The sequence below is a fragment of the Esox lucius genome, chromosome 8 (assembly GCF_011004845.1).
Source record: "Esox lucius isolate fEsoLuc1 chromosome 8, fEsoLuc1.pri, whole genome shotgun sequence".
Classification (NCBI taxonomy): domain Eukaryota; kingdom Metazoa; phylum Chordata; class Actinopteri; order Esociformes; family Esocidae; genus Esox; species Esox lucius.
In genome coordinates this window covers 14,743,218-14,864,019 of record NC_047576.1, presented here as the reverse complement: position 1 = coordinate 14,864,019, position 120,802 = coordinate 14,743,218, and the positions used below count along the sequence as shown (strand labels likewise).

Below are 120,802 nucleotides of genomic sequence, written 5' to 3'. Positions count from 1 at the left end.
TTCCCATCCCTTTTGGGGGGGAACAACACTTGCCATAGACATTCATGTCAAATAGCAGTACAAAAAGACACCAATAGAGAACCACCTGAATGAATGGTCAGCAATGGAGCGCTTCCGCTTCCAACAACGGCATGCATCATATGTGTGAATGAGGGGTTGCGTATTCTTCCACGGCCCGTGGCAAGGAAGCTCCGCCCATGGAAGCTCGGCCAATATAAAGCACGCTCCCTCTCATCCAATTCGTTTCTCAGTGCTTATCTTTCCATAGGACAATTTACTTGTTCTACGGGTCGCAGAAGCAGCCCAAATCTGCCATAAGGAATTTTGTTAATTTACATTGCCAGCTTAGATTGTTCATCGATAGCACAGTTTGCATATCCAATAGGCTATATTGGTTTATATCAGTAAATCTTTTCCTAATATAATACTAGTGAACTATTCGCCTCCCCTTTGCACAAACGCAAAAAGAGGGGGAGGGTGTTCTATATGGGCGGAGCTTCCCTGGGCAGAGATTGACCCTTCTCCCTTCAACACTCATTACCTGCATACAAACATGATGCCAGACTCATTGCTACCAACCTATTTTCAAGTCTAATTTTGTTATTACTCCACCTATCATAGCTTACTCCTAAACATCTATTACTTCAGTAGATATCTCACTCTGGTCACCAGTAAACCTTATACCTTAACACTCATTTTAGTGAACAGATTGCAAAAGATCCTTAAACTTGACTTTCTTCTCACCTCACCTTTTGACTTTCTAAAACACCCTGCTGTCCAATCATAGCAACTTCCGAATCCCTCACTTATCTGTACGTGGCTCACTGTTTTTAGTGTAACTTTGATATTTTATTTGAATGTTTATTTGTCTGTTTTTGGTTTTGCACATGAAAAACAGAATTTTCATTTGTTGATTTTGATGCATTTTTTATAAAATGTTTTATGTTGCTCAGTGTACTCTTGCTTTGCAATTGAATGCCTTTGGCTAGTTTATCATTCAGATTGACATTTGGTTCTCAACGGACTCTGGTTCTCAAGGCTGCTCACATTATGTTCTCAGAGATATTTCTTTCCTGCTGAATAGGTAGAGTTATAAAATTCAAACTTGACCCACTGGTAAATCTTTTGGACTCTTTTGAGTTCCTGCTTCCTACATTGTAGCAGTGTGTCTTCAATATATTTTCTTTGTGTGGGAAAGAGAACTAATACTAATAAAACTAATAAATACTAATAATTACCCAACATCTCTAAATGTAATCACATGGAAGCGCTGTTTTGAACTGTTCAACAGCGCAGTTGGAAATCCATGGTGTTGGAAGTGCAATTGATAGGTGACATTGACATGAACATTTATTTGGGGTTTACATCCATTCAAGTACAGTCTCAGATGTGTAGCCTATGTATACTCAAATATTTTGACATACACATAAAAACAATAGCCTAAATTTAGGGTAATATTGATTGAGGGCCATAAATAGATTATCAGTCTTCCATCTTAGGAAAGTCATTACATTTTTCCACGGTTTGTTTTGGTGAGATCATGGTGCCATCTACTGAAAACGAAATATTATGCAACTGTCTCACAGAATTTGACATGTGTTTTTTATTCGGATCTTCACCCTCTCACACTAGTCCTGAATTTGGAAATTACATGTTATTTCTGATTTAGAAGTGAATGTAAAGTATTCCAAACTAATTTGTGTTACATTAGTCATTTTATTTTAATGTAAACTGAACATAAACATAAATACAACTTTTTTTACAGTTAATACAAGGAAATTGGTCAATTGAAATTAATGAATTTGTCCCTTATCTAAGGATTTTACCTACCTGGGAATATAGATATGCATCTGTTGATCTGAGATACCTTGGGGAAAAAGGTAGGGGCTTTGAACAAAACCAGTCCATATCTGGTGTGACTGTCACAGGTGTGAATAATTGCCAACTTGAAGCTAATTAATACATTGTGTCAATTGAGTCAATAGAGGGTATTTAAGCCATTGTTTTTGTTCTAGGCTGCTGCCCATAGGAAGTAATGAGTTCTGGGGGCATTGTATAGGTAATGTAGGAAGTGGACCACAACCACAGCACTGCAATTCGTATGGTATTTTTTAACTAGCAACGTTAAAATAACAAAGATGGAATAACATGCACCAGCATTGTATGTACATATAACGTGATGGGATGATGGTGTTTTGCTAGCCATGTGATATCTGAACCATTCCTTATTTTCATTTGATCCGTTCTTTACTCTTTGCTTGCTCAACCTAAATTCTAAAGAACATTTCATATGTCCTACCGCACAACACAATCCCTATTTGCATTATGCAGAGCATGGAGTTGCAACACATCTCTGCACTGAGTTGTCCAGACTGATGATTGTGGCCTGCAGAATGTTGTCCATTCCTCTTCAATGGCTGTGCCATTTGGAACATGCTGTCAATTCATGTCAAATTTAATCTGGTTATTTTGGGCCGTGCATTGTAATGCTGAAACATAAGGGTCATGGCGGTGTATGAATGTAAAAAATATAGACCTCAGGCCTTCAAATATTCATAGATAATGTGTGTGATGTCTGCCTATAGTATAGTCCCACAACTACCATGGGCCACATCTGTTCACAATATTGGCCTCAGCAAACCGCTTGCTCATACAACACCATGCACACTGTCTGCCATCTTCCCAGTACAGCTAAAACCAGGATTTAAATGTAAAGATCACTCTTCTCCAGCATGCCAGTGACAATTATACTCACTGAAGTCAAGACTCTGGGTTAGGATGATGATTATGCAGTTGAGCTTCTGTTTTATTTCATTTTATGATACATCACTTTATGTGTTGCGTTAACATGTTTTGGTCAGTGTCACTAATTAGTAATATATATTTTGTTAAGTAACCTGCCCAACTCTAACTGCAAGTGACCACAGCACATTCTGTGAATTTTAGGCAACTTGAATCAGCCAATCAACAGATATTATTCTTGTAAAAAAGCATTATTTAGTTGCTTTTTCCCCCACATTTAAATAGTAGAGACATAGCCATGAATAAAGTTTTGGCTAAATAACTATTTCGACAGACTTAAAATAATAGATTGAAGAGTTGCAGATTAGTTTACAGGAGCTTTAACAGAAAATATATATAACAAACTACAAAAACAAGAAAACATTGTATTGTAATAAGACCATTACTTAACAGTATGCCTGTCTGCTGTTTTATCCTTAGTAAGTTTACTTTAAAACGGCTTCCTGACACAAATGTGCCATGGTAGTGCAATGAAAAAAATACTATGGTACCTTCATTGTATTAGTCCATGGTATGGGTGCACTATTATGACAAAAAAAACGCAGTGTTTTTTGCATTGCACAACATCAAGTTTACAGTGCCTTGGAAAAGTAGTCAACCCCCTGACCAGTTCTCAAATTTTATTGAATTATGAATGATACATTGACATTGCCATTTTCAGATGCAATTTTTTCAGACTTTCAGTGCCACATATTATCAATGAAATGTATATCAGAACTTTGACTGGGCAATTGTAGGAAATTCTTCATTTTTTTATTGATCCACTCGAATGTTACTTTTGCTTTGTGCTTGGGAGCATTGACCTGCTAAAAGGGGAATTTCCTGTCAAGTTTTGTTGAAGGTCCCCGTTACACATTGCACTTTGAGTTTTGTCCAAAAAGCTCTGTCATCTAACACGTTTTCCCATGCTTTCAGATGGTAATTTTCTTGCTACCCACCAATACAGGACAGTTTTATTCATAGCCATTGATATGGTTGACTGATGTACCATTTCTCCACTACAAGCCACTGAAATCTGCAGCTCCTTCAAATTGATTATTGGCCTCTCTATGGCTTTTCTCACAGGTCTCATTGTTGGAGTGTTGAGTTTTGAGGGACTGCTTTTTCTTGGCAGTGCCTGGGGTGGTTTGTTACAATTTGTATTACTTTATCACTAACCTCTGTAGAATACCCTTTGGTCTTTCAAAGCTTGACCAAGGATACAACAATAAGGGTTTTACTCGGAAACTGTTACAGCAACTTTATTGACTCACAGATGGAGTCCAATGGTAAGGTAATAGTGACCTGGTAAGGACTATTTCTTTCATCTCGGGAAACTGAGAGATTCCACAGCAAATGGAATCAATACTTATGAAAGCAAAATATTTCTGTTAATTCGTTTTTTACTTCAAGTTATTTAGCTAATGCTTGTGAAACTTATAGGGACAGCCATGGGTCTGTTGCAAATACTATGGTATTTTCCTGTGATTTCTTACATTGTCAGCTTTGGGATTCGATCCAGTATTCTCTGATTCACTGATAGAATGCCCCTAACTGCTAGGTCACATGCCTACTGTTTGATGCAATTGCAGGGTATTAGGAAAGTGCGTGGGAATATGCCACACTTCAAATCTAAAACAATGATACATTTTCATGTTTCAAATCTGCCTACTAGGGTATAAATTAGGGTTCCCCATTCTCTCCTTGGGCACCCTGTCACATTTTTGTTTCAACCCTGAAATGGCACACCTGATTCAATTAATCAAAGGCTTAAGGATTACTTGTCTCATTGAATCAGGTGTGCTAGTTTAGGATTAAACAAAACTGAAATGTCTGGGGTCCTGGAGAAATGTAGAGAAACTCTGATAACTGGTCATGGGAGGGGAAAAATAGTATGTTCTAGGGCTGGGTTTTTGATATTGCCCAGCCCTATAATATACCTCATTCTATACTCCATTACTATAAATACATTTTAAAACAAAGATAATAAAATAAAATCGGTGGGTAAACTGTGTTTACCTGGGTTTATCCTGAACTACACGTTAGACAAATGGTAGCCAACAGGAACAGCTTTTGAAATTATTGGTTCAATACCTCATGACTGGTTTTTATGTGCAACATTACAAAGGATTACTGAATATTATACTGAATAAAGGGGAAACTAGCAAATTATTCCTGCTTGTATCACTGATGGATCATTTATTAAAGCATAGGTATCGGCCACAAGGCATTCATCATAGTAAGATTGAGTAAATCTATGTAAATGGAACATTTGTGTAGACAGCTCCATCCACATACATTGAGTTTGTCAAATTGAAATGGAGCTTTTTAAAATAGGATTACCCAATATAATAAAGCTACCACTGTAAATATAAAAATAACATTAGCAACATAACTGAAAATGCACCATACAGTAATTCATATTAACAACACATGCATTGGCATCTAATCATTAAGAATTTTTGGAATTATATCTGGAGAGTGAAACTCAAAAAGACATTCCCTTCTGCTTCAAGGGATATTAATATAACCTCCCCAAACTGATATCTTAACTTTCTCTATGACACAGAATCTAAAGGTTGACATTTTTTTTGTCAGTGGAATAAACTGCTACAGGATAGTCTCTATCAGTTTTCCTAATTGGGCTTTAATGTTCACTGATTCTTTAGGGAATATGTTTTCTAATATAACAAAGACCCCATGGGCATTTAATCATATAGATGACGTGGGAGAGCAAGATAATATCATTCATTTGGAATCTTCACATTTTATTAGATTCACGTTTGAATATCTAGTTAGGTTCTTGAATTCAGCTGGCAGAGAATATGCCAGTATTTTTTATGACAGCTCCCAGTTTACGTTCAGGGTGTTTGTGGTGGAGAAACATGACAGTGTTCCTTTGCTTTAGTTTGTTTCTTCTGTAGCAGTTCCTCCTGTGTTTTCCTTAATGTCATATTAAGGTCTTCATCCACACATTGAGTAGAAGCTATCACTTAACTCAACTTTCTGTACATTTTCTTTCTAAAAAGGGCTATAAACCAGGTTCCGTTTGATTTCCCAATCCACATATCAAGACAGTGATAGTCATCTGGTAAATCAGGTCAATAGTCTTGCACACATGTGGGTAATGCTTGTACAGTACCTACGGTTTGATAGATGACTACACAATTTGATGATGGTTCTAACATTAAGCTGTATATAAAAAAGTAATAAGCCTACAGATATCACATTTGCTATGAAATGAATAGGGAGTATAGGTAAACATAGGTTGACTCATGCTCCTGGGACTGATATATTTCAAATGTTTATTTCTTTTAATTGTGATGATTATAACTGACAACTAATGAAAATCCCAAATTCAGTATCTCCGAAAATTAGAATATTACTTAAGTCCAATACAGAAAAATTATTTTTAGAAATGTTGGCCAACTGAAAAGTATGAACATGAAAAGTATGAGCATGTACAGCACTCAATACTTAGTTGGGGCTCCTTTTGCCTGAATTACTGCAGCAATGCGGTGTGGCATGGAGTCGATCAGTCTGTGGCACTGCTCAGGTGTTATGAGAGCCCTGATTGCTCTGATAGTGGCCTTCAGCTCTTCTGCATTGTTGGGTCTGGCGTATCGCATCTTCCTCTTCACAATACCCCATAGATTTTCTATAGGGTTAAGGTCAGGCGAGTTTGCTGGCCAATTAAGAACAGGTCCTTAAACCAGGTACTGGTAGCTTTGGCACTGTGTGCTGGTGCCAAGTCCTGTTGGAAAATGAAGTTGGTCAGCAGCAGGAAGCATGAAGTGCTCTAAAACCTCTTGGTAGATGGCTGCGTTGACCTTGCACCTCAGAAAACACAGTGGACCAACACCAGCAGATGACATGGCACCCCAAACCATCACTGACTGTGGAAACTTTACACTGGACTTCAAGCAATGTGGATTCTGTGCCTCTCCTCTCTTCCTCCAGACTCGGGGGAAACTTGATTTCCAAAGGAAATCAGAGAACATAACTCAGCAGCAGTCCAGTCCTTTTTGTCTTTAGCCCAGGTGAGACGCTTCTGACGCTGTGTCTTGTTCATGAGTGGTTTGACACAAGGAATGGGACAGCTGAAACCCATGTCTTGCATACGTCTGTGCATGGTGGTTCTTGAAGCACTGACTCCAGCTGCAGTCCACTCTTTGTGACTCTCCCCCACATTTTTGAATGGGTTTTGTTTCACAATCCTCTCCAGGGTGTGGTTATCCCTATTACTTGTACACTTTTTTCTACCACATCTTTTCCTTCCCTTCGCCTCTCTATTAATGTGTTTTGACACAGAGCTCTGTGAACAGCCAGCCTCTTTAGCTATGACCTTTTGTGTCTTGCCCTCCTTGTGCAAGGTGTCAATGGTCGTCTTTTGGACACCTGTCAAGTCAGCAGTCTTCCCCATGATTGTGTTGCCTACAGAACTAGACTGAGAGACCATTTAAAGGCCTTTGCAGGTGTTTTGGGTTAATTTGCTGATTAGAGTGTGGCACCAGGTGTCTTCAATATTGAACCTTTTAACAATATTCAAATTTTCTGAGATACTGAATTTGGGGTTTTCATTAGTTGTCAGTTATAATCATCAAAATTAAAAGAAATAAACACTTGAAATATATCAGTCTGTGTGGAATGAATGTATAAACTATACAAGTTTCACTTTTTGAATGGAATTACTGAAATAAATATTTTTGATTATATTCAAATTTTATGACCAGCACCTGTATAAGTTCCTCCTGCCACAGTGTTTCTTGTCATTTTGTGTGTGCTTCCTGTCAGCAACTGTGTTTTTGGTGAGTTCTGTTCATTAAACTACGTTCACCCTTGACAACCTCTGCGCTTGTGTCCTGCCTCCATGCCAAACACAAAGAAGCTTTCAGGCATTGTACAGAAGCTTGCCTACTGACCGTATTACATAAAGATACCTTACATACAAGCACATGGTTTTCAAACTCTGGAGGCTAAATGTATCTATATTAATGGTTTCAAAAAACTGTAAATGACAATGAAAAGAAAAATGTCATCAAACCTCTTTGTAATAACACTGAAGAGGACATTGTGTACACTTAAGATCTGATTGCTTTTACGAAGTAGGCTTAGTCAGCTCCCTTTTCCAGAATCCAACCAATTTGCATTATGTAGAGGTTTAATTTATCATCATCCAAATCCCCTTGGAGTCAAAACTAATGGCTATTAGAAAATGATTACTCTGCAGTAATTCAGCACTGATTATGCTGTAATAAGCTAATGTACGTACTAGGTACAGCCTGTACAAGGATTCATATTTCGCTATTGATATGTTAGCTTATGTCAAGAACTGTTTTTACATAATCAGAAATCTGTATTTCAAACCTCTGCTAATTGAACCGACATACAGTCGGGAGAACAAATATTTGATACACTGCCGATTTTGCAGGTTTTCCTACTTAGAAAGCATGGAGAGATCTGTAATTATTATCAATGGTACACTTCAACTGTGAGAGACGTGATCAAAAAAATATAATATCCAGAAAATCACATTGTATGTTTTTTTAAATAATTTATTTGCATTTTATTGCATGACATAAGTATTTGATCACCTATCAACCAGTAAGAATTCCGGCTCTCACAGACATGTTAGGTTTTTCTTTAAAAGGTCCTCCTGTTTTCCACTCATTACCTGTATTAACTGTACCTGTTTGAACTCTTTACCTGTATAAAAGACACCAGTCCACACACTCAATCAAACAGGCTCCAACCTCTCCACAATGGCCAAGACCAGAGAGCTGTGTAAGGACATCAGGGATAAAACTGTAGACCTGCACAAAGCTGGGATGGGCTACAGGACAATAGGCAAGCAGCTTGGTGAGAAGGCAACAACTGTTGGCGCAATTATTAGAAAATGGAAGAAGTTCAAGATGACGGTCAATCTCCCTCGGTCTGGGACTCCATGCAAGATCTCACCTCGTGGGGCATCAATGATCATGAGGAAGGTGAGGGATCAGCCCAGAACTACACGGCAGGACCTGGTCAATGACCTGAAGAGAGCTGGGACCACAGTCTCAAAGAAAACCATTAGTAACACACTAAGCCGTCATGGATTAAAATCCTGCAGCGCACGCAAGGTCCCCCTGCTCAAGCCAGCGCATGTCCAGGCTCGACTGAAGTTTGCCTATGACCATCTGTATGATCCAGAGGAGGAATGGTAGAAGGTCATGTGGTCTGATGAGACAAAAATAGAGCTTTTTAGTCTAAACTCCAGGAAGAAGAAGGATGAGTACAACCCCAAGAACACCATCCCAACCGTGAAGCATGGAGGTGGAAACATCATTCTTTGGGGATGCTTTTCGGCAAAGGGGACAGGACGACTGCACCATATTGAGGAGAGGATGGATGGGACCATCTTGGCCAACAACCTCAGTAAGAGCATTGAAGATGGGTCGTGGCTGGGTCTTCCAGCATGACAACGACCTGAAACACACAGCCAGGGCAACTAAGGAGTGGCTCCGTAAGAAGCATCTCAAGGTCCTGGAGTGGCCTAGCCAGTCTCCAGACCTGAACCCAATAGAAAATCTTTGGAGGGAGCTGAAAGTCCGTATTGCACAGCGACACCCCTGAAACCTGAAGAATCTGGAGAAGGTCTGTATGGAGGAGTGGGCCAAAATCCCTGCTGCAGTGTGTGCAAACCTGATCAAGAACTACAGGAAATGTATGATCTCTGTCATTGCGAGCAAAGGTTTCTGTACCAAATATTAAGTTCTGCTTTTCTGATGTATCAAATACTTATGTCATGCAATAAAATGCAAATTAATTACTTAAAAATCATACAGTGTGATTTTCTGGATTTTAGTTTTAGATTCTGTCCCTCACAGTTGAAGAGTACCTATGATAAACATTACAGACTTTTACATGCTTTGTAAGTGGGAAAACCTGCAAAATCAGCACTGTATCAAAATCTTGTTCTCCCCACTGTACAACAAAGGAAAAAATGGAACTGTAATGCACAATTTGAGATATGGGTGACTTGGTACAGCCTGTACAAGGATATGGATGACTAGGTACAGCCTGTACAAGGATATGGATGACTAGGTACAGCCTGTACAAGGATATGGATGACTAGGTACAGCCTGTACAAGGATATGGATGACTTTAAAATCTATTTTGCAGAAATGTGTTTAGAGAGAACAATGGAGAAGAAAGGTGCCTGATATCAAATAGGGTGTGAGTGATTTCATGAGAAATCTTTTCAAGCATCATTGTCATTCTCCAGCCAGTTCCACTCCTTTCATTCTTCCTCAATGGTACGCCTGAATTAGGTAATCTCATTCTATTACTATAGAGATTTCTGTGTTTATGTGGCACCATTTCTATTCTTGCAGCAGACTGATGAATCAGCCGATGCAAAGCCATTTACCTATTTGCAATGTCAGAATGTAGTATTTTTTTGCTGAGGTCCAAAGTCTTCAGAGGCTGTTGTCTTGTCACATAAACAATCACCTCTGCCAAATGGTTGGAGCTATAAACTTATAAGTACACCAGTTCGATTCAGGAGAGTCTCTGAAACATGTCAATGTGTTTAGTTTTGTTATTTAAAGGATGTGCCTGAAGCCATCCTATCGACCAAAATGTAAACTAAGGAGTAGCCAGTAAAAAGGGAGAATCATGTTAAATTTGTGTATTTACCCCAGAAATCCTTTTTACGTTACCAGTTGGAGCTAATCAACTATTAAAAAATATATAAAAATGCAGTAGAGGCTCTGGAACAAGTAGGTGGTTTTGGTTTTGCTCTAGGATGCCCACAAACTCATCTACCAAGGTAAAGATAAGCATCGTACACTGTTAAAAAAATATATAAATTATATATATTGTTTTGGATTTAAAAAAATAAGCAATGCATAAAACAATATTGGAAAACTTGGAAAATTGTGAAAGGCACTTTCATTGTGATTTCAGAAAAATAAATGTTAAAACAATTGTTTGTTTATAATTGCAATAAACAGAATTTAATAGATGAATGAATTTAATGAATGCATTTCACCTATTAATGAATCAGTGTTAATCAGGAACTCCATAAAACCTGCAAAGACTGCAGAATCTGGAACTTGCCGGGTCAGAGCTGAGAGACCTCTGGAGACAACTGAATATGTCTGTGTGGCAACCTGGCATAACCTGGCAGAGCTTAAGGGAGAGATAATCTCCCAATGCAGATGTGCCAAGCTTGAAGAATCATACCCAAGAAACACAAAGCTGTAGTCACTGCCAAAGGTGCTTCAATAAGGTACAGAGTGAAGTGGTCTGAAAACTTATGTAAATATGGTGTTTTTTATTTTTATTTGCAAAAACATAAAACCCCCATAATGCTTGATGAACAACATTCCACATGTTACATTCATCAGCTTATTGCGAAGAAGTAGTGGTGGTCACACCAGCTACTTTCAGATTCACACCACAGTTTTTGTTCAAGATATCTGTGACCATCAGATGGATATCTACATTCCCAGTCATGTTAAATCCATATATAAGGGCCTTATTACTTTATTTCAATTGACTGAATTTCTTATGAACTGTGACTTACGAAATTGTAGCATTTATATTCTTGAGGCAACATTTTCAAATATCTGCAATTGTGTTCTCTGATATCTGGTCACTCAAATGTCAAAGGCTGAAAGTTAAAGTAAAGGACCATAAGTAAAAATAATATATTAGAGAATCCGTTAGGCTACTATGCTGTCAACATAAATTGTAATAAAAATATATACATTTTCTTTTGAAGAAAACCCAGCTACTACCTAGTCTAGTGACACATTTATTGAGTCTCTCCATTTCAGACTGGTGTGATCCTAATCCAAGAAGAGGTTCACTACCACCCTCTACTGGTGATGAAAATAACTACATAACGTAACAGCAACATCCAACATTTCAACTAGTGGGTTAAACAGGTTAGTTTACCTCCCCTCAGTGGTCAACAAATGTAGTGGCCTTATGAAAACTGACTGATAGTATCATCTGTACGAAAGCATTGAAATTTAGTCCTGGTAGTGCCCACTTTTAGTGTGATGTTTGAAATTCAATAGCCAGGGAATACATGTGCTTCTTTAGATGTACCAGATCTGAAACCAATAGACTTAGGCACTGTCTCTTACTCATCAAGAATAACCTGAACATTATAAACGCTCAGATTCTCATACTGAAACTTTTCTAAAGTGCTTAGAAAGTCCCACACAAATCCGGTTCGTAATCCAAAAACGTAATCAAGCTAAATGCACAATTTCCAGTAAGTAGAATTACACTAACTCCAAACCCAATCTAATGAAAGCTGGGATGAAATAGAAAACTGCAAAGGAAGGCCAAAGTTTAACAGGCAAATGTCCTAAAACTTAGAATGTCCCTTATTCAATCTAGCCTCGATGAACTCAATGTACCACAACAAGTGCCCCTCCTTCATTAAACTAGACATCAAACACAAATTCCTCACTTTCACACACAACCTATGAAACATTATAAAGAGCAGCAGGAAATATGTAGTATACCTATTTGATCTATTTGAAAGGATTGTTTATACAACTTTGTATAATAAAACATATCTGTGCAGTCATGACATTTTAATTTGTCTAGGCAGACATGACAACATACAATATAAGATTATCAGCAATTTACTGTTCTGGGAAAAACAGCTAAATGTATTTCCATTATTGATTAAACAGATAGGGATCACCATTCCATTAATCTCAAGTAGCCTACCTCAACTCATTCTCATTTCACAATCTGGTGTTGAACAATTAACATTTGCTAGCAACAACACTGAATAACCAACAGCGGATACTTTGAAATGTCAAACATTTGACGCCAGTCCTTCCAGGTAGGTCCCGCAATTCTTACTTTTAATTTAATCACTAGAATCAACCACCAACGTATCCTTGTTTTAATGTTCACCTATGCCCAGCCAGTTATGATGATCTGTGATTTGATGGGAAAATAACTATTTCGAGACACAGCAGCCTTGGTATATAACATGAGCTGAGATTCTATTGAAAGGCCAGGGATGTACAGGACAAAGGTGAGTACAGGTAAGCATTTTCAGAATATATATATATTTTTTTATATCTGCTGTTGATGACTCACTATGGTTGCTAAACAAATCCTGTTAATGGTAATTCCACCACTTATGGTTGTAAAACAAGAGTTGAGGTACTTATTTAACTACTGATAAGTCTTAAGAGTATTTATGGAAGGATGCACTTAAATCATGTCACTTTCCAATTAATTTGATAGATATATTATGTACAGAATGTTACCAATTGTTTAGTGAACAAAAGCAAATGAATGGAACAAAAATTAAATATATTATTTTACAAGACGTCCTGAAACTTCTGTCTTACATGATCCTTAGCAGAGTGCTGCACTTAATGAATAATATATTGGGCTTGATTGAAGCCAGATCAGAGGAAGAAGGATAACATGGGATATTCTGTATAGTAACTAGGAAGGATTGCCACAGCATTGCGTGCATTCTTAAGACTTGATAGCACAGATGGTGTGAGGATTACACTGGCCGATTTGCAGAGAAACTGAATAGAAAATGATTGCCTCTTTAAAGAAAGGGATAATCTGTAGTTTGGAGAATGCCCTTTCTGTGCTTCTCCAGGGATATTAATTATGATTTTGTCAAGAAATGTGTGCAATATTTTCTTTTGTCATGCCAAATCCTGTCTGTCAAAATTGCACGTTAATTCAGAAAATGGCCTTTACCATTTTCTCAAAGGACAGCTCTTTACCCCTAATTTTAGCCTTGTTGAAGTAGCCTCCGGTTCTCGGAATAATTCACGTCAGTTTCCAGACGTCTAAACTCATGGCCGGCAACCACAATCCCAGGGCTGACCCTCTGTTCCCCCAGAGGATAGGAGAAGTGCTGAGGAAGGAGATCCACTAGCGTAGGGATACGTTTTACTGCCCTCTGTGGTGAACGGCAACATCCAGAGGAGCTTTAATGAGGTTAGGCTGTAAAAAGCCAGGCACGTATTCTAGCAGAGGCACTACGCACATTGTTCTAAATGCACACGGCACCACTGGAAAATAATGCAAGCAAGACAAAGTCTGTCAGCTGTGTCATGCTGGTGGGTAGGTTGCAGGGCGACACTTTGTGTACAGACACTTGTCTGCTGAGGTAGCCAAGAGTGAAATCTCTTGACTTTCTGATAATATTTAGTGAACAAAATGTGATAACTGTTAGGACCTCTTCATGACATGTCCCTCAGCCAACTGCGCTGCACATTATTGGGTAATAAATTATAAACCGACTCCTACAACCATCCAGCATTTGATAGCACTGAAAGGACCTGAAGTAGGAAGACTTCAGTGTACGATCGAAGGGCTGCCTAGCACTACACAAAATATGATTTAATCAAGTTACACTTGTTGCTGAATGGCAGCAACATCTTTCATGTCACCATTCCTTCTTCAACCATCCCAGAGTAATTCCTTAACAGAAACCCTCACTTTAAATGACATACAGCACGGGGCCTGACAATAAACTGCCATTGACAAGGTTTTTACATTCGATGAAAAGGCATTAAATGAAGTAAACATGTCATTAACGTGTCTATAAAGTTCCTGTCAGAGTGATGAGAAACACAGTAGGGGTCTTAAATCCCCGTCCACATTCAGATTTTCACAAAGCTGCAACTATAGTGTAATACTGTGTGAGCCTGAAGTCTACCAAAGTTTTGGTCATGTAAATGTTCGTATTTCATTTCCCAGACCCATTAGACATTACAGCCAGCACTAATCCCATCCCACCATTTGGCCCCTACTTTTGGAAATCCTAAATTGTAAAGAGATGTTTCTTTAATTGCAGATTTTTATTTGGTTCACTGAAGCATGATGTAGATCAGATTTGACTGAAAGAAAAATGTAAACAGTGGTACTTGTGACATGTCTCAAGTATAAAACATAGATGCAATTATAACAGTATAATGTAGTGGTCAACTGAATGCCGTCATTTCAAAGTAAATTGGGTTATATAATTCTAGTAGTCCTTGAACTCCATTTTTCAGGACAAGTTTGCACTGAGCATATCACCAATGGTAAACATCTATGTACAAATGCATGTGCAGGAAAGAGTGAAATAATAAGGTTTTCACTGAATGAAAATGTAGCATTTGAGCAAATGAACTTTTTCTTACATCCCTAATTTGGTAACTGATTCAAATGGCTTTTTTGTTGTGTCTCCTCTGTTTAAATCAGAACTCCTTTTTCCGGCTTCTACTGCCTTCTACAAAAACCACAACCCAGTCCAACATGTGTAGCCCACTCTCCTCCACTCCTAATTATCCTGGCCAAAGGTTTGCATGGGGGGGCAGGAAGCTCCAGTATTACACACACATGCAACTGGGCATAATGGGTGCAAACTGGGCATAATGGGTGTTTGGGCATACTTTTGTTATTCAGAGGTAAAGAAACAGGCCATTAGGGCAGGGCAGTGGTTTTTGCTCAGCTTCAGTTAGAGATGGCTGTGGACTGCAAGCATTCAACAAACCTAAATCCTTGTCATTCTTTAGCAATAACTTTGTCTGTTTATTGCAACTCTCACACAGGCATAGGCTGAGTACCTCAGGAGACTTTCTGGAATATCTTTAGGCTAGATTCACTTAAGAGATGAACTCATAAGCTCAGAGCTTTTTGTAATGCAGTGGAAAACATCTGGTGAATTTAATAAATTGATTAACAATTGAATGCACCTTAATTAGATTTGTTTCCCCAAATGGGTACTTCAAGGGTAATGGTAGAAAAACGGCTTTGTACACACACTGACAGGATCACAAGGTAACGCAAGCAGCTAATGTTGATAAAGGAGAATGTGTGAAACACCAGCCAGTGAAATCTAATTTCATATAGAGGGTGTGACAAATAATGAAAGTGCAGCATTTTGATTAGTTATTAGTTAGGACTCATAGCAAGTCTAAATTGCCACACTGATTTAAACAAAAGTGCGGGTGGCTAATGTGAAAAGGGAGAGCGAGCAATCACTGTTGTTATAATATGGGGGGAAAACTGAAAAAAACTCAATGAATTACAGATGAATAAATAAGCAAAATTGGGATGTTGGACACCAGGCAAACACATGCTATTCCAAAAGAAAGTGTCTGAGAGAAGAAAGAAACGGGCCAGACATGAATATAAAAGGCACTATTGGAACAAATATACTGTGCAGTTAATATGCACAGAACAGTGTATGCTCCTAGCACAGTAGAATATGAATAGTATAAAATCAGCATAATAAAATGAATATATATTTATAATTACTGATATTGTACATTATTGCCTAATTGTAACCTCGTTCACATAGCTGCTTTTAGGACGTAGACACGTGGTGGAAATGAATATGCGGCATAGTCGCAACAAGTTGTTTTTTCCAGGTTAAAAGTATGTTTATCTTTTTAAGATGACCTTTCTCCAAAATGTTGAGGACAGAAAATAAAGTGTCTGTGTCAAACTTGATTTGCCAGTGTGATCCAGTGTGGACACTGGGAACAGATTTGTCGCAATAACACTAACACAACATATAACATGAGAGAAATCTGGGAATACTTGCATTAGAGTGGTTTTAGGAATCAGCTTGCAGGGACTTATGATCTACACGACAGTGTAAGCAAACAGATATATTTTTGTAGCAGAACAGATGAAAGAACATATGCTGTCTTAGGTTTCTCACAAAAAGACATTACGTGCATTTATGTCAACAGAGTGATCTTGGCCTACACTATTCGCCACATGTGAATGGATGAGTAATGGAAAAACTGTCAATTGTTTCTCCTTCAGGAAAAAATTTAAATGAACTATAGTGATGCATGTCATATTTCTGAGGACATTGGGGGACACCTGCTACCCACATGGTTAATGCAGATTCATTAACATATTGATAATATATACTAATAACAAATATTAAATAAATCATGGCATTTAATTAACAAAGGCTGTACATTACGGTGATGCTTGTACCCATAAATGTTTTTCAATACAAAATATTTGCAAAGCACAAACGTAAGTATATTGTCACAGGACACTGCAGTGAAAAATGTTAATAAAGCTACTTTGACTCACTGTTGCTTTGTCCATTTGTGTGATAGTATCTTAAATGTAAGTTAAAGTGTAAACCTTTAGCCTAGGCCAAAGATATTTAGAACAATACTGAAGTAATTCTTTAAACTCTAAAAGCTCTGTAAACTGTTGAACTGAAACACATTGGCATGAAACAATTCAACAAGATATCAAACATTGTAACAGCCCTAACTTCAAAAATAAATTAAACAAAAGCATTCAACAATCAATCAATGTAAATGAGGACTTCAGAAAAGTTTCCAACAAGTAGCATACAACAGCGATCTCAAATGATTTTCATGAGTACTCACCATCCACCAGGTCTTGGCCGTCATGTCATAACACAGCTGCCATTTGACAGCATTGTCTGCTGCCTTGTCACCCATATGTGTGATGCTGGGAAGCTCCATGGGGAGAGACACATGTAAGGGTACAGTGAAGTACAGACGCTCAGCACAACTCTACAGTCTCAAGGTCAGGCAGGAGTTACTGGCACACAGCTTCCAACCCTCTCCGGCATCTCCCTGACTCTCATCCTTCCTTACCTCCCTGCGAGAGTCACAGAGAGATTGGGTAGTCTACAGAGAGTGGGTAAGACCAGGAGGATTAGGACACCAGCAGCCAACTCCAGCCATACACACACACTCAATCCAGACCACCACCACAGGCTGCTAGACAGACTCCCCCATGCCAGCTGTACTAACCCACATACAGACACACATACACATGGTTGAACAGTATATCAAGTACACATTTGGAGAAAAAAAAACAAACATAAAAGAGTAGGAAGACATTTACCAAAAAAACATTACGGAAACACTTAGAAAACTAAGGCTTTCCCTGAAGAGGCATATTATGAAAAATTTGATTTTCCAGAAACACAAAACAACCTGTGTTCAAACAACCCATCCCTCAAAAAAATAATCAGCTATAAGTTATAAGAAGTGGATCCCACAAGGTAATCCTACTTCAAACAAGCAATAGTACATGCTTTAAACATTGCGAGCCCCTTGCTCCATGGCTTTCAGTGAGGTTGTGATCAGAGCATCCGGTCTGAGTGGCTTTTCTCCCGACCCCCACCCACTCCTCCCTGGATTGACCGGGGAACACAGATAGAGCTGACAGTCCAGGGAAACCTCAGGGAGAGCAGCGTCGCACCCATAATAACCACACAGCTGGACTTAGTTAACAAGGCTGTCTTCCTATATTTTATTTATTTTTGGACTTTAAATGAAGAAACTTGTTCCGCGCTTTCATCTGAGTTTCTCTGGAGGCATTCTACAATGGTTTGATATTTTTCTTTCAACGAGGGTGGAAATTAAGTGTTTCTTCCACAAGCCCCCCCACCCTCAGTGTTGATTTAACCAGCTCTTGACCCATTGACCAATGGTTTAACCACATGCATGCTGAATGTGCATTGACGAGATGAAGGCTACTCTCTTTTCCTTGTAATGCTTCTGTTTCTCTTATAACGTTACGTGGTCAAAGATACCAATGGCCTAACAATAAGTTGTGTGTTTCTTTTTTAGTTTTAATTAAATAAAACATTTTTAAAAAAATACATAGGCCCAAGACTATCAACATTAGCGTACATTCACAATGCTGGACCATTCAGACTCTCTTCTTAAAACTCAAACATGAATTCTTCAACTATAACTGATTTAAATGTTGAGATGAAAAACAAGTGAGCTGAACCAGTCAAAAGCGTCAATCAAGCACAGTGTCTTAGAGCCTGATACTGGGTCAAACACTCCAGTCAGCATCAACCCCAGGGTTTCCAAACGAGGTCATTTAAAGAGGTCGCAAAAGAAACTGAAAAAAAAATCAGGTTAAACACAAGATTCATCTGAAATAAACAAGAGATGTTTCTGTTTTCTTCCTACAAATCTTTTGAACGTTTTATTTAAGCCTAAAAATATTAGGACTTTGTGTGTCCGTGTATCTGCAGTGTCCACTGTGGTGTCCAATGCAGAACAACTTCAAGAAGTTAATTTACAACTGAGGCAATTTTATGTCACCAATGTTAAGTAACTTTAGAGTGCTAAATAGTACAACCCCTTTTTCAAAGCAGTTGGGACATTGCTTAAAATGCTAATAAAAAACAGAATGCAATGATGTGCAAATCATGTATCCTTATATTTAATTGAAAAAGTACAAAGACAACACATGAAATGTTAAAACTAAGGAATGCTACTGTTTTAGGAAAAATACATACCCATTTTGAATTATATGCCAGCAACACGTTTCAATAAAAGTTGGGACAGTGGCATGTTTACCCCTGTGTTGCATCACCTCTTCTTTTAACAACACTCTGTAAGCATTTGGGAACTGAGGAGACCAATTGCTACAGTTTTGACAGTGAAATGTGGATTTCTGCCACTCAGCTGTTCGGGGTCTCCTTTTTCATATTTTTTTCATTTCATAATGCGCCAAATGTTTTCAATGGGTGACAGGTCTGGATTTGCAGGCAGGCCAGTTTAGCGCATGGACTCTTACTATAGAGCCATGCTGTTGTAATACATGCCGAATGTGGTTTGACATTGTCTTGCTGAAATAAACAAGGCCTTCCCTGAAAGAGGTCATCTGGATGGCAGCATTTGTTGCTCCAAAACCTCTATATATTGTTCTGCATTAATGGTGCTTTCAACGATGTGCAAGTCACCCATGCCATGTGCACTAAAGCTCCCCCATTCCATCACGGATGCTGGCTTTTGAACTATGCACTGATAACTGTATGCTGGTCCATCTTCTCTTTAGCATGGAGGACACGGCGTCCATGATTCCTAAAAATAATTTCCTATTTTGTTTCGTCAGACCACAGAACAGTTTTCCACTTCGCCTCAGTCCATCTAAAATGTGCTTGGGCCCAGAGAACTTGGCAGCATTTCTGGATTTTGTTCATATATGGTTTCTTCTTTGCATGGTAGAGTTTTAACTTGCATTTGTGGATGCAGTGACGTACTGTGTTCACAGACAGTGGTTTTCGGATGTGTTTCCAAGCCCATGCAGTGATGTCCACTACAGAATCGTGTCTGTTTTTAATGCAGTGCCGCTTGAGGGCCCAAATATCCCGGCCATCCAATATTTGTTTTTGGCCTTGTCCCTTGTGCTCAGAGATCGCTCTAGATTTTCATAAATCTTTTAATGATAGATGATCCGATCCCCAAATTCTCTGCAATTTCACATTGATAAATGTTATTCTTAACATTGCATCCCTACAGTTTGATTTGCTCCACATACAGTGTAGTGCGTTGCGTTTTGGCCAAAAACTCTACCTTGGTCTCACCTCTCATGCTCAATTCGATTGAGATCTGAGGAATTTGGAGGCCAGGGCAACACATTGAACTCTTAATCATGTTCCTCAAAACTTTCCTGAACAATGTGTGCAGTGTGGCAGGGTACTTGATCTTGATGTAATAGGCCACTGCTATCAGGGAATACCGTTGTCATGAAGGTGGTGAGTGTCAAATTGTCAACCTTCCACTGCCTCCAGTGTCACAACCTTTTTTTAGGGCCACAAAGGCCACAGGTTAGGGCACAAAGGCCATTGAGTAAAATAAGAGGATTTGGAGTTTATCAACAAACAACTTTAAGGCTAGCTAGCCAGAAGGCTAACATTACCTCAGTTACACAAAATACAAACACAAAGTATCTTTTAACACCATAATCATCTGCACTAATGTATGACCTAAATAAACAAATATAGTGACTTATGTATAAGCCACTACTTGTGCCACAATAGACCTATCCGTTTGGACCAGACGGAACAGACTTCGTTGCCTTGCGCATTGATGAGCCTTGGGCGCTCAGCACCCTTTTGCCTGTTTGTAGTTTGTCCCTCTTCAGACCACTATCAGTAGGTACTCACCACTACTGACTAGGTGGGCCCCACAAGTATTGTCGTTTCAGAGACGCTCTGACCCAGTCGTCTGGCCATAACAATTTGTCTCTTGTCATAGTCATTCAGGTCTTTACTCCTGCATCCAACATATTGACTATGAGAACTGATTGTTTGCTTAACATCAAATCTACCCAGATCTTGATGTGAGCCCTTGTTAGGAGATGATCAATCTTATTTGCTTCACCTGTGAGTGGTTATAATGTTATGGCTCATCAGTGTACATCATGTAAAACTGTGAAGATCATCTTCAAGAAGTAGAGGCATGATTAATAATAAGATTAATATCTCACCGGCACAGCCAGAAGAGGACTGGTCACCCCTCTGAGCCTGGGTCCTCTCTAGGTTTCTTCCTAAAATTCGACCTTCTTAGGGAGTTTTTCCTAGCCACTGAAATTCAACACTACTGTTGTTTGCTCCTTGGGGTTTAAGGCCGGGTGTCTCTGTAAAGCACTTTGTGACAACTGCTGTTGTAAAAAGCGCTTTATAAATAAATTTTGATTGATTGATTGATGATTCCACTAACCCAACATTACAAAGATCAAGGCAATGGCTGTGTTGTAACTATGAAATAAAATATGGAATCATAGTAACCAAAAAAGTCTTAAACACATTGAAATAGATTTATATTTTACATTCTTTGAAGTAGCCACCCTTTGCCTTGATGACAGCTTTGCACACTCTTGGCATCCTGTCTGCTTTTCCTTCACTCTGAGGTCCAACTCATCCCAAACCATCTCGACTGGGTTGATGTCAGGTGTTTGTGGAGACCAGGTCATCTGCACCATCAGTCTCCTTCTTGGTCAAATTGCCCTTAGACGGCCTGGACATGTATTTTGGTCCTTTGTACTGTCAAAAAACCATTTAGCACAAACCAGATTGGATGGTGTCTCTGTAGAATGGTGTGGTAGCCATGCTGGTTGAGTTAGACTTGAATTCTAAAAGAAATCACAGACAGTGTCACCAGCAAAGCACCCCAAATCCATCACACCTCCTCCTCCATGGTTTACAGTGGGAACCATATATGCAGAGATCTTCTGTTCACCCATGTTTGGAACCATATTTGGAACCAAAAATATCAAATTTGTATTAATGAGACCTAAAGACAGATTTCTAATGGTCTGTCAATGTCATTTTTTCTCTTCTTATTGGTGTCCAGCAATTAGACCATGAAGGCCTGATTTATGCAGTCTCTTCTGAATAGCTGATATTGGTTGGCTACTTTAAAGAGTCTACAATATGAAATGTATTTCAATCTTTTTTGTGTATTTTAATGTGTTTTAAACTATTTTGGCTACATGATTCCACATGTGTTATATCATAGTTTTGATGTCTTCACTATAACTCTCCAATGTGGAAAACAGTAAAAGATTACTGTAAGAAATACCTTTGAATGAGTAGGTTTGTCCAAACCTTTGACTGGTACTTTAGATTATTTTGCAAAATAGTTTTGAATACTGTTTGAACATTGTTATTCATTTGTTTATAGTTTTCGAATTGTCATAAGATTGGCAGAAGTTCTGCTGTCCTAGCTTCACCTGTAACTTGGTTTCACCACTGGGGTGCAAGTGAACAGCTTTGACAGGGCTGAGAGTGAGCTGCTCTCCCGCAGTGTTGGGACAGCTAAGAGACCAGAGGTGGAAAAGTGGAGTGCTCCAGAAGGGATGCAAGTTATGAGAATAGCATGAATGTAGGGAGTTCCACTACATAGGCATGCAGCATGGTCTTGTGGTGGTCCTCAACTCTTGGCAAAGTCATTTTATTCAGGTTAAGTGGAGTTAGCCTTAAATTAGCATGCTCTGCTCAGTCATTTCAAACAGGGTAGATGGAGTTAGACATGAGTTAGCCTGCCCAGGAGCAGGTTAGTTAGAGTATACATTGCCATAGAAATTAACCTGGTTAAATCACTATCATGAAACCTGTTATCCAAAAGAATTGTCAGAAATTATTAGTTTGCAAACTCCTCAAACCACTTACATAATATACACCGGTGGTGTGTTGAATAAAAGACTGCAGCAGGCCACACGGTTCTGAGATCAGAGACAAATGCCCATGTCATTACTTACTCTTCCACCATCCGTTAACGAGGCTCATTTAATGTAAACAAGTCACATTTTGTTTTAAAGGGATATTTTGGTTCAGAACCACTGCAGGACATGGCTTGTGAATAGAACTAGACAGCCAACAAAATTTCAGAAATTGGAAATTTTTGCATTATAATATCAGATAATGTCCATTATATGTCTTCATTAACAGTAGAACCATAATGTTTCGCAACATTTATACAAAAGCGCATTATAAAATGAATAGAATCTTTATTGGCCTACAGAAGCCGCACCAATAGTGGCAAGTGAAATCCCTGTCATTTTCTGGTAGGTAATATTTTACACAGTTCACTCAATTTCTGTTCAAGTGAGAAAACAAGAAAGGAATAGTGTTGAGAATTGTTCAGACATCACAATCGCTTTTTAAATTTTAAAATATTCCAAAATAATGTTTGACATAACTGTATGTTTGGGTGATTAAGCGAAAGGGTTACATTATGTGTGCCCATTCAAGCAGCGTTGGTGTGGATGGTCAGGTGTTCAACTGTCTGACAACATGCAGCTAGAAAATGTCTGCAAGACATTTTCCAAGACATGCTTTTAAGTACAAGCATTTTAAGTCTACACTCCTATAAAACCCCAGTCCGGTCAAAGGCACTGTAAGATTAGTTACAAGTACTTGGTAGGGGTGAGATGGACCATACAAATTTGTTGCATGATTTTGTCCAGGTTAATTTTGAATAGATGTCCGAGATGAGTGGGAGCCCGGCCTCAGTGATGCAATGGGCCATCTTCACCACCTGTTGGAGAGCCATGCAGTCACATGCAGAGCTCTTACCATACCAGGCCACCACACAGCCGGTAAGGATGCTCTCTATGGTGCACTAATAGGCAGAGATTGTTGTTCTGGCCCTACAATGCCAGTTTGCTGACCTCTCAACTGACTAACTTTAGTTGCTGTTTATCAGGCCTACAGCTATAGTGTCAGTTTAGGGCCACACAGTCATTGGTGAGTAGGGAGTAGAGCAGAGGGCTGAGGACACACACCTGGGTGTCCCCAGTGTTGAGAGTCAGTGAGGGTGCAGTGTTACTGCCAACCCTCTCAGTCTGAAGACTGCCCTTTAGAGAGTCCTGTGTCAAAGTGCACTTAGGTGTCCAGACTCCAGACCAAGTGCCCTGAATTTGTTGACATCAGTGTTGAAGGCTGAACCTTAACCAGACCATATTACTCCCAAACGTATTACTGAATATGTTTCTGCTGCAGAGGAGACAAATACAAATCAGCTCCATAAAAGTCAACAGCCACAGCAAACCAGTGCAAAAATAAAAACACAGAATGTCACTCCTGTTCCTGTCCCTGTGTGAATGTATGAAAACATTTACAAGCCTGCTTTGAATCACAGCTCCTTCTAGGAATAGGGAGGTCTACCTCTGGAACACGAACAACTGTTTAAACATGCTTAGCCCTACTCCTAAAGTTTATAAGCTAGCATGATCATAGACAAAGGTCAAACCTCAGACAAGGATGACATTTCACAAACTTTGGGGAAAATTGTTTAAGGTCATTTTGTTTTACAATTATATTTATTATATTTCAGGTCCAAAGAAATGTAAAGGGAAAAAAGCTGCTAAATGTACATAACTGAAACCACAACAACTAAAGTGTAGGGGTGCTCCACAAATAAAATAGTTTAAAAAGGTGATACACATCTTCTAAAAGCTTGCGAAAACTTAAAGCTTACAATCCAAACCAAGGATATTAGTATAGTGTAAAGTTACTGTAATATAAAAACACCACATTATATCAGTCATCCGACTAAAATGAAACTATGCATGTAACAACAAAAAACATACACAGGGACGTCTCAAAAACATTATTTAAAACAGAACTGTATTATACAATAAGATCTAAAGACAAATTCCCATGATTTCAAATGAATGAGATCAAATGGTTACTAGGCAGAATTATGTTGCATGGATGTATTACAATAACGATATACAGTACTGTGCAACTATAATCTGTGATGTTACGTGAAATACTGTGATCATTGTGTTATCTTGCAGACAGAGACTGAATCTTACTTTTTTAAACAAACAGAGACACCTACTAGGAGAACCCCAAGTAGAAAGTACGTACATGCACTGAATGTGATCAACACATACACAGAACATCAGCAAGCACCCGGATCTGTTGCTCTGGATGACTAAAGATCCTCAAAAAGTCAGGTCCGAAGCCACAGCCCGAAAACAGAGTGTACAGGCTGTTGTAGGATCACACATGCTGTTGTGTGTACGCGAGAGTAATGACACTGTAGTAAATGTTCCATGACTGTTTGAATTCCAGCTCCAGCAGGTCTGATCTAGACTTTTGCTGGCTGAGTTGGCATCATATCTGATGTGCATTCTTTGGCCATCCACAATGAATCAAGACCTATCCTTACTCTGAAAATAATGACATGCGACAGTAACCTTTTCCCTCTAATTCTCTTTCTCCCAACTTCTCAGAGTTTCATCAGGACAGTGTGGTGATATTGTGGCAACCATACCATAAAGAGATTTTTCCTCAACCAGAAAAACATTCATAGTTTCAAAGGGGAGAATAAAAGTTGAGAAGTTGTTGTGCCCACAAAAAAGGCATCAGGTCATTTCCAAAACTCACAATTGTAAACCCCACTCAAGAAGTCACTCAAAACCTCCACAACACACCAGAAAATAAGACATATATTCGGGACATATCAACACATCAAAAAGGTTTGCAAACAAGAGCAATGCGTGCAACTTGGTGGTAGATCACAGGGGATTTCTTATGGTTGATATTATTGTGATTGGATTTTCAGGCTTGTATTAATGTCCTGTTTAACATCACAAATCAACATTACACCAACAAAATACAAAAAAAAGTATTTTGCAAAGATCACAAACAATTATAATCTCTGCAAGTACTCAAACAATAATTAAAACAATATTGCAAGCATATGAGAATGCACAACATTTACTGTTCTGTTTTAACTGCCCTTAATTTGAAATAATAAAACATAATTACGATGGAGATACCAGGGATTATTTAATAAATCTGTATGGAGTTTCAAGACCTAAAGTACTGTGAAAAAGTCTTAGGCCAGCTGACAAAAAAGTTTAAAGATATCTATCTGGGCAGTAAGCGTGTAACTGCAAACCACTATATGACATTAGAATTTAACTAAACATTATTAAAATAATAAACACTTACTGCTCAGACAGATAGCTTGTGGTCACTGCCTTTAAATTTCCCTTAAATTTGTACTAAGTTAAAGGCAAATGTCACTTCTGCTCTATTTACCTATATACAGTATGTCTATTATTATATTAACATATCACCATGTACCATCAAAACTGTGAATTACCTCATGAGACACAAATACAAGATTTTCTGGAAGATATGGGCCTTCTCTATATTTTGATTGTAAGCATACCACAATATCCAGAATTAATTGTGATTTCATTGAGATTTTTTGGGAATCTTTGTTTCGCGATCTCAAAAAGTCAAGCTAGTTTGCGAGCTGCAGTGAATTTGTAAAAACAAGTACCGCCCCCAATTAAAAATGCCAAACATCAAGAGTGGGAACACAATCTGACAAGGAGGTTGGGCTCCCACCAGCTTAATTCTTTACAGAGGCAAAAAAATATGGTCTAACTGGCCATTTATAACATTGTCAACCTGGCAATACTGCAGTCACGGCCGATAATAACATTGACTATCTGGCAATGCTGCAGTCATGGCTGATAATAACATTGTCTACCTGGCAATGCTGCAGTCATGGCCAATAGTAACATTGTCTACATAACAATGCTGCAGTCATGGCCGATAATAACATTGTCTACCTGGCAATGCTGCAGTCATAGGCAATAATAACCTTGTTTTAGATAATTTTTTAGATCAGACAGCAGACTCATCAAACTAATCATGTCTGAAACCAATAGTTATCTTGCGAGACTGAAAAAACAGTAATGATTGCACCTAGTGGTGAATGTTCCATTTAACGTTTGGAATTTGGATGGATTTAACATAGATAATTTCACAATTTGATATGGAGTTAAAGCCACTGACAACTCTGAATAAATTTGTATATAGTAACTCCGGCTGTGAAATGCACAGACAAAAACCTCAAAGGCCATTATGTTCCCCAGGCTTTTTATCAATTTCTAGCTCAAACAGTTGGAGAATGACAGATGTCTTTGTGAATTCTATCTTTTTCTGGATCTTTGTACAAAGCAAAATGGGTCACTCTGTCTTACATAGTTGGTTTCACAAGACGCACATGAAAAACAAATACTGTTGCTAACACAAACACACAGGGAACTATGGATTACAGAATGTGATGTCATTTCGTTTCATTTTTTACATTTCTGTGACAACCCATTTTCCATTTTATGGATGCAAACCCCCCGTTTGGTTACTGACATGATTTCCTCATGCAATTGTTTTATTTTGTCCAGAACATTCCTAGATTTGGACCTAGGTTAGTCAACACATTTATCTGAAATCATAAAACATACAGGATGGATAAAAAGATTTTTTGTAAGACCAATATGGGGAGAGAATTGGTTATTCCAAATTGTATATCTTGCTGGGCTGCTAACATTCATGCCGTCATGTTTTGGCTTGACATGTGTGGCCCATTTGGCTCAAAAAGGAGTGTGAGGATTGTCAACCCTTCACTGTTAGCACTTTAATCAGCCTTTATAAATCTAGAGACATCACTTCCTAATCCAGTTATACTTTGCACAGTCCGCATCTGGAAGCAAAAAATGTTGAACCTCAACCAATGTTATTCCTTCTCCCAATAGCAAGTAAAGCCTTCTTCGCCCCTTCTAACTTTGATAATATGTAACATATGCTCAGTGCCATTATCAGTGCCACTGGAAAACATTCAGTGCTATTATCCTTCCAAGGTTAGGGTCACAAAATACAGAAAACTAGGGTGCCAAAAAGTATTTTTAGAGAATTAATATAATTTGAGATATGTGCAATTGTGGTTGGTTCCCTTCAATCATTAATGAAGTGCAATATATTCTTCATGTTAGAAAATTACAGTATGTTGTTTAGTTTATAGCGTGTTTTTCAAATAAACCTCTTTATCAAGGGTTCCAATCATTTTGCAAATGACTGTCTCTCTCTATGGCAGTACAAGTATTCAGAACTATTCTTCCACCCCAAAAGTGGAATAAGTTGCAAAATGACTTCAAGCTTAAATGCCTTCTTCCCTTTAATTTAGACCACTGCTGGAGGTTTAGTTTGAAGAAATGTGTTTGTAATGGATAGCTAAGGGTTTGTTTTTCATTCTAAACAGTTTTTAAATGCTGAAATATTAATATGCTTTTATTATATTGATAGATTTTTAAAAATTCTATATACAAATGTATCATTCTATCATGTGTATTATGTACAGGCTGTTATATATACAAATGGGTTCCTAATAACTTTAAATAAAGGTAAATAGAAATAATAAAAATTCCAGTATTTTGGCTTTGTTTTTCCTTTGTGAACTGTTTTTAATTGCAGCAATATTAGTATTTTATTTTTAGAACTTTTATCATAACTGCAAATGTACGTTTTTCTGTCATGTGTAGTGTAATATTAAAAAGTACAGTATTTCTGCTATTTACCAAAACACACTCACCCAAAAAAGCTGAAGGAATTAAGTTGTGTCAAACTAAATATCTAACAATACTATTACAACTATGCATTGATGCAGTATGAAGTAACATAAAGATTAGCATTTTACCAATATGGTCAGCACTTTTATTGTGATGAGTGCTTAGCTTCGGTCAAAAATGATCAACCTCAAAATTCTTGTTATGTCAAACACGTTAGGCTATATTTCATTCTGACAATTTTGTCACACTTAAAGTACTGTATGTTTACATTACACTATGTTATACAATACAAAATGTATTAGCCGTATTTCAACTGCAAATGCCATGTCTGCAAATGTCATGTGCTGATGAATATTAAGGGAATGCTTAACAATTGGTTTTTGGTCAAACACTCAAGCAGCTAACATTATCGCTTAATGGATGCTAGCACATGGCCTAAACACATGCTCACATAGTAGGTCTAAACGGTAAAATTTTTCTTTTTGCAACAAAGACAAGTATTCATTTTGACACCTGTGCAGCCTGTCGGAACAAGTAGCAACATACTAGCAAAGCAAATTAGCTAACTACCTTGTTGTTGGTGGCTAGCTACCTCCTAAGCTCACTACCATGCTGCTGGCTAGCTAGCCAGCAATTGTAAGTAAGAAAGTGATGAGGACATCATGTCCTCATCACTTTATTACTTTCTTACTTACAATAGAAAGTGATGAGGACAAGCCTGCTTGTTTGCCGAAGTGTCATTTTGAGCATTTACTTAATCAAATTTGCTGGCTCTGACAAGCTACTGTACTCATTATCAAACCTCCGTAATTCTCTAACATTTTGGCTTATAGCAGAATTATATTCAAATAGGATCTTGCAAAGTAACCTCTTCAGGCAACCATTGAAAGAAATAACTGCAAATAATCATATGCACATATTTGAGCATTCTCTGTATATAATATCTGCATTTTATCAGTGGAGTTAAGGTCTAATGTATGTCTTTCTGTGAAAAGCTATTATTGGCAGCTTATTTTTGCCAAAAAATGAATAATTCAGACTAGTGTACTACAAACTTCTCATAACCAATGTTTTTTTTTTTTTTTTTACTGTTCATTAATAATCGATCAAACCTTAATAATTCAACAAAGGCTAGCTGCTGGAATTTAAAAAAGTTAAATTCAATATTTTATCATATAATCCCAATGGTACTCAACCGGGTGATATTTTGTGAATTGTGATTGTTATTATTCAGAATCATGTACTGTATGTTCTCTGTCAGACGGATCATAGCATTTCTACTTCTAAGATCATTTGAGCATTTTGGTCTAAATTGTTGTCTTAGTTGCATTAGTAGGGAGATTTTAATTTAACATTGAGCTTCTAATCTGTAATATTGTGTAGTGAACTTGCTAATTAAAAGGGAAAAATCAATAATGTCAAATACTTTTGACAGATCGATAAATAATGCTACAAATTGCAATTAATTTGCAACTAGAGAGGCAGCATTAATAGTGCTATAACTTGGTCTAACTGGATTGATGGACATTTCAAATACTATTTTCAAAGTTGTATCAGTCTTGGAAAAGCAAAGTTGTATCAGTCTTAAATAGGCAAATCTTGGCTCGACAAAAGTAGTATACGTCTCCATACCAAAACACAGTGCAGAACAAGAGAAGCTAATTTTGGATCCAAAGAAGGGAAATCCATCTCCAGGACATTGGCTAGTGGAGAAAAAAAGTTTCAGGCAAGATCCAAATCTTTTGAAACCAAGGCCAGCAGAAAGAGTGATTTTCTCATTGGCTTTTCCTTTCTCTTCCTTCCTGTAACATTTACCCAACCAAAAAAGCATTTACCCAACCACTCATCATTGGTCTTGAGCAAGCATGTCCCCTCAAAAACAATGAAGTCATTTCTATCTCCTTGTGTAGAATTGTTGATAATAATTTATCCCTTTTCTTATAATTGCTCCTGTAATTTAATCACCTTCCCTTTCAGCTCTGCATTACATGTACATTTTTCACATATAAAACTGAATTTTTCACATATCTTCACTATGTTATGTTTGGAATTAAGCATAATATTCTTGTTATTCACCCCTTCCACATATGGAGCAATCACATTGTGTAGCACCATTAAGATAAGCAGAAGTTTACCATGATGTTGGGCAAGCAGGAAACTTGACAAAAGGTGAGAAGGATAGCTAGCTACATAATTAAGCTTACTTGAAGTCATATAATAAAAAAGATATATTACATTGTAGTTATGTGTTAATGTGTTACCTTCTGCATTTGTTTTAATGGAGCTAGTTAAATAATCAGTTAAGGTTTTTCACCTCTTAATGGCAACCTTTGGTTAGCTAGGCTAGGATGCATAATGTTAGCAAGGAGCAATATCTACATTTTTAAACCCTGAAAAACCCACAGTGAGTCCAATGTTATAGGACCTTTCAAGTTGGCAGGAGTTTGGTGATGCCGATGTGTTAGAGCTAATCAAAATTTAAAAGTAATTCCTACATATTGCAAAAATAGATGAGGTTTAACCATAATAAAACCTTTGTGGTTATGTAACTGTCCATACTAGATACATTTTGTTACTGCAATAACTGACCGGAGAGCTATGTTGCTCCCATGAAAGCTTATGTTATCAGCAAAAAACTAAAAAACTTTGGCAGTGTCTTCCTGTTTCTATGTTAAGTAAAACCAATGTTTTATTACATACTTATTCAACATGAGTAGTCTGTGGTTTAACTTTAGTACACTATGGGCAGGTTTTGTAGACACAGATTAAGTCTAGTCTGGGACTAAACAAATCTAGGACTAGTCTTCATCTTTATTTGTGAAACTGGACCCATATGTCCATTGTCCAATGCTCAGTCTTTCATTGCCAAATAAATTCAAACTGAAGGCAATATGGCCACCACAATAGGAATAGGTCAGTATGTCTCAGATCCAAGAGCAGAAGCAGCTGTCATGACTTGCCACAGTTATGTTGGGACACAACTCATGTAAATGTCAAGTTGCTGTTTTTAAGTCATGAAATATCTTGAGGCACTGAGACGTTGGCTATAATTACATCTGTTTGAGAACATTTGATAGCTTCGAATGGCCACAGAACACAAAAGGACATAGGAATATTGGACACCAGTAGTTCTTATGATCAAGAATAGATGGGTAGGCCTAATTCATTTTTGAATGTGATACTGTACTAAAATCTAGTCTTCTCATATGATAACTGTTTAAGCACCAATAGTAATACAGTATATAACTAATAGAAGTGATGATTTGTGAAGCAATAAACCAACTCTCTTTGTTCATCAGACTCCCTCCGACTCCATTGGAGGTATGTATCTGTGTGTTTTTCAAAATAATTAAATGGTTTGTATGAGGTGGTTTACGGTCAATCTGACACATTAATGAAAAAGAGCCACGTTTTAATGTGATTTATCCACTGATTAAATAGCCTTCCTGAAGGAAGCATGATAGCAGTAGTTAACAAGTAGACCTACAGTTGACAAGTAAATGAATGTGGGATATATGCTTTCTTGGTAGGAGGTGGTTCATTTTCCAAGAATCAACTGAACATACACCAACTGAGGAAGCAACTTACAGCTGCTAGTGCATACTATTGTGTAGATTATCTTGATATACAGTATGATAAATACTGAAATAGGACAATGACAATTTTGATCTTCAAAATAACTTGGTCATGCACAGATGAAAAATGAGAAGGGTGCCAGTCCTGGACAAGCCTTGTGTAGTGTGCATTCGGCACAACACTGTTCCAAATCTACAGCCCCTGAGGGGACCACTCACAGTGTACCACCGCTGCCGCCCCCCACCTCCCACCAATTGCCAACACAGACTCCAATTAGTGGTTCAACTAACAAGCAGTGATGACGCCTGCTCTCCAAATTACCCAAGACCGCATCTCTAAACAGTGCATTGGGGAATCAGTCAGTTCCTCACAGAGGAATAATTAAAGGACCTTTTCTCTATTTGTTTCTCTTGATTATATTTCATAACAACCTTTCATATTGGACTTAACTGACTGTACTTCCCAAATGGTTACAATGTGGGACTCACAACATTGAGTTCAACCTTACAACCACATAAATCCAACATGCAATCTGGAAAATTGCGATTGCTACCCAGGGAGCCCACCTGTGGAAAATAGTATGTAACTGTACTGATGATGAATGGTCTCAACTCCCTCAGTAAAGATGTGAGTGAGATGTAAATGTTGACTCATATGAGATATGAATCTCAATTTTCATCAGAAACAAAGCATTGTGTCCACTATTTTGTTTAATGTTTAGTCAAATTTTTTTATGGTTTGCATACCTGTATGACAGTTACATTGCACCATTTCTACATATGTACAACAAAAATATGAAGGGAATTAGTGGCAGGATTAGTAATGACTGAATCTCAAAGATGCTGAAGCTGTCAGGGAGAGGGGCCAATGCTGCTCCCCTGTACAATCGTATGCACTATTTCCAGGACACCAACAGAATCCTTAATACAGCCTCAACCCAGAGATTTTACAGGCATTACATGGCGAGATGTGTGTGATTAATGATAGGAGCAGTACTTAAGTGCGCAACACAAACTGTACATAAAAATCAAGGTGTTCATTTCATGTTTCTGGCTTAAAACATCTTTTGTGGTTCTGTTTTCTGTGATTATTTCAGATAGATGTTTTATCTCTGAATATATTGTACCTAGTGCAAGGTGAAAAGAAATGCAAATTGTGAGGAATTTGATGGTAAGAGATACAGAGCAAGCGAGATGGAGAACAGAAGTGCGTTTTTGTGTGTTCATGAAAAAGCCCCCAAAGCATAGTAAAACTTGGAAAATGTGCCCATCTGGGGTCCCCTAAAGGATATGCCAGTGCATGAGTATGTGTGTGGGTGTGTTCTCTGGGGGGCATCAATAGGGGCCCATTTCAATGGAATGATATAAGTAAGCAATAAGGCACATGGCTGTGAGGTATATGGCCAGTATACCAAGGCTAAGAAATGTTCTTACACGACGCATCGTGGAGTGCCTGGACACAGTGCTAAGCTGTGGTTTATTGGCAATACATCACAAACCCCTCTTTATTGCTCTTATGAACTGGTTACCAACACAGTTAGAGCAATAAAAATGTATGTGATACCCATGGTATACAGTCTCATATGCAGACTCATAATCTCTGCATCCCGGTTACTTATGCCACCCTGCTACATTAGTCCTTCATTTGCACATCTAGAATTAGAAATTGTCATTTGTACCCAAACAATTCTGTCATTTGATTGCTTTTAATGCAGGTCTATTAATTGGGAAGGCCTATTGTAATTTGCACATCAATTTCACAAACCAATACATTTAGAAAATATTCATATTGAAATTAGTTCTCTCTTAGATTACATTCATATTTATTATCTAATATGAGCTGCACTGCTCATGTGCACCAGTGTGGGTATCCAGTATTGTGATTATAAACCATTTAAATGTGCAAAACTGTCCAACATGAAACCAGCAACAACCAATATAAAGTCAATATATAACTACTTTCTAGAAAGCAAGGGTTGGAAGTATAAGTATTTAACTTCAGTGGATTAAGCAAACCTACATTGGCTTTAATTATCAACTAGATGGATGAATTGCACTACCAAAGCACTAACCTCTCTCCTCTTTCTGTCCCTTCCTGCACTGCATTCTGCCTCAGAATCACTGTGCTCCTCATTCCTGTTTGTTTCACTACTCTCTATGAAGCAAAGCTTGAAATTCTGTTTTTATTGCCATGAGAAAGTTTTTTTTTTTATTTAATTTACTGATTAAACAGATCATTTAAAATATTAGCTACTTCATTGAGGTTTTATAGTTGGGGATAATTTATAGTTGCCTGTCTATATATTTTTAGGATTATATATTAGCTAGCCAGTTTAATTGTTATAAAGTTACTGTTGCCAAAAAACTATGTTTAACTACAGAACCAGAGCTATTGCATTGAGCAAATTATCTGGCTGGCTAGCAACTGCAGCAAGCTAGCGAGCTGACTGAAATACCATCAAATATTTTATTTACCACCTGATTTATTTACCACCAATTTTCCACAAATACGGGTTTTGGTTTGTCTTAGATGCGTCTTTCTTTTTCTACAACAGGCGCAGGAGTTAATGGGCATTTAAAAAAGTTCCTTGTCCCTCATTTTTTCTGCAGCATCTTGAATTAACTAGTTGCCATTGCGGATTTGTCATTTCAGTTGGCATAGGTCAGATGGCTTTTATCTTTTTCTGCAAATTATGAGAAAACAGTGAGTTATAAATCTCAGTTCAACAAGTGTGCGCCGACAAATTCTAATTTTGCAAGAAAATCATATCTATCATTATAATTTTATCAATCTACCCAAGCCAATTTTTTTTTTAAACACTGTCATCAAAAAAGCCAGATTTGGCGGGAAATCTCCCCATTTGGAAACACTGGCCACTTGATAAACCTTTAAATGAGTTGTCAGACCATCTGCTGAATTCTGATTGGACAAATGCAAGTGCAACATCAGAATGTCCCCGGATAGCACTTGCCAATAACATTGTATGGATCCACCAGCTTTTTGCATGAGCAGTAAGTAAGCTTGAGGAAGTTCCCATTCTAGTCATGAAGGGCAACCGTCACTTTAATCTTTGCTTTTCAAAAAATAACATTTCACATGTCAAATAAACATTTCCTTTCAAAACAAAATTTTTATAAAATGTTTTGTATGTTGAACATTGGAATCATGAAAAGCTTTAAGTTATTGACCTTTGTTCTGAATAAGGTTTCAAATTCTTGTGTTCTTCTTTCTTGCAATAAAGTACAATGTCTTTTACACAATGCACTGTTTTTCTAAGATTTAAATTTGTGCTTATTAAATTGTTGATTGTGATTCATTAAAGAAGATTATGTGGTTAATTATTTTAATTGTTTGACAGCACCAATTTTTGTCATGTATTGGAGGACCCCCTAAGGATTGCAGATGTCCAAGAAAAACACAACTATTGGTGAGTGGTTTGAGAACTGTCATTGTTCAAAATATTGGCTGTTCATGACTTGACGTTAATAGCAAATCCTGCTACCATTGATCACCACTCAAGAGCAACAATCATTTGAGTTCACTCAGCTAAGACTGGGTAGAGCACTAAAGTGAGATTTACACAAACAAAAAACATTAATGAAGCATTCAAGTTTACAGTACAACAAAAATGATTAACATTAGAAGTTTTTACACTACAACATATTTCCTGGAAAGTGTAGAAGCTTAATACGACAATTTCTGGCCATAGGCATTGTTGTTTAAGCAGTGGTTACAATGCATAACTGGCCAAACTTGGTTTGTCAGTAGAAACAGCCAAGTGCATCTATGAACCTCTTTAGTGGAAAAGGATGCATACATACAAAAGGAGTAGAGAAACAGTGTCAACTGAACCCAGGAAAGCAGCCAAGGGTATTAAAGTGCAGATATGTCTTGCTGCTATGATCCCTTTGGATGTCCAGTTGGTAAACTGAAGGTTGTCTGCTCATCCGCTCTCTTCTGCTTCCATCTGGACAGAGGTACTTGCAAAACCTATCAGAGAACAATTATAGGAACTACATAGTGGATTATAAATGGATAATTTGCTAATTGGCTGAGAGCCTTGGTATACAAAAATCGGTATATAATAGCATTATATTGCCAATATACAAATTTTTTTTAATAACATTCTAGACAATTAGAAATTACTATAATAAAGGAATTTGGTATAATTAAGCAATAAGGCACAAAGGGGCGTGGTGCCTAGTACAGCACAGATAAATGCAGTATCTAGGCACTCAGCGATGCTTCATGACAAAATGATCTTAGCCTTGGTATACATACCACACCCTGTTGTTCCTGGATTGTACCGAAGTATTTGCAAAGTAATTTCTGATTGTCTGGAAGAGCATTTTATAACAGCTATTACATCACAATGTACCAGACAGCCTAGATGGAAAATATATTGGAAACCTTGCAATCATGATGCAATGTACCTTACAGATGCAGACTTGCAATAAAGTTATAGAAAGCTAAATCAAACCTACATTGAATACACTGTGAAAGAGGGTTCAGCGAGGAACAACTTTGCTAGCTACAGTAGCTAGAATTTATTTCTGCATACATTTTTGGAGCATCTTTAGACCAAACATGGACCAGAATTATTTACAAACTACACTGCTCAAAAAACTTAAGCTAACATGTAATCAACACAGTATAACATCAATTTAATTACATTTCAGGGATATCGATCTGTACAGTTAGGAAGCATAAGCAATCGTGAATCAATGTCACCTCTTTTGGAAAGGGGGAACTGGAGAGGCAACAGCAAGTCAACCCCCCCAAAAAGAATGGTTTTGCAGGTGGTGGCCACAGACAATCCATCCTGATTGATTCTTCTCTAGGTTTGCATTTTGCTAGCGTCCTTGTCACTACTGGTCGCATGAGCCGGTACCTGCAGCCCATTCAGACTGCACAGGTAGTTCAGCTCCTTCAGGATGGCACATCCATACATGCCGTCGCAAGAAGGTTTCCTATGTCTCCCAGTACAGTCTCAAGTCCATGGAGGAGATACCAGGAGACGGGCCGTAACACAAGGAGAGCTTGTCCTCAGACACATGGTCAGACCTTATACTGGTACAGTGGGCCCTGGGTTCCTCCTGGTGCAGAACAATGCCTGGCCTCATGTGGCCAGAGTGTGTAGGCAGTTCCTGGATGACGAAGGCATTGATGTCATTGACTGGTCCTCATGATCCCCAAACCTAAATCCTATTGAGAATCTCTGGGACATTATGTATCAGTGTATCCGACGCCGCCAGGTAGCACCACAGACTATCCAGGAGCTCACTGATGCCCTGATCCAGGTCTGGGAGGAGATCCTCTAGGACACCATCCACCATCTCATCACGAGCATGCCCAGACTTTGTGTGATTTGAGTGTTCCCTTAATTCTTTTGAGCAGTGTAGGTTTGTTTAATTTGGGGGCAATATAGACATATTGACATGACTGTGTTAGCCTTACTTGACTAGCTAGTAAGCAAAAGATAAGAATATTTCCAACAGGCATTGCCACGGAAGTTTCAGAATATACATAGAGCATTCCCATTTCACAACTGGGTGGAGTCCAGACAGAGTGAGTGACTAAATTTAGTGGAACAACGAAACATTATTAATGAATTAACCTTTGACTGTTACGCCTACCCTAAACAACATACATTTTAATGTGCCCCCGTCCACACAAGCACAACTGACTTAACCTGTCAACTAATCGTAATGAATGAGTTGAATTGGGAATGTTTGTCCATGGCCACCACAAAAACATGTGCTGTTGGGGTGCTACAGAAGGTTTCAGGAACAGATTTATTTAAGCAGTGTACCCATGCTGTGTGAAAACTCAAGTGTAGTTAAGCATATCAACCTCAGGTGTAGTTAAGCATTTTGCCACTAGATGGAGGCGTGGCTTTATTCAATCCATTGAAAAGGTTTTGGCAAAGGTTGCATTCAAATTAGCAGTTCAAACTGGTAAGAATAAAAAGCTTTGTATATTAGCTAAATGCCGTCAAGCAGTTTTAACACTTCACTTGATTAAATAGAATATCTCTCATGGTTTACCTGATATTCTTGTGAGACTGCAATGCAAAGCAATAAGTCACAACCAAACCACACCCTATCTTCCAACAAGGCAATACTCATGATTTACGTTGGCGGATCCTAGTAGGCCAGATGAGTAGGCTGCAGAGGGAAATGGCTGCTGCTAAGGCCACACCCCCTGTCACTATCACCATGACATCTCGGTAGAACCACACACTGTCTGGACAGCTGGTCTGTGAGCTGTATACAAAAGACAACAACACAGAATAATTTACTTTTTACTGTTACCCCATTTTCCTTCTTTAATCCCCAATTTTGTGATATCCAATTTCTGATTGAAGTCTTGCCTCATTGTGGCAACCTCCCGGGGTCTCAGTACAGTCAACACTGAGATTTGTGTCTTCCAAAGCATATTTAATAATGTTAGTAATGGTTCTGATCAAATTGCTCACTCAACCATGCAGTCTGGACCATGATGCTTGTTTGCTGAAAGGAACACAGTCTCCGCTCTAATACCTTGACTTAGCTCACAGACACCTTAGCCGCCCACTAGATCACAACGAGGAAAAGCAACAGTTTTCAGTTACCACCTTTCAACCCCAGATGGTGTTTGCCAATTACACTGCCCTCTGCGGGATATCCTTGGGAGAATCGGTGTGCAGGTTTCAAACCCTGGCAATGTCGCAGGTAACAATGAAGCATTGACATATTTACTGCGCCACTCAGGGGCCCCACAACACAGGTTGTTTTACCCTAGTTTCTCTTGAGTTCAAGAGGGATGGTAAGGTAAAGATCCCAGTCTGATCCAAACTTACTTGCAGGGATGTAGGCTTTGAATTATGATTACACCAAAGCCATTGGCCACCTTATCTGTGAAGCTCATTGCCCCGTACACAAAGGCCCCACTCTGCTGCAAAAGAATGCCAGAGTGAATTACTTCAACATTACCAAAGTAAGAAACATCATGACAACATCAGAGGAAAATCCTCTATAACATATTGTGGGCTCTTACTGTCTGATCTCCAATCAGATTGGCCGTCATGGAGAGTGACATGACCAGGATGGTGGCAGAGCCTGCACCAAGCATTACAGTAGCGCCATAGATGAGTTTCCCCATGTTTGTGTCGACTAACACCCAGGACGAAAATCCTAGGATCAGCACAAGGCCTAGGAAATAGGTCATCTGAAGAAAGGGAAAATAACCTCATTCAAAAGGTGATTGGTTCACAAAAATGACATTGTTTCTTTTCCAGATAGTTTTAAAAATCTCAGGCAGAAACTCACACTAATGCCTATCAGCTTGCTGATTGGCTTCATGACCAGAGAACACATAAACCCGCTAACATACATCACCAAAGGGATTGTGGCGATGAAGCTCTGAAAAATAAGAAAATAAGCCTGACATTGCAACAGTCCATTACTGTTACAGCAACAAAGAATTTGGAAGAATGGATGTGAATTATATAATTAGCTTGTTTCATTTGCCTACACTTAACCAGGTCAATCATGAAAAAAAAAATATTCTAAGTAAGGGTTCATCAGTTGAAGGTTATACATTATAAGGAAGAAAACAAACGCAATGCAACTCCAAGGAAGGAATGCTTTATGACACCTTACCTTCGGTAGCAGTAAAGAGTTCACAACATACATGGAGATGTATGTCTGGGACAAGTTGACCATTAACCTGGTGCACATGTACAGAAATGCAACCTGGGGAAAAAAAGAGGTCGGAAGCAATGTTAGGAACTCAAAATACAACTTAAACACCCTTTATAGGACCTAAAGGTAGGCTAACAAATATAAGAGAGGTACCTGGTAGAATGAAGGCTCATTCAGCCAATTTCTCCACTGGAGAAGGGATTGAGGTGCACCAGTTAAGGGAGTTGGGGAGATCAGGGGACAACTCTCACCGTTTGGCGAGCCTGACTCCTCCGTGTGACCAACCCCTTCTCTGGTTCCCAGATGAAAGAAAATAGTGAAAGCTGTTCCGATCCCCAGCACGATGAAGGAAAGGTTCTGATGGCAGGATACAGTAGAGAGACGGAAAAAAATAATAATGTGATAATGTCATGTTCGGGTTTACAATCAGGAGCACATTTAGGCATCATGACTGTAAATACAATCTGCTGCCTGGCCACTGGACTTGCTCTCCCCATGGCGAGCAGAACTGACCACTTGATGCTTCAGATATATAGATATGGTGGGTACCAGAGGTCAGTCAGGAAGTGCAGATCTTACCCTGAATATGGGGATGTCAGCAATGCTCAAGCCATTTGTGACATGGGAGCCTGCAGTCGGCTGGGCTTGGAAGTTAAAGAGTAACCAGGCAACAGCATACACGGTAATATTTGCCACTACCGTGAACGAATACCTACAGTGAGAAATATGGTGCAATGTTGTATAAGTATTTTATGGTATTTACTCTGATTTCTTCTTAGCATTTTCTAGTATTTAAGGCAATAATAGTCAAAACAATGGAGTCTTTGGATGTTTGCAAATATACTAACTTGCTAAAGTAACCATTAATTTCACCTGTAGGCGGTGAGCTCCACCTTGGCATGTTCACTGGACACCAGCTCTGGGATGAGGGACAGGTGGGAAATCTGGATGGTGGCCCAGCCAAACTGGAAGATAACGATGAAGGGAGTGAAATAAAGGAGCTCTACCCACTGAGGGGTGTTGTCACCACAGCCCAGGCATGGGTTAAAGATGAAGGGGAAGGACACAAGTAAACACATAGTGCCTGTAAGGGTAGAAGGACATGGAATTATGTTAGCTGAGAAACCATTGAACAATTTGTCAAAAATGGTTGAGGCAAATTTGGTACAGTACAAAGTAATACCTGTTTCATGAGCTTGTTGTAATTATATTTAATGAGCAAGTCTGGATATTATACGATTATACTACATTCAGCTTAGTTCCAATAATACAGTACAATCCTGTATAATATTATGATTATGAACTAGGATTATTTTGTTGGATGTTTAAAAACCTAAATCTCAGCACCCCTATGAAGTGCAACTCCGTCCTTGTCCCCAACCGTAGCCCACATAAATCCTAGAGTTACTGATTCAAACGCAACTTTATCAGTTCTATCTCAAAAGCCTACCATATTGGTCACAGTGCTGATCCTGAGTTTCAAGAAGTTGAAACTGTTCTCTTATTCATAAACTGTACTGTATGTTTGAGCGCAATATACTTCTCCACATGTTAGCATTTCATGAACTTTTGAATTCTATAGCATTTGGAAGTAAACCGTAGAATACTACACTACACTGTAGTTTCCTTCCATCATGTATAGGACTTACTGTTGAACACCATACTACACTTTTTTGTATTCTTTGCCCATGCTCACACCAAGATTGGTTGTACACTGGCTTCCAGTTGAAGCTTGAATCTATTACAAGACCACAGTGCTTGCCATTCAACCAGGGGTCCGAGGCCACCTGGGGATTTGCAAAGGTAGTGCAGGGACTCCTTGGAAAGATCTCCCAAAAACGATTTAAATAAAATTAAAATATTAGTTTGTTCAGCTTAACTTTGAAGATAGAAAACTGAAAAATATTACTTAAAGTATATCTATTAGCTGATAGAACCGTTCCTGTATGGGGATTGACGGAAAGTGATTTGTTCTGAAATAAATAAATGCTAATTGGAAAGGGCGGGACAGTGGGGGATTGGGCCAAGGGAATGGGGTTTTGTACAGATATACAGTGGGGAGAACAAGTATTTGATACACTGCTGATTTTGCAGGTATTCCCACTTACTAAGTATGTAGAAGTCTGTCATTTTTATCATAGGTACTCTTCAAATGTGAGGGACGGAATCTAAAACTAAAATCCAGAAAATCATATTGTATGATTTTTAAGCAATTAATTTGCATTTTATTGCATGTCATAAGTAGTTGATACATCAGAAAAGCAGAATTTAATATTTGGTACAAAAACATTTGTTTGCAATTACAGAGATCATACGTTTCCTGTAGTTCTTGACCAGGTTTGCACACATTGCAGCAGGGATTCTCCAGATCCTTCAGTTTTCGGGGCTGTCGCTGGGCAATACGGAGTTTCAGCTTCCTCCAAAGATTTTCTATTGGGTTCAGGTCTGCAGACTGGCTAGGCCACTCCAGGACCTTGAGATGCTATTTACGGAGCCACTCCTTAGTTGACCTGGCTGTGTGTTTCGGTTCGTTGTCATGCTGGACGACCCAGCCACAACCCATCTTCAATGCTCTTACTGAGGGAAGGAAGTTGTTGAACAAGATCTCACGATACATGGCCCCATCCATCCTTCCCTCAATACGGTGCAGTCGTCCTGTCCCTTATGCAGAAAAGCATCCCCAAAGAATGATGTTTCCACCTCCATGATTCACAGTTGGGATGGTGTTCTTGGGGTTGTACTCATCCTTCTTCTTCCTCCAAACACGGCGAGTGGAGTTTAGAACAAAAGGCTCTATTTTTGTCTCATTAGACTACATGACCTTCTCCCATTCCTCCTCTGGATCATCCAGATTCACAGATGATCATTGGCAAACTTCAGACGGCCTGGACATGCGCTGGCTTGAGCAGGGGGACCTTGCGTGTGCTGCAGGATTTTAATCCATGACAGCATAGCGTGTTACTAATGGTTTTCTTTGAGACTGTGGTCCCAGCTCTCTTCAGGTCATTGACCAGGTCCTGCCCTGTAGTTCTGGGCTGATCCCTCACCTTCCTCATGATCATTGATGCCCCACGAGGTGAGATCTTGCATGGAGCCCCAGAGCCCCCCAGGGAGATTGACCGTCATCTTGAACTTCTTCCATTTTCGAATAATAGCAGATTTCTGTTTTAGATTTCATCTCTCACAATTGAAGTGTACCTATGATAAAAATTACCTCTACATGCTTTGTAAGTAAGAAAACCTGCAAAATCGGCAGTGTATCAAATACTTGTTCTCCCCACTGTATGTGAACTGCAGTGTTGATGAAGAGAAGAGTTTAAAAAAATCTGCTTACATAATATTGAAAATGTCTGTAAAAAAAATAAAAGATGTTAAAGAAATTGCAACGCTTATTATTTTGCTACATGAAGGCTTGGGTGGAGGTTCCTGGGCAAGAAAATGTTAAAGAGCCCTGAGCTAGAGGAACCGCAACTCCCTACCTCCAGGCTATGATAAAAGCCTTCATCCCAAGCTCAGCACATTGCTTAGCCTCCACCAGAACAGAAGTCCCCTACCATATGACAAAAATATCTGAAACCCAACCTCTTCAAAAGGTTGATTCTTTTCCCACAAATATAACATGCATGCACTGATAAATCATGAATACTACAGTAAACGCTACAGTAATGTCAGCAGAAAACCCTGCTAGTGTATGAATATAACAATTGTATTTAGCACATAGTTTACAGCAGTATTATTTGATATGGGTAGCCAACCTGGACCGCTGTCAAAATGTCTGAATCTTTTGGGCAGAGGAGCACTTCTGCAATAGTATAATGGGTTTAAGCCCTACCCCAGATGTTAGCAGTCCATTACAACATAGGTCTATTAACAGGACAACAAAATGGGTCAACGTCTTTATTGAAGAGCATTGCTACTTACCAACTAAATGCCATGATTTTCTTTTGCCATATGTAGCGCATCCGGCTTTTCGATCTGATTCAATACCAACAACGGGTGTGCTGATGCCATCCGCTATTTGACCTATAAGCAGCAATAAACCTGCATAGGTGCTCTTGAACCCAAGGACAGAATGGTAGTAGATCAATAGGTAGGTAAACCATAATGAGGCGCAAAGGTCGTTCAAAAAGTGACCTGCTGCGTAAGACAACCGCCGGAATAGGGGTAAAGATCGCTCGTTAGTAAGTAACTGGTCAGACATGACTAATGATAATGCACTTCAAAATCTGATTAAAGTAAATAAAATATTATTCCTTACATATCCCCCCAAAACATATCATCTCAGCCTTCTCCATTGTGCTGGACTACTCCAAACACAAACAACAATATTCTTACAAAGCTTGAATCAGCAAAATTGGGATTACATCAAGCTGGTCCACTGCTTGATCAGCTGAAACGATTTAGCATAGAATCTAGGAGGTAGCCCGATCTAATCCTGAAACAAAAGACACTTCACGGAGGCTATATGGCTATGTATAGTCAGGCAGTCGAAATCTGATCTTTTTCTTACAAACTGGTCTTTTGACCAGACAAGCTCTGAAAAATGATGTTAATAAAGTCTGATGTGATTAATCCGAAGATCCATCCCACTGTGTATTCAGTAAAAACACCTTTCTCCACTTTCCTGACAAATAAAGAAAATGACCAAAAATATCTTAAAAATAAAACAAAATGGGTCTGCCTTTGTAGACGTATGCCAGGGACTCTTAGCTTTCCACTGGGCCCCCCTGAGAAAAAAATAAAAAATAACAGTGCTCATGTTTTTGATGCGGCCTGTCAAAACAAAATCTTTAATGTGATTGTTCTCCAATTAGCGTTTCCAGTCTTGTAGAAACAGAAACAATATTATATCAAGGGCAGATGGCTCATGGTGGTATTAAAGGTCATCTGATGCGTATGGGTGGCAGATGTGTAATAAAAGGCTGTCTTCCTTTTTTCTTATCCACATGTTAAGTCAGGTCAAGTTTTAAACTAATAAGAATGGCACTGTTGAACATGATGAGTCACATGTAGTATGTTTTACTTCTTCATCTCACTTCACTGAAAAAACTTAAATGACATGTTGGAGTGACTCCATAGAAATTCCATAACCGACTCACAGCATCACATCTTTACAATCTGTAAAATGTTTACATTGAGTAAGTCCTATGCACTGAGGTTGAGTAGTATTTGAGTAAAGCTTAAAAATCCTAATAGGAGATGTGCTCTGTTAAAAATCTGAATGACAACCAATGTTGGGGAGTAACACAATATAAAAGAGATTTCCTTGATTTAGTCCTCACACTGAGTCCACAGAAACGCTTAAATCAGGTCTATACTGCTTTTCTCAGATTGAGATGTTTATGAATTTACACATGGCTTCTGCACTTTCCTTTCTAAGCAACCCTATCTAAATGCACTTGTGTTTGCTTCTTCAGATAAATATAACATGTAACGGGGAATATTCCGACAGGTATTGTCATATTCCCATTAGTCAATACAGTATTCAAATCATGGTGGTTCAAGAGGCTTTGCTTGTGAAGTAGAGACAACAGGGGATCATTTTGTTATCAAACATTCATCACATATGTTCAGGCAACAATGCACAGGACTACTGCAGCAAGGATTTCCAAAAGTTTAACTGGTGTGTATCAAATACAAATTATCTGCGGATGCTTAATTTCAATCTTTAAACATATACTTGACATTCTTACTTGCTGCCTATAACGCTGATCATCTACTAAAACTGGTTGGCTAGCAATGCAAGTGTTTTGAAATCTTCCCTTTCTTTCAAAGAGGGCACCTTTTGAAAGAAAGGGAAGCTTGAGTTAACTCCAGCAATGTAAATATCCTTTTTGACAGCAGAGGAAACAGACAGAATGTTGTTGTGATGGTGAGGACAGTGGTACCTCTATGGTGAATAAAACACTGGGCATGCCAGACATCAATACTCTCAGATTAAAAGTAAATGACAAACATTTTGAACAGTTCAGAAAAGGTAATTGCGGGACACTTACTCAGGCTTTAAACATTTTACTTGGAAAGGCACAAACTATGATTTTCTGGTAAATTATTCTGATTTTAGAAATAAAACTGAAAAACAACTTGTTCATGTAAATTGACAACATTTTGACCATTACTCAGCTATAAGCCTTTACAGGACTTTTCCTAGATCAGTCTTTATTTAGGTGTTTTTGTTTGTTAATTTGAAACCTAGAATTTCTCTTTACTTTTTTTCTTCCAAAAGTGCAATAAGAATACAGCTTAATATCTGTTTCTCTCAATATTCCACAGTACCTGAGGCCAGTGACTGTGCTACAAAGTCCACATTGACAGACAAAATAAAAGCCAGAGAAATAAAAAAAAAGAAATCCAGAACACTACAACATAAAATTAAAAGTTCTTTTCAATCCAGGGTGTTGCTGAGGATTAAATTACCAAAAAGAAAAAAAAAGAAATCATAAAAATCCTCCAAATCGGGTTTAGATGAAATGCTTCCTGTTGCGTGCTCTGATTCCAGAGTTATGATTAGTATAGTTCATTCTTGCCTCTTACCTTGATCCCATAAGGACAATTTTCTATGGAACAGATTTCTTTCTCGACTCATTGGCAGTCCCTTTAAATTCAATGGCTGTTGAACAGTAAATGTTCTGTATGGAATCTAGAATACAACTGTTTCAAACAGTCTATTTTTTATATTCACGTCACGGTATTCACGTTTCGTTGTTACAGATTTTAATGTTCTCTCAAACCCACCTTATTATGCAGGTATTTTAAATGTTTCTTTATTTTCTTTTTTTAAAGGCGCAAGTCTGTTGTGTCACCCATTAAGTCTCTAGGACAACAGCATTCCTTTAAACACGTGACAGTATTTCTATAATCACCTGTAGCAGGGCAGCACAGAGAGACAGAGGCGAGAGAGAGAGCGAGAGAAAGATTGGGAAAGGGAGATTTCTGTATTCCAATTAAAAATTGACAGTGTCCAGAATGTTTCAAGTTCCGTGTGAAGTCTTCTCTTTACTTGTGCCGCTGGAGGGCTTTCCTCTTCCGTCTTTTAAAAAAACAACAGCACCTGCAGGCAAGGACAGAATTCAGTTTCAAAAGGAATTCATGTACCGTTCAAAAAGAATAGTGAAGCAAACATTACAGGCCTTAAAGGGGTCTAATTTGATAAATGCTTTCTTAAAATAGCAGTTTGAATTATCGGAATCGGAACCCATTCCATTTGAGTCCATGACTCCCAGACGTAGTGACACCACGACCAGTCACCCCGCGTCACAGACAGCTGTCTTACTTGGTATCATCAGTCACCTCCACCTCGGTGGGAGCAGTGATGGGAGCGTTGGAGTGTCCTGCCGTCGGGTCATCAGTGTTCAGCTCTCCATTTGTTGAGCTCATCACCTGTCCAAGTGCAAAAAAGGAAATTCAGACATGATGATATCGATGCATGTTTTTAAGATCTACAGTGCAGTGAAAAAGTATTTGCCCCTGTATGATGGGGGATTTTGGTAGGTTGGCCACACCTGGGAAGATTTCGTGTTCTAATTGGACAATATGGCTCTGACTCTGATTCAGTGGTCCCCCAGAGCCTTAGAAAGTGCTTTGCAACATTTTCTAGACTGATGTTGCATTGACAATGTTTTGAATTTGTTTTGATTGATGCACGATGTGGCTTTAGCAGCTGTGTGCTAAACACTTCAATCAGATGGCAAAAATTTAGATTTCCATTGGGCAGGGCATGCCCAACATCAGGTCCAATTGTATACCAACACCTGACCCTAATCATTTGTTTGAATTCCCTAGTGGGGCTTTTTTTCCTCACCTGAAGATTACATGTATAGCTCTAAAAACTACTTGAACAACAACAAGAACCTGACCAAATTCAATGTGAGAAATATGCAACAATTCAGAGAATCTGACTTTTTCACAGCACTATATATGAAAATAATAATCTGAATATTTTTTTGGGGAGAGAGTAAATTGAAACATTTGCTCATTGTTACCCTGGAGCAAATTACAATGTAAATGTTTATGTTGCTTTCCAAAATTGCTCATTGCTTCACAGGGTGCACTACTCTTCTCAAACACAAGATGGCCCATTTGTTCTAAAGATTCTAATCCTCTGGAAAAAAAAGGTGCATCTTGAAATGTCTAATAGAACAACAATTCAAAGACTTTGAATAATTTACCATTCGATATTAAAATGTTGTGGTACAGCATAATTGTACAATAAAATCAAAATAGATATTATATTCTGAGTAAAGATATTATATAAAATATTCACAAAATCTAGAATTGTCATAAACTGCTTTCATCCCTTCATGGTTGAGTGTGCTGAGTTTACACTCAAGCAGATCCTATATCACACCTATTAACAGGTAGAGAGGAAGAGGTTCCTGCCCTGATAAAGGTTTCAAATTACAGTGACTGCAAGGTTCTCCTGAATGGTTCCCATCCCTCCCCTGTTGCCAGCGTGGAGCAGATGAGTGAAGCAGTGTAAAGCTGAGAGAGTGAACAGACATAGAGACAGAGAGAGCTGGGATGTGCAGACACAGCCATGCAAGCACCATGCACAGCAAGCAGTACCTTGACAGAGCCCCCAAGCCTTTCGGCAGTGAGATGCGACCCCAGTGTCTCCTTATTGGTCAATGGACTGGGCTGACGCAGAGACTCATCTCCATTGGGCTCAGGCGACTGACGCAAAGAGCACAGGGGGAAGCGGATTATGGGAGTGGGAGTCAAGAGGAGGAAGGTGGTGTGGTGGTGAAAGGAGGGTGGAATGGGGGAGTAAATGAATATAAGTCAACAAAACCAAACAAAAATAAATACAGACATCTTATGGTTGCACTGCAGTAATATTGGCACCCTTGGTAAATATGAGCAAAACATGCTGTGAAGAAAAAAAAAATGGCTGTTCATCCTATTCATCTTCCATTTGAAATATTCACAAAAATCTAATATTTAATTGAAGTAAAATTATTGAAATTAAAATAAATGTTTAAAAAAATCCAAAATGAGCCACAATAATTGGCACCCCTAGAAATTCCCTATGAGTAAAATCTAACTGAATTATATTCCCATCCATATTTTACGTTTCTAAGTTCACCTGAGTGAACGTCCTGTTTCGTGTGTCTATATTGACCCCACCCACAGAGAGGAGGATGGTTAAAGTGGCCAAAGATTCGCCAAGAATCACATCTAGCGAACTACAGACGTTAGTTGGATCTTGGGGTCAGAAAGTTTCCAAAACTACAATCAGATGCCACCTCCATAACCACACATTGTTTGGGAGGGTTGCAATAAAAATGCCTTTACTGTCATCAAGCAAAAAAGAAAACAAGCGCCTACAGTTTGACAAACATTACTGAAACGTTCAACAGGACCGGGTTCTATGGTCAGATGAGACCAAAATAGAGCCTTCTGGAAACAAACAGCAGAGGTGTGTTTGGAGTAGACAGAAATATAGCAATGCAGAAAAGTGCCTCATCCCCACTGTGAAGTATGGTGGTGGATCTCTGATGTTGTGGGACTGTTTTTCTTTCAAAGGCCCTGGATAACTTCTTTGTTAGGATACTTGGTATCACGGACTCCATCAAGTACCAGCAGATATTAAATCAAAACCGCGCTGCCTCAGCCAGGAAGATTAAACAGGGCTGTGGTTGGATCTTCCCGCAGGACAATGATCCAAAGCACACCTCAAAATCAACACAAAATGTTTTCACTGACCACAGAATCAAGGTTTTGCCATGGCCATCCCAGTCCTCGGACCAAAACTCCATAGAAAACCTGTGGGATGAGCTGTAGAAGAGTGTCCACAAGCGTGGACCTCAGAAACTGAAGGATCAGGAGAGAATCTGTATGGAGGAACGGTCTCAGATTCATTGTCATGTGTTCTCCAACCTCTTACACATCATAGGAGAGTCAGAGCTCTTATTTTGGCAAAGCAAGGTTGAACAAATTGTTAAATGAAGAGTGCCAATAATTGCGGCAGACACACTATCATTCAAAAGTTTAGGATCATTTGGAAATGTCCATGTTTTCCATGAAAACATACATGAAATCAGTGAATAGAAAATATAGCAAAATGAATAGGAAATATAGTCATAGACAAGGTTCAAATTAATGATTTTGAATTTAAATAATAATTGTGTCCTTCAAACGGCTTTCGTCAAAGAATCCTCCATTTACAGCAATTACAGCCTTGCAGACATTTGGCATTCTAGTTGTCAATTTGTTGGGGAAGTTTGAAGAGATTTCACCTCATGCTTCCTGATGCACCTCCCACAAGTTGGATCAGCTTGATGGGCACTTATTATAAACCACAAGGTCAAGCTGCTCCCACAACAGCTCTGTAGGGTTGAGATCTGGTCAATATGCTGGCCACTCCTTTATAGACAGAATACCAGATGACTACTTCTTCCCTAAATAGTTCTTACACAGTTTGGAGCTGTGCTATGGGTCATTATCCTGTTGCAGGAGGAAACTTTTTTCCAATCAAACACCGTCCACAGGGTATGGCATTGCAAAATGGAGTGATAGCCTCCCTTCTTAAAGATCCCTTTTACCCTGTACAAATCTCCCACTTTACCACCACCAAAGCACCCCCAGACCATCACATTGCCTCCACCATACTTGACAGATGGCGTCAGGTACTCTGCCGACATCTTTCCAGTCTGCGTCTCACAAATGTTCTTCTTTGTCATCCGAACTCCTCAAAGTTAGATTTGTCTGTCCATAACGCTATTTTCCAATCTTCATCTGTCCGGTGTTCATTTGCCCATCTTAATCTTCTCTTTTTATTGGCCAATCTGAGACACAGCTTTTCATTAGCAACTCTGCCTAGAAGGCCCAGCGTCCCAGTGTCGCCTCTTCCATGTTGACATTTAGACTGGTGTTTTGCGGGTACTATTTAATGAAACTGCCAGTTGAGGATCTGTGAGGTGCCTGTTTCTCAAACTAGACACTCTAATGGATTTGTCCTTTTGCTCAGTTGTGCACAGGGGCCTCCCACTCCCCTTTTTAGCCAGTTTGCACTGTTCTGTGAAGGTTGTTGTACACAGCGTTTCTCGAATGGAATAGCCATCATTTCTCAGAACAAGAATAGACTGACGAGTTTCAGAAGAAAGTTAGTTTCTGGCCATTTTGAACCTGCAATCGAACTCACAATTGCTGGTGCTCCAGATACCCAACTAGTCTAAAGGCACGCTTCTTTAACAGTTTTCAGCTGAGCTAACATAAATGCAAAAGGGCTTTCTAATGATCAATTAACCTTTTAAAAATGGTAAACTTGGATTAGCAAACACAATTTTCCACTGGAGTACAGGACTGATGGTTGCTAATAATGGTCCTCTACGCCAACGTAGATATTCCATTGAACACCAGTCGCTGCAATAGTCATTGACAAAATTAACAATGTCTACACTATATTTCTGATCAATTTGTTTTTATTTAAAATTGACCCCAAAAAAAATATCAGCTTTTCTTTTGAAAACAAGGACATTTCTAAGTGACGCCAAATTTTGAAAGGTAGTGTATATTTTAGAAAAATAAATTTGTGATAATAATGTTTTATTTGAATTGTTTTGCTTTATTATAGGTTTGATTTTTGACAAAACTCAATGAAAAATCAGGATAACCAATAAAAAAAAATAATCACAGCTTGTTTTGCTCATATAGAGTAAGATAAGATGCAGAGCCTAGATCAGAAACACTAAGTAAAAAAATTAAAATAAAACTCCATGTTAAGATTGAATGTTTAAACATAAAGTTATAAACGATGGGACCTTAAAAGGAAAGGTACTCGTGTAATCTCCTCCTGGCATAGCCAGTAGAGGACAGACTACCCCCCAGAGACTGCATCCTCTTAAGGTTTCTTCCCATGGTTCCGTCTTTCTAGGGGGTTTTTCCTTGCCACCGTGATTCAAAATCTTGGTTTTTTTTGTTGCTGTTTTAGGCCAGGTTTCTGTTTAAGTACTTTCTGAAAACTGCAGTTGTAAAAAGGCTTTAAAAAACATTTGATTCATTATGTTAATAAGTTATGTAATAAGTTACATAAGGGCCATAAATGAGAAAGTCCACCGCATAGAGCAATTCCAAAACCATATGCACTTCGCATTGTCAGAAAGAGTAATACAGTGGAATGATCTTGACTTGTCTTTGCAAAATATATTACTGATGTGTAATGTTGATGACAGCGTAATAGGATCAAGACTAAAATAGCATGCTAATAGAAAAAGGAAAGAAAAAAACATGCAATTGTGCCACACACTAAGCAATCTTGTTACTGCTGATTTGAACAAAGGAATGCTTTTTCAACTCATTCATGCAATTAGTAATCCTCAGAAAGAGGGGTCAAAAGAGAAACCCCTCCAAAAACTTAGCTATAAAACATTTAACTATAATTTCAAAAGGTTCATCAGTTCCCCTTCTTATTTGGTCAATTGCAGTAACATAGTAAAAAGTTGACTGAGGAGTTTATGGTAACACTGTAAAGGCCATCAAATAAAGGAAGCTGAGAGTAAGTCAGAGTAAGTACACAAGGAGTCTGGAACGTCGACAGAAGAGGTGTCGGGTGGTGGACGGCAGGGAGCTCACCTGGTTTTTGGTCTGCTGTTGTGCTTTGTCTCTGCTGGGCTGAGCAGGTGTGTCACTGGGGATAGGGCCTATTGGTGTAGGCTATGGTGGGTGGCAAAACAACACAGCATTATATCCAGGACATCAAAGAAAGAGCTGAAACTAATACATCCACAACATGAAGATACAATAAAATGAAATGCCATAAATCATTAACAAGTCACAATGAATACAAAAAATGAAATCTGCAGTGAAGAGGAAAGCGTTTCACTCAAACATTTGAGTAGAAACAAGCGGTGAATGAGACTCACAAGTGGCTTGCCAACCCAGTCGTATTCATAATCAAAGACATAGCCGTTCCTGTCAAAGAGGTCAGTGAAGAGTTTCCGTAAGTAGTCGTAATCTGGTTTCTCAAAGAAGTCCAGCCTCCTCACGTAGCGCAGGTAGGTGGCCATCTCTTCTGCAGCAAAGTATAATGATGCACACTTATGGAATTTGTGTAAATTAAACAAATAAAATAAAGACACACGAAGATTTCAAACCAAACCAAACCAAAATGGTGGTACTGACCGGGGAAGCTTTCACAAAGCACTTCAATGGGTGTAGCTCGCTTAGTATCGCCAATCTTCTGATACCTCTCCTTCAACGTATCTGCCTGGAATCAACAGACAGAACAGCAATTATCCTCAATTGTTCAAACAAGTGTCAAATGTAATGTTTTATGGAGGTGCCCAAAAGAAAAGGACGATGTTGTGCTTTTCCCCCTCTTAGAAGACAAGCCAACAGGCTTTCCTCCTAGAGTCATTTATAGCCCAGTCCATTTGCTGGAAAAAAATCTTGCATACAATGTACAGTATCTCACAAAAGTGAGTACACCCTCACATTTTTGTAAATACATGAGTACATCTTTTCATGTGACAACACTGAAGAAATGACACTTTGCTACAATGTAAAGTAGTGAGTGTGCAGCTTGTATGTCAGTGTAAATTTGCTGTCCCCTCAAAATAACACAACACACAGCCATTAATGTGTAATCCGCTGGCAACAAAAGTGAGTACACCCCTAAGTGAAAATGTCCAAATTGGGACAAATTAGCCCAAAAAATATATACTGAAATATTTACAAAAATGAAAATATAAGTCAGAATATTTGTTATTTTGACAAAAAATCTCAAAGATCTGCGTCTGTAAAAAGAGTTGAACTTCTGCTCATTTATGAAGGGTACAATTAAACAGGCATACAGTGAGGGGAAAAAAATATTTGATCCCCTGCTGCTTTTGTACTTTCACCCACTGACAAAGAAATTATCAGTCTATAATTTTAATGGTAGGTTTATTTGAACAGTGAGAGACAGAATAACAAAAAATGCTGAAAAATGCATATCAAAAATTGTATTCATTAATTTGCATTTTAATGAGTGAAATAAGTATTCGACCCCTCTGCAAAACATGATTTAGTACTTGGTGGCAAAACCCTTGTTGGCAATCATAGAGGTCAGATGTTTCTTGTAGTTGGCCACCAGGTTTACACACATCTCAGGAGGGATTTTGTCCCACTCCTCTTTGCAGATCTTCTCCAAGTCATTAAGGTTTCGAGGCTGACGTTTGACAACTCAAACCTTCAGCTCCCTCCACAGATTTTCTATGGGATTAAGGTCTGGAGATTGGCTAGGCCACTCCAGGACCTTAATGTGCTTCTTCTTGAGCCATTTTTTTGTTCCCTTGGCTGTGGGTTTTGGGTCATTGTCATGCTGGAATACTCATCCACAGCCCATTTTCAATGCCCTGGCTGAGGGAAGGAGGTTCTCACCCAAGATTTGAAGGTACGTGGCCCCGTCCATCGTCCCTTTGATTAGGTGATGTTGTCCTGTCCCCTTAGCAGAAAAACCCCCCAAAGCATAATGTTTCCACCCCCATGTTTGACGGTGGGGATGGTAACCTTGGGGTCATAGGCAGCATTCCTCCTCCTCCAAACACGGCGAGTTGAGTTGATGCCAAAGAGCTTGATTTTTGTCTCATCTGACCACAACACTTTAACCCAGTTCTCCTCAGAATCATTCAGATGTTCATTGGCAAACTTCAGATGGGCCTGTACATGTGCTTTCTTGAGCAGGGGGACCTTGCGGGCGCAGCAGGATTTCAGTCCTTCACGCGTAGTGTGTTACCAATTGTTTTCTTGGTGACTATGGTCCCAGCTGCCTTGAGATCATTGACAAAATCCTCCCATGTAGTTCTGGGCTGATTCCTCACTGTTCTCATGATCATTGCAACTCCACAAAGTCAGATCTTACATGGAGCCCCAGACCGAGGGAGACCTTCTCATCAAGCTGCTTGGCGATGGTCTTGTAGCCCATTCCAGCCTTGTGTAGGTCTACAATCTTGTCCCTGACATCCTTGGAGAGCTCTTTGGTCTTTGCCATGGTGAAGAGTTTGGAATCTGATTGATTGGTTCTGTGGACATGTCTTTTATACAGGTAACAAACTGAGATTAGGAGCAGTCCCTTTAAGAGTGTGCTCCTAATCTCAGCTTGTTACCTGTATAAAAGACACTTGGGAGCCAGAAATCTTTCTGATTGAGAGGGGACGAATATTTATTTGACTCATTAAAATGCAAATCAATTGATAACATTTTTGACATGCATTTTTCTGGATTTCTTACAAATTACACTCAACCATCTAAACAATAGTTTCCTGGCAGACCTAATGACCTAAATTCCATTATTCTCATTTAAATATTTTTTAGAAAGCCATGAGAAATATGTGTATATGAGAAAACATATACACAAAAAATGGGGGTGAAATTGAACAGATTTTACCACTTAAATTTGACAACTCTAATGCATCTTGCACACTAAGGACCTGAGAGAAGAGAAGAATGTGCCAATTTGATAGCTTGAAAATAAGCTTGCAGTAGAAGAGGTAGCTTGTAGAAGTAGCTATTATGTTACAAAATGTTGAAGACCCTTGAAAGTAAAAGGGATCCTATACAGATTATGCAATCATAGAAATTTCAATTTTCCAAACAGCAAAACACCTTCATGAAAATCAGGGTATGGTTAAAGCACCATTTACATGGTATGTTCCCCTAGAAGATATTACTATTTCCAAAATCCAGATGAAAAATGTCTTAAAGAAGACAACATTTTCCTCCAAGGGACTAAGCAGTAGGGTATATGTGCATGAGGTGAAATAGATCATTAAACTGTGTACCTTCAGGCCCTGCCAGGGAAGGCTGCCTCGAAGGAAGTACATAAACATGTGACCCAGAGCCTCCAGGTCATCCCGCCTGCTTTGTTCTGGAGAACAAGAAGTAGAAGAGTAAAAGAAGAGTTAATTACAGAGATTTTCTTAATAAAAAAAGGCAGGATGAAAAAATGACTAAAACCATGTAAATATGCAGAAAAGAGAATGGACCTACAGTAAATGAAATATGTATTAAGTCAGTTAAATGTTTCATGTTGTGTTACAAACTTACCAAAGTGTTACTCACCACAAAATTCTACGTAATATCTATGTACCATGTAAATGTCAATTTTTTTTAAATAACATATCCCTGAGACAATACATGTTATAAAAATGTTTTGCAGCAATTACATTTGTCAGTCTTCTTGTGTAAGCCTCAAAAAGCTTTGCATAACTGGACTGTGCGATATTTACCCATTATTATTTCTAACATTCAGTCCCGGTCAACGTGCCAGTGAATAAAAAGTTATTTTTAGGTCTAGTAATCATTTAAAAGTAAAAACAGCATGTCATAACTGTAACTTGTCCATTGTTGGTTATTATCCCACTGGAAAGGGAATTCCTCTCCCAGTGTCTGGTGTCAGCTTTAACTTTAGTTTCTTTTTTATATTCTGTAAATATTTTAGGTCATTACTGTCATTTCCACAATGTAGACGATCCATCACACTGCAGTTGTTAAAATCATTGTGACATTGCTGAGCAGTTTCCTTGTACAGAAGTTCAGTTAAGAAGTATGACCACAAAGTTGATCTGTCTGGATGCTATAATATATAGTCCACAGGACATTTGATAACTTGATCATACTAAGACAATACGAAGATATTTAAAGTCTATATTTTATGTGTTAACCATCTATGAATGACTGAGCTTTTTTTAATCTTTAAAGAAATGTTTTTTAGAAAGAGTTCCAAATGTTATTCTTGAAGGAGGGATCTTACATGTGTAGTATAAATGGGTAAAGTTAATGTACCTTATCATGTGATCTGTTATGCCAGCTTTTACTCCCGTATTAATTTCGGCTTGCCTATGCTAAAGGGAATACTTATTTAACAGTAATACATATTTATTTTACCTTTATTTTACCAGGCAAGTAAAGTAAGAACAAATTCTTATTCACAACGACGGGGAAAAAAGGCCTTCTGTAGGGAAAGTGTGTAGGGATTAAATAAAAAGCACAGATAACACAGACGGATAGTATAGAAGAACAACATGGTACTAACCAGCGAGAAACCATGCACACAAGAACACCAATAAACTACGAGGCAATTATCAGGAAACATTAAAAGTAGCAAGTTAGAAACAACACTAAAATATCAAGAAACATTAAAAAGTAAAACATTAGAAACAACACATGCTACTGGTGTGCATGTTTCTGACCAAACTGTCAGAAAAAGACTCCATGAGGGTGGCATTAGAGCCCGAGTTCCTCTAGTGGGACCGGTGCTCACAGCCCAGCACCGAGCAGCTCGACTGGCATTCGCCAGAGAACACCTGAATTGGCAGGTCCGCCATTGGCGCCCCGTTCTCTTCACAGATGAGAGCAGGTTCACACTGAGCACGTGACCGAGGTGAAAGAGTCTGGAGATGCCATGGTGAATGTTATGCAGCATGACTGGTTTGGCGGTTGGTCAGGGTTGGTCTGGGGAGGCATATCCTTAGAGAGTCGCACAGACCTCCATGTAATAGCCAACGGTACCCTGACTGCTGTTAGGTAACGAGATGAAATCCTCAGACCCATCATCAGAATGTATGCTAGTGCAGTGGGCCCTGGGTACCTCCTGGTACAGGACAATGCCCGGCCATTATGTGGTCAGAGTATGTAGGCAGTCCCTGGATGGCGAAGGTATTGATGCCATTGACTGGCTATCCCCCAGGACACCATCTGCCGTCTCATCAGGAGCATGCCCAAATGTTGTTGTGAGTGCATACAGGCACGTGGGGGCCATACACAATACTGAAACACATTATGAGTTGCCATGATGAAATTAACGCAAGTTGCAACAGCCTGTGACTTCAATTGTTTAATCAGATTTTTTATGTGAGTTTGAATCCAGCCCTCAATCGGTTTGTGAGTTTGGTTTCCATTGACCGTTGTTACGTTGTTTTGTTTACAACGAATTACACAATGTACTGAAAAGTAATATTTTTTGTTCATTAAGACCCAATGTGTGACTTAAGTGTACCCTTCATTTTTTTTGAGGAGTGTACAAATGTGGTTTAAAACTGTGTTTGTTGTTTGAAATATTAGTGTTACAAAAGTATGTGATAAAACTAACTTGAAAAACAAATGTATAATTGCAGTGAATGATATTGACTCCAGACGCCATTTAAAAGGGATATACTGAGTTTGCTCTCACCTTGGGAACATTAGCTGTATTTCAGAAACATCCCATTCAAACCAGCTTTGTCGTCACTTTTGTCAAACCCCGCTAACAAAAGCTGTACAAATTATATTTTGGATATTTAAATTACATAAAAGAGCAGTAGTCCTTCATCGGGTTGGTTGCCTGTGGCTTCCTGCCAAATAACAGCAAATAAATCACTCAACAAGAGAAATTTTTAATCTATTATTTTGTAGTTCGGAAACATTTTATATAAAGACAAAACCTTATTTCTGTGAGAGGTGAAATAGATAATCAGCTACGACAAAGTGAGGAAGTGGAACTATCCCAGGAACTGTCCCCGTTCCCCACTGGAGGCATGAACAAATTGATGTTTTTCTGTGGGTAATGGTTCAGCATTCAGATTTAAATCTATGCAGGTGTGTCAGTTGTGGAGAAAAATCAATCCTGTGCCGCTTTCCAGCTGGTACGCTTCTGTTCAATAGAAATTCTGTCATTTAAGATGCGTTGTTGTATGCACCCAAAATCATTTCTGGTGAGAAAATGTTTTGAAACTCTATTGTTCCACTATAACTACAGATAAGTAATTTTTTCCAACTACAATGGAAAAATACAATATAATCTCCTGCTGAGCCCTTTTTGACATAGAAAGAAAATGCATAGCTCAGAAACAACATGACCCAATTATCCACCACTACAGCAGCAAACCATGTGTAGTCATTATCAGGTCTCACCTTTCCCCAAGTGTGTGTTGATGCTCATGTATCGTGCAGTGCCCGTCAGGCTCTTGTGCTCCCGGTACGGGATGTGTTTTTTGGTCTCTGGGTCGATGTATTCTTTGGCCAGCCCGAAGTCAATGATGTGGATTGTGTGCTGCCTCTTGCTGCCCGGCCGCCCCACCAAAAAGTTCTCCGGCTTGACATCCCTGTATATCAAGCTCTTTGTGTGGACAAACTCCATCCGTGTAATCTAGGGAGCAGAGCAGAGAATTTAGACTATATCTCAAAAGGTATTGACACATTGGTAGGAACAGAGACAGCGGACACAATGGAGATGCTACAAATCTAATCTAATTTAATTCTATGGCTGACAATCTGACTGTTCTGTGAATGACGTCATATGAAAGTCAGTCTTAAGCTGCGTTTCCACAGCAAGAACTATACCCAGGAACTAGGAACCTTTCATGGAACTCAATGCGTTACCACCGCAAGAACCAGGGTCTAGAACCAGGAAGTACATTTTAGCCCTAAAACAGTCCCTGCTTGGGGGGTAGGACTTTCCCTGAGTACCATAACTTTTTGGGAGGGTCTTGCCGTGCTGAACATTTCAGATTGGTAGAGTAGTAGAATTTACTTGCATACGTTTTCAACTGCCATTTTTAAATGTCTGCAGCCGTCCTCAGCGTAGTAAAGGAGTTAATTGTGCTTACAAACAGAATAACTTTTTTATGAAGAATATAAATCGAACAACAGATGGACCGAAGAGAAAGTCCAGGCATTATTGTGTTTATGCTGAGGACCAACTACAACAGGATTTGGAACTGGCCATCCGTAATATGATATGTATGTATGTATGTGAAACTTCCCTGTAATTTACGTGAGCTGAACATTAGATTACAAGAAGATCGAGGATCACAATAACAGAAGCAGTTGTGACCGGTGGAGCAAATAGTTTGACCGTCTACATGCGTTGCTGGGTCACAGGTTGGCCATTTGGCGCTGCGGCAACGATTGACTCGGCTGCTTCGTTGTTGTAAGCCATGGTGGAAGACACAGAAGCTGGATAACCAGTCGGAAAAGTCAGGATATTTGTATACTAGTCATGTTATTGTTTGTCATGCTAGTATTGTTCCTCTAGACAAAAACCAACGTTAACTACAGGAACATCATGTTAGCCTAGCTAACGTCCCCTATTATCGGCCATCCGCTATTTGTTATAGTGATGTATGGAGGTTAAATACTTGTGAAATGTAATGTATGGAAATTTTTGTTGAAAATCGTGAACTTTGACTTGCGCGACAGACCAGATATAATCACGTAGGCTATTATCAGTGATCTGACCTTTTTCCCTTCTTCACCAGAAGGCATGAAAGGTAGCTAAAACTTTGTAGCAAACACGTAAGTGAAACTGTGATCAGGCGTTTGTAACACAAAAAGAGGAAATAAAACGCTATTGGACATAGTAGTAAGGGGGCCGATAATAGGGGTCGTATTTTTTAGCCACGTCGCTAACCAACTAGCTGAAAATAATAATATTTCCACTGGAATTTCTGAAATTATAATTAATGACATGCTAGTTAAAAATTGTATGTATCTAATAATCACTAAACATTGACAACTTGATCAAATGATTACTTGGTACAATCTATTTTTCAAAACTGCTATTGGCTATGCCAAATGTGCTTGTGTATTATTCATTTATTGTGGTGTGTTTGTGTTTATTTTTCTTCAAGTTCCTTGACGCGCTGAGGGACATGGACGATGCCAACCGGGCCGTCCTGTAGCGAGGACAGGAGCAGCGGGACCAGTATATGCAGCTGCTATACTGAGTAAACAGTCAGGCTGAGGAGAGCCGCGTTAAGAGCGATAAGGAGGCGAGAGTTGGCATTCCTCGAGTCTCAGGCAGAAGAAACCCTGTTATGTATACTAACCATGTACTGTGTTATGTATGTTATTGCTTTATCTTCTTGCTGTATTTTTACAATTCTCACTACGTAGTTGAAGTGTGCAATGCCACCATTCATAGGCATATTACACCAATGTATCTTTAATATTCAATAATAATTCTACCAATTGCTGTTAGTTTACACTTCTGTTACTGTCATATCAAAACCAGATTGCTGCTAGTTTACAGTACTTTGTATTTTGCACCTACATTTTTGCAGACAAATAAATAGTTGTGGAACCTAATACGTGTGTGTAGTGGCTGTTTATGTAAATCTGAAAACAGAACAACTTCCACACGCTGTCTTGTTCACTGCTGAAATGTTTATTAAATCACAGATAAAGAACAAACATGTAAAACCCAATGTACTGTAGAGGCCGAGGGCCTAGACGCAAACACAGGTCTAATGATGTACTTCAGACCTCCCTGTACGTGTGTCTAGCCCATTGGCCTCTACAGTGAAAGGCACTGTCCTGTCAGGCTGGTTTAATGCAGTGACACCCCATTCTTCTCGGTACTCATCACCATTTCAGAGGTTGTGCAGAACACAACATTCTATCACCACGGATTTGACTTTGTGTATGTTGCAAGTCATTTCGTTTTAACAAGCAAATGCATCTTGCCCTTCTGTCTGCCAAAAGCGTTCTTGACGTTTGCATGAATTGTGTACAGCGACACACCGTAGTAATGTTGACTCCAAATGAGAAATGCTCCTGTACGAAGTTGGTCGCAGGTTTCCACAGTGCAATGGCCATCCTTTTTTTGAATGGGTATACAACAGAGTGTCATGTCACCCCAGTTATGGTTGCAATCAACGGCACAGGTACAGAAACGTGTCAAAATCTTTATCCACTGGGCCTCGGTGAAATTTGGAACTACGGTTTCCCATCGTTTGTGTACCCAAACGGATCTAGAAACACAACGCATTCTGTAGCACTCGCATATCTGAAACACACACAAAAAAGTGCCAATAATAAGTCCATGTAGTTTACAGTAACATTATTCCCAATTGTGATTTATTGAAACTAATATAGGCCTACTAAAAAAATCTTACCATTCTGTTTTTTTGTGCGCGATGACGCAAATCCGCCTCATCAGTCATCTCATGGTCAATCTCCGCGATAACTCGTAAAATCCATTCACTTTATGTATTGCAACTCGACTAGCATTTCGAGGATTTTGAATCCGCTTTGCTACTGCTCATCTCTTCCACTGTTGACTCAATGACCAGATTTGCAAACCAATAAATCTTGATCAACACAAATTGAAACTCCTCCCTGGTTGCTGGGGTGTTGCAGTGTCGCATAAATAATAAAGATGCCGGTTTGTATAGCGTATGGTGCATACGTCAGTGGACTAATTAGCCTAATCTTCGCGGGGCTTCAGACCGCGGTGGAAACACACACAACAATGGGCTGAAGGAACCCTTTAGTTCCTAGAATGGCAGTTCCTGGGACTCAAAGTTCCAGGTACTTTTAGGTGGAAACACGGCTTTAGAAGCTTTTGGTTGGGCACCTATGTGTGAGGCATTTAAGTGAATAATTCCATCCTCACCAGCTGTATGGCTATCATGAGGACGGTCTTGAGAGAGAAGGTACGGTCACAGAGGTCAAACAGGTCTTCCAGGCTGGGCCCCAGCAACTCCAGCACCATGGCGTTGTATTTTCCACATGGCCCAAAGTAGTACACCTGAGGAATACCCTCTGCAACACAGAGACAGGCAGGTAGACAGGTTAAGTATGACACACAATTCACATGGAGAACAGGGAACACACAATTCACATGGAGAACATTAGCATCCATCTGGTTTAACAATGCACAGACATTCTAAAGCCCATTTAAACGTGTTAGAGGCTGAGAGAATGTCAAAGGATATTAATACTTGATTTGCTGACAGATATGAATCAGCCTACTGAATCATGTTAATATTGAGCAGCCTACTTTGTGTGAGTGTCTCTCAAGTGAGTCAGCACAGGAGCTATGGTAACCATGAAAGCGCCGAAGGCAGTTTGGACTAGAACAACACTGGTGGTGATCAAAATGGTCAACGATGATGACGTACAATGACGGTCATGGCCTGTCGTAACCGTAACCACTAGAACAACAGCGACTCCTTATTTTGAGTATAAGGAAAGGAAACAGCTACGCGTGAACCCACTGGCCACCGTGACATTATCCTGCAGCCTCCAAGGCGGCATGCATTTCCAGGTCATGCCTCACCGGTCTAGACCAGTGCTCAATGCCTTGGTGTTCATTCCATTACTTGGCTTGCCACAGGAAATGCTCCCCTCCTAAACAGGCGTGTTTGGCCCTGAGCTAAACGCCTCAGAGAGGAGAGAATCAGCAGCTCTGGTATCACTGTAGGCTGGCCCCGGTGTGTGTCTGTGTGAGTGTTGGGAGAAGGGAGGGGATTAGAGCAAGGCACACCTGATTCACCGCTCATGTCACTCCCACAGGGAAGCTGTGCCGATCTCACACAACCACACACCTGCCGAATATAGTCAGGATTTGCCAGGCAATAATGACGGACAAGGTGGCAGCGATAAGAGATCAACCAGGAAGCTGAGTCATCACAGGCCGGCCAAATCTGGAGAGAGGGCATTCAGACCTGCCAACGCACTAATGAACATGAAAGGACTCATGCCAGAACGCCCCTTCTTCAACAAGCATGCATCTACACTACTCCCTACTGGGGAGTTAAAGAGACAGCATTAATACCTGACCTGTTAGAGAAATTGCCTAGAACAAATTATAAATTCACAGAAATTGCTCAAAAGCCATATCAATACAATCTAACAAGGAGTTACTGGTTTCCTGAAAATAATACTTCATCACAATTAAAGACAGACAGAACTGCCTGCTCGTTGATTATAGCAACACAAAGGTTCAAAGTCTACTCTGCTGCGGTCAAGGGCCCTGTTCACCACCCACTCCCCCAAAGCATGACTGAAACGTGCAGGGAACAAACCCTTGTATTGTATCAGACAGTGGCCCCTCAGTCTGAGGGCTGTGGCAGTCAATGTTCCCCTACAATAAAATGTCAATGCTTAGGCCAAGCCTTAGAGGGAGGCGGTCTCTATTAAACATTTAGAATGCAGAGTGCATTGGAGAGAGAAAGGGAGGTGCCGGTTCCATTAGGCCTGGCGACGCTGGGGAGATGGAGACGCGCCGAAACATGATCGTCCAGCCGACCTGCCTGCCCTGTATAGAGCACGCAACCGACTGCTAGGTCATGTTTTCCATCGCAGGCAGGCAGCACATTAAATATCCACACTGCCTTGGACTGGATGAACTGGATGGACCAAACGAAAAGAACACTCTGGCACTGATTTATCACTCCCTATATACCAGGGCAGTGGGCATAATGAAAGACAGAAGACGACCAGGCCTTTGTGGAAAGCCATGATACTAAATACATGCAGTGATGTCTTCTGTGAAATCATTATTATCATATAAGGACATTTGATCAGTACCCTGCTTTCAAAAAGAGAAGAACATGCTGTTGTATCTTGACTGTGTGAGCTCAGTCAACCAGTCATCTTAAAAGTAGATGAGGTCTCAAACACCCCATTCTCAGTGGTTGTTGGTGGGCTTAAGGTACGGCCAGGCAACCCACTCTCTTCCCTTTGCGTACATATAACACGGGTTTACACTTCACAGTTTCGTGCTATGCATACGCCAAAGTACTTTTTTGCGTGCAGTTCAGACTCGATCTCCTCCAATTAAAACAAATGGTGAATAAATGCGATATTAAAGTTTCACCTTTACCCTTTAACGTTCTTTCAAGAAAAAGGTTAATCTACGGGAAATCCGTACCTCGATGATGGTGACGTCAAATAGGTTTCAGTTGGTGCGTGTCAATTAAACGATTTTATTGACCACCATTATTATTAATGGGAGGAGATCGCGTCTCAACTGCATGCAAAAAAGGACTTTGGCGTATGCATAGCACGACATTGTGTAAACCCGTGGTATATGTACGCAAAGGGAAGAGAGTGGGTTGGGCCAGGCCAGCTAGTGTATGTAACTGTACGTGCTGTTCTAGTGATTGGGTTCTTTCCAGGGTAGGAGAGAATTAACGCTCTGTAGATAATCTCCTCTTCGGCTTTAAGCACCATGTAGAGCTGACACTACTACTCCAGGATTTGTGGCTGTGGAGTCCAAGTTCAACCCAGGACTTAACCCTTACGTTATGTCACATTCATGGAACTACACGTTTATCATCTATCTGTACTAGGGCTACACAATACACAATCTAAATCATATAGAAATTGCAAAACAGACATGTACAATAATCATATATAAAGCATGCAATATTTTGAAACATCTCAGCTGCATGTAATGTTCATTGTATAGTCTACAACTTCGTTCTTCCAACTTACAGTAAGCCCTGCCCTCTGTCACTTAAAGGCAATTCCATAGTAAGGTCAACGTAAAGCATGAAAAAAATAACAATAATAACTTCAAATCTATTTTACACCCATAACTCTGGAATTGCCCTTAAACACTGCACAACTTCAATCGTAACATTTAATAAAACATTACACAAACCACAATAAAAATATTGCACATTTCATAACAGCCCTAATTGTACCATAAAAATAATATAAAGAGACAGCAGGGCAAATACACTGCAAGTGTATCAGAACCCTGTCAATGGAACAATTTCCCTCCGTATTCCCATTCACAACACAGAATGAAGGTAATAAAGGCTCCAATCATTGAGAATTGAATCTCAACAATTTGTGAAGCTTGGACGTGACTCAAAGTGAGTAGTATAACAGCTGTCATTTATTTCAAACGAGGCATTCCTTAACAGCTGATGGAAACGCCTCACACTCACTCTAGTGTACTCTCTACAGAGTCTAGTGTAGCATAAGCGTTAGATACTTCCTCACTTCTCTACACATGCATGAATGGAAGGAGCCACCAGTTAAAGGACAGGTGGCAATGTACCATATCAACCAGTACACATCAAAGACCCAGTGCAGAGTAACACAGCGTTTTTGCAGTTATTACATAAAACCAAGACTTGTTTGATTAATCTTTTAATGACCGTCATGTGTTTGTGGTTAGTCAAGAAATTTCTTGTTTCTCCAAACACATGTGAATCAGAACCCCTAGTTGGATAACTATTGTTGTTCTAACTATTGATCTAGTTACATTTTCTGACGTTGTTGTTTTCCTAGGTACAGAAAAGCATAGTACGCAGTGTTGCGGCTTTGCGACTGATATTCCATTGTTGACATTTATCTCAGGTAGTGCTAAACGACTGACAGCTGTAGTAATTTGGTAACAATGTTGAAATTATGCGTTACTACATTGACAAACTACAAATGCTTAGACGGCTCTGCTGTAGCATAGACAGCTTGTCATTTATAAGACGCTCTTATCCAGACTGACTAAGAGAAGCAATTAGGGTTAACCATCTTGTACAAGGATAGAACAGCCTTTCACCATACCTGCTCAGGGATTTGATCAACCAACTTTTTAGGTAAGAGATATATCAGATTCACTAACCGCCTAGCCAGTAAGCTAGTCCCATTACAACTAGTATATTTCTAAAGGAAGCAAAAAGAGATAATAATACCTGTTTGTCAGGCAGAAATTAAATAACTTACTGTAATGAAATAATAATAACAGCCAGGGCAACTAAGGAGTGGCTCTGTAAGAAGCATCCCAAGGTCCTGGAGTGGCCTAGCCAGTCTCCTGACCTGAACCCAATGGAAAATCTTTGGAGGGAGGTGAAAGTCTGTATTGCCCAGCGACAGCCCCGAAACCTGAAGGATCCGGAGGAGATCTGTATGGAGGAGTGGGCCAAAATCCCTGCTGCAGTGTGTGCAAACCTGGTCAAGAACTACAGGAAACATATGATCTCTGTAATTGCAAACAAAGGTTTCTGTACCAAATATTAAGGTCTGCTTTTCTGATGTATCAAATACTTATGTCATGCAATAAAATGCAAATTAATTACTTAAAAATCATACAATGTGATTTTCTGGATTTGTATCTATGATAAAAATGTACATGCTTTGTAAGTGGGAAAACCTGCAAAATCGGCAGAGTATCAAATACTTGTTTTCCCCACTGTATATTCCCAATTACAGATTATTTTCAACAGAACGTTTATAAGTGTACGGCAATGACTGGACTCACTAGAAAATGTTCACTATGTGATAAACAGCGACTACATCCGTGAGTACAGTTTTAGGCTTAATTCTGATCATTGCCCAGTTTTAAGTTTCACATTTAAGTTATTATAGTGAAGATGGAATAAATCTAATATTTGCTATTTATGATGAAAAAACACTGGGGCTGGATGTAATTTAAAACAAAGGTGTTTATGGTCGGTATTAAAATATCAATCTATATATCTATCAACATATCTATATAGCCATTATTTAAATGGTGTTTGGATGGCAAAGACAGAAGAAAATACACCGACGCGTTGTGGCCTTGTGCAACTACCCTATTAAGGGGACGACTATCACTGTTGGTCAACTATGAATTGTGACCACTGTTCTTCTGTGTCAATGCAATTTCTCCATGTTCACCATACACGCTGCCATGGTTCTTGAGACTGCTCCTCTGTGCGCTTTGTGACCGATGCCCCTGCAATTCAGGCACGGACTAATTGGCCTCTTTGAAAATGTGTTAGTTGCCTCCTGTTACGATGAAAACTCCTATCAAAGTGCTAATTGTCAGATCGCTTACGGCTGACACTCGCCCTGCTAATTGGCAATCAACCTAATTTGACCTCTGTAGCTGCGTTTATAATTGGGATTTAGTTACTTCAAAAGTAACAGCGATTTTTACATGTGAGGTTTGTCAATTTGTCCAGCTCCTGTAATTGCCTGTCCAGGCATTAACTGCTACACTGTTCAGTTTACCTGCAAAGGCAATCGGAGAAACCCAGGTAACTCCTGAAACCCATCGACTTCTGGTACCTACAAGAAGGAACCCATGTTTCTGGGACCAATCATGTATTTTGGTTATGAGACGAGGGACTTCATGAAGAAGAAGAAAAGAAAAATCTCTGAGCACAATGAGACCAGAGCAAATAGTTTGGGTAGCCAGACAAAAACAATGCTGCAGTACCTCTAGGAACTGGCGTGCGTAGCCTGTACAACAGTGTGCTATGCTGAGTTGAATTGATGCCTGGTCTAGTCAAACAGATCAAGAATAGCTGACAAAGAGATGGGCTAGCCCTTTCCCCATGCTTCATGGGAGTTTTCTTGTGCCCTCTTCAGGCTAGCAGGACACAGACCTGAGACAAGCAACAGAAGCAGATGATATATGATAATGACCCTACTGCACAGGAGAAGGCCATCTATAAATAGACTCTCCTAGACACCCATAATGCCCGGCACACCAACTCCCTACTAACATTGGAGCTGCTGCACTGGCCCAGGAACAGAAAGCTGGCTGGCTGTTGATCAGCTCTATCAGACAGACACTTGTGATCTTCTAAAAGCACATCACAAATGCAACAACATGTACTTTTTATAACGCAATTGTGAAGAATGTCGAGAGAATCGATACTTTGATTCCAATTTGGTAGCTTTAAAAATAATGGTTCTGTTTTCCAACACGCTTTATAGGATTGATTGTATTGAAGAATTGTACAATTGTAAAAATTATGTCCAACCTTTGCAAGAAGGACACTAAGTCACCATAATCATGGCGAGTGAAACACCGCAACTAATGTACCTCAATAACCCTCGCTAGTAGTGTCGATCCCTTCAGCCTCAAACACCGTCAAGTCGGCTCCCACAAATGGTGTATGTACGAATTGCGTATGTTTAACTTAACACGCCATGCTCACGACTATCTGCAGTGAACATTCGCTTTGTGGCAATCATCCGTGATAACAACTATAGAGCTTAATATTGCATTTAACTTCGTTAACCACAATAAAAAATTGTTTTCCTTGCTTCCTCCCAACAGTTTACGTTATCATGAACGTCAGAACAGTAGAGCACTGAGGTTAGGCTACTGTCCTACATTAATTCAACACCTGGCTGCTTACATATCTTACCAGCTGAAGTACAGTTGATATAAATGCAACAAATATATAGCCTAGCTAGCCTAACGTATAGACTTAGGATTATGTGGTGTCAATATGAAACAAACGTGGACTGTTATAACTTAACACATGCTTTTTGTCATGGACGTTAGGGGACATTTGTAAGCCAAAGGGCCTATTCCCTCTTTGCCCAAGACTACATAATCAACACATTATGTGATAGACTATTAATATAATGCTATGTTGACTGCAGAAAGAGTAGAGAGGACCAAAGCAGGGCCAAAATGTGGCCTAATGTTTTTCTCTTTCTCCTCTTCAACACTGAATGATCATGGGTTGGTTTATTGTTTTAAAGATATTTTTATCTGACTTTTTCAAACTTATGCCAGAGACAAGTAATCATGTTCATTTGTTGAACTTTTTTCGGGTTATATCGCTGCCTGTTGGTTTGGCATACTCTTTGACAGTGTTTGACAGCGTGTTTTTCGTTTTCATTTGGATAGAGATTTTTTTTAAAACAGTGCTTGTATGGATGGGAGAAAAATACCTGTTTTAAAAATACCAGTGCATGTGTGGACTAAGCCAAAGGGACAGAGGCCGTCAGCCCAATAACAATTCTCCATTACATAACTTCTGTCCTGGTACATAAAAAAACAACAAAATTTTTATTGCATTAATACAAGAACATGTAAATCTATAAACATATATGATATGTATAGTGTCATAGTAGCCTACAACATGAGATGTGCTCCACTTACACAACACGTAGAGATCGAAAGAGATTTGCATAATAATTTATATCATATTATACAGTATCTCACGAAAGTGAGTACACCCTTCACATTTTTGTAAATATTTGATTATATCTTTTCATGTGACAACACTGGAAAAAATGACACTTTGCTACAATGTAAATTAGTGAGTGCACAGCTTGTATAACGGTGTAAATTTGCTGTCCCCTCAAAATAACACAACACACAGCCAATAATGCAACAAAAGTGAGTACACCCCTAAGTGGAAAAAGTCCAAATTGGGCCCAAAGTGTCAATATTTTGTGTGACCACCGTTATTTTCCAGCACTGCCTTAACCCTCTTGGGCATGAAGTTCACCAGAGCTTCACAGGTTGCCACTGGAGTCCTCTTCCATTCCGTGACAAAATCAAAGAGCTGGTGGATGTTAGAGACCTTGCACTCCTTCACCTTCCGTTTGAGGATGCCCAAATGCTCAATAGGGTTTAGGTCTGGAGACATGCTTGGCCAGTCCGTCACCTTAACCCTCAGCTTCTTTAGCAAGGCAGTGGTTGTGTTTGGGTGTCGTTATCATGCTCCAGTATGTCACAGTACATGTTGGCATTTGTGGTTCCCTCAATAAACTCAAAGCTCCCCAGTGCCGGCAGCACTCATGCAGCCCCAGACCATGACATTGCCACCACCATGCTTGACTGTAGGCAAGACACACTTGTCTTTGTACTCCTCACATGGTTGCTGCCACACACGCTTGACTCCATCTGAACCAAATAAGTTTATCTTGGTCTCATCAGACCACAGGACATGGTTCCTGTAATCCATGTCCTGAGTCTGCTTGTCTTCAGCAAACTGTTTGCGGGCTTTCTTGGGCATCATCTTTAGAAGAGGCTTCCTTCTGGGACAACAGCCATGCAGACCAATTTGATGCAGGGTGCGGTGTATGGTCTGGGCACTGACAGGCTGACCCTCCACCCCTCCACCAATAATTTTTTTCAGAATCTCAGAGTGTTCTTTGCCATGAGGTGCCATGTTAAACTTTCAGTGACCAGTATGAGGGAGTGCGAGAGCGATAACTGTATATAAACAGGCTAGATAATTTGTACTCAAGCAATATCCTAGTCTACAAATAAATGAAAGCGCACAAATTAGCAGACTCTCTTCGCTTCACATTTTAAAACTGGCCAAGCAATAAAATAAAATGCATGTGCCAGAAAAGTTACTACAATTCAGCAGATGTAATGCAGCCTTTTTGTTTTTGGGACACATTTCTGATCTGGTCTCTGATAATCTAATTATCCAACAAAATTAACATCTGATTATCCCTCTTCTATCCCTCTTCGTATTTTGAATCGGATATGGCCTACTTCGGATCCCAGTCGGATTGGGTATTGACAGATAGTGGGTGTCGGATAAAAAACCTCAGCGACTGGCAGAGCTTTTTCAAGTCACTCGTGAAGATTATCCTGATTTAAGACTATCCCGGTTATGGAATTTCTCCACAAAGTCGTAATCAAGAGTATTTTCCATCGCAATTAGTACTGACATCGTTTATCGTTTCATCCCTACGTATGGTACATAAGAAGTGCCCATGAAGCCAATCCAACTTGCATAAGGTGCTTCAGGAAGCATGGGGTGAAATCTCTTCAGATTACTTCTACAAATTGACAATTATAATGCCAAAGGTCTGCAAGGCTGCAATTGCTGGAAATGGAGGCTTCTTTGACAAAAGCAAAGTCTGAAAGACAATGTTTATTAAAAAAAAAATTTAAATCATTATTTCCAACCGTGTCAACTACTATATTTTCTATTCATTTTGCAAAATGTCATTTTAAAACAAATTTCAAGCATATTTCCATGAAAAACAAGGACATTTCTAAGTGACCCCAAACTTTTGAACAGTAGTGTATATTTACATTTGCTCCTTTTTCCTTGCCTCACAATTTTGTGACACCCAGTTTGTAATTATGGTTATGCTTCGCCGCAGTAGTCTCAGGAGGCACCACAACAACAGGGGCAGGCCTCGGATGTATTATTTTTAAGAAACACAATCCAGGCTCCAGAAGGAACAAGGAGAATACATTTTACATTTTATAACCCACATCAATACGTGTATATATATATAAATTTGTGGTGCTAAATGATTGTGTGCTCTTCCTGTTGTGTATAACTTATTTCTTTCAATGACAACTCAAATCACTATGTAGGAGATATTACAACCTGAAAAATTTGCCAGATAGAGAAAGGATTTATCCATACGACCATTTTAATTTCCCTATGGGAAGAGACTATTCACTAGCGACTGGGCGCGTCTCCTGCCAAGGTGAGACAATGGAATGTTTTAGCCAATCACACTATACATGCAAAGCAAGGAAAACATTGCCTTTGACCTCAAGAAGTACAAACTTGATTACTTCAATCTTAGCAAGGATGAACATGAACCACTGACTTGTTGAAAAGGGATATTTTCAGTTTTTGTACAAAAAGAAAAATCTACTGCCACATGAGAGCAGCCTACAACAGACTTTGCTTAAGCACACTGTATTTTTACTCCAGCTGAAACCTAATAATGTGTATAAACTGTATGTAGCCCTTTAAGAATATCAAACTTGTAGACACTTAAACTTAAACAAATATCAAATATCAAACATCTCTGTTGATTAATTTATCCTATATGCTGGATTGTTTACATCATTTCTTACAAAATAATCTTGTTAATAATAATCCTGACTACTGAATCATAGTTAAAATCACTTAGAAAACTTTCCATAAAACTACACCTGAAAGTTAACCTCTTGTTGCTTAAGGTCTCAGCCTGTAGACCAGGTGATTCACAAACTGGGGTACTTGGACCTTCTCAAGTACCCCTGTGGATAGCCAACGAGACCAAATAACCTCAGAATGTGGCAAGAGAATGTTTATTTAATCATGGCCACGAGACATTTTGAGCAGGGGGAGATGATAATGAATCACGTGGTTGGATATCTTACATAGGAGGGATTTGTACCCCGTTGAACATAACACCCTTTAACCTTGAGCACGGACAGACAACACGTGCCTGTCGGCAAAAATGACACGTCATCCCAGCTGAGAGTGGCAGAGGTAATCTCGTCAGAGGGACCCTCCTTTCCGGGCTATGTATTTAACCAACCTAAACCAATCAATGAACCACTGCATACATCAACCAATTGCAAAAGCTTTTTAAACTAGTGACAGAATACCACAGCTGGTGTAGCCTAAGTTAAAACTTTCTATTGAAAACAATCCAACAAAGCAAAATGGAGATTCTAACCATGTGGTTAACCAGGATGTGGTAAAACACAATGCAGAGAGGTTTAGGGATCCCTTTTGGCATTCATTCTTCCTCAACAATCTTAAGAGATTTGTAATCTCAGTGAGTGCTCCCTGGATAAACAAAGGTTCAATGAAAAATATTTAAAAAATAAAGAGGATCACAGCAAACACACTTAGAAAGTGATTAATTAACCAGAAAAGGAGTCAGACAAGCCTAGTTCAGCCAGCCCACACTTAAAAGTGATAAAGGTTGTAACCCTCACTGGATTCAAACCCGTACAGTGGATATAAAAAGTCTACACACCCCTGCTCAAATACCAGGTTTTTGTGATGTAAAATAATGAGACAAAATAAATCATGTCAGAACTTTTTCCATTTTTAATGTGACCTATAATGTGAACAATTCAATTTAGAAAAAAAAACTGAAATCTTCAAGGGGGAAAAATGAAAAAGAAAAACCTTAACCTGGTTGCATAAGCGTGCACACCCTCTTATAACTGTGGATGTGGCTGTGTTCAGAATAAACCAATCAAATTCAAACTCATGTTAACATAACCGCAAACAGTTTTATTTTAGGCAAACTAGAACGTAGATACTGAAGGATATAGCCAGCTGCGTTTTTATCTATACAGAACAAATCCTAATGCAGAACTTGCTTTGACTGTGACAGGAGTCGAACGCGGGACCGTAGTCCACATCTCTAACCACTAGGATATTTAACAAGGGCTAGTCAGTCAGTCAGTCAGTAAGAGACATTCACTCTACTTGGCCAGCTCCACTTACACGATGCGGCAAAAAAATTAAGATAGAGTACACATCAATTTGTCTGAAAAAAGCAGTGGTCTAAGGTCAGAGACAGATTTTGCAATTAAAGTTATGTAGTTAAGTCCTAGAGGATCAAAAACACTTCTGGGTACAAAGTGAGATACGCCATGCTGGGCAAGCTGTCCTACGGTTTGTTCAAAGTCCCTGCCCCTCCCTACCTTCTGATCTTATTGCCGCACCTCCAACTCTGAGACCAAGCGGCCACATCAAAGAACTGGAGGCAAAGCACAGCCCCAAAGAAGGCAGAGATATCACACAGCCATTGATCAATGTGCCTGAGACTGCTAAGGAAAAACGAACTGTAGGGACTAGGCATGGCTTTTATTTACATTTGGAGAGCTTCATCTAGATGAACACACTAACATTGTTATTAAACAGTACTACACATTGTTGATCATTTAGATGACTGCAGGCGCTTACCTGAACTTCCCAACTGTTTATAAAATCTATATTCCAAATGAAGCTGTGGCGCCCGGGACTTTATTGGTTCCTGAAAAAGAAGAGAAAGCGAGGCCCATCAGTAATAGCAAACATGTAGCTTAGGTTTAGTGTCAATCGAAGGATCAACATCAACATGATATGAAAACTGATTGATATTACCTGGGGCAAAACTGTGAAACCTACATGCTTTATAACATGATGTAATTGAGCAATCTTTAAACACCCCGGCCTGTCTGAACATTTATGCTGTCCAAGTTCATCCTTTTATAGTTCCAGATGCCACTGCTGATGAGAAGTGTCCCCACCACCATAATGGTAAACTGTAGGGGTGGTGTGTCTTTTGGCATGGGCTAAAATCAGAATCAGGTGCAAGTGAAGAAAATAGTTGGCAATTAATTTCAGTTTCGATTAGTAGGATCTATAACACAGGTGTCAAACCGGTTCCACGGAGGGCCGAGTGTCTGCAGGTTTTCGCTCTCACCTTGTACCTGATTGATTAATGAGTTCACTAATTGGTTAATTTCTACCCCCACCTGGTTGTTCAGGTCTGACCTGGGAACCAATTTAAAGGAAAACCCAAAGACCTGCAGACACTCGGCCCTCCGTGGAACCGGTTTGACACCCCTGATCTATAAGAAACAGAGGTTAAAAAAGATGGAAGAGAATACTATGCTCATCACTGTAACCAAGTCCACAAGTGTCTAGTCTCCACACAACTCCGTATTAGTTTGTCATCAGGCCGTAAGTTGCGTTTTGAAGTGAAAACTATTTTTTGGAGTAGTGCATTAACCTTAGGTTAGCAGAACATGACAATCTCGGGTATGATTTCAACTCCAAAAACTATAGCTAAGATGCTGTTTCATATAACCCTGCACAATTTACACCACCCATACCAGGGTAATGTCATGTAATATAGCTTGTGATCAAAACATTTTACATAAATAAGGACCACATGTTCTGCCAAAAAAGGCCATGTTGCTTGACCAGTCTGTTGTGTGCATTTGATAAATCAGCTGATAGGACCTACTGGGCCGGCTGGAGCACAATCCATAAATATTACCTCAGTGCAGCAATTGTATCTGCTACACAAAATTTCTAATATTTGTAAATTTTATCAAAGACCACACATTCTGCTTTTGCTGGAAGCACATTGAAAACCACAGATTTGCTATTAAAGGGCAAATAAATTCAAAATTATGGTGACTGAATTGTTGAAATGGACTGTAAATATCACTGTTTGTTGTTATGAGTATTTGTAATATCGGTACATAAGAATCCTAAGTCAGGAAAAATACAACTGAATTTGGAAAACAAACTGAATTTGGGAAATTTTTTGTTTAACCCAGGTATATTGACAGAAAACAATGCAGTACAGGTAAAAAGTTCAGGGGAGAGAAGAATATGCCCACATGAAAGCAAAGACAGCAGCTGGCAACATGTTTCCTTTTATTATTTCATACTTGAAAAGGTGAAAGACCCCTACAATACACATTTATGTTAAAGTATGTTTTAAAAAAACAAGAGCTGTCTGTTATTGTCCATATTTTTTCTGGTTGTTAGCACTAAATTAAAATTCTAACGGAAACAATCTAATTTTGCATGCGTTTAGATTCTTCCAACTAAAGTGATCCTTGCAAAAAATAAATCAGCGTCGAGCCCACCAGCACAGTACACGAGAGTTCACAGAAACTGATTAAAGCTTCACTGCTATAGTTAAATATTAAACCATATGAATGGGAATGTGGTCTCCTTTTTAATAGGGGACAACATTTCAACAGCACGCAAGCCCAGCTTTTACTCTCACTGATACCTGCATAAGGAAGTGAGTGATGCTACAATAATAGTAAACAATGTGTAAGAGGCGGGACATCGGCCTTTATGGCCAGAGGTGTAGAAGAGACAATGTTAGAGAGCAACAGCTGGCCTGTATCCAGTTCTCATGTTTCAGATCAGGTATCAGACCCCAGATGGAGCCAGCAGCTGCCGCATGACAGCAGCACTTCAAACATATCTACCTCAGTTGCCCCAGACCCACTAACAGAAAACTAGTACCAATGACATAGGACCTCCACAGATAACAGAAACACTAAAATTAAAGACTTTTTGTATCCAATACGATAATTCTAGAGAGGAAAACATCACCATTCACTGATACAGGTTGTTTTTTAAACCTGGATTGAAAAACAGGCTAAATTGTTTTTCAAAGGATCAACATACTAATGTTATCTTAACTTGATAACTATCAAAAAGCAGCAATATCACACACACAGTAATTAGAAAACCCTTGTTGAGTTTACAGTCTGAGGTATAACGTAAAGGCTTATCTACAGCAGTGGCTCAGAAGTTGTAAGTAGCCCTTTTCTGTTGAAGTACACCAAAAAAACAAAAAGAGTTCTCAAATTAAAACTACACTTCCCGGTTCACCACCAATCTCCAACCTATACGTACAACCTACACAGATGCAATTACATGAAGTTCATACAGTGAAATTGCAAATGCTCATAGCGACAAACAGTGATTCAACAACAACAGTCCATATCGAAAATTCAATCACCATCATATTCTGTTTAATTGTCCTTTAATAGCAAATCTGTGGTTTTCAATGTGCTTCCAGCAAAAGCAGAATGTGTGGTCTTTGATAAAATTTACAAATATATGAAAATGATTCTAACTCTGTTTCCATTTATGGATTGTGCTCCAGCCAGCCCAGTAGGTCCTATCAGCAGATTTCAAATGGGCACAACAGACTGGTCAAGCAACATGGCATTTTCTGGCAGAACATGTGATCTGTACTTATGTTTCCAATTTCTTTACAAACTATATTGCATGACATTACCCTGGTATGGGTGGTGTCAATTGCGCAGGGTCATCAGCATTTGAACCGAGTAGATGCTTTCAGCATTCTACAAATGTGAACGTTCCCATGAAGTGAGTAAAGAAACGCTTTATGGCAACATCGTAATGAAAGCTCATTATGATGTTAATAATAATTACACCATGAGTACTTTACACTTCTCCTACACATAATGCACGGGCAATAATGGCTAGATTTCAACTACAAATGCCATGCATTGGTAACTGATAACACGTATGAAAGGAACACTTACAGCTCTGGCTTTAGATAACAACAATGGAATGCTGCTTGGGTTGCCTAGCAGCTAAGGTAATCTCAATTACTGAAAACACATAGCCTGAAAAAACGATCGGTCCAAGCTTTTTGCAGATTGCATATTTCAGAAACAAAATAAACCCAACAATATTGCTAAATCCTTCATAATTGGCTAAGACAGTCAAGTTTATATTTTGTATCAAAGACAAGGTTTCACTTAAGTACCAGTCCAGCCTATCCAACACAAGTAGCATGTTAGCAAACTAACTTGCAGTATGCTGCTGACTAGATGGCATGTCAATCATCAACATGTCAGTTTCACTCAAGCACAACATGCTGATCAAGCGTCTGTACATTAACTCACTTCAACCACAGCCACAAGCAGCAAGACTGCAATACAAGTTATGCAATAAAGTGAGGAAGGACTTTTAATTGTCATTAATCTACAGACAATATCCGACAATTACAATGCAAAGAAATTGCTTTAGAAATTTGTGCCACTTCAATGAAAATATAAAATTGAAAACTAATTTGTATTCTCAAGTATTCCGACCCTTTGTTCTCTACTACACAAAGCTTCGGGTTTCTTGTGTATGAACGCAAGCTTTCCACACAAGGATTCTCTCTTGTAGGTCTGACAGATTAAATGGGGAGCATTACTGAACTGAGATCTCACCTCAGGTGAAGAAATGGGGTTTAAAACTTGACTGTAGCTGGGTCACTCAAGGGCATTCACAGACTCATACTAAAGCTACTCCAGCGTTCTTCCAGTGTTCTTCAGGCCATTGTCGTGCTGAAAGATGAATTTGTACCCCAACAAGGTCTTGTGCGCTCAGGATCAAGTTTTGTTGAAGGACCTCTCTATATTATGCTCTGGTCATCCTTCAATCCTGACCAGTCTTCCGCCCCAGGCACAGATAAGCATCCTCAAAGAAGGATGCTCCCACCACACATCAATAAGGATGGCATTACCGGTGATAAGAGGTACCTTCTTTTTGCCAAGAAGTAGCGCACGGTATTCATGCCTAATAGTCTCATCAGACCAGAAAATGTTATTTCTTATGCTCTCAGAGTCTTTCAGGCCGCATGTCAAACGCATTTTACTCAGGAGTGGCTTCTGTCTAGCTGTTCACCATAAAGGTGTGATTAACAAAGTTCTGCAGAGATGGCGGTCCTTCTGGAAGGTTCACCCATTGCTGCAGAGAAACTCTAAAGCTCAGTTATATGCGACAAATTGTTTTGCATAATAATGTTTAGCAAACCTGTCAAAAAGATGAGCAAACTTGTAATTAGTTTTGTAGTTGTAAGAAAGATTGTTTGCAAAATGTTAGCAAACATGTAATACATATTTTCACTAAAACTTTGTTTATGCATGGACCTACCTAGGTGGAGAAAACACCTAAAATATTTGTTATACTATCAAAAACTCAGGTAGGAGTAGCCAACCATTCTGAGATTTTTTTTCCCTCCTCCGCAGAGTGGAAACACTGGTGCTGCATGTTCCAGAATCTACTCCGATTGGTTAAAACGTGATGCACTCATTTCATTGGTAAGAAAAAGCTATGGCCTGCCAGTCAGAGTCCAAATTGGTATCTTAGGGCCCTATTATTCCATTGCAGAAAACGCAGACGGAATCGCACAATCCAGGTATGAACATATAATTCAGACATAAAAAAATATATAATTCTTTCAATGCCATGTTAATGTTGTCATATTTGTTTTAATACTTTAAAAAATAATTAATTGTACTAATAATGATGGATATGAATGCAATTGGTTGTCAATGCAGTGGAACCCTACCTCGTTTGGCCACTGTTTCCGCACAGTTTACATTCACAGTTTACTAACGCATTAATATCAGAGTAACAACATACTGCACCCGATGTTCGAATCAAACTAACAAGTGAGGTCAGAGAAACGTAACTGGCTGTGTCTGTGCACACAAGGGGTGTCACGATATACCAGTATTTACGATAACCATGATATGAAAAAATGAAATATTGATATCATGTTAATACTACAACATAAGACTATCGTATTCACTAGGCAAAACTGAAGTTGTATTTCTCCCCAAAAAAACTCTGTTTTTCGATACCTTACTCGTGTAACTTATAGACAAACGATGCATATGCCTAAACAAGGAGATAGGACTTATGCACTGGCGTTGAAATCACCTCATTAGCCCCACTAGGACCCCTGGCAGAGATCCGCAAAGACGCACCATTTTTATAGCCTATTCACATGCAAAAAAGGACGTTGTATTTTGCCAAAAACTCCTCTCTGTTTCTCCATAGCTTATTCATGGACAAACGATACATGTGCTTAAACTACGAGTCTGGACCTAAACACTAGCCTTTTTGTAGCCTATTCATTAGCTGAAAATGTTTTGTATTTTTCCAAAAACTCCTCTCGGTGTTAGGCCTTGTGGATCTTTTGTTCATCAGTTCATCTGGTTGCCTTAAGTGTAATTGTTCTTTTTGTATGCTTTTTTATTTGTAAAGTTATGGTTACAGACTCCACCTCTATACATTGTATTTCGAGCATAATTAATTTGCCAAAAAAAGATAAACAAAATACATTAAACAAAGTTGAAGATGAATTTGACAGATAGCATATTTTTTTCTTCACATTTTCTATTGATACCATGATAATATTGTTACGTGAATTATTTTGGCCACAATAATCATGTACCGAAAACCTGATATCATGACAGCCCTAGTTCACACATACGTTTAAAATGGAATTTCAGTAAGTGGCTGTAACATTGACATAAAGAAGGTAGCCATCATCTGAGCGACAACCAAAAGTAGCTAGCTAGCAAACTGTCACAACACAATAGCTACAATACACTACAATAGATTATGGAGGCAACATGAAAGATTCGGCAGCAACAATAATAGCTCAGTTTTTCATATTTTGCCTTCAATATAAAAGTATGTGGTGAAACATTACATAAATTCGGCAGCAACAATTTGACTTCCATTTTTCATATTGTGCCTTCAAAATAAAGGTCGGCAGTGTGTATTTAGTGTGTATTCAGTTCATTTTCATAGGAAAAACCAAGTGGGGAAAAATAGAAACTCAAGAAAATTATTTTTTCAATAATACTTTACATAAAGAATATTATACTTCTGCAGCATTATAACTACATCTCAAATGAAAAATCCTCTTATTCTTAATAAATTAGGAAAATTAGCAATATCAACAATATCTTATTATTTTCATTATTTAAAAAACTTAACAATATTTATTGAATAATCTTCCAGCCCTAATAACAATTCCGTATCCTCACAGCACATCCTCACTCAGTGTCTTACAAAGGTTTCCACAAAGATCATATCCAGTAAATGAGTGAACACTATAAGGTAATTCCAATAGACATCTTTTAGAGTTTCAATGGAAGTTTAATTTAGTTATCACTCTCTTTCAACAGCCATGTGTTACTGCCTGTCAAAGTCAAAGCTGTACATCACTGTCACCAGCAGGTTCAGCCCGTAAGCCCCCCTGGGTTCATTGCTAATAACATAGCCTCATAGGTTGCATGTTTAACAACGCCCCATCTTTACTGTATAGATGGGGAGAAATGAAAGACAAGACTGACTACACCCTATTTGACACATCTATTTATAGTTATTAAAGGCGGGTACAATTAGCAGATTTCATGGTCTCAAATAGCATAGCTTGCCAACATAATTCTTCAATTACAAGAAATATGAAATCATTGAGAAGGAAATGCACTGTAAAACCTAATAAGTTCAGAATACTCAAAATTAATTTTGTTAAGTAATTAATTACTTAAAAATTTGTTATTTGAACTTAATAGTTCAGATTTGAATTTTCTTTATTTCAAGTTTACTGTACATAAAAATATAGAAGACAATTATTTCCCAATATGCATTACTCTTTCAAGTGAACTCTAGAGTTACCACCCATGACTGTATTTGTTAATGACAGAGAGCACATTTATTGAGCACATTTATTATCTCTAAGTTCAATTTATTGACTGTTGACCTAACATATCCCATAAATCCTTATTTTGAATTGTAACCCACCTAGCTCATGGACTATTAATTTCAAAAGTCCTCAAAATACACTGTGCTGTAATTTGACAAGTTGCCAGAAAGCCCTGGTTAAAGAAACCCCAGGTTTCCAAAAATGAAATAACTGCTTCCACTGATATTTCTGGAAAACCTGGGAACTTAACCAGAATTTTCCAAAGCTAACCACAAGGCACTGGCTTGCAAAGGAATGCAAAAATTCCTATTCAAATCCAGCACGTTTTGGAATATATTTTATATAACTGTTACAATAATTTCAGTAGTGGGTGCAAAATATATGTTTGCCTAAATGATTGGATCATGTTGGACTAATGTAGGTGTTTGATGTTTGTGTAGCTAAGATGAATCAATCATTCAATGTCCATGCATAAAAATGATAATAAAACAATTCCAAAAAATCAACCTGAAGCAGAGCATGCTAGGATCATTTTCATTTTAAACATAAAAATGTAGTAAAAGTCAGTATAACAAATATTTTAAGTAATTGAGAAAATTTTTCTAACTTTGAGTTACCCTTAGTAGAAACATTTGATTAAGAAATACATTAGGGTTTACAGTGTGGGGGAATTGTTGATACTATATAATCTAATAGTATTTTATTATTAATGAATTTAGCTTCTGTGGAACAAGTTGAACACTGAAAACAATTCAAATATACAGAGTGAAAATATTGCCAAACAAGGGATTAAAGTAATACTTAAAAAGAACAGTTTTGGGGCAAAATGCAAACCATTAAATGGGCAATTCACCATAATTACATAATCTAGTAACCAATAATTTTAGCAATTACACAAAATCTAGAATGAGCAAATTTTTTATTTCAGGGTAGAATCAAGTTCTTCTGTATTGGTTGGTTCAATAAATATAATAAGTTACAGATTTCTTATCAAATGTATATACCTATGGAATATCAAACATATCAAATTTCTCAGCACTTGTGTCTAAAATATTGTGGTCGTATCAGGAGGGCTGTGGTCTCATGACTGATGTTCATATCTGTAATTACATTTTGCAAGCTTGTACATTTAGTTTGTGCTTGCAAGTTATATTTGACCAGCTTGTACAATGAAGTTTGAACACATTTTACAAAGTCGCAATTCTGTTACCAAACATTTGTATAAAGTTAACGCGATTGCAAGCATATTTTATATATTTAGATTTACAACAAGCTGGTCAAATATTTTTTTGGAAATAAGCTGTAATACAATTTTACAGCCAACCTATAACTGGCTGAAGTGCACATATTTTTTTATTTTTTTTCAGACTTTCTGAATTTGACAGGTTTACAATGAGGAGGTTTTGTATTTCGAGGTTCGTCAATGAAAAAAAAATTTGCAAGCAAGAGAGGGGTGTTCCTTCTACTCTAACTAGGTTACTTTGGCATTGCTACAACTCATCGCTTGGCCTACAAGGGGTTCTAGTATGTATTGATTATGAGGGGTTCCAGTATGTATGGAGGGCACTACATTCATGATACATAGCTCACGGCCACCCAGGCTATGGTCTGTTCACACTGCTGACGTCTGGAAGACACTACTGGGGCACTGGAGTACGCGCTTCCAGGCTCAAAAACAGGTTTTTCCATCAGGCCATAAGGCTCCTCAACCAGAAACACTGATCCATGATCATACTGATCACATACAAACATTCCAGATGCTCTGATGTCCTTTCAGGTAGTTTTAATGGGCATTCGAATATTCCTTTGATGCTAGTTCCTTTGATTTCAAAATTTATGCTAGGTTACATTTTGTATGTATATTACAGCCATACTTGCCATATTTACCAAGATTGCTTCTAGTTTACAGCACTCTTTTTAAACCACTGATAGTGCAGCGTTATGTATATTGTTGCTTTATTTTATACAATTTTCTGTCTAGCTATTTTTTTGCTTATATACTCTTCTTAACTCTCACTACGTAATTGTCGGGTGCCATGTCACAAGAGTTTCATTGTGCAGGATGATGCTGTGTAGTTCGGTGCATTTGACAAATAAACCTTGAAACGTGAAAGGAATATATTTTGGAAATAAGCTGTAATACAATTTTACAGCCAACCTATAATTACTTTGATGTATACCAATAATGAAAAGTAAAATAACTTTTTTCCCTTTTATGTGCCCAAAGCGGAGTCCATAAAGACATGGTTCGATGAGGTTGGTGTAGAAGAACTCCAGTGGCCTGTACAGAGTTCTGACCTCAACCCCATTGAACACATGTGGGATGAATTGGAATGGCAATTGCGAGCCAGGCCTTATCAAACATAAGTACCTGACCTCACTAATGCTTGTTTGGCTGAATGGGAACAAATAGCTGGGGGCGGGGGGGTAACTCTATATTAAGGCCCATGGTTTTGGAATGGGATATCCAACAAGCTCATACAGGTGAGATGGTCGGGTGTCCACATACTATTGGTCATATAGTGGACATGGAAAACTAGGCATCAGTAAACACGGCTTGTAGGGGACAGCCAACTCGGATGGTGGAGTTAGCAGGGCACGAATGATTCACATTGCTGTTTGACGAAATCATTACATTTGGAAAAAATCTAAAGAAACAGTTGTCTTTGATAGGTCGCCCTGATATGACCAATTAAAAATTTTAAAAGTCGAAAAGCCAGGAAGGATGATTGCAAAATGCGACCACTTTGTCACAGCCTGAAACGCTGGAACTCCATGTCCATCACGTAAAAGCAAGAAGATTAATGGACATGAAAAAACAGATCTAGATATACAAATAAGTTGCCAGTGGAGAACAGAAGAAAAATGTATTTAAGTGAATGTCGTACATGGGAATTATGAGCTACCATTACAGTGGGATGTGTTTCTTTAAGGCTATGGATCCACCCAGAGTGTAGGTCTGCAGTGTACTTACAGGAGTGGGCTCCTGCTTCCATCAGTGAAGGGATTGTCAGTGTGATAAAGTGCACAACTGAACTAAAGACTAGCCCACTGTGTGTGGACAGGGCTGGCTAACAAAGACAACCTTTCAGGGCTCAGCAGTTTCTCGCTTGCCTCCCCCCTCTGTGCATGAACGTGCAGTATAGTTCTAGATAGCCCTCTGTCAGACTGTGACTAGTACGTCTCTCCCTTTCTGTTCTCACATGTGTGGGAAGGGTGACACTGGCATTCACCTTTGTCCCAGGTGCAGGCACCACCCCAAATGCATGCTGCCTCTGCTTGTATTATAAAGCAAAGAAAATACACAAGACAATTGTCAGTCCATAATGAACAGAGAGCAACTAAAACTGAATCCATATTAGACGGGACTGTAAACTCCACTGGGTTATCCAACCAATCCAGGGGCTGCATAAGCGAGTGACCGGGGAGGGTAAGGCACAAACGTGGACAGCTGCATTACACTGACGTCAGCAATGGGAGCTAAAGCAGCACCTGTCACTCAGACAAAACTGAGGTCAGAGCCATAGGAGTTTGCTTAGGTCAGATCCTCAGAGGACCAAAGTCAAACCCCCAGCACGTTTTAGAGAATAAAAATGTTGCTCATTAGGATACACAATATTGGTTCAGCAATTACGTGATCTAGTGAATTAAGGAGCAGAGCAATGTGGCTAGCTAGGTGATGAGATCAATTTTAACAGGACACCATACTATTTCCCTCATTAGGGTAGGTGAGGGAGTTAGTAACTATTATCATTAAAGGAAATTATTTGGTTCCTTTTAACTTTTCTAAAAGCAACAGGGTCACGCATTTAAAGATCTTAGGGAAATAATGCCTAGAATATAACTGGACATCATGCAGATATAACCCAAATAACTAAACAAACATTTCAAAGAAAGGAGAAGTTGTTTCTGAAGGATTCAGAAGTAAGAGAGATGAAATTACAGACCTAACCTCTGCTTTCAATGTGGTTAGCAAAGCCTTCAATATGTGCTTGGTCAGAGATAATGACCTCCCTGTGAGATAGACATTTTAAGATAATCATACACAGTCTAGTGTAGCCGTGTAGGTGGTGACGCCAAGCCCACACTTGAGTGCAGCGTTCAGACGCTATCTAGGACAATTTCTCTCTTGTAGGCAGAGAATGGTTACATGTATTTGAAATACTTGTTTTAGTATTTCATGGGCTTGAAATACAATCTTATTTTGTGAAACACACCTTTGTAAGTCCTGATAGAAACAGGATTTACTAAGTCAATTCCCTAGGATGTCGTTGTGGATGGGGTGATATAAATACAAAGTAACTGTACTTTAAACGAAAATACTTTATTTTGATGAATTACTTTCAAGGTTATTTGATCATTGTAATTTGCGTATATACTTAAAATGGTGCAGATACAGAAAGGGCTTTTTCAAGGGGAAATCTAATTGGCAAATTTAAATGACACAAATAAATCAAGAATATTACAGGATTTACAAGGACATTCAGACACTGGTTCTCTGTACATGAATGGCACACCACTATCGGAAGAAACAAATGTACGTTGCTAAGGAAGCACAGTATCTGGCCAGGACTCCTTTCACCAATCAGAAAATAAACAGGTCTTGCCACTTTGTGGTTTCTCAGACCCACTCTAAGCGTCATGCAGATCTAAAATCTTGACTTGCAACTTTTGAGAACATTGTAGTGAGTTGCATCTTTAAGCTAAAAGGAAAGAGTCCTGCCGTGTTTGTATGCAAGTACCGTAGTTGAGCTCTCTCAGTGAGTTTAATATAATACAAACTGATCATAATTAACTCATTAAGAATGCACAAGACCAAACCATGGATAAGTAAATATATGCCTATTTGGGGAGGAAGAAAAGATTCAGTGCTCAAACGTTTCCTGTCAGTTAAAGGTCACCAAGTCTTCAGTGGTGGGTTGTTCAGCTGCTATAAGGAAATCAAATTAAATTAAAGCTTCAAGCAGCATTTCAGGGAGCTAAGCAGAGCACAGAATGTAGCACAACATGCTCTCACTAGCAGAATATTTACTGCTATTTGAAACTGCCCAGAGCTACTAGCAGTCAAGATGTCCAACCAAAACAGAGGAAATCCAACCAAACCCTAACCAAAACCTTTAAGAATGTTTATGCGTGTAGAGTGTGTGTGGAGACAGAGAAGTGAAAAAAAATCAAGTGTCTAATAGCCCTTTCACACAGAATATGCGGCAAGGTATTCTTTCAGGAAAGAAAATGGCGGCAGTTTTGGCAGTTCACAAATCAGCAACTTTTTCAGTACCACCATGAGGTTTATCCGTGCAAAACATCTACTGTTCATTGCTAGGGGAGGTGTTCACAGGTATGGCATGTTTTGTAACTCTCAGATATTCCTTACGGGATTAGTAGGATATTGTTTGAGATAAACTTTTCTTATACATTTTTTAAAGGCCATGGTCTAATGGTCCTTCACACCAACTTTCATGCAAATCCGTTCAGCGTTCTAGATGTGGTCTAGGTGTTTGTTTTTTTTATAAAACGTTATAGACCCCAGCAAACCTTTTGGTCACAGTGAGAAAAGGCATGTATTGAACTGGTTCATGTGACTCCACAACATTCGGTTCATAGATTATCATTAAATCTTTTTCATTTTTGACTGATTGCCACCAAGCCACCATGAGATGTATAGGTTCCATAATGGCTGTCTAGCAGTTGCAAAGATTTCACTCCAGACCCAGCCAAGCTATGGACCTCTGAAAATGGGCCCGGAGAAGCAGAATAATAATTACAGCTGCCAGCAGCACTTCAGGCTGCCAAGTGGAGCACCAAAAGTATCACTTCATGATCATACTAGAGGAAAATGTAAATGCTTGTCGCTACTGCCGGTGCTACTGGCAGTCCTGATGTTTAAATGAAGAGGAAATCCGACCAAAGATCAACCAAAACCTTGTAAATAAAATGTGTTTTTCCCAGGTGGAGATAGGAGTGTTTTTGTGCAAAAAAGACATGCTTGTGTGGAGAGAAAACAGTATGTGTGCGTTTGTGCTTGAGTGGAGATAATGCATTGGGGGAGTTTGTTGAGAGGAGTGGTGTGTGTGTATGGGTGGAAGGAGTTGAGTGCGCAGAAAGAAGAACAGTGTTTTCCTCTTATTGCAATAATAGCGGTGACCAGCCACTGCTAAAATGTGATGCTAGCTAACCAACTGTCACAACTCGATAGCTACAATCAGCTACAATAGATTATCCTGGAAGCATTAAAGATTTGGCAGCAACAATAAGACCTCAGATTTTAGTATTTTGCCATCTTAATAAAAGTCTGCTGTGTGTCTATATAGTGTGTATTGTGTAGATTTTCAAAGGAAAAACTGCGGGAAAAATATCAATGAAACAAAATTACTATCTAAATAATACTTAACATAAGTTAAAGAATATTATGAGGTGTGGCACTCAGAAATTGTTGTAAGTAATTTGGAGAACATTGTTGTTAATTTGTCCTCATTAGCTCAGGAGATGGATTTTGTTATAATTCCAACCACACTATATTTTCCATCCCCACACTGTAATGTACAAGGGATACTTTTTTCAGTGCCACAGTGATTGTTCAAAATACTCAGGAGTTTGTAAAGTTACAAATACAATGAGAAACCATGGGGCACTGTGAGCTACATCCATAAAACCATATTTTCTACCCCCTCTTTAACCCCCAATGCAACACACTATACTGTACATGGTTCATGAGTTAGTAGCTAGTGGCTTTTATTAAGAGTCTGGAAGGCGATCACTGAACAGTTTTAGAGAATGGTTAATTGAGAGTGAGTACTTACGTTATTATTAGAGAATCACGTTAAGACCGTATTGTCAAATAATGTTAAGAAAATAAAGTTGACAAGCAAGAGCAACTGGTGTACATGGAGGATGTTTTAGCATTTCATACATCGAGACATTTTTGACGTTGATGTCAGCATGTCGGCCCACAACCCCCAACCACAGTTAGGGGGGAAAAGTAGGGGAAACACTGGAAGAGGGAAGGCAAATCTTGTGTGAAGACAAAGATTAAGTATTAAAGACACATCCTTTACTGAATAACATCTAAAGAAAATTCCATGTCTGTGTAAATTGCTGAATTCTGGTGAATTTTCTGACATTGGTGAGGCTAACAATGACATTATGAGGTCTATCTGCACCTAACGGTTTCTGTTCCTGGCATCAGTGTTTCGTTGCTCTCCGCTATTCCTGAAGGGGTTAAAAGCCTTAAAAAATTATACACAATAAATTCTCTAAATGCAGCCATACTGTTTGAGATGAAGATTTTTAAAGACATTGGTCAATTGGTGATTCACACTAAATGACATGTCGGTTGGACTAAAAAATACATTACAAAGACAATGTCTTTACATACCAGTAACTGAATACAACATGGCTGTAGTACGTCGTAATAACTAATGTCCTGTACGCAAATTGTTTACATGGATTTTAGAAGGTCAATTCCATATACATTTTCTGTAGGCTACTTCTTAGAGAAACAGAAAAAGTTATAATTGATCACAACATATAAGAGGAACATGCATTTCCTACATCATAGCCTCCATGGGCATGAATGTGGCCTAATCACTTTAAAAGATATATCAGTGTTTTAGTATTAGCTCATTTGTTATTCCTCAAACGCATTTACCAGTTAGAAGACAAAAATACAAACCCAAGAGAACTTTAGTCACACGCAATGTTATAACACTGCATTACAAACAAAGGGAACACTATATCCGCTATTATGGCTTTAGGTAGCCATTTCCTGAGCCGTTAGAAACATAGAAAGTACAGATCCCTAGTACTTCCAGGAACATGTTATCTGCATACAATTTCATAGGCTGACCTCTGGGGAACCTGCCCTTAATAAGGGTAGTGGGAAATACTTTCTATTAGACCTTACTGTGCCACAGGAGGTATGGACAAAAATACATTGTCAGTATATATACACACCCTATGACAAGACATGACTAATGAGCGTCATAACACTATAGGCGACGCTCAGTTGCTTTATCCCCCCCCCACCTGGGTACATAATGAAAAGAAAGTAGCCAGTCAAAAAGCCAGAGACACCAAATGCACAGTAACAGTCAAAGGTTTGCACACCTACACATTCAAGGGTATTTCTTTATTTATGATTTTTCCACATTCTAGAATAAGTGTGAAGGAAAACTATGAAATAAGACATGGAATCATGTAGCAACCAAAAAAAGTCAATCAACATTTAGATTTGAGATCCTTCCAAGTAAATACCCTTTGCCATAATGACAGATTTGCACACTCTTGGCAGTCTCTCAACTAGCATCATGAGGTAGTCACCTGGAATGCATTTCCAACGATCTTGGAGTTCCCACATATGTGGAGCACTTGTTTGATAATGTTCCTTCACTCTGCAATCCAACTCATCCCAAACCAACTCAATTGGATTGATGTCAAAAGACATCACTCACTTCCTTGGTCAAACAGCCCTTACACAGCCTGGAGGCATGTTTTCAAATTCTGCAGAACAGGCGTCTCTGGGTCTTCCATTCCGGTGGCGGTTCTCATGAGAGCCGGTTCCATCATAGCACTTGATCTTTTTTGAAGAAACATGCAAAGTTTTAGAAATTCTCCAGATTGACTGACCATATTTTAAAGTAATGATGGACCGTCATTTCTCTTTGCTTATTTAATTGGTTCTTGCCATAATATGGACTGCTACAGTACACATGACGGTTTTCTGTACACCAACCTTATTTTGTCACAAAAACTGATTGGCTCAAACGCATTAAGGAAATAAACTCCACCAGTACATTTTTAGCAAGGCACATCTGTTAATTGAAATGCATTACAGGTGAGTACCTCATGAAGCTGGCGGAGAGAATGCCAACAGTGTGCAAAGCTGTCGTCAAGGCAAAGGTTGGCTACTTTGAAGAACCTAAAATATAAACGTATGTGGATTTGCTTGATACTTTTTTGGTTACTACATGATACATGTCTTATTTCATAGTCTTGAGGTCTTCACATTTGTCATTTCATTCTACAATATGGAAACAAAATTAAAAAATATGGAAAAGAAATGTCTTTATTAAAAATAAAAATTCCCTTGAATGTGTAGATGTCTAAACATTTGACTGGTAATATAAATCTTCTGCCCAAACATCAGATCTGGAAAAAAGCAAATGCATAGCAGTTTTAAGGCCCAGGTTGTGTGGAACAAGGGGGAATGTTGAGATGTCGGACAGGTTAATATTTTCCTTTATCGTACACCTTTTGTTAGCCACACACACACACACACACACACACACACACACACACACACACACACACACACACACACACACACACACACACACACACACACACACACACACACACACACACACACACACACACACACACACACACACACACACACACACACACACCTCAAAAGTCTATAAATAAACATTTCTTACAGCAACAACATGCCTCTCATTACACTCACACACTCTGAACTATTGCTTTTTCATAATGACATAATGCATTACAAAGTAAGTGAGCACTATTTTCACTATACTGGCAGGGTGTATAGGTGCCATAACAGTCCAGAAGAATGCAAAGTTTAAAGTATCCTCAACCAGAGGCACACGAGCTATGGCCCTCTGAAAATGAGCACAGAGAAGCAGAGTAATAATAAAAATAATACCAAATTTCCTTGAGCCAACTACAGTAACACATCTAGTAAAACAAATATGAATGTCAAAAAGCAGCAAACCAATAGAAAGCTGCAGTGATCTTAGTTAAGTAGTTACTAGAAATGGGAGCAGTTGGTAAAATATAGATCTACAGCATGTAATTTGAAAAAAAGACAGTGGTAGGGATGATTAATGTAGGAATGCATGCAAACACAAATAAATCACAGCCATATCATTTAGCCAAGCATGTTGGCCTTACCAATTTGATGGCCACATATTCGTTGGTGTAGAGGTTCTTCCCCAGCCGCAGCTCTCCAAAATTGCCACAGCCAATCTTTTTTCCAACACGGAAGTTTGGGCCAACCATCAGAACCCCAGAGTTGGTCCCTGCACCCCGGGCCATATGTCCAGTCCTGCTGCCAGCTGCCTTAGACATCTTTTTCCCTTCCTCTGTCTCTCCCTTACCCGCCTTCTTGTCAAAATCCATAAGCTTGTGATACCCTGGCCTCTCCACGATTACTCCCTGGCCATGTAAATCACAGAGGCGCCAAAACAACAACAACCAGGACTCTTTATGGGGTGGGAGGCGATAAAGACAGAAGTTGTATAGAAATGTGCCTTACACTAAAAGCCACTTTCACTGGGTAAAAGTGCACCAAAAACATACAGCATTTCTATCTGCCAACTTGGACTGTATGCTTTCTTCCCCCCCCCCTTTCTCGTTTACAGTGGCAGACTCCTTCGGTTTCTCCAACTTCAGTCTCAGAGTAGCATGTCCCTGCCTGAAGTGGGCAGGCAGTGCTAGCATGCACCCACGCGCGCACACACACAAACACACACTCATAGACAACAAGCACTCAGAATCCCAGCAACTGGATCCACAACACAGCTTGGCAACTTCCCCCGGAGCCCCTCATAGCTTCCTTCTGGTCAGTCTTTGGTAAAACAGCAGACATTCTTCATGTCAGAGAACAACGCAATGGTGGAGGCAGAGTCAGCGATGATCAGATACTGCACTGGAGTCCTGCTCAATTTAGTGGGATATCTGAAAACCAGACAAAAACACAATGAGTAATGAACTGAATCCAATACAAAACATTTGAAAAACCCTGCACTCGACAGTTATCATTAATAATTAGACCCTTTTCTAATAAGCTTAAAAGACAGCTGAAATCTGCATTTGGTGTCCAGACATGTCTTAGAAAGGCTAGTAGTCTGAGACTTGCCCAGTCTGTAATAAAAATTGGACTAATTTCCAGAGTAGCACTTGCAGAGAATTCAATAAAACAATCAATATTGTTGGGATGAGACAGTGTTGAGATGAGAAGAACACATGCCTTTCCAGGACATACCATCTTTAAATGCAAAATAACACATACAATACAGATTTGTCTCCTTCTTGGCCAATTAGCCAGACAAGACAATCAAATGTGGAATGTAGGAATGTCAAATTGGCAGCCTAAGCTTCAAGCATAAGTTGATCATATTACTTCTCACTGTAGTGTGATTTGACAACCTTTGAATGGTTAAAAGTATATGTTGAGATTTCAGTATAACCCTTAGGCCCAGCTTTCCTCCATCTGCGCCCCTTGGGACCTGTGATGCATACTGGTGGAGAGCAGGTAATGCCAGCAATATGAGCAGGCAGCTATGCATTCCTCTGGAAATGCACTTCAACTAATCGTCGACTGCCAAAATGCCTCCCTTTAACCGACTGGGAAACTGATTCCCACCATAGGGCAGAGAAATGGGGGGAGAGAGGTAAGGTCTTAGTTGGGTGATTCCACCATTACAAACATGACATTTCAATAAAAAAATCAAAACTTTTAAGGACTCTGAATTGGACCAACAATATGTTAATACATTTTGTGACATCATAAGGCAAACATGGTTTACTATTTCAAAGAAAGGCTTTGGCAAAACCAAATAAGAAAACACCTTGATATTCTATTATTAGAGAGGATAATTGACCATGGATATTACACCTGGAGTTGGAGATGTTACAGTCTGAAAAACATTGAAATATTGCAGAATCCATTCTATTTTTTCATAACTAAATACTGTAACATCATCATCATTGGGAATGTAAAAAATAAAAGGTCAGCAGGTGGACGGATACCATAATTGAATGATTACAAGTAGGACAAAGCCAGGAAGGCACCACATCACATCAGTACAGCCCTGTGTATCATAATACACGTCTATACTGAAAATTTACCTTTTTTGACATACGATGACATCAGTGTATCATACCTTAAACTAAAACATTTAAATACTCCATGACTAGTCACAGATTGTTGATTAATATTTCTCATAGGTCTGTAAAAACCTTACTGCTATGTATGTTTGTTTTTTTTAAAACACATTTCAGATTAAATTAAATAATAGTGCCAGTAACCAAAATATTGTTTTTTGATATTCCATATTCCAGAGTTGACAAGGTAAAAATGTTGTGCCTTTGCATAGAGCAACACACTCAACATACCCTAATTCATGTGGGAAAAGCATCTGCAAAAATAACTAATGTAAGAATTAATGTAACAGAATTTCAGATAAACACTGGAAGCAAATGTTTAACAATACATCTCAGAACACATACAATGTGACAAATGTACAATGTTCTGAAGCAATAGTACATTATCATCTAAAATATCCACCCCACAACTGTTACAGATATCCCAATGCTAAAAACAGATCATGGCAATGAAAGAGACAAACCAAATATAGATCATGTAAAACATTGATAAAGGTTGACTTTACAAAATAAGTTAGTCACATACCTACATATTCTACCATACACAAACTCAAAGTAAGAAAGTGAGTGCACTAAATCAACTCTACATTTATAGAAGTCATAAAAGGTAATGAAAAGAAGTTGGATTTAAGTACAATGGGGCAGCAATTGTGCTGATGTGTCCATCGATTCCTATCAAGTTTGATTTAACCATAAAAATGATAGGCAAAGAACCAAAACATTAGCACTAGTACAATAACTGGTAACTTGGTATCACACTATATACAAACAACGGTTATTACTAAACAATTTAATATTGCCAAATGTTTACTTGGCAACATGTGGCGTTATAAGTACTCTCATTCATACATTTGCCCCCATTTGTTTGCAATATAACGTTATTCATCATAAGCAACAAATACTTTAGTCAGCTAACTGGCTAGCTATAAATGATAAAGTAAATCCATATATTTGTACTTCACGCGATACGCATAATATTTAGATTCATAGAACACTTGATTAACATGGATTCTTAGCCGGTACTACTGTACAGTATTTGTTCAACGACTTTGACGTGATGTTAGTCAAGAAATTGCCAAACCTGCAGGCCTCAAGTCAAGCTAGCTCGCTAATTTAGCCCGTTCGCACAGAGTTGGCGATAGCTTGTTAGCTGTCATTTGTGTCTGGCCCAGAATTAGGAAATAAAATAAACAAATCTACTCTCGGTGTAAGGAGGACAATACCTATAATCAATGAGTGGTTTCCATTTCTCTCCAAATAATTTCCCACCCTGCACATCCTCCCTGTAGTCTATGTAACCGAGGGAACTCTAATACAAGAAGCTAGCTACATCGTTTTCGACTGCAAGCTAGTTTGTAATACAGTTCAGTTATTCCTAGCTAGCGAATAGCATGGTGAGCTCGAAAGGCAGTATGGAAGTGACCAACAGTTTGTGAGATATTGTCAACAGTTGTTTCCTTGGAAAACTAGTATGCAACTCAAATTGTTGATTAGTTATGCAACTATGTTACATGTTCATCGAGTAATAATAGCAAATAACTTGACGTACTGGCTCCTGATACATTCCGTTTATGAGTGTCGAGTCGTCGCTAGCTAACATTGACTAGCAAACTAACAAGTAACAGAACAAGCTAAAACACAAAACAAATGGCACAACCTTTACGGTAGTCAAGCGCAATCCCACTTCATGCAGCATGCTTGTACGAGACAAGATGTTTTTCGTGCAAAAAATACAAATTGAATGGAGACGGTGCAATTCACCCCAAAAAAGCTGCGTTTGTTTTCAGTTCTCAAACATAACATCATTGGGCAACTCCTTAATCCTCAAAACCGAAATCCAGTTTGCAGGCAATTGTACAGTACTATAGCTAGCTAGCCATGTTAGCTCTTTCGTTGGCTATCCAGCGTTAACTACGGCTAAATTCGATTGCGTTCAGTACAAGCACCCCAACTGAACCCAGTAAAGTCAAAGAAAGAACATTTACCTTTCAATGTATATTTTCAAAGTCGATGCATCAACATATTCATGTATTTATGTGATTTGATCTTCTTCTCGCACGCTAAGGCAGTAGGGCTTGCTGTTGTCTCTTTAAGCCTCCCCAACCCTAGAGTGTGGAAGCCCATTCCCGCCACCAGTTAATGAGATATATATTTTTACATAACGTATACATATTTACATACAACTATTTTTACCTAGTTCTACATATTTATTTAGAAGTAGTTTAAAATAATGATATGAATACATGTATTTATATTATGCAAAAATATAGATGTGTGTGTGTGTGTACATATATATATATATTAGATACATTAGATTAGATTCAACTTTATTGTCATTGAACAAGTAGATGTACAGTACAACGAAATGCTGTTTGCGCCTAACCAGAAGTGCAAATAGAGGGCAGAAAATTTAAGTATTAAGTATATATATGTACAAGTAAAATGTATAGATGTGCAATTAATGCACCTGCATTACATAGGGCAATTATAAATGCGCAATGGAAGCAAATAGCGGAGGGCAGAATATGTACAAGTATTAAGTGGCACTTCTCAATGTCATTCGGAATTTGCAATTGAGGCAAATTGAAGGATTAGGGTAGCATGTGCAACTGAAAGGCAGCAATAGCAGCAGTGAGGTTCCCAAGGTAGCCGTGTGTATGTAACAATTGAAAATGCAGGTACAGTGGCAATTCTGAATGTGCAATGAAGGCAATTTTAAGGTGCAAGTCAGCATGTGCAAATGAAATACAGGAACAGCAGCAATGACACGTACCTGTAGACAACTGAAAACTTCCTTATCAGACTTTGTAAGGCCTTGACAGAGTCCAGTAGTACAAAGGGTGGGTATATGCAATTAGGTCCAGAAATATTTGGACACAGACACAATTTTCATAATTTTGTCTCTGTAGACCACCACAATGGATTTGATATGAAACAATCGAGATTCAATTGAAGTGCAGGCTTTCAGCTTTAATTCAAGGGGTTGAACAAAGATATTGTATGAAACATTCAGGAATCACAACCATTTCCATACACAGTGCCCTAATTTCAGCTCAAATGTAATTGGACAAATTAACACAATCATAAATAAAATAAACATTTTTTGAGGAATCGTTTGCAGGCAATGATTGCTTGAATTCTGCAACGCATGGACATCACCAAACATTGGGTTTCCCCCTTTGTGATGCTTTGCCAAGTCTTTACTGCAGCTGAGTCACTTTCAATAATGGCAGGTGTGTAATGACTTCTATTTAACCTGAGTTTGAATGTGATTGGTTAATTCTGAACACAGCCACATCCCCAGTTATAAGAGGGTGGGCACACTTATGCAACCAGGTTATTGTAAGGTTTTTATTTTAAATGTTTCCCCCTTGAAGATTTCAGTTTGTTTTTCAATTGAATTGTTCACATTATAGGTCACATTAAAAGTGGAAAAAGTTCTGACATGATTTATCTTTGTCTAATTCTTTTACATCACAAATACCTGGCTTTTTCACAGGGGTGTGTAGACCATTTATATCCACTGTATTATCTTTGATGGCTGGCATACCAAAATATAACCAGCAGACGCTGACCTGACATGAAACTGCTCCTTAGACCTTCCCACAACAAAAAAGAAACATATGGAAAATTTGGCACATTGATCAATGCTCCCATGAAAATACGGTATAGGGCAATAGATGGTGTGATTTCCAGCCATATGATTTATGTTAATGCAAATTCCAAACTTTTCTGAACTACAATTTGGTAAACCATATAAAAATATATATTGTGAGAGCCTTTTTTTATTTTAAACTTCTTTTTAATGCAAACATTCAAGTGTGTTTCTGCACAACAAGAAAGAGAGTGAAAACCTAAATACAGCATCAGGTTAAACCCTTACATATAAAATAATGATGGACAACAGACTAGATTTCTAACACCTAGCTAACACTTAGCTTGTAGCATGGTTAGTTATCATTTTTATATGTTTTTGCTAGCCTATGCTAAAAATCTGTCGTCAGTCCCAAATACAAAAAAAACATCTCTAGCCACCTTGCCTACTTTATGACTGTCTGTAATTCAAGTAGCTTACATTTTGCATTTGGGCCGCTGTCAAATTTAATTTGGGTACCATTTAATGAATATACAAGTATTTGGCTGCGGCCAAACATCCATCAGGAAGTAACTGTTTGCAGTTCCATTCTAACCACATTTTAGCTTTATATTAGTTAAATGGCAAGAGCTTGAAAAGCTTAAGTGTCATTCAAGGTTGGATCAAATGCATGCACACTCAGTGGCTCTCCTGATAGTGGGGGTTAGTTTAAAACTCTAGCCAAAAAAGGTACCCTGGTCTAATAGCCCAACTTGGAAAAAGACCGCTCCTGCACTTTTTTAATGTCAAGCACTATTCATGATTTACAATGAAACACAGTAAGTATTTATCAAAATGCATTGCTTTTCAAAAATATTTGTTTTATTTAGGGCCAAATTTGAACACATTCTTAAAAATGTATTATCTGCTATTCATTAATTTAATCATTGTATAGCACTAATATATACATCTCCTAAGTGCTTGTGATAAGTGAGAAGAAAATGACATAACTGTGCATATACACTGCTCAGAAAAATGGGAACACTTAAATCACATATCGGGTCACGATGACCAAAATATATTAAAGATCATAATCTTTACTGTACATTGTGTAATTCGTTGAGAGCAAAATGACCTAACAACGGTCAATGGAAACAAAAATCACCAACCAATTGAGGGCCGGATTCAAACTGAAATTCAAAGAAAACTATTGAAATCACAGGCTGGTCCATCTAATAATGTGACTCAGTAGTGTGTATGGCCCCCCCCGACAACGTCTGGGCATAAACACTCCCAACAATATCTGGGCATGCTCCTGATGAGACGACGGATGGTGTCCTGGAGGATCTCCTCCAAGACCTGGATCAGGGCATCAGTGAGCTCCTGGACAGTCTGTGGCACTACTTGGTGGCGTCGGATGCACCGATACAAAACGTCCCAGAGGTTCTCAATTGGATTCAGGTCTGGAGAATATGAGGCCCAGTCAATGGCATCAATACCTTCGGCATCCAGGAACTGCCTACACACACTGACCTTGTGTCATCCCAGTACCTAACAGCAGACAGGGTACCATTAGCTAGCACGTGGAGGTCTGTGCAACCCTCCAAGTATATACCTCTCCAGACCATCACGGACCCACCGCCAAACCGGTCATGCTGGATGATGTTGAAGGCAGCATAATGTTAACCAAGGCATTCTTGTGGTAACAGGGTGTTAATGTCGGACCTGCTAATTCTGGTGTTCGCTGATGGGTTGATGCCATTCTATGGCCCTCTCCAGCTCTCCTTGTGTAACGGTCTTCTGGTATCTCCTCCATGCTCAGGAAACTGTACTAGGAGACACAGCAAACCTTCTTGTGATGGCACATATTGATGTGCCATCCTGGAGGACCTGGACTACTTGTGCAACCTGAATGGGCAACAGGTACCGCCTCATGCTACCAGTAGTAACAAGGACACGAAAACGCAAAACTGGAGAAGAATCAGTCAGGAAGGATAAGGAGAGGGCAATTGTCTGTGGCCACCACCTACGAAACCATTACCTTTTTGGGGGTCATCTTGCTGTTGCCTCTCCAGTGCACCTTTTGTCATTTACATTTGCACCAAAACAGGTGACACTGATTAACAATTGCTTATGTTTCCTAACTGGACAGATTGATATCCTTGAAATTCAAATGACTTGGTGTTATACTGTGATGATTACAGGATCCCTTAATTTTTTTGAGCAGTGTATATCATGGAGCCTACAAATCAAGAACAGGTTTCTAATACATGTGTAGTTGAATAGGTGGTTATATACATAACCTAAATATATATATATATATATATATATATATAAATATACATATAAACACAGCTCCGGAAAAAATTAAGAGACCACTGCGCCTTATTCTTTCCTTTCCAAAATAAATTAAAATGAAAGTTTTGACTGAGGAGCAGAAGCTATCAATTTGCGGTCTCTTCATTTGAACCCTTCTGTTCCTCACTCAAAACCTTCCTTTAAGACTTTTTTGGAAAGGAAAGAAAAAGGTGCAGTGGCCTCTTATTTCTTTCCGGAGCTATATATATATATATATATAGTTAACACTCCATGCTCAAAACGTAAACCAAGTATACAATCAATAATCTTTCCATGTTGAACAAGTGTCCAGGTGTTTATCCAGTAAATCCTGTTCTGCCATGACACACAGCAGAGAAGTTATTTTTGAGAGCACAGTTATAAACCCAAGGTGGGGTAAGGTACAGATTTACCGGGGCATGAAGTCTGAAGGGAAAGGCTGCAGTTTTTAACAACCAGTGGAGCAACTCCTAACGCTGGGCTGTTTTGCTGTAGAATTGGCCAGAACGTAGGGGTGAAGTGTAGGCCAGCTGACAACATCCCTAAAGCCTGATGGTGTGGATGGTGGTATTGCTCTCCACCCAAAAATGGAAAAATAGGGGGAGAATGTAATCTTGAGTGGGCCTGAGATACAATGGAGTCTCCAGGAAAAGAAATGGTGGGGGCATCACAGACTTCCCTGAGAGGAGCTATTTTGCTTTGTGATTTGCAGTCCTTGTCTTTGGTATGGCTCTCTTCCACTCCTGCCTTGCTTTGATATGGTTTCTCCAGGTTTTGCTCTCTAGGAAGTCGGGAGCATCGCTGACCCTTACGAAACTTTGCTCTTCTGTTTTTGAACCACACCTGAAAGAGAATACTTTATTGTAATTGGTGAAAGGTTTAAGTATTTTTATAGATTAAAAAATAAAAATTTAAAAAATAGCACTAGATGTACATTTTACAAGCAGTCACTAAAAGCAGCCGTTGGTCCTCTCTGAAGAGTGACCTTTACTGACTTGAATGCGTGCCTCTGGCAGGTTGATGCAGACAGCCAGTCTTTCTCTCATGCCTACATCAGGGTATTGGGTCTGCTGGAAGGCTTTCTCTAGAGCCTGTAGCTGAGACACACTGAATGCTGTGCGACTTCGACGCTGCTTCTGCTGATTCCCATAACGGGCCTCCAGTATTAACTCTGAGGGGACAAAAGACAAGCCTGGTTGAGAATCCCTGCCTTAAGAGCGTATTTATGGCCCTTTGGAAAGGTCTTGCTTATTTGTATTGATCTATATGCAGGCACATGATCTGAATATAAAAACATCCATATGAGGGTTATTTTACAATTATTACTATCTTACAACATTTTAATAAAAATAAACTATGAATTTCCTGATCTTAGGGTTAAGTGACAAAAAACAATCCATTTGTTTACTTCTACAGTCGAGCTTTTGCAATGTTGGTTCTTCATAAGGCATTGCATATTTGTTAATTCTGTTAACTATACTTTTAACAAATATGTACTGAAAACGAATATATTTATTTGAGAATGCAATTGGAATGAATGGGTTTCTCTATCAGTAATCATTAAACAATTTCCCTATCTTTTTAAGGATATATATTTTTTGTTTGAACATTCTGTGCAAATAAAACCTTATGACTGCAGTAGCCTAACTAAATGGTAGATAACACACAAAAGATAGCAGATTTGAAGCTGAGGTAAAAGAGAGTAGAAAAACATATCTGTGACATCTCTTACGCAATAATCGAAGAAAAAAACTACAATGACTGCGGTAAAAATATTTCAGATCCATTGGGTAGTATTTAAGATTGCATCCCCATAGATTGCACGGTTCCACAAATGTATATTATTTTCTTCACTTTAGGTGTCCTTAAGTTAGGACCATATTAGGTTATGTATTCAATACAAAAGGCTGATTTGTCTTGATGCTCAATATTACAGCAACATAAACCGTCAAATCCCAAGGCCAAGAGCCGCCTATTCTAGTCTTGATCTAGTTCCAGGTGTTGTCAGAAATACCTGCAAGTCTTTCAGCAACAGAGAACGTGTGAACCGAGGGATTGGCAGATGAATAAACATGGTACTGGTCTTCCATCTGGTGGTGGAGGTCAAAAAATACGGAGTTGATGCGGTTCAAAGGATAGACTCCGTTGCCACTGTTGGAGCCCCCGCAGAAATTGATGGAATTCATAGCGGCCCTAATTCTATAGGAAAATTTGATGAAACCATAATTTGTTATGTTTAGGCCACACCACAATATAATTAAATTCACAATTTATACCAGCCATACTAAGCCTGTGGAGATCATAATGAATGAATAAGGATTCAACGCACATTTTATGATTGGAACCATACATGGGTCCAGTACCACCCGGGGGAAATGTATACTGACCTTACACCATTGTAGATTTACAATACAAAATAGTATGCAGTCTATTACATTCAGTAAAATGTATTATGTAAATCGCTTGCACAGTGACATTTTAACTAACAGTCTAAACTCATTTTAAATAATAGAAAAACCGAATAAATGGCAAATGTATTTAAATAAACGTTCTTGATAAATGTAACTAAAAGTGATTAATCTCTCAGAATAAATAGTGTATTTTGAGTTGATCTGCTTCTGAAGATACAGAAAAAAATACAGAAAACCAATATACACATCAAACATAGATAATATCGTGATGAAGTTGCAATATTTTTTCTTTACCTGAAAAGTATACATATAGCATAAATGTAGCCGATTCTTTAGCGGTTTTGCACACAGAAGTCCACCAAAACAGTCCGATACTTTCGAAAAGCAGGCCCTATCTTCGTACTCCACTTCTCTTTGTCATCGCACGGATCTTATTCTCCGAAGACCATTCTCACCCACCACTATTTAAGAAGTATTTACCCCAGCTTCCCTCAACTATTAGCCAATAGAAAGAAAGGCATTAGCCTGGATTAGGTGGGAATGAGGTAAAAGAGGGGGGTCCGATGACTCAAGTTTTTTGAGACTATTGAACTTGGGGAGATTTACGCAAAGGATCCCCCCTCCATAAACGAGCGTTTCATTCCCCCCGTTAAAACAATTACAACAATGTGGTCTGCTAATCTCTGTGGCAGGCCAGATTAAATCCTTGATTGTCCCGTTCTCAGCCTCCTTTCTCCTCAACTCCCTGGTTTGTCATTGTCAATCTCTACATGGAGTGGTTTGCTTTGCGTTTGTTTTGCTCCACGGTACATCTTTTGACTATAAACTGTCAGCCTGTAAAATACAGTCTAGGCATAGCCATTGTGAACAATTTCCTAGGGTTCCACCGAGCCAGATTCAAGACACCCTCAAAGAGAAGAATTATAGGGAAAACAACTAAACAATGTATCTCTTGATATTCTTTTTTATATTACGTTGCGACCTTTCTCACTAATATAATTAAAAACACATGCAATTGTTTTTGGTCATAATAAAGTTTAGGTTGTGTTTTTCAATAGGACTTGCATAGAACACTTTTTCCACATACGCAGTAAACTTGACATTGCATTATGAAAGTGAAAGTAAGCTGTTGCACCGCACACCAGAAACACTGTCAGTACTTCGACGTCTCTGATTAATTCATGCTCTATCCAAGACAATTGTGTGTGCAATGTATTGTCATGTAAAGTAGTTGCAACTAAACCTGTATTAAATGAAATAGAATATCAACATTTTTGTAGTGGTGCAATTCAGTCCGTACCTTGTAGAAGTCAAAAGATGAAAACCCAACTGTTGAAATCACAATCCACCTTTTAAAGTATATTTCCTCCCTGGCACACCTGTGCCTTGTGATCCTTTCAGAATGGTAACACCTCAGTAAGATCATCTAGAATAACCCTGCTCTTGCTTTAGGCTGAAAGGTTTAGACATGTAAATTCCACTAAGGACTTGGCGGCTGTTCTGGGGTTGAAAAGGCAAAGCATTCAAAGTGATAGATTATGCTTCTCACTGGTATCAGTTGTGTTCCAGATTCCTAATAGGATAAAACACCAACCACATACGCCAGCCAAATACAATTGGGAGAGGAGGGGATATTACCACAAAACTAGAGAATCAACCAGCCACATCCATGTTGTTAACAACACCCTTGTCTTCTCATCTTCCATGTGTTACTTAGAGAATCATTGTTATTGCTTAGTCTGAAATTGAAGGCAAAATATCTGGGGGACTGATATGAAAGGAGTTCTTGACTCAACTGCTTCTGTTTGAATCACCTAATGCCCTTATTAAATATGAATAGATTTCATAATTGGTTCTCTTGTAATCAGCCTTGTTCTGTTCCAATTTCTACTGCATTTATCAGTGACTCACATAGTCTTGGGGATTGTATAATTACATGTTTCCCAGTAAATACACCAGCATTACATATTTGAGCAGTGAAGCAAGATCATTTTACATTTGTGTCTATAGTGATCAAATGTTTGATCACTATAAAACAGGTTACAGAATGTCACCTATTATTTTTAGGATACATCTTTCTATATATTTTACAGTTTAAAAAGTAAGGCATTTAATCGACATGAACCCCCATTTGAAGAGGTTGTGTTTATTTGATCACTTTGTTCAAATTAAAGTTTCATTTTGGTACAATAATATTCCTTATAGTGACTAAATCAAACTTGTGATTGCAAACTTATTATTTTCAATTTCAGTTCATTTTGATTGAGTTTTGGGTTATTTTGTGACTCATAGGAATTGAACATTTGGCATTAAAGGAAAGCAAATTGTTTGCAATTGTATTCTACCGTTTAGGGCAAATCTGCATTGCCGTATTTATACCAGATTAACTGACAAACCCGTCTTGGGTATAGAAATGTACAACTATTACAAGGGTGACCCTCCTTACAGGTATGTGTGGTTCCAGGATCAATACTGTAAATAAAGACACCACGTAAATATTGCTTTGACAGGTTTGAACGAATCCCAAAACTAGATTCCTAAAATACGTGAAATCTTTTCAGTTTTCTTTCCCCATGCTTTTTTTCTTCTTTTCGCTGTTCTTGGCTGTCAAGCTATATTAGTGTCTGATAAAAACAAGTCATTTCGAAGAGGCTCTGTAGGCCAACCCCTGAACCACACTAAAAGCTCTAGGCTTAGGTCCAAGAGGCCTTTGTCTTCTCAGCCTGCAGGATTAGGGGAGATTTACTGCTAAGAAAAAAAGTAGTTATTTCATGGCACTTTCATGATGAAACCTGGCCAAAGCTGTGTTGGCTGGGGGGATTAAATGCACACAAAGACTCTGGTTGTGTGCGACCCCCTCCCCATAACCACCACCCTATCTCACTGCCCCCCCCTGGAACCCTTCCCCTCTGCAGGCACACCTCCCTTGTCGCCACCACCTCCACAGCACTGGGATGTCCTTACTGATCCCTCCCACTGTTCCAAGTGCTACTCACTGATTGCTTTGTTAGTATTCAACCCCACACACCACCCATTAAGTTGTAGGATGATAACACTGGATGCTGATGTTTCAGGGTTTTATTTGTTGCATACCCATTATAACAGATCATGTGGGTGTAGTGAAATACTTGTGTCCAGCCCAAAACATTTTAATAGAGCAATTTAAGGATCACTTAAAAATACTACTGTCTATGTAAACAGTAAAAAAACAAAAACACATTCTCAATAATCACTTCGATAATCCAGATCATGTGAACAGGTTATAATTAAATTGAAAGTGACCAGTATTCAGTACCATCATACACAATGAACGTAGGGCCAGACCATGGACTGAATATATTTTAGTGTGGGTGAATGTTGTATGTTCATTGGGTGAGTGTTAATGAGATGGGTTGTGCATCTTGTGTGTGAGTGAGATTAGATTGTAGGGCAGATAATTGGTTAGTGTTGTCCAATGATATTAAAACAGTTGAGATTACTGTGAGAACTGAAGCAAAAGGAAGTTACTGGCTAGAAGTCCCTCCCAATCTGAAGGGTGATGGATGGATTATTAGCACTAAAAGAAGAAAGTTAGATTACAAGAGCTACTACAATGATTATCCAGAGTCAAATCATATTGATTTCCAGGGATGGGCAGTATTTATGATACATGTATTTAAAATAAGTATTTCAATACAAAGTAGGATTTTGTAATTTGTATGTGATAGGTTTGATGAAAATGGCTTCATATTTTTGTATCAAAATACTTATATAGTGTTTTGTATTTTGTAGTTTATAAATACTATAAAATACTTTGTGAGAAGCATAGATATCTATGGTGAGAAGTCTACCTGATGACCTCATAAAAATGCTACCTGTGATTGGTGCATATTCAGAAATTTGCCCAGACTTGAGATCAGAGCAGAAAATGTATCCATACTAGAAGGTCAAGGTGAGAAGCGTGTAGGTTGCCAGCTTTCCATTGTATTTTAGCATAAATTGCAATTTTTTTTTTTACAGTTCATGTTATGGTTTGGTGTTTATTTGAGTAGCCTAGACTAAATCGTTTACCAATTTATGTAATGTTCTAGCTAACTGTTTGACCCAAGTTGCAGCCCTCACAGTTAACATTAGTTTGCTACGTTCAGCCTATGTTAAGCTTTCATCGGTTGTGGACGAAGACACGAGACAAGGTAAGAGATTGTACCCTTATTGAAGTAGCTGTTTGGTAGGATCATGATTTTGCATACCATTGCATGAATGACTGACTGACAAATACTTTATTATATTTATGCTTAACAATCAAATTAATAATTAGAATTAGAAACTCATTGCTATGAATAAAGGTGCCTTCTGATGAATTATTTGTTTGATACATATATGTATTTGATACCTGGTGTGGCTGCTGTATTTTGTATTTTATTTTGATACACTTAATTTTAAGGTATTTGGTATCTTATTTTAAAATACATTGTGATGTGTCTTTGCCCATCTCTGTTGATTTCACAATCAAGCAGATATAAGCAGGCAGACAGAAGTAAATTAGGTCTGCAATGAGTTGACATGATATTACATTTTCCCATCTGGTTCATTTTAACCTTTTTAAACCCATAACCTTTTAAATTACCACATTTTTGGTCTGAAATGAGAATGGTAGCCACTATCCCCATTAACAGGGTGTCTGCTGAGAATTTTTCCAGGCGTGCCTTCCAATCTTTCATCACATGGAACTTTACCATTCTGTTATTACACATGATGTATTACATAATTTAGTGGGATTAATTTGGGTATAACACTGAACCATATAAAAATACTCAAATCCAGGCCCCCATGTTGTACAAATCCAGGAATTAACATATTCACGCAATGTGTTATATTTTATGAGTTGTGTCATAAATTCTTCTGGTGGAGGTGATTGGAGCTTCACTGGCTTGCATGCAACTTTTAACAGACTGTTAGTAAAGTAGGTTGTGTTGGGTAGGACAGCTATTGCGTCCGAGTGATATTATATTCAATGGCATTATTTGTTTTCACCTGTAACTTTCCCAGGTTTAGTGAGATTTAATCACAGGACTTTTGTAGACTGATACTACAATAGTTTCATTTAGATGATTGAGACTTGATGCCAAGTCTGTTATTAAAACGATTTAAGTGTATACGGGTAAAAATGGCAATTTACAGATGTCACATTCAGCTATTGAGGTCTAAAAACAATGTGTATTGGAGTGGAATGAGTGGTGACATAGAAATACTGGTTCTGTTCAGGAAAAATGTAACAGAAAAAAACTTCTGACACCTGTACCAAAACCATACATTTGTACTTCTGTATTGATCTACTTACAAAACTGACCTAAATATCCAGTCACCTGATTTACACTTAGGTGAGGCACACAAGCTTCTGAGGAGCCATTGTTAACCGTGTCTTTCCGTTTTTATTGATAGAAAGCATTATCATTTTAACATGCTCAAATAAGGGTATAGCTACGTCCTGTTTTTAATACCTCTCACATGTAGAAAACGATGTTTCAAAGGATGTAGAGAATTATTTTTAAAGATTATTTTTATATAAACAAAAATATGTAATATTTACAGTGGTTTCAGCATTCAAAATCCAATAGCTAAAGAATCCATTAATATTGTAAAACAATTGCATTTATTAGGTTTGCATAAACTGGAAATTAAAGGACTTTTGAGGGATAAACATTGCCAATGAATAATTGTACTATAAAAGCAAATATTTTAATTTTGTATTTTCATGATGATGTTATTTGGAGGAGAAACATTTGGAAGTCACAACACCATCAGTTTGCACATAATGTTTTTTTCGTCCTGCCCAACCACTGAATAGTGTTTTCATATTCCTGAGATGGTTAAAACTACAGGGAAGTCAAGAGAGGGCAAAGGGGGGCAGATTTTGTCTTGTGGAAATATTTTTTTAATGTCTCCAGTTGAACAGATGTTTCAGAGCAGCAGTCAGTGGAGCATCGCCTAAAGCACCGCTTTCGCTTTTCCCCTTTCTTTAATTACTTATCAATAGTGGACATTTGTATTGACAAGCGCCTGTCAAGAGTGGAGCTTTGTAGTTGTCAGTTATCTGTGGAAGAGCTGCTCAAAGGAAAGGCCCCTTGGACACCAACTGGATCGATCGGCACACCAACACAATACAGAGGCTTTCAGGCCTGCCTTGTCAGGACTGGGGCATGAGGTCCAGAAAAGAGCCTGGTAAGGGGCTAAAGACTTCTTCATTGGAGAAATCGATGGGGCCGGCTGCCCTTTGACCCACAGGGAACAGGGATACTGAGCCGTGGGTCAGTAACCCTTCTTAAGCCCCAGTGTGTTCCAGGATCAAGCTGTGAGCCCTGACACTAGCTATGACACACACACAGCGCAGACTGACAATGACCTCACAGACACAGAAGCCCAATAATGGAGCTATAGGGGCATCTGTGTTGTCTTTTACTACTAGATTACTGCTTTAGACTAAAACTTATGTGGCGTAAGAACAAGGAACAGTGCTATATCTCAGTGACAATGCAAATGTTGCAAACCTCTGCAGACTGTTCTCACAAAACATACTATTTATAACTACTACCCATTAAACTCTTGAACCAACTTCAAACAAATCTTTCAATCTCATCTAATAGATCTAGTGTAAAATATCTACAGAGGAGCACAGAGGTCACTGAATGTCATTGATTTTGGTTAACTGGGCATTAGTAATTCCATTCTTATGAAGCCTCGAGACGATTAACTTCATATGATCTTCAGCCGACCCCTAGGGAGCTTTGCCACAGACATTGCTAACAGATCAATAAGAGTAAAAACCAGTCACGTAATTGGGCCGCATATGAGTCTGAGTTAATGACGGAAAGTGGAACTGGCTGAAGGGTCAAGTGCTGCAGCCGAGGGCTGGCTAGAGGCAGGAGCTCACGCATATTACCTTTAAAATTGCCTCGCCAAACACCAGCCATAATCCACTTTAAATATAGGCCTCAGTCATAGGCTTCATATGCATCTGGCTAGCAATGGGAGTTATTTTGATGAATTAACAAATTAATGAACAAATGATACAAGTGTAAAAGTCAAAGATTTATAAGATTAAAATGAAACCTAAGCAACGTTTCTGAAATATTTGATTAAGAAATCAAAGGTTATAAAACAAAACAGATGTACGTCTCACTATGAGGTTAGCTGGTTCCTGTTCTGTGAGGGATAATACAGATTGTTCTCAGTCAGGTCAGTGTGAGGCCTCCCACCTTCCCAACCTCAACCTCTAACTACCGCCAGCAGTCAAAAGTGATCATAGAGCACTGATCGATATTGATAATTAAGACCCCTAAGCTGCTTTGCCCCACATGCTAAAGTCTGCTAAACTCAAACCCTAGGAATTACCCCATCCTGTCACTACAACTTTGTGTGGATATTGATCTGTGCTAACTGGGTCTTTAATACCTGGGTTCTAGAGATCTCTGGCTTGAGTTAGGGAAATGCATGCTGACATGTGACGGGAGAAGCTCAATAGGCAAACATGCGGAACCTGGTGTAAAAGAAAGGATGGGCCTCCTCATTTAGCATTTCTTTCCCGTTCCGTGTCCCTGACACATCTGCTGAGAAAAGGAGATTTAATACCAGCGCACCTGCCGTAAGGAAGACCCACACTGACAGGACAGCTGCAATGGCAAGCATACACAGTTCTATGAACGCAAAAAAGACGCACCCACATTTTCACATAGACATTCAGTGAATGTTAAACCTGCTTTTAAATTTAACCTGCTTTTAAAGTTAAAGTTTAAACCTGCTTTTAAATAGGCAGAAATAAGGTTTACTTTTGAAAGAATGAAACAAGGTATTTTTAATCTTTTAATAGAAAAAGCCAAAATAAACAAATACAAAAAGAAAAAACTTACAGCATATTTACAGCACAAGTTTTTTTTTAACCATAATGTTATACCATATTTAACATAAATGCATAGGCATTAGTTAATTTAAACATTTTAATATCTGACTGCATTGAATAACTAATTGCTGCATAACATGGACATCATTTTTCTAAATATCCTGGAAGTAATAAGTTGTGTGAGTATAAAAGTAGCCTAAGTTCACGTTCATGCAGTGCACAGAACACTGAGATATAATCTGATGATTCAACACAACCTCTAAATCAACTCTACAAGTACAATTGTAGACACTCATTTAGCTTTTGGTGGCTGACCAAGTCTGTCGTGATGAATCAAGTTTGAGAGACACCAAAATACTAAGAGATTAACCACATTTAATGTCATTACAGTAACGATGTGGTACAGTGTCTAAACACCAACATCGAGGCACCAAGTGCAGTTTGATGTGCAAGTCGGATGGTAACATTGTGTCTGAGAATAGCCATGTCTAGACAACAATGCACAACGTCTTTAGTCGTAAGTACTGTATTCATTCAACAACGCAGATGAGGTACTTTTTGCCCAATACAAAAAGAGAGCATTTATATAGTGCAAGTTGGGCCAAGGATGCAGCTAAAGCATTGTCACCATAACTCAAACATAATCACTTTCTTGACAGGTCTGTCCACTTCATTTTCTTTAAATGTTTATTTGACAAGAAACTTCAATGTAACTTAATGTCCACCGAACACCCCCCAACCCCAATGTTTCAAAAATAGATTGTGGGGGGGGGGGGGGGTGGGGGGGAGAATGCATACCAACAGAAACTGGTGACAATTATTGGATCTCCTAAATAAACTTGAACTGTAAATAAAAACACTGATTCCTGCCCTCCATGCTCTATGTAGGGCTCCTGCTCCGTTTAACTCTAACAAGGCCGAGCTGCATCTGTTAACAGTGACTTTGTCGCCTGTGCGGATCTCTTCTGGGGAGCCCCTTCTCGCCGCCTCGCTCTGTCACTGTCAAGACGCCACGCACTCGGGGGAACTCAAGTGCCGAGCTGCTGGCCTCGCAGACAAACCGTTCTCCCCCTGGGCCTTTGCATTCCCTCTCACCACAGAAGTCCGGCTAGGGGGAGGAAGAACAGGGAGTGCAGAGGTCATCTCTTCACCTTGGCGTCTTCACGGATCTTCCACATCATGAGCTGCATGCAGGCGCAAGCGTCCTCACTGGAGTCATGGCCGTCGACTGAATCCAGGAAAAGGAGATTTGTTGACATGCGATCAATATGCTCATGCATATATTAATAATAATAAGCAGCGTAATGAGGGGTGTAGCTTCTCACCACTGTCCTGTATGATGCGTTTGAGATGGTCTGCCATAAGGTTCCTCAGGGCCCGTTTGTAAGGCAAGCCCAGGCGATGGGGGAAAATGATGGCCGTGTCCACTACAGTACTGTGAATGATCTATATAAACAGCAGAGGATTTAAATTACACACACACACACACACACACACACGTATGCATACACGCACAGACTTGAGGGACCATGTGTGCATGTGCACCTTGAGGGCAAACAGGTCACTCTCCAGGCTGTGCCCTATCAGGATGGACTCAGCATTGAACATGTTGAGCATCACCGCCTGCACATCTCTCAGGGTGATGGTGGCGTTCTCTAGGTCCTCCTCTGTTACACCCGAAAACCTGCACAGAACACCACCAACAATGTCACTCCGTGTGCTCACATGCTAGCTGTAGCTCCAGACAGAACAAAGGTTTCCTGTCTCCTGGAAGACCCCCACCGTGTGTTGTAGTCCACCACTTTGCTCTCAGGTTTGACGAACGTGTCGTAGATGACTTTCAGCTCAGAGTTGATGACGGTCACCCGGGTCAGCTCCAGACCCTGCTTTGTGTAGCACTATTTACAGAGGAGAGTTGGAGAAACCAGAACACACACGACAGGCTATTAAAAACAACCTTCAGCAGTCTAACTGTGGCCTAGATAAAGCAGCACAGCAGCCAGCTGACCATCTCACAGTCCAGGGCGTAGACACCCCCGTTGCCATCCGCGGGCAGCTGTTTCTCAAAGGTCTGAACAAAGCCGTCCAGAGACTCTTTGCGTCCATCTTGAACATGTTGCTGTGGGAACACAGGAGGCAGCGTTTATTAATAAAGACCGAGAAGCTGTTCTGTTTCGAAGGGGCGTCCTCGAGTCCAATGAGTAGCACTCACAAACGAGCAACGGACAACCCTGCCCTGTCTGAAATAACACTGCCATTGGGTCCTGTTCACATGAATCCAAAGGAGACAAACTGTTTGGTGTGTTACCGTAGACACTGAGCAGCCTGGAGAGCCCACGGCCCCGGAACAGCAGTTGTAGTTGGTCTCCCAGCCTCCTGATACTGTTAACACACAGACACACGCGCGGCCTAAAAGGTCCTGCTAGGCTAACTGAACATATTAGACTACGTTCAGGTCGTCGTTCTCTTTAAAGTATGTAAATAATCGCAACCTTGTAAGACGTGATGGACAGCCCTACCTTTATGTCTCCGCAGACGGCCCCAGTGGTGATGGCACTCTTCCTTGCGAACACAGCCACCATTGGCGTTGATCTTATACTCTGCCCCACATCGACAGCACACCTTGGAAAATGCTTTAGAAAGAAACCGTTCCGGGGAACAATGTGATCAACTATCAGAACAACTCTGATCCCAAACCCAATTCAAAACAAACTTGAAGTCGGTATATTATCATCAGAGACCTGATTAAAAATAGTTAAAAATGTAGGCCTACTGCAGAATTTTTTTTTTTTTTAAGTTACAAAAAACAATGTAGAGTCCCAATCATGCTTCACTTTGTGGCTAGTTCAATGCACACCCAAGTGCCCGTTACACATTACTTGCTAGCAATACTAGCCTGTCCACTGCATTAGGCTTCTAAGCAGCACAGTGGCAGGTGACAGTGTCACCACCTGTGCTGAAAGCTCTAAGACCCCACACTGGAAAATGGGTCTTTAGCAAAACAAACCAATTCTGCATTAATTATGTCCCTGCAATGATGTCTCATTGTAAGAAAAACCACTAGAGAGTTACAGAATGGAAGGGTTCGGTTTGCATCTTTGCATGTCAAAAGCTCTCCTCAGATAGCTTTTATTATTTTTGTATTGCATTTTGGCTGTGTGGGCAATGAGTTTGTCACATGCAGTAGGATGACCATTGAGGCAGGAGTGACCCAGAGTCCATGTAAGTCCCTACATCTTCCTTTATGCGCCTACTAAATGAGACTATATCCCATAAGACAACCCTCGTAGCTCAGCTGGAATAGCATGGTGCATGCAACTAGGCCCGGGGGAAAAAATACTTCCCCATTTATTGGGATTCTTGTTTGGACGATATGAAGTACATTCTTCCAGAAATCGATTTTATAAATCTATGCATTTTCTCTTTGGAGGTGTTAAATGTGTGGGTGAGAGAGAAAGAACCAGCCATCGTGACGAACAATCACTGACGTAGCTATGGGGGGTGCGGTTGCACCAGGGCCAGCGCTGTGTGTTTTTTCTAATGTGTTTCAGTGGGACGATCGCAATGAGACGTCTGTGCTGTTAATGTGGGGCAGGAGCGTTTTACCACCGTCTGGTGGGGCTTTACAACAAGAGTCCCAAGTACAAACATTGATGCAATCACTTCTGTAAATTGCTCTGTATGGGAGCATTTGCTGAATGACTAAAATGTACAAATGTAACGTAGGTGCTTTGGGGGGGACATACCATCAACATTCTTCTTCTCTGGTAGATTGTGAACCACCGCTCTACCAGAGCGTTCAGGATGTGGCCTAGGGTATCCATGCTCCTTAAGTTGTTCCTCCGTCATCAGATAGTCCTTTAGTTTCCTGTACAGAATGACACCTGCAGCCGGACAGTCGATACAAACCCAATTAAACCTCTATAACAAGTAACACCACCTCCAACCAATAGAAGACCAGCTACTCACCGCTGAGTTTCTCCTCCAGCTGCTTGCCGGTCCTGTTGATGGTGAAGCTGGTCTTGGCTGCGAGCCGTCCCCCAAGCACCTCCTCATGGGACTGGGCCTTCCTGTTCCCCGCCACTGCGGGGCTCCCTGTGAGACGGGCTGGCTGATTAGGCACTGGTGATTGTTACGATAAAGGCTGTCATTTTTGGAAATGTTATCCTAGATCAGTGCCACTGTAAAATGACAAAACAACTCCGCCAGACAAACTGTTACACGGGTACAGTGTCAGGGACATACTGGCAACGGCTGGAACCGGGGCGCTGCTCTTGCTGCGCAGTTTTTTCAGTGTGTTGACTGCCACATTGAGGTAGATGTTCTTACTGCTGCTCCGGTCATACACCACCTTCTCCTCTTCCAAGGCCTAGAGACAGTCAGCAGTTACAACTATAACCCAGATTAAATATTTAGACATTATGCCTCCAGCCTTTTCAGACTCACCACCAGCAGTGCTAAGAGGACACACATTAGCCAGAGATGAATTTCATTAAAGTGGCTGTGGCAACGGATCCAGATTTTACTCAAAAACCCAGAGAAAGTGCAGCCACAATATTTTATATATGGAAGTGCAACCACTCTAATTATATATTTTGTTCAAACCTCTCACACATACCATTTGGAAGGCCAAGTCTTCAGAGGGGCAGAATTTCAGAAACTCATCTATAAAGTTGTTGAGGTAGCGCTGACGGATGTTAGTGGGCACTTTCGCCCCAAACTCGGTGGGAATCACAGGACGCCTCATTGCAGAGCTCTGAAAACAAGAATCACTCAGTTTTGGTCGCTTGCAACAAAGTTGCTTCTTGAATGCTTTGTCAAACACCTTCAGCAAAAAGTAAGCAAAAAGCTGCAGCTACGTGGCATCCCCTTTGTACAACTAGCAAGCATAATCCAAACTAAACTAATGCTTTTGTCACATGATCCAATCAACCGTTCAGAAATCACTTCTGCTGGGAAGAGTAGGGCCAAAATTCCTATGATTTAAGAGACTAGTAAACAACTATAGGAAGTGTTTTGTTTGCCGCCATCGCAGCTTAACTTGGCACAACCAGTTATTGTGGAATTACCTGCACGTACAGGGGCATTTGGTTTTGGATAACTTCACCGAATTACTGAAAACCCAAAGACGCACAGTGTTTTTACTCATGTGCCCAGAATCTAACATTAAGTTCTGATGACAGCTATAAATATGCAAATAGATAAAATGGGAAACAGGGTAATTTGTCATGACAGTCACACTGTCACATTTAGTCCACCTCGGTGCTGTTCCAAAAACCAACCTGTTGGACAAACGAATGCTAATAATAATAATAATACTACATTATATTTATATAGCGCTTTTCAGGGACCCAAAGACGCTGTACAATAGTGACATGGAACAGAAAACAAACAGAAACCAAATAAACACTATGAGAGAACAACGACTATTGAGCGTGTGAGATTTGGCGTGGCTATGGGTAGGTGATTTGGAACAGATGAGTCTTGGTGCGTTGCTGGAAGATGGGGATAGTCTCAGAGTCACAGATGGTTTTAGAGAGAGGTTAATGGTGATATGTTGCCGGGACTTGGTGTGAGTGAGTAGTCTGGCCGCAGAGTTCTGAACCATTTGGAGTTTTTGGAGGGATGTAGATTAGATGCCAGTAGGTAGGGACTTGCAGTAGTCCAGGCGGGAGGTTATGAATGCATGTATTGGGGCTTCAGCAGCAGGACAGGAGAGGGAAGGTCTGAGTTTGGCGATGTTGTGAAGATGAAAGAATGTAGATTTTACAGGCTGTTTGCTGTGAAACCTCAGTGCCGGGCACCAGATGTTATGCATCGATTAGATTTGTTGTGACTCTATATAAATGCCTGGAATTACCTTCATTGTGGGAGTGTGTGCCACTCTCTTCTGTACGACAGTGGTGGTGGTCTTTGACAGGATTCCAGCTGATGTTTGGGCCTTCACAGACAGGCCTCCTGGGAGGGTCCTCACCGGAGACAACACTCTGCTGCCCGCTGGCTTAGCCTCTGCAAGCCCTGCAGCTAGATAGAGAAAGAATTATCACACGACTTTCATTAAACTTTCTGGTTTCATATTATTGCGCCAGCATTAAATATGCATATAAACACACACACAAGTTTGTATGGCCACCCTCATGGGGACCAGAAAAAAATAAGTTGCATGCTCCCTTGCCCTAATCTTAACCCTAAACCTAACCCTAACCCTTACCCTAACTTTAACCTAACCCTAACCTCAATAAAGTAACATTCATGCCTAAACTTTACCTAGATGTAATGCCTAACCTTAACCCTAAACTTAACCAACAATGCCTGGACCTTAAAGAAATCCCAATTCTAACTCTAAAATGAATTTTAAGTTTGACCTTAAACCGGAAATTGACTTTTGCCTCATGGGGAAATGATTTCTGGTTTTACTATACTCATGGGGACATTTGGTCCCCATGAGTATAGTTAGACCTAAAAAACACACAGGCATACAAACACACACTATCTTGGCCAATGCCGATATTCATATACCACAATCACCCAATGCTTTGTCATTTCTGTACCTGTGTACCCTGGAATAAATCAAATAAACAAAATGTTGCTTTGAATTGTGCTTCTTATTTCAACTGATATAGAATAGAATACCAAGAGTGTGCAAAGCTGTCATCAAGGCAAAAGGTGGCTACTTTAAAGAATCTAAAATATACATCAATTTTACACACTTTTTTGCTACGTTTGAGGTCTTCACTATTATCGTACATTGGGTAAAATAGGTGTGCACAAACTTTTGACTGATACAAACTCTTTTTTTAGATGACCTGACAATATGGTGTAAAAGACTGGTGTTATTCCGAGCATTCTTACCGGACTTGGAGGAGGATGGTAAAGGGGTGGGGCGGTGCGCTACTCTCTTCCTCTCCCCGGGGAAGGGGTTCGAGGTGGGCCTGGGTCTGGGTGCGGTGGCAGAGGCGGTCTTAACGGCTGCAGCAAGCTGGGCAGCCTGCTGCTGGGCAATCTGCATGCGCTGGTAACAGATCTCTTGGGCAGTAAGCCTCCTGTATGGCGGAGGCTTCGGGGTCACCTCAGTCTGAAAAATGTTATCCAGTTTGTATTTGATTATTTTATACAAAGGTGGTAACAACATAAGGCTGGTTAAATACCAGAAAACCAACTCACACTTCCTTTTGCAGAAAAATGTGAAACCCTCTTCTTCTGACCAGGAAAGAGAGTGGTCAGATTGTTATCTGTGGCCTCTTCATCCTCTGAATCTTTAGAGAGCTGAGAATGGAGACAAATTAACTTTTGAAACAATACACTAATATAATAAGTCAGACCTAAACAAATACCATTTAGTCCCATTCTAAAGAAAATGATACCAGTACATACCTGTATGAACATCCCAAACTTCAGTGAAAGCTAGTCCAAGGAAATATTATAGAAAACAACCTATAATGAATTGAGCCAGATGTCAATATGTACCTTCAATTGTCTTCCCTTGTCCTCAGTCTTAATATCCTTGGACTCATTGAAGATCCGTAAGCACTCTTCCATTGGATCATCATCGAGGTCAAAGTCCAGATCCACCTGCAGACCGGAGTAGTCCACACGCACACCATACGTGTCATCATAGCCCCTGTCATCTTCCGCACCAGCGTCCTCATCCTCGGAGGATGAGGGGGTGAGCTCAGAGACCTTCCTCTTATTTAAACTGCCTCTCTTGAAAGCAGCAGCTGACTTCCTCACAATTGTTTCCTCCTCCTCCTCCTCCTCACTTTTGTCATCTGCACTTTCATCCCCAAACAGATCAACGTGACTCAGAGATCTTTGTTTCACCTTACCCGTCTTGCCATTGGGGGAGCTGCTGTCACTTTTCTTCACCTTGCATTTACTGCTGTTGGAACTCGCTTTCCCAACTTTCTTGGGGTCCTTCTCTTTTCCACTGCTGTCATGATTACCATTCTTGTGTTCATTCAATTTAGAAGAGCCCTTTTCCTTGTCTGAAATCTTGGATGTTTTATTGTCACCATCCCCCTTTTCTCTCTTACTTGACACTCCTTTTGCTTTGTCTGCCCTGATCTTACTCTTTCCGTCGCCTCTTTTTTCTTCCTTTCCCTCTTTCTTGCTTTTGTCTATGGATTTATCCTTCATCTTTCTTTTCTCATCCTTCTTTGCCTGATTCTTGCTGTCCTTTTTGTCAGATTCATGGATTAATTTCTTTGAATCAGATTTTTTCTTACCATCCCCTGCTACTTTCTCTTTACCGCTGCCCCCACCACCAACACCAGTCCTTTTACTTGACTCCTTTTCAGATGTATGCACCTTCTCTACTTTGCTGCTCTTTGTATGGATCGTTTTAGCTGGCACTTTTTCTGTCACTGACTTGTCTCTTTGCCTAGCTACTTCGTGGTTCTCTGAGTCCTCCGACTCCCAGGGCGCGGCGTCCTCCTGCTCTTTAGAATACTGTCTACTGTGTTGTTTTAACCTAACCGGGGCTGCCTCTGTCCTCTCCCCTTTATCTGGAACAGTGGCCTCCTCAACTGACCCACTGCTGCTCTTCCTCCTTTGCAGGCGGCTTAAAGAGGTGGGCCGATACTCCGTCCCAGAGCTTTCCTCATCAGACTCAGAAAAACGGGCGGTGTACTTCAGTGGGTCCGGTATCACTTGTCGAGGCTTCTTAATGGTCGGGACGTATTCCTCATCCGTTGATCGCTTCTCTGTCCCTGAATGGTGAAGTCTCTTTTTCCCTTCACCCTTAGAAGCACATGTCCTCTGGTCTTTCTTATTATTGCCAGCAATTTTAGCTGAATAGTTGGAGAGAGGGTCATATTCCATGTCTGTGGATGGTTTAGAATGATCCACTGTGTACTTGTTCTTGGAGGGGGATGCATTAGAGGAGTACTTAGGACTAGTGGGGGAAGAGGGTATTTCAGGAGTAGGATTTTTCACAGCGGTTTTGGTAACTGACGTGGGCACATATTCCATGGAGCTGGCATGGATGTTCTTGCCCTCAGGGTCCAAGGTGTACTTACTGGAGCGAGGGGTGGGGTTGTAATCCACCGTTGAGGTCATCTGGTATCTGCCTGGATCATACGCCAAGTGAGATGCAGCAGCCGGTGGTTTTGGACGTTTAACCACCGTTTTAGGAGAACTGGTGGTAGGGTCATATTTCTGGTCCCCTGTTTGTGAGACTGGTTTTGGCTGTTTGATAACCAATTTGGGAGAACTGCTGGTAGGGTCATATTCCTGGTCCCCGATTCGTGAGAGCTTCTTCTTTTCCCACTCCACCTCACTGCGTACCTCTTCGATGGCACGGTTAACCAATTCAAGTTCCAGGGCACCAACATCCACTGTTGCAGAAGCAGGCTCCCCATTCTTCTGCTCCTCAGGTCTCACTACCTCTGGGTTGAATGGGTCATAGCCACCTTGCTCTGGAGAGACAAAATATATAGATTACGATTAGCAAAGTACAGTTTCACACTATTCTTATAGTTCAGTTGAGTTATAGTTGTTCCATTCTGTCTAAACTGAAGAGACATAAGGTTTAAATGGTATTTTCAACAACCAACATATTCGGTTCAAGGCATCATCAATAACCTCAACATAATGTATCCAAAATAAATTGCACAGTGCTTAAAGGTTTTCTAATCTGATGATTGTTAAACATTAAAGCACTATACAGACACTGCGACATAACGTTAAACCTGGCTAAACACACAGCCGGATAGCTACGTACAGTAGTAGCGAGTACCGTTAGCAAATTAGCTAACAATACATGACTACAACAGAAAGCAACTCACCCTTTTGTATGGAGTAAAGTTCTTTTGATTTTTTAATCTCATTTGATACATAAGATCGTCTCTGTTTGCTGTGTCTGAAATGACAGTAAGGTCTTTTGCACCCATCTTTGTTGCTTTTTGTTTTCCCGTTGCAGCTAACGTTATCCGTGTAAAACGGGCAGTCAATCCCACGGAAGAAACCGGTGGATCTCAGCATCGTCTTCCCAGACCTGTCTCATACCCGCAGAATTGATACAGACAGTTCGTTATGCTTGGTTCTTTTTTAGTTTGAATACATCGGCAGGAATTCACTTATCGTCGCATGGCTAGCTTAACGTAGCTAATACAACAATAACATCGTCCCTACGACGCCATGTTGGATGGCTAAAGCAAGCTGTCGCGAGAAAGCCCCACATATCGCAACCATGTACGTTATTTAGAATGCCATTTGCCTTGTGCGTTGTGTGTAAGTGGGGCTTATTCAGTCCAAAGTGAAAATGTTTCTCATAATACTGGCCTGGACTTGTTCAGATATGTTTCATTTTTAATCATATCAATGTTTTTAGTATATTAACAATCGGTTAAGAAATTAAACTTAGGACTTTTGAGCTCAATAGGCTAATCGCTACACTACCTCCCATCTGCTGTATTGATACTGCACTATAGCCTGCTGCAGTTCTACTTAATATGGTTCTTGGAATTCAACTGCGTTCAATTTGTTTACAGGTATAGTAATCACTTCCAAGTCTAAGGATTTCAGTTCTGATCATCTTGTTCAGTAACATGAGACATATGCTGCAGAATTCTCCACCCCAGTAGCCTCATAATTTGACTCAACCAGACACATTCACTTTATTTCATAAGATTACATGAACACTTCAGTCATTATATGGTCTTCAGAAGCTGCATCTTGATGACAGAGTTGTCCTCTTTGCACTCCTAGTCAAAGAGCCTATAAAATAAGAGAAACAGAATTAGTTTGAGAAAAATGCTATCAACAGTCAACAGGCCATGGGCTGTTATGCCATATGGCATAAAGTTACACCAAATTTCATTCAAGCAGGTTTTTGACAAAATTAGGCTGATAGAATTAGGGTTTCTGCTAAGTGACAAGTCTAAGGTGATATAAACATTCATATAACATGAATAACAAATAATCATATTACATCTACAGATTAATAAAAAAGCCAGGTCCATAAAAAAAAGCCTACAGAGTTTGAAATAACGCAACCATACCTTCCAGTGCTGAACCTCAAGGTGACCATCTCTCAAATGAGGCAAACTGTGACATTTAAAAATATATATATACACAGCTTTACATTTTGCTAAGCCAATCAGTTAAGAGAGTGGAGGCAACCCTAGATCCTACCTGAAAGACAAGGTGTGTTGAATTTAGGAAATTGCTGAACTGATCATATGGCCATGGGACGAGGTAATTGAGACTGATCACCAATCGCAGTGTTACGGGTATGAAGCCCATGATACATCTATACACGCCACAAATAATGTTATACACCTCCCCTTTCCGACTGGAACGCTTGGTCCAAAATATATTTTTTTATTTTGATGTTTATTAAGGTTTTAAGTCTTCAAAATATGTTTATTCAGTGGCAGGGAGATCCGGTTAGTCATTTCAAGACGTATAGTCTATTATAGTTTAATATATTCCGTGGTTAATAATGATTCAATCTGTTTTTGTTCTGAAAAATCGAGTGTAGAAATTGAATTCGTATTTAGATGTTTATTTAGGCCTACTATGAACAATAGTCCACAACAGATAATGTCTCTGCTTAAATAGGCCGATTGAAACGCCCATTGTAAAGCCTCTAATAACCCGTCCAAATGGCACAATGCATTTTGCTAAGAGCATCTGACTAAACGCGCCATATGTGGCACGTTCACGACTCAGTCTCGCTGTCATGTATATAAAGTGTCACGTCCAGGGGCGAAAATCAACTTTTGGACAATTACATGACATTTTCTCTAGAGCAATTATTTTGGGGACACCAAAAGTAGTGCTGGTA

At 39.3% G+C, this 120,802-nt stretch overlaps 4 protein-coding genes across 9 annotated transcripts; all 4 read right to left on the bottom strand.

The window, feature by feature from the left end:
* Positions 1–35,179: 35,179 nt before the first annotated feature.
* Positions 35,180–44,077, bottom strand: mfsd12b (major facilitator superfamily domain containing 12b). The gene is made up of 10 exons (XM_010871845.3): positions 43,635–44,077; positions 40,587–40,797; positions 40,293–40,425; positions 39,867–40,070; positions 39,672–39,764; positions 39,339–39,431; positions 39,067–39,237; positions 38,870–38,964; positions 38,164–38,294; positions 35,180–36,018 (listed from the first exon to the last, which is right to left on the bottom strand). The coding sequence occupies exons 1-10, from the start codon at positions 43,912–43,914 to the stop codon at positions 35,972–35,974; spliced, it is 1,458 nt and encodes a 485-aa protein (XP_010870147.1). The 5' UTR covers positions 43,915–44,077; the 3' UTR covers positions 35,180–35,971.
* Positions 44,078–44,487: 410 nt separating this feature from the next.
* csnk1g2b (casein kinase 1, gamma 2b) lies at positions 44,488–94,937 on the bottom strand. 5 transcript variants are annotated; one of them, XM_010871841.5, is made up of 12 exons: positions 94,802–94,937; positions 90,822–91,607; positions 73,823–73,892; positions 62,068–62,216; positions 58,584–58,818; positions 55,475–55,560; positions 52,836–52,920; positions 52,577–52,725; positions 52,287–52,367; positions 48,279–48,386; positions 46,987–47,093; positions 44,488–46,764 (listed from the first exon to the last, which is right to left on the bottom strand). In XM_010871841.5, the coding sequence occupies exons 2-12, from the start codon at positions 91,047–91,049 to the stop codon at positions 46,710–46,712; spliced, it is 1,353 nt and encodes a 450-aa protein (XP_010870143.3). In that variant the 5' UTR covers positions 91,050–91,607; positions 94,802–94,937; the 3' UTR covers positions 44,488–46,709. The 5 variants fall into 5 exon arrangements, with proteins under 5 accessions (XP_010870143.3, XP_019904854.2, XP_010870144.3 ...); XM_020049295.3 differs by having other exon boundaries at positions 52,577–52,722; XM_010871842.5 differs by lacking the exon at positions 94,802–94,937 and adding an exon at positions 94,474–94,651.
* A 4,044-nt stretch (positions 94,938–98,981) lies between these two features.
* On the bottom strand, positions 98,982–101,619 carry zgc:101100 (homeobox domain-containing protein). Its single transcript, XM_010871882.3, has 4 exons — positions 101,433–101,619; positions 100,742–100,926; positions 99,723–99,898; positions 98,982–99,570 (listed from the first exon to the last, which is right to left on the bottom strand). Exons 2-4 carry the CDS (start codon positions 100,911–100,913, stop codon positions 99,106–99,108), a joined length of 813 nt encoding a protein of 270 aa, XP_010870184.2. The 5' UTR covers positions 100,914–100,926; positions 101,433–101,619; the 3' UTR covers positions 98,982–99,105.
* Positions 101,620–108,995: 7,376 nt separating this feature from the next.
* Positions 108,996–120,042, bottom strand: rexo1 (REX1, RNA exonuclease 1 homolog). 2 transcript variants are annotated; one of them, XM_010871838.5, is made up of 17 exons: positions 120,015–120,042; positions 118,800–119,730; positions 116,482–118,430; positions 116,179–116,280; positions 115,867–116,089; positions 114,875–115,038; positions 113,633–113,770; positions 113,260–113,383; positions 112,984–113,136; positions 112,761–112,898; positions 111,534–111,647; positions 111,323–111,396; positions 111,023–111,133; positions 110,797–110,912; positions 110,560–110,698; positions 110,340–110,460; positions 108,996–110,242 (listed from the first exon to the last, which is right to left on the bottom strand). In XM_010871838.5, exons 2-17 carry the CDS (start codon positions 118,993–118,995, stop codon positions 110,154–110,156), a joined length of 3,951 nt encoding a protein of 1,316 aa, XP_010870140.2. In that variant the 5' UTR covers positions 118,996–119,730; positions 120,015–120,042; the 3' UTR covers positions 108,996–110,153. The 2 variants fall into 2 exon arrangements, with proteins under 2 accessions (XP_010870140.2, XP_010870141.2); XM_010871839.5 differs by having other exon boundaries at positions 112,984–113,109.
* Between the last annotated feature and the right edge of the window lie 760 nt (positions 120,043–120,802).

Bases quoted from the DNA above. Each gene is read 5' to 3' on its own strand.
- mfsd12b (XM_010871845.3), bottom strand. From the start codon at position 43,914: ATGTCTGACCAGTTACTTACTAACGAGCGATCTTTACCCCTATTCCGG. The intron at 38,965-39,066 runs GTAAGAGCCCAC...ATTCTTTTGCAG, and splicing joins ATCTGATTGGAGATCAGACA to CAGAGTGGGGCCTTTGTGTA. The intron at 36,019-38,163 runs GTAAATCATGAG...GTTCTCTGATAG, and splicing joins GCCTACTAGGATCCGCCAAC to GTTTTGCAAGTACCTCTGTC.
- csnk1g2b (XM_010871841.5), bottom strand. From the start codon at position 91,049: ATGGATTTTGACAAGAAGGCGGGTAAGGGAGAGACAGAGGAAGGGAAA. The intron at 48,387-52,286 runs GTGAGCTCCCTG...TCTTTGCGTCAG, and splicing joins AACAGCAGACCAAAAACCAG to TCGCCTGAGCCCAATGGAGA. The intron at 46,765-46,986 runs GTAAGACAGCTG...CCTTGCCTGCAG, and splicing joins GAGGTGACTGATGATACCAA to GTGCTGTTGTTTTTTTAAAA.
- zgc:101100 (XM_010871882.3), bottom strand. From the start codon at position 100,913: ATGAATTCCATCAATTTCTGCGGGGGCTCCAACAGTGGCAACGGAGTC. The intron at 99,899-100,741 runs GTATTTCTGACA...TTGTCCCCTCAG, and splicing joins TGTTGCTGAAAGACTTGCAG to AGTTAATACTGGAGGCCCGT. The intron at 99,571-99,722 runs GTCAGTAAAGGT...ATTCTCTTTCAG, and splicing joins TGCCAGAGGCACGCATTCAA to GTGTGGTTCAAAAACAGAAG.
- rexo1 (XM_010871838.5), bottom strand. From the start codon at position 118,995: ATGCTGAGATCCACCGGTTTCTTCCGTGGGATTGACTGCCCGTTTTAC. The intron at 112,899-112,983 runs GTGAGTAGCTGG...GTCCGGCTGCAG, and splicing joins GCTGGAGGAGAAACTCAGCG to GTGTCATTCTGTACAGGAAA. The intron at 110,913-111,022 runs GTCAGCTGGCTG...CTCTGTAAATAG, and splicing joins ACGCCCTGGACTGTGAGATG to TGCTACACAAAGCAGGGTCT.